The 144,179-nt window shown below is 45.0% G+C and overlaps 2 protein-coding genes across 2 annotated transcripts in view; both read left to right on the top strand.

The window, feature by feature from the left end:
* Positions 1-23,584, top strand: part of osbpl3a (oxysterol binding protein-like 3a) — a 147,027-nt gene extending 123,443 nt beyond the window's left edge. The window contains exons 18-22 of the mRNA XM_084313667.1: positions 4,254-4,398; positions 11,161-11,305; positions 11,556-11,682; positions 13,565-13,687; positions 21,977-23,584. Coding sequence (XP_084169793.1) covers positions 4,254-4,398; positions 11,161-11,305; positions 11,556-11,682; positions 13,565-13,687; positions 21,977-22,073 — 637 coding nt within the window. The 3' untranslated portion in view covers positions 22,074-23,584. The remainder of the gene's footprint in view (positions 1-4,253; positions 4,399-11,160; positions 11,306-11,555; positions 11,683-13,564; positions 13,688-21,976) is intronic.
* A 3,275-nt stretch (positions 23,585-26,859) lies between these two features.
* On the top strand, positions 26,860-104,864 carry gsdmea (gasdermin Ea; the record flags this gene model as incomplete). Its single annotated transcript, XM_084312022.1, has 10 exons — positions 26,860-26,924; positions 49,119-49,347; positions 51,306-51,498; positions 60,521-60,698; positions 76,390-76,510; positions 95,707-95,856; positions 99,098-99,219; positions 100,309-100,492; positions 103,073-103,143; positions 104,820-104,864. The coding sequence occupies exons 2-10, from the start codon at positions 49,137-49,139 to the stop codon at positions 104,862-104,864; spliced, it is 1,275 nt and encodes a 424-aa protein (XP_084168148.1). The 5' UTR covers positions 26,860-26,924; positions 49,119-49,136.
* Positions 104,865-144,179: the final 39,315 nt, after the last annotated feature.

Genomic DNA, 144,179 nt, shown 5'->3' with positions numbered 1-144,179 from the left:
CACCCCGCAGGCCCAACTGGGCTGCGGTGGAAGCGAGGAGGAGAGTCTTTTCAGACCCATCGTCCAGGACGGCGTAAGTGTCCAGGACCTTGTCCTCGTAGCTCAGGAGCACTCTGACCACTTTGATGAGCACTCGGGGGGTCCCGCTATGCTGGTCAATGTGGAGCACTCCTGTTGGTCGGTTGCTTTGGATCTTCTGGGGTGGTGCCGACTCGCGGTCGTCCGAGTAGCACCGTGACTCCCAGTGTCTGCTGTAGCAGTCGGGACACCAGGGAGCGGTCTGGTGGATCTTTGGTACTGGTGCCACCGCCTCGGCCTGGTACATTACCGTGACGGGCCCACTTTGTTGTCCTGGCGGACGCCTGTTGATGTCATGCAGGACCTCCAAGTGGGCGCCGCCGCACCTGCTGCACTTCTTCTTCAAGCGGCACTCAGCTGCCATATGGCTGCGCGCGCAGCGGAAGCAGCGGCGGTGGTCTTTGACCCACTGACTCACCTCGTCCGTGGTCAGCGTCTTGAACTTGTCGCATTGATACAGCCGATGTTCCCCTTCACAGTACTGGCATTCAATCTTCCACTCCTCTTTCGTCGAGGGGGTGTTGTGGTTCTTGTGCTGCGGTACTGATTCGGCTTGGTGCATAACGGTCACCGACCGGCGGTTATCATTTAATCCCCGAGGTCCTGGTCTTGGGCTTGGTCCACTCCATACGAACGTGTCCAGTCGTAAGCTGCTGACCTCCCTGGCGAGGAACTCAGACAGGTCTAGGAGGGATGCCTCTGGGCCGTTGGGGTCACGGTGGTCTCTCTGCCGCCGAAAACGCTCTTGTCGGGCGGGAGGGAGCTTCTCTAATATCCTCTCTACATTAGAGTTAGCGTACAGTTCGTATATCCCTTTTTCCTTTTGGGACCCCAGCATCCCTACCAGGGACTGTACCTTGATAGAGAGGTCATCTAATGCTCTGTTGTCTCTGGCTGGGGGGAGACGGTCAATGTCTCTTATCTCTTGTATCACGTAGTCCCATATGCGTCCATAACGTTGGTCGAGGGCTACTAGAGCCGCGGTGTATGGGGTAGTAGAGTTGGAATATGCCAGCGCTATATTGTGCGCTCTGGGCACCTTCAGGTGCTTGAGTAGGATAGCATACTTGTACGTTTCGTCTGGTACATCGGACATCATTGTCTCTAAGCACATTCGTAGCTCTGTGTACTGTGCTCTGTTCTCGTGTGTGAAGTCCGGGAACGTCGGTGTGCCAAGGTACGATGCCATGGATGGCTGGCACATTGGTGAGCGTTGGGGGAGAGGCCTCCTGGGCGAGTCTCCCCGTGCGTGTCGTCTTGGGCTGGTACTTGGTGGGTACCGAAGCCCGGGTACCCAGGTGCTGTTCCTCGGGGCTGGCGGTGCGTCAAACTCACCCGTGAGTTGAGTCGGGGGTTTGTAGCGCAGTGCCTCGGGGCTGACGTCTGGGCTGTACTGGACCTCCTGGTCCAGAGTACGTTGCTGCTGGTCGGGGCTGTACTGGGCCTCCTGGTCCAGAGTACGTTGCTGCTGGTCGGGGCTGTACTGGGCCTCCTGGTCCAGAGTACGTTGCTGCTGGTCGGCTTGACATTCCTCCTCTTCCTCCTCCTCTTCCTCTGCTAGGTCCTGGAGTCTTCTGTTCAGTCTCTCGGCGTGGTCCGGTTCTTCCCGGTTGCTGGGTCTCGTATGGACCGGCCGGGGAGGGGGTTCGGAGACGTGGACAGGATCCTCCTGTTGGCGGGGTCCCGGGTCGCTTGGTCGGGTAGGGGAATGTGTCCTAGACCCTTGTCTTGACGATCTCCGGGAGCTCCGTGCGGAGAGAGGGGGTGTCGCCATGGCAATCAATTTGTCCATCAGCTGCGCCTGCAGCCGGTCGCGCTCTGCCTCGCGCTGGGCATGGGCGGCGTCGCGTGCTGCTTCGCGCTGGGCATTGGCGGCGTCGCGCTGCGCATTGGCGGCGGCGTGCTGCGCCTCGGCGCGGCTTCTTTCAATGTTCTCTTCTGTCTGAAGGCGTCTGGTCTCCAGTCTTATGCGGTCGTCTTCACTCCTTTGTTGCGCCTGGAAGCGCTCTCGCTCGGTTGCAGAATGTTCGCGTTCACTGAGGGCTTGCGCTTGGAGTTGTGCGTGAAGGCGCTCTCGTTCGTCTGCAGCTTGTTCGCGCTCGCTCGTCTGTTGCGCTTGGAGTCGATCGCGTTCGGTGGAGGCTGCCAGGGTGGCGATGAGTGCCTGCGCCAGCATCTTGTCCGCTTCGCTGGGGGAAGACACAGGCGGAGGTGATCGGCTTCTGGCAGTGCTCGTTGGAGATCCGTTCTCCTGTCGCGCTCCGAGGAGGTCCATCTCCTGGGTGTGCGTCTCTTCTGGTAGTGGGTCGGGTTCCGTCCCTGGAGGGCTTTCTTTATCCTGGAGCTCTCCGGGGGCTACCTCGTTGACGTTGGCGGGGGGTAAAGTCATGTCATGTTCCTCCTGGTCCCCCCGTGAGCTTGGTCAGTTACGTTAGAACCCACTAGGGTCTCTACTGGCGGGGTCGCCTGGTCGGTAGGGTTTGACATACTTTTACTATCCGCTTTTTCCGCGTTTAACGTCTGTATAAAGCTAGGTAGTAGACTGACAGCGTAGTCCTCTAGGTAACGAGGTGGCTGCCGTCTGCGCTCTGGTCGATCTAGCTCAGGAGAACCGTTTGTGGAGTGTTCATCATCGGCCATGTTAATATTAATATTATATTAATATTACGCTAATTACCCTCCGGCTCGAAGGACCAATTGTAACTGAGGGGTACAATTCCCTGACTGTATTAATAAGTATGGTATCATTAAACCACTACTGTCTTATGTACATTACTACTGGCCATACAGTACACAGGTATATGAGATGAACACCTCCACAATGACACGGTTCCACACAAATCTTGGTTAGAATAATATTTATTAGCAGCAATAATAGTATATTACATTACTTTACTTAGAGTCGCGCTTGTAAGGCGAAGAATGTGCGTGAATAAGTCAAGAGCGTAAGTCCATTCGAATATTACGCAGGAGATAATGAATACCACCTGTATCAAATAGGAATTATATCTATGGTACACTAGTAGGGCAGCGGGAGATACTAGTAGGGTCCCTCCGGTTGTAGGCCAGCAGGGGGAGGAAATGTTCGAATGCAAAGTCTGGATCACCGGGGAATCAATAAGCTCCAGCTACGGGGACGGTACATTACTCCCTTGATCGGCAGACGAAAGCAGCAGCTATAATCCAAGTATGCGTGCAGCATAGGTGAAAGCCAGCCAGCCTCTCCTAGAGACGGGCTCGAGTGATGTTCCTCACGGGTAAATCCCACACAGTAGTGGGTGTAGACGATTCTCCTCCGCTCCAACAGCCACAGGACCAAAGCAATAATCCAGCTGGAAAGGGCTCTGCATTCACCGGTGTAGATTCTCCGGTGCGCGGTACTTCACATTAACTAGGTCGAACTTGACGTTATTCCACTAAGCTCTGACACTTTTACTGTCCTATTCGCACGCGGTTATAAGTGCTCTATTTAGACGCACGGTTGCTCACTTCACTTGGTCGTTGACTCGTGATGAAGGCTTTAACGTTTGAGGGTAACACGTTTCTAGGTTAACTAACTGCTGTATCCACCTGCAACGTATTTATACGTACGGTGAATAATCTAGTACCAGCCTTATTTCTGTCTCGTATTCTTGCGCGGAACCGGGCATGTCCAGGCAAGCCTTGGCGGTGACTTTGAACTAGACATTGGGGGTATGGCAGTGGCGCCTAGTGGATCGCTATCCAATAGGAGAACGAAATATTATGGTCTGTACTAGGTAAAAGGGATATTCCGTGTATATGTACAAAGAATACACAAGGGATATCAGACGATATACAAATACTATGCAATATATATCAAGTAATAAATATATATATTCGGTTTAATCTGATCCTTCGTAACACTTCGAGTGACATCCTTGAAAATAAAAGATTGTGCTTGTAAAAGTACTTAAAACACCTTGAATTTCATTTTGCAATGTCTGTGGGAAGGAACCCCCTGTGCGTGTGTGTGTGCGTGTGGGAACCCTCTTACATGTGTGTGTGTGTGCGTGTGGGAACCCTCTTGCATGTGCGTGTGTGTGCGTGTGGGAACCCTCTTACATGTGTGTGTGTGTGCGTGTGGGAACCCTCTTGCATGTGCGTGTGTGCGTGTGGGAACCCTCTTACATGCGCGTGTGTGTGCCTGTCTCCAGGTTCGGGGACCACTATGAATGGAACAAAGTGACGTCATGCATCCACAACATCCTGAGCGGGCAGCGCTGGATAGAACACTACGGAGAGATGTCCATCCGAAACGTTAACAGCGACTTCTGCCAGTGTAAAATCACCTTCGTCAAGGTCAGTGCAAAATCACCTTCGTCAAGGTCAGTGCAAAATCACCTTCGTCAAGGTCAGTGTAATATCACCTTCGTCAAGGTCAGTGCAAAATCACCTTCGTCAAGGTCAGTGTAATATCACCTTCGTCAAGGTCAGTGCAAAATCACCTTCGTCAAGGTCAGTGCAAAATCACCTTCGTCAAGGTCAGTGTAATATCACCTTCGTCAAGGTCAGTGTAAAATCACCTCCGTCAAGGTCACTGTAAAATCACCTTCGTCAAGGTCAGTGCAAAATCACCTTCGTCAAGGTCAGTGCAAAATCACCTTCGTCAAGGTCAGTGCAAAATCACCTTCGTCAAGGTCAGTGTAAAATCACCTTCGTCAAGGTCAGTGCAAAATCACCTTCGTCAAGGTCAGTGCAAAATCACCTTCGTCAAGGTCAGTGCAAAATCACCTTCGTCAAGGTCAGGAGACACACTCTGTTATTTCGACCTTGTCTTATCAGTGGGTTATGGTGATTTATGGTGATTGATCATCTTATAGGCATGCCGCTGCGTCTAATAATACATTTACTAATAATAACTGTATTTATATAGCACCTTTCATACAAAAAGTGCAGCTGAAAGTGCTTCACAGCAGTAAGAAATATATAAAATGAGCAATGCATAAAGTGCAGATTTATAAAACACATTATTCATTGGTTACAGACATGTAAAACGAACATAAAAAAAATAGCAGCAAGGTAAGGCAAATCACATTACATTGGGATCTAACATACCAATAAGCCTCTCTGTTTATGGTTTGATTCAGTTTTAAAATAGGCAGTAATAAAAAGAATAAATAAATAAAAGTCTTAGGAGTCCGTATATGACTCTGCCCTTAGATTTATCGCTGGCTATGCCCATGGTATTCGTCACTGTATATATATATACTTATATACTGTATTGTCCCGTATATACAGAGATTTTACACAAGGGGTCATCTTATTAGAGGTTTGATTTTATTTTATTTGATTTTATTACGGATCCCCATTAGCTGGTGCCATAGCAACCAGCTAGTCTTCCTGGGGTCCACACAAAGAAAACATACAAAAACAATTATTATTGCAAAACAAAATTATAAAAAGTCAGTACTCAACACACAATGCATAATGAAACTAACAATTAAGATGGCTAAAATGACATGCAAGCACAGAAACAGAAAACAAAAAAAAACAAAATACTTTACAGTGTTAAATACAATTTAACCCTTTCACTGCCGCACTACCAAACGGTTAACCCCTTTCACTGCGACAATACACAGAAGGTTAACCCTTTCACTGCCACACAACCGTCGGTAGTGTGATAGTAAAGGGTTAACCTTCTGTAGTGTGGCAGTGAAAGGGTTACGATTATAAAGAGGTTGGAGGCGCCGTCCGGTAGAACGTTTTACTTTGGAGCGACGATTAGCCCCTTTCCCGGGTAAGCTAGTATAACTCTTATTCCTATTTTTTTTTTAAATTGTTTACTTATAATTGTACTATATTATATTGGGCTATATTTAATTGAGTTTACCCGGTATATCCCATTTTATTTTATTCAATCTCTTTATTTACAGTTGTACAGCCCTGGCCTATATTTTATTTCATAAATATATTATATTCTATTGTGCTTAACTTAGTTCATATTTAATTTAATTTTACTCCACCTCTTTATTGTGTCGCACCGAAAATTACCAAAGCAAATTCCTTGTATGTGAAAACTACTAATTACCATTCTGATTCTGACATGTTTAGTATCAATGGGATCAAATCAAATCAAATCAAATTTATTTATAAGGCCCGACAACACACGTTAATGTCCCCATGGGCCGTACAGGTCTTCTTTAAACAAGTCAAGAAGAAAACATAACAATAAGTCAAGAACAGAACAAGAACACCATAAGGTCCAAAAAATTTAAGATAAATGCAAATATTCCTTGCAATCTCAAGGATCAGATTCATATGACATCACTGGCTTGGTGCTAGTTTAAAAACTCAATATCAAAGACAGTCATAGAATAGATAGACTAGAATAGAATAGGAATACTTTATTTATCCCTCGGAAATTCTGCATAGTTCGTCATAGTTATAATTCACATTTTAAGATTAGATTAGAGTACAGTACAATGAAAAGAAATTTGGCATCCAACCAGAGTACAAATATAACAGTAAAGTGGCAATAGTAATGTACAATGTACAGGTGATTAAACTGGGTATAAAATATATAAATTAGTACTACTGAGTGTAGTGCTAATCAGATGTATGTACAGAGTTGTAATATTACAATATATTATGTACAGTGATAAAGTAAGACAATGTGGTAGTAGTCATACTGGCCAGCAGTGTAACTAGAAAAGGTAAGGGATATGTACAGATATAGATATAGTATCTACAGACAATGTAAAAAGGATTATATGCAGGTATGTACAGACAGATGAGGATAGATAGATATACGGTAAAGCTGATGGTGATCAATGAGAGGTCATAGGAGGTCAGAGGTCATGGACCTCTAGAGAGGATTGCGAGGTGCAGCGCCGACGCAAGTATGTTGTGGAACAGTTTACCTACCACCATTCAAGAATGTTTAACCTTTACAGTTTTTAAACTCAAAGTAAAAAAAAAAAAAAAAAAGTTTCTAGAACACCAAGCATGTGACCATAATATAGGACGTTTATGGTCTTGGTCCTTTTAGCTTTGTGGCCATGTTTTTGTAAATGATTGTTCTTTTGTTTTAACATGTTTTATATTGCTCTGTTTTTGTATTTTATTTGTTTTATGTTTTGGGACTGAGGATGGAAATTAGCATCCCTTGCTAAATCCTGTGTATTTACAGTGCATTATATGTATTGTCCATTAATACATGTTGTCCCTTCCAAATAAACGAATACATGACAATGAAATGAGAGGACAGCCCGTCGAGAACAGGACTGAAACTATTTTATTGCACTGTAATAAACTGATTTTATATGTCTGCACTTCATGTGCTCATTTCATGTCTATTCTATTCTACTAAAACTGAATCGAACCATAAACAAAGTGGCCTGTTGGGATGTTAGATCCTAATGTGGAAAAACTGTGATTTTATATGTCTGCACTTTGTGCTCATTTTACCCTTGCTATTATTTTACTTATTTTTACTTTTATTTCTACGCCCCACTATCCGCTGGGTGCATATTATGACCTTTGTCATGTTTTGTAACAGATTACAGAAATTCAAGAAGCCTATTGGAACGTGAGGTTCTGATATGATTTTGATTAATATATCTGCGTTATTTTACTGATTTTATTTCTTTATTTCTTACTGATGTAAAGCACTTTGAACTGCAATCCCCTGTATGAAAGGTGCTATACAAATAAAGTTATTATTATCATCTTCTGGGCAATAACAGGAACTCAGAGACCCATGTTAACTTATAATGTTATGGGACTTCTTAAAGGTTAAAGGTTGCTTTGAGTAGCTCTACCCAGGAGAACAGCACCATCTTCTGGGAAACAAGGGGAACTCAGAGACCCATGTTAATTTATAATATGGGACTTCTTAGAGCATAGGTGTCAAACTCATGGCCCGCGGGCCAAATGTGGCCCACCACGTCATTTAATGTGGCCCCCAAGAGCTCTGGGTAAAAAAAAATAAAAATAAAAACTTTTTTTTTTAAACGTTAATCTTGGGTTAAAAAATAGCGGCGTTAAAATAATTGTGGGTTAATGCGTTAATAAAGCTTTAACTTTGACAGCCTTAGTTATTACACATTCTTACACATACATGTATGTTGAACATCTGAGGTATTGATGAAGTAACAAAGGAAAAAAGCCAAAAGCACTTAATTTTACAGCCCAAAATACAAAAAAGATCCAGGCGGAATAGGTAACAAAGGGTTGAAGAAATATTGCACTTCATGTGCTCATTTCATGTCTATTCTATTCTACTAAAACTGAATCGAACCATAAACAAAGTGGCCTGTTGGGATGTTAGATCCTAATGTGGAAAAACTGTGATTTTATATGTCTGCACTTTGTGCTCATTTTACCCTTGCTATTATTTTACTTATTTTTACTTTTATTTCTACGCCCCACTATCCGCTGGGTGCATATTATGACCTTTATCATGTTTTGTAACAGATTACAGAAATTCAAGAAGCCTATTGGAACGTGAGGTTCTGATATGATTTTGATTAATATATCTGCGTTATTTTACTGATTTTATTTCTTTATTTCTTACTGGTGTAAAGCACTTTGAACTGCAATCCCCTGTATGAAAGGTGCTATACAAATAAAGTTATTATTATCATCTTCTGGGCAATAACAGGAACTCAGAGACCCATGTTAACTTATAATGTTATGGGACTTCTTAAAGGTTAAAGGTTGCTTTGAGTAGCTCTACCCAGGAGAGCAGCACCATCTTCTGGGAAACAAGGGGAACACATGTTCATTTATAATATGGGACTTCTTAGAGCATAGGTGTCAAACTCATGACCCGCGGGCCAAATGTGGCCCACCACGTCATTTAATGTGGCCCCCAAGAGCTCTGGGTAAAAAAAAATAAAAATAAAAACTTTTTTTTTTAAACGTTAATCTTGGGTTAAAAAATAGCGGCGTTAAAATAATTGTGGGTTAATGCGTTAATAAAGCTTTAACTTTGACAGCCTTAGTTATTACACATTCTTACACATACATGTATGTTGAACATCTGAGGTATTGATGAAGTAACAAAGGAAAAAAGCCAAAAGCACTTAATTTTACAGCCCAAAATACAAAAAAGATCCAGGCGGAATAGGTAACAAAGGGTTGAAGAAATATTGTCTGAACTGTCAGATGCAAACTGGCTGTGTGACATAACCGAGCATCTTGCTCAATTGAATAAGAAGCTGTAGGGACGCAAACAAGTCCCACCCAAAACTTGACCAATATAGTTGTAAACTGAGACAACCCTTATTTTGTTATTTTTTAGTATCTTACAGCTGTGTGTACTGTGTTCATGCAGACACATAATAGCAATTTCATTACGAATTGAAAATGGTGGACCCTGATGTAAACAAGTCGAAAGTCTTTCTCTGGTCTGCATCCCCTTAACAATTGTGTGTATTGAGCTGTACTGTACTGTACTGTACCCATTCTGCAATCTGTTAATTAAAGTTAATTAAACTATCTTCCATTAGTTGGATGTATGGCCTCTGCAAGGTTGTGTGCAGCCATTTGTTTTTGTAATATCTGTCCCACGTGTTCTTTGCAGCTCAGTTGTTAGTTCTGCCCCTCTTGACTGTGACAAAAAGGTTTTGAACAAACTTAATGTCATAGCTTGTATTTGATGATCTTCTTCTTTGTTATTTACTTGAATGGTTTGATCATTGATTAATGGAGTAATATGGGGTTCTGATAAACAAAATTTTTTGTTAAAATAACATAAGCTAACATATATTTTTACATCTATGCAAATGCATATGCAATATGTATAACTTTAATAAGTAATAAATACAGAAACAACATGTTTAACAATATGTAAATGAGTAGCTACATTTATTTTACATTACATTAACATTTATACAGTCTTTGGCCCTTTGAGGGCAATCATAATGCTGATGTGGCCCTCTGTGAAAATGAGTTTGACACCCCTGTCTTAGAGGTTAAAGGTTGCTTTGAGTAGCTCTACCCAGGAGAACAGCACCATCTTCGGGGCAACAAGGGGAACTCAGTTATCAAATACCAAAAAGGAACCTTCATGCTGGATATCAGAATATATCAGAACCAGTAGTAGTAGTAGCTTCTATCCCCAGGCCATCAGGCTGCTAAACGAACAATGAATGAACACTACACAACAACAACCACCAAACGCACATAGCACACACATCCACACACACACACTCACTTTAAACAAACACACTGTAGCACCCACTCCACACACTTATAGCACACACCCACTTTAAACAAACACACTGTAGCACCCACTCCCCACACTTTATATTTATGGATGAAGGATTGCACTACAACTCGTACACCTTACTGTAAATTGTACCTAAAATTGTACCTCATCCCATTTCTGCTTTGCACTAGATAGTACTGTACATTAGTACACTGCATAGTATTGTGTATTGTATATTATATGGTAACTCAGAACATTGTACATATGTCTATACCGAACACTGTGACCTCATTTTCTTCTTCTAAATTCATGCTATATTATGTTATTATGTTATTTGATACTATCTTGTCTAGCACAGTCTCTGGAGCGTAACAGTAAGAAGCATTTTGTATGAAAGTATTCTGTACTTCTGTATGACAACTATTAAAGAACTTGAACTTGAACTTGAGTTTTATTCAGTCATCACACACACTACAATATGCACAATCATTCCACAATCTTTGATTTGGCAGTGACTGAAAATGTACAGACTGAAGCATAATGCGTATACATGCCTGATGGCTGTCCTATAACAAAATTAAGACTCCAAAACAGTATTCTAAAAGAAACAAAAAATAATAATTATTCACGTTTGTAATCTTCAAAAATAGCTATACAAACCATTTTCTTAAAAGCCAAAAGCGATTTACTCATTTTTAAATGCATATCAGCATTGTTCCACAAGTTAACCCCAACAATAGAAATACATCTCCTTTTAATCCCTTTCTTAGCTTTTTGAACAGTACATTTACAAATGTCTCAAATCATATTTTCTTTCATGTATTGAAAGAAAAAACATTTGCACACCGTCCGGCTAGGTTAGCTAAATTAGCTTTTTTTTTTTTTTTTTATGTCTTCCTCTTTTTCAGGCCAGATCATGGAGCTCGACGGTGAATGAGATTGAGGGCGTGGTCACAGACCGAGAGGGGCGGACCATACACTCCATATTTGGGAAGTGGCACGAGGGGGTTTATCAGGGAGACCCGCCCTCTGCCACATGCATCTGGAGAGCAAGTGAGTGATAGGGCCTCAGAGCTGTCAGTCAAGTCAGTGTCTCTCAGCCGGTGGGTTGGTGTCACAAGACATTCTGTCAGGGTGTTTTTATCGACTTATTTAATGCATACCCTGCTTCTGTTACTATGGCAATAAAGAAAAAAACTCAACATTAATGATATGATTGGTTTGTTGTGTGTGTGTGTGTGTGTGTGTGTGTGTGTGTGTGTGTGTGTGCGCGTGTGCGCGCGCGTGCGTGCGTGTACTCCAGACTCCATGCCTGTGAACCAGGAACAGTACTATGGTTTCACTCAGTTTGCGGTGGAACTGAATGAGCTGGACCCCGACCTCAGGCCTCTACTGCCCCCTACAGACACACGCTACAGACTGGACCAGAGGTAGGCATTCTGTCTGTTTATCTGTCTGTCTGCCTGCCTGTCTGTTTATCTGTCTGTCTCCCTGTCTGTCTGCCTGCCTGTCTGTTTATCTGTCTGTCTGTCTGCCTGCCTCTCTGTTTATCTGTCTGTCTCCCTGTCTGTCTGCCTGCCTGTCTCGTAGATATTTAGAGAGTGGTCACTAGTGACGTACCCTGTTCCTTACTCTATGATGCCATTAGAGTCGGATGATCTTTTAGCACTACATTATTATTATTAGGATACAGCACCACCTAATGGCTCTTAATCTAATGTTAATCTAATTTAATCTAATCTGAAGAAGACTTGCTTTGACATGCACCCTCCGCCTTGCATGCATAGGGACTAGACTACTATTCAAATGTATCTGTTGTGTTATGGTTGCTATGCAGTATGTACAGTATGTACTAGCAGTGTTTCCCACAGGATTTTCAGAGACTATGGGGGGTGAACCTCCAACCCTCTAGGGGGGTCCGTGGGCAATGGGCATGCCCCCTGGAATTTTTTTTGTTGTTGTACATTTTAAAGTTAAATGCATCGATCTGGTGCACTTTGAGAGGAAAATAAAGAGGCTAGATCTATGATGAACTTTGTGCTCAAAACACAAAATCGACTAGACTAGTGCTTCCCGATCCTCTCCTCGAAGCACCCCAGCCGTTCAATGTATTTGTTAAATTCCACCACCTGATTCAACTTAACTAGCCCTTTATTAGTTGAATCAGGTGTGCTGGTGGTGGAATTTAACAAATACATGGAACGGCTGGGGTGTCTCGAGGAGAAGTTTGGGAACCACTGGACTAGAGCAGACATTTGAGCCATCAAAGAAATTAAGCAAAAGTGGTTACCCGTGTTGAACTGGTTTATTTTTTAGAAAATAAAAGAATATAGTGGATTACTATTACGACTACTACCAATACTACTGATACATCCCTATTGGCAAACTTTATATTTAAAAAGAATAGTTAATTATTTTTATTTTTTATTTGTTTAAATAAATCTATTTTTTTTTGTTCATTATACAACTGTGGCGGGACTAATTAGTAGCGGGCCGCCACAATCTAGGTCATTAATGGGAAACCCTGACTAGACTAGACAGGGGCCGTTTTCATTCACTTCAACGGGAGATACACAGGTTTTGATGGAACATAGAAATCCAGGTACATATGGCACCTTCTCTGATTTTTACGACTTGTAGATTCAGAGGGAAAACGGTTTTATTTCTGACAATTTTAATGATGGCGGAACTGTTCCATGCATTACATCCCATTGGGACAGCTTGGAATGTGTGATCTTCCTTTTCTTCAGTGTCTTTGGTCGTGTTCCGCATGCTCATCCTTGTCATGAGACCACATGGGGTACACTGGATCTTTTTACACTGTATGTCTCCCTGTCTGCCTGTCAAGCCAAGTCAAATGTATTTGCATAGAAAATAAGTATAGTCAAAGACAAGTGGGCCAATCACACAGCGCAGTGGCTCCTTGCTGATCATGCTCTCTCTCTCTCTCTCTCCCTCCCTCCTCTTTCTTCCTCCCCATCTCCCCACCCTCTCCCTGCCTCTCTCTCATCTCTCTCTTTCTCTCTCCCACCCTGTCTTTAAAACCTCTCTCTCTGTCCCCTTTCTCCCACCCCTTCCTTCTTTCTCTCTGTCTCCCAATGCTGTGCCTCACCCCTCCATTTCTCTCTCCCTCCCTCCCTCTCTCTCCCTCCCTCTAACTCCATTTCACTCTCTCTCTCTTCGCTCCACCTCTCTTCGCTCCACCCTCTCTCTCCCTCCCTCCCTCCCTCTCTCTCCCTCTCTTCTCTCTCTCTCTTTCTCTCTCTCTCTCCCTCTCTCTCTCTCTCTCCCCCTCTCTCTCTCTCTCTCCAGGATGTTGGAGGAGGGTAACGTGGAGGGAGCGGAGGAACAGAAACAGAGGATAGAGCAGCTTCAGAGAGAGAGGAGGAAGGTCATTGAGGACAACAACATGACCCACCAGCCTCGCTTCTTCAAGTACGCACAGATGGTTTTATTGTTTTATTGTGGATCCCCATTAGTCTACGCCAAGGCGAGACTACTCTTCCTGGGATCCAAACTTTTAAAATACATACAAAATTCTTTTTTAATACAAATATAAAACCACAAACATTGAAGTACTCACAAGAAAACATCACAACAAACAAAACAAGTGAATCAAAGCTCACTCGATATTCATAAGTCAAATATCACAACAATTCTCCAACCATGGGGCGGCTGGGTGGCGCAGCGGACATTGCGCTTGTCACCAACGCAAGAGACACCGGGTTAGACTTCGGCTGTCGCCGTTGCCTCCGGCTTGGCCCGGCCGTCATACTAACTCATTGGCAGAGTTAGCGGGTGGAAGTCGATGGGTGGTAATCTGGACGTTGTGGACAGCGACTCCTACAGGTCGGTTGGGGCGCCTGCACAGGTAGTGTGAGCCTCCCACACGTATGAGAGTCTGCCCTGGCAGGTGAAAAGATGTGACAGGCTGCCTCCACATGTATCGGAGGGGACATGTGATGCAAGGCTTCTATCCTCCCTACAACCGACCAGTGGGGGGCATATGCGAGCAACGTTCAAGACAGGGGAGGGGAGAATTGGAAACGGCAAATTGGGATGGGAGGAAAAAAATTGAAAAAGAGGAGAAAAAGAGGAGACAAAGTGGATCAAAAACAATTATAATAATTTCCAACCATAGAATACATATTCCATAATAACTCCATAAGAACGAAACAGATAAAATAGTTTATATGATTTTGACTTAGCATAACTTGTCTCCAGTAAACCTCTAGAAAGCTCATGCCCTGCTATAAGCTGTTCATATGACCAGACTAGATTGTGGGCCATTTGTAACAGCTAATGGGGATCCAAATAAACTTAAACTTAAACTAGATAAACCTCTAGAAATATAGGTTTATAACCAGACTAGTAAAACCTTATTTTTACCTTGATGTTTGGGCTGTAAACTCTACCGCCTTCTTCAGAAGCACCACAGGTGTGACGTAGGCTGTCAACTGGTCTTGTGCTTTTCTTGCCAGAAGTGGTGTCCATTGTTCATATCAGATAGTAGACAGATTTATAAAGAATAAATAAATAAAAAAGTTTGTAGAATGTGTTACTAGTCTTTATATACAGTAGACCTGGGGAGTGAGGTTCCACCTGTGATTTGAGTAGGTGCTGAAAAGTGACTATAGCTCGGCCAAGAAAGTGCAGATCGACTTGGGATTGGTCTCTTTGTGTTCAGGGGACTTGGGCGTATAAAACAAATCTATTGGATCATGTCTCCAGCAGCCCCACAGCCGTAGCTACAACCACTTAATGTCAAGGCTCTCATCCACATTCATTCATTTTATCCCCCCGCTCTCTCTCTCCCATGAGCTCAATGTAACGTGGAAGTTCAGTGGTCTATAGTTCTCATGTTGTCATGCCTCTCAGTGGTCTATAGTTCTCATGTCATCAGGCCTCTCAGTGGTCTATAGTTCTCATGTTGTCACGCCTCTCAGTGTCTCTATAGTTCTCATGTCATCAGGCCTCTCAGTGGTCTATAGTTCTCATGTTGTCATGCCTCTCAGTGTCTATAGTTCTCATGTCATCAGGCCTCTCAGTGGTCTATAGTTCTCATGTTGTCATGCCTCTCAGTGTCTCTATAGTTCTCATGTCATCAGGCCTCTCAGTGTCTCTATAGTTCTCATGTTGTCATGCCTCTCAGTGTCTCTATAGTTCTCATGTCATCAGGCCTCTCAGTGGTCTATAGTTCTCATGTTGTCATGCCTCTCAGTGGTCTATAGTTCTCATGTCATCAGGCCTCTCAGTGGTCTATAGTTCTCATGTTGTCAGGCCTCTCAGTGGTCTATAGTTCTCATGTTGTCATGCCTCTCAGTGGTCTATAGTTCTCATGTTGTCATGCCTCTCAGTGGTCTATAGTTCTCATGTTGTCATGCCTCTCAGTGGTCTATAGTTCTCATGTTGTCATGCCTCTCAGTGTCTCTATAGTTCTCATGTTGTCATGCCTCTCAGTGTCTCTATAGTTCTCATGTTGTCACGCCTCTCAGTGTCTCTATAGTTCTCATGTTGTCATGCCTCTCAGTGGTCTATAGTTCTCATGTTGTCATCATGCCTCTCAGTGGTCTATAGTTCTCATGTTGTCATGCCTCTCAGTGGTCTATAGTTCTCATGTTGTCATGCCTCTCAGTGTCTCTATAGTTCTCATGTTGTCATGCCTCTCAGTGGTCTATAGTTCTCATGTTGTCAGGCCTCTCAGTGTCTCTATAGTTCTCATGTTGTCATGCCTCTCAGTGGTCTATAGTTCTCATGTTGTCATGCCTCTCAGTGGTCTATAGTTCTCATGTTGTCATGCCTCTCAGTGGTCTATAGTTCTCATGTTGTCATGCCTCTCAGTGGTCTATAGTTCTCATGTTGTCATGCCTCTCAGTGGTCTATAGTTCTCATGTCGTCATGCCTCTCAGTGTCTCCATCATCCATTCCAGCGATGGAGGGTCTGAATCACAAGTCCGGCATGTCAACGGGCTGTTCAAAATATAACCGCCCCCACGAGTTGTCGCAAATAAGGAGGTCTGTGGTTGGTCAGTTCATGTCTGTCACACTTTTTTTTTTGTGTTAGGCGGCAGTTAACCCCTTTTCAACCGTTGCGCCCCAGACGTTAGATATCTCTCTAATCGGCTGGCCACTGTGAGACTAAATCACTTGGTGATTCAGTGACATTGGCAGCCTATGTAGTGCTGTGCAGTTTAAAAAGCATATACTGTTGGCGCCAGGGTGGCACACCACGTACAGCACTGCGGTGCAACACGGCCGTCCCGGGTTCGACTCCCCGACCCGGCAACCTTTGCAGAATGTCTTCCCCCGTTTTATCCTCCCATACTTCCTCTCTCTCTCTCTCTCTCTCTCTCTCTCTCTCTCTCTCTCTCTCTCTACCGGACTGCCCGGAAAAAAACAATAAAATATCTACCAAAAACATAATTTAAAATGTTTTAATAAAAAGCATATACTTCACTGCGTACAACACAAAAAGGTGCACTTCATCTTAAATACCAATTTAATTCAATTTAAAGGAACACGCCAACATTATCGGAAATGTGCTTACAGTCTTCTCCAGAGTCAGACAAGAAGCTAGATACCAATTTCCTCTGTGTGTTCAGTAGAAAGCTATCCGGCTGTAAACTAGCCTAGCTTAGCACAACGTTTTAAGCTAGGCTAGCTGGTCCGTATACACTTCCATTCATTTGTGCTAAGCTAGGGTAGCCAGCCTGAGCCTACTCTACTGAACACACAGAGAGGAAATTGGTATCTATCTATCTTGTCTGACTCTGGAGAAGACAGTAAGCCTTTCCCTCCTCTCCTCCTCCTTGTCCTTTATTCAAGACGTGGGCTCACGCACTTATGGGCCTACGGTTCCCTTCTGTGCGTGTCGGATGGAGCGCAGGAAGCTTGTCCCTTCAGATAACATATTTTGGTTGTGTGTGTTTATCTGCCATGTAATGTCTTTGACACACAAACTCCCAGATGTCACGTTATCAGAGATCAGCAGCCAGCTAGCCTTACGTTGAGCACATGGCCGTGACTGACTGGTCACTGAAGTACAAAACAAAAGGTTGCCTTCAGAGTAGAGGTTCCAGGAAGCCCAGGACTACATACCGTACAAGGGCGATGCTCAAAACCTGCAACAACATTTGACAACTTAATATTTTACATTACATCATGATCTATCAAGGAACTTGCGGACAGGGTCCCAGTGGCCATCCAGGCCCTTATTGCACTCTAAGGGTGCACAACCTTTGGATATCCAACCTTTGGATAAAAGCGCTACTTACCCATTTACCATTTAAAATCAAGTATTTTGGTTAGCAACCCCTATGTTCAGAGCTGTTCTAGAACTCTCCATGACCAGTAGTAATAGTTCTAGAACTCCTCATGACCAGTAGTAATAGTTCTAGAACTCTTCATGACCAGTAGTAATAGTTCTAGAACTATTCATGACCAGTAGTAATAGTTCTAGAACTCCTCATGCCCAGTAGTAATAGTTCTAGAACTATTCATGCCCAGTAGTAATCGTTCTAGAACTCTTCATGACCAGTCGTAATCGTTCTAGAACTCTTCATGTCCAGTAGTAACCGTTCTAGAACTCTTCATAGCCAGTAGTAACCGTTCTAGAACTCTTCATGACCAGTCGTAATCGTTCTAGAACTCCTCATGACCAGTAGTAATAGTTCTAGAACTCTTCATGACCAGTAGTAATAGTTCTAGAACTCCTCATGCCCAGTAATAATAGTTCTAGAACTCTTCATGACCAGTAGTAATAGTTCTAGAACTATTCATGACCAGTAGTAATAGTTCTAGAACTCTTCATGACCAGTAGTAATAGTTCTAGAACTATTCATGACCAGTAGTAATAGTTCTAGAACTCCTCATGACCAGTAGTAATAGTTCTAGAACTATTCATAGTAATCGTTCTAGAACTCTTCATGACCAGCTGTAATCATTCTAGAACTCTTCATGTCCAGTAGTAATAGTTCTAGAACTATTCATGACCAGTAGTAATCGTTCTAGAACTCTTCATGCCCAGTCGTAATCGTTCTAGAACTCCTCATGACCAGTAGTAATAGTTCTAGAACTCTTCATGACCAGTAGTAATAGTTCTAGAACTCCTCATGTCCAGTAGTAATAGTTCTAGAACTCTTCATGACCAGTAGTAATAGTTCTAGAACTCTTCATGGCCATTAGTAATAGTTCTAGAACTATTCATGACCAGTAGTAATAGTTCTAGAACTCCTCATGACCAGTAGTAATAGTTCTAGAACTATTCGTGACCAGTAGTAATCGTTCTAGAACTCTTCATGACCAGTCGTAATCGTAGAACTCTTCATGACCAGTAGTAATAGTTCTAGAACTATTCATGACCAGTAGTACTCGTTCTAGAACTCTTCATGACCAGTCGTAATCGTTCTAGAACTCCTCATGACCAGTAGTAATAGTTCTAGAACTCTTCATGACCAGTAGTAATAGTTCTAGAACTCTTCATGACCAGTAGTAATAGTTCTAGAACTCTTCATGACCAGTAGTAATAGTTCTAGAACTCCTCATGACCAGTAGTAATAGTTCTAGAACTCCTCATGACCAGTAGTAATAGTTCTAGAACTCTTCATGACCAGTCGTAATCGTTCTAGAACTCTTCATGACCAGTAGTACTAGTTCTAGAACTATTCATGACCAGTCGTAATCGTTCTAGAACTCTTCATGACCAGTCGCAATCGTTCTAGAACTCCTCGTGACCAGTAGTAATAGTTCTAGAACTCTTCATGACCAGTAGTAATAGTTCTAGAACTCCTCATGCCCAGTAGTAATCGTTCTAGAACTCTTCATGACCAGTAGTAATAGTTCTAGAACTCCTCATGACCAGTAGTAATAGTTCTAGAACTATTCGTGACCAGTAGTAATCGTTCTAGAACTCTTCATGACCAGTTGTAATCGTTCTAGAACTCCTCGTGACCAGTAGTAATAGTTCTAGAACTATTCGTGACCAGTAGTAATCGTTCTAGAACTCTTCATGACCAGTCGTAATCGTTCTAGAACTCCGCATGACCAGTATTAATAGTTCTAGAACTATTCATGACCAGTCGTAATAGTTCTAGAACTCCTCATGACCAGTAGTAATAGTTCTAGAACTATTCATGACCAGTAGTAATAGTTCTAGAACTCTTCATGACCAGTAGTAATAGTTCTAGAACTCTTCATGACCAGTAGTAATAGTTCTAGAACTCCTCATGACCAGTAGTAATAGTTACATATAGCAAGCTAGCATAAGGACACATAGTATAACTGTAGATTGTATAGTATAGCATTGTATAGTAGTGTACATAAGACCCAAATCAAATCAAATCAAATTTATTTATAGGGCCCGACAACACACGTTAATGTCCCCATGGGCCGTACAGGTCTTCTTTAAACAAGTCAAGAAGACAACATAACAATAAGTCAAGAACAGAACAAGAACACCATAAGGTCCAAACATTTTTTAGATGAATGCAAATAAATGAAAGAATGCAAGCACTCCCAGACATACCCCACGCGAAGGTAAGGAAAAACTCACTAAAACCTAACAATAGGGAAAAAAAGCTCCACAGGCAGTGTGGAGGAGAGAAACCTTAGAAGGGCCATTCAAGGGGGGATCTCCCTTCTTAGATGTTGGTGATAGTAGTGTTGCAGACGGACAGTTGGTAAGCATGCACTCATGTATGTGGTGAAACACAGATGAGTGCATGCAATAGCAACTGTAAATTTTGAAAAATTAAAGATAGAGCTAATAGCGATAGCAACTGAACATTTTGAAAGATTAAAGATAGAGTTGATAGCGATAGCAACTGAACATTTTGAAAGATTAAAGATAGAGCTGATAGCGGATCTATTTGAGGCACAGGGGCGGCGCAAAGAGGGTCACGTCCTCCCCGTCTTAGTCACGGGACATTCAACACTCCGGTCGTTGCTCAGGGACAGCCGGAGACAGGGAGATAGGGGGTGGCGCAGAGAGGGTCGCGAACTCCCCGACATCATCGTGGGACATCCGGCACTCCGGTCACCACTACGAGACCTCCGGAGACAGGGGGGCACGCAGAGGGGGTCGCAATCTCCCGGCCTTCGTCACGGGACGTCCAACACTCCGGTCAACACTCCAGGACAGCAGGTCATAGGAAGACAGGGAGACGGGACAGGCGTTAGACAGCTCATGAGATTGTAGTAGGCGGACATAGCAATAGATACAAGTGGTAGGCATATATGTGAATGGAGTAGATATATGAAGTAAGCGTATTATGTGAATAGAATAGAAGTACTTAACCCAGCAATGAAACCGCGTTGACTGTTAATCTGTTAACAGTCTGTTAATCAGTTGACAGGACCACAGACAGACGGCGGTGAATAACTGATCCAAGGCCTCGGAGGTGCATGTAGAGCAGTCACTACAAGCTTGGCCAAGACCCCGAGGCATCCATCACCTTAGTCAGCGCCAGGAGACGGGTACTCAGAGAGAAGGGGGAGGGAGGGGGGTGGGGGGGGGGGGGGGGGGGGGAAGAGTTAGAGAGTTCCCATGTTTGTGGTGCTGCAAAGGAGCAGACATGCAGTACCCTGTAGTGCCATGTAGTACCCCGTAGTGCCATGTAGTATCCTATAGTACCCCATAGTGCCATGTAGTACCCCGTAGTATCCTGTACTACCCTGTAGTGCCATGTAGTACCCTGTGGTGCCTTGTGGTACCATGTAGTACCCCGTAGTGCCATGTAGTTCCATGTAGTGCCATGTAGAGCTATGTGGTACCATGTAGTACCCTGTACCCTAACTAAACTACCCTATAGTAAACTACCCAGTGGTACCATGTAGTACCCTGTACCATAACTAAACTACACAGAAACTAAACTACACAGAAACTACACAGATTAATCTAAAGGTCAGTCCCCGACCTTTAGATTAATCTAAAGGTCAGTCCCCCCCCCCCCCCCCCCCGCATTTCACTGTATGCTTGTATGCCGTGACAAATAAAACTCTTGACTTGACTTGATCATCATCAGAACGTGCAGTCATCAAATATCCAACCGCTGTGTTCTCTGCACTATCGTAAAGGAGAGCTGAGGGCGGCACGGTGGCACAGAGGTTAGCACTGCTGCCTCACAGCAAGAAGGTCCTGGGTTCGAACCCCAGCAGGGGGCCTTTCTGTGTGGAGTTTGCATGTTCTCCACGCGTTCGCGTGGGTTTCCTCCGGGTACTCTGGTTTCCTCCCACACCATACAGACATGCATGTTACGCAGGGACTACAGATGGAAACTAGCTCACTAGCTAATTCTGGCACATTTACATTGATGTGGAAACTGAAGATGTTCATTCATGTGCACTGTCCCTGGGTAAAAAATAAATAAACAAACTACCCTCGGTAGAGGTCTCCGAGACATGAATAAAGGTTTGAACTTAAATTAAATTAAATTAAACGCAAGCCTATCCCTTACCTTAACCTCAGTGGAGACCTCACATCCCACCCCTCACCTAAAATTGGGGTTTTCTTTTGTCAAAGTTAAGTTTATTGTAATTTTTCCATTGACATGGAGCACGAGATGCAGCGCTCTGGTCTCAGTTACAGCCAGATATACACTAAACAAACAAACAAATAAAATACTCATCCTCATGTCATCATAGATTTTCAAAAGATATAGCCTGTTGTCGGCTTCGCGGCTTGGCCGTTGAGTGACCACCCTGATGATGTGTTTTGTGTGTTCACAGGAAGTCCAAGGACGACACGTGGGTCAGCACCAACACGTACTGGGAGCAGCGGAGAGACCCCGGCTTCAGCACCATAGACTTCCCTGTGCTGTGGTGACCCTTTGAGAGAGAGAGGTCAGCTTAAACCCTCCTGCTACACAGCAGAATCATGGAGAGGAAAGCGGGAAGTTGACCCCCCCGAGAGTCAGCCTCTTGACGGGCACCGACCTGGTTTCTGCTGCGCGTTGCCCCTGTGTGTGTCGGGGCGACCCAGGCCAAATATGAACATCCTCTACTTCCTCTTTAAGCGTTTTGGTGACGCATTGGGGGAGAAAACTGAAGACGCGGCGCTTTCATTTGATTTTGTTGTTTTCAAGAAGTTAATTTTCACTTGTTTTTATGTATGTTTTGTCTTTTTAAGGGTGACGAATGGACAACGCTGTGTCCTCTGTCCTTCGCACGATCTCGTCCCGACTCCGTGTCAGCGGACACGCTGGAATCGTACCGTTATGTTCCTGTGTTGCATTCCAGCATTGACCAAAGTGCCTTCGAATGAAGTTCTGTACTCAAAAACAGTTGCTGTAGTAGCAGTTATGCAAAGAAAATAATAATAAACACTCATACTCGGAGAGACTTAAAATGCCTCTTTGGCTGCACATCCTTGATATCATAATGACGTCTGACCATAATGTAATCTCTCTCTCTGCTTGCATGGAGGTCATGGGTTTATATTAAGAGTCTTGAGTGTGTTCCAAAGGTCAGTCGTTCTCATGTGTTCTACATCCAGAGGCTTTCGAGGGCTGCCCTGGACCCATTACATACAAATGGCTTTAACCAGGAGTTCTAAAAGAGGGTCCCAACCTCAAACTAAACACCAAACCGCTCAACACTCGATTCGACATTCCATGTGGGTCATTCAACACAATTTATTTTTAACTAAAGATTCCAGACAGTGTGTGTGCACTGTTTTTTTTCTCTCTCCCAAAGGCAACATTCGGCAACATTCCAACACCACATGACTCCAAAACGACAACATTCTATCCCGTGCTCCAAGTGGTGTCGCTAGGTTACAGTCCCATATGATGTCGCCACCGGTATAGCCGAGTGTCGTTGCTAGGTTACGGCCCGAAGACGACGTGGCTGCCAACCGGTAGCTAAAGTGGCTGAGAGACCAGATCCGAATCGTGTCACCCCGGTATTAACCCTTTGAGGTGTACTGTACAATCAAACCAGTGCGATTTGGAAAAACGTTGCACAAACGTTGTAATGATGATGGCTGCCAGTCATAGAAAGCTACATAGTTCAATACAAATATAATTCTGAGTAAACCGCTTGGGAAAACCTCACGCTTCAAAGGTTAAGGGGCGCGTGACGGAGCTCCCAGTGGGCCACGGGGGAATGAGCGTTTGAGACGCTCTCTGTATTCCACCCGCATCTGGTAACAGGAATGTGCAAAGCGTTCAGTGTTCAAAGTGTTCAGTGTGAGATTGGACCAGCGGACTCTGACTTTAAAGCCTGTATGCTGCCTTGTCATGATCAGTCATTACTGTCTCAATAGATATATCACTTAATAGAGCAATAATACTTCATGTCTAATGACAGAAAATAAACTATACAACTGTTGAATAAGTAAGTGTTATATTTCTTGTCTCTCTCTGTGTGCGTGCGTGTGTGTGTGCGTGTGTGTGTGTGTGTTAAGCTTAAGAGGTTTCAGGCCATCAGAGATATTAAGCTTAAGATTTGATTTGATTTGATTTTTATTTGTCTCGAACATAGAAACATAAAACAAGTTAAAAAAAAAAAAAAAAAAGAGTAAACAGTCAAAGACTATTTCCATACAAAAGTGTTCGAGAAGGAACAGGGGAAAGTAAAACAACTTATCAAGCCCTGCCCCTTCCTTACAATATTTGACATTATAATTTAATAAAAATAATATAACAAATAATGAAAAATAAAATAAAAGTACAGTTTTTTATATATCCAAATGAGAACAAATATGTATTAGGCAGTCACATTACTGCTCAAGCTCCTCTCTCTTATATGTGTCTATAAGTGCTTGTTCATTGATTGATATATTTGCTTAATTTTATACTCTCATCCAGACCATTCCAGAGTGATACCCCACAAACTGCAATGCACATACTTTTAAGAGTTGTACGTACCATAGGTTGCTTTAAAGCTAATGTCCCTCTAAAATTATAAACACTCTCTAGCCATGAAATATTTTTTAATGTTGCTTGGTGTAATTTGTTTTTTATTGCCAGAAACATAATTTGTGCAGATTTTAATTTGATTAAGTCCATGAATTTTAATGTTTGACTCTTTACAAACAGACTATTTGTGTGATCTAAATATCTACCATGATGTACTATCCGTATGGCTCTTTTTTGCAGTGTGCATATCTTTTGTAAGTTGCTTTTATAAGTATTTCCCCAGGTTTCAACACAATATGATAGATATGGTACAATAAGTGTGCAATATAATGTATATAGAGTTTTCTGATTCAGGATATATCTAGTCTTGCCCAGTATACCAATACTTCTCACTAACTTTGAACACAAATATTTTATATGGGGTTTCCAGCAGAGTTTGTGGTCTATTAAAACCCCTAGAAACTTGTTTGTATGTACTCTCTCAATTTTTACATGATACATTTTCAGTTGAGGATCAGTGTTTATTTTACAATTTCCAAATATCATGACATTTTTTTTTTCAAATTGAGTGATAACTTATTTGTGTCAAACCAACCTTTTAATTGGTCCATTTCTTTGTTTGCCACTTCTAAAAGCTGCTGAAGGTCATCCCCCGAACATAAAATGTTTGTGTCATCCGCAAAGACAAGTTTCAGTATGTCAGATACTTTACATATATCATTTATGTATAAAATGAACAATTTGGGTCCCAATACTGCCCCCTGTGGAACACCACAGGTAATGTTTAAGCATTGTGACTTATGCTGACCCATCTGAACAGATTGCTGCCTGTTACTAATATAGCTTTTCAGCCACTCTAGAGCAACCCCTCTGACACCAAACCTGTACATCTTTTTCAGTAAAATCTCATGATCTATTGTATTAAAAGCTTTTTTTTTAGGTCAATGAATATTCCTAATACATGTTTATTTCTCTCTATACCGTCCATTATTTCCTCTACAAGCTCCATTAATGCCATGGAAGTTTCAGGCCATCAGAGATAGTAGGCTTACTGGGCTTCAGGCCAGTAATATATATTATGCATACTAGGCTTCAGGCCAAAGGAGGTATTAGGCTTAACCCGTTCACTACCAAAGGGTTAACGGTTAACCCTTTCACTGTGACAATACAGAAGGTTAACACTTTCACTGCCACACGACGAATGGTTAACCCTTTCACAACCATACTACAGAAGTGTGCCTGTTGCGTGCTAGTGGACGGGTAGTGAAAGGGTTAACTAGCTTTAGGCAGGGCTACTCAGCTACAGTACAGATGTAGGCATAACCAGGGAACAGTGAGGGGGTTATCTGTGGGTTTGAAGCCCACACCCCACGCGCACCCTCGCTCAAAGGCCTCACGACGCTTATCATCACTGACATGCTGCCAGCGAGCGACTACACGCATAGCATACACAGTTACACACACACGTACTTCTATACCTCAACTGCATTCAGCTCAAAGGAGTAGCTGTGTCCTTCAACCTCCAACGCACCGCATGTAACTGTGGTGTGTGTCAATACAACCATGTTATGGTTTCCTTCCCTTCAGATGTATCAATGAGGATGTGGCCTGGCTTTGTTTGACATGTTTATTTATTTTTATTTATTTATTTTTTATTTATTTTTTTTCTTCTCAGGGACAGTGCACATTAATCAACATCTTCAGTTTCCACATCAATGTAAATGTGCCAGAATTGGCTAATTGGCTAGTTTTCATCGGTAGTCCCTGCCTACCATGCACGTCTTTTAATTTATGGTGTGGCAGGAAACCAGAGTACCCAGAGGAAACCCACGTGAACACGGGGAGAACATGCAAACTCCACACAGAAAGGCCTCCTGCTGGGATTGGAACCCAGGACCTACTTGCTGTGGTGCTGAGTGGATATTCCCACCTTTGACACTTCGGAGCCACAGTGGTTAAACTAAATACAAATACAATTATTATGTAAACCACTAGTAAATGAAAAGATGATGTCTTTCTTACTATTAGTGTTCGAGTCAGGTGTGCGGCTCCATCACTTTGAGTCATTGTCCTAAGTTAGTGTATTGTGCTCTTGTATGTTTTTCTTTTTTATTTGATCTTTATTTCAATTTGAATTCCAATTTATATATTTAAAGATGGGCACAATGCACATTGATGAACATTTATATGTAAACGTGCCAGATTGTAGCTATAAGCTCGTGTCCATCTGTAGTGCCTTTGCAGGTTGATGTGAACACAAAACATGCAAAGAACATGCAATACAGAGACAATAAACAATGAACATAATCATGCAGTACACAGACCACACGCTGGACAAAATAAACAACAAAAACAAATAAATGTACATAACCTTATTACAACAAAACTGACATGACAATACACAGGACTTGACAAACAATTTAAAACAAAACTGACATGACAATACACAGGACTTGACACAAACAATTAACACTGTATGGTGACCTATGTATATATTATGTACAGTAGGCAATATTGTATATGTTAAACCAAATCAATCGAGGCAAATCTGTTCATCCCAGGCTGTAACACACACACACACACTGCTCATATGATAGTAATTACCTCGCCAGTGAGTGGGACTGGGAGGCGTGGCAGAGCCTCTGAAATGGCACAACTGTAGCTCTACAGTACAGTACAGTATAGCCTGCTACCCGGCAACGCTCTGCTCCAATCGATATTTACTGACGCAGATAAAAGAAGAAGAAAACTCGTTCTGCCTGCAGCCCTTTGGTTTCTCACCCACGACCACCCAAGTTTACTTCCATGCGCTAACGGTACGTATAGGCTACAGTATAACGGTCATTGTTTTCCAGTCCAGTTTCCAAACGCTGTCCTAAACTTGTCGACTCCCGATTTGTTTATAAGCTAAGGTAAGCTACAGCTTTGTTTTTGTTTCATTATACCTTTAGATGTGTGCGTCATGATGACACAGAAGTTTCATAAATTAAAGCGTCTTTCTTGACCAAGTGTCACCTTGACAGTTAACTTATTGCTATTCAGAAAATAAATAGTGTTTCCTTGTCCTGTTATTTACCACATTCATAATCCAAGTCGCGCAGCATATTCCCAAATAGACCATGATGGAAATTGCGCAGCGCGTTTTGGTTGCCAATTTAAACCACGTAAACCCAATTAAGAGCAACGGGGGGAAATCCCTGACACAGGCGCGCGGCGCACACACACAACACACGAATCCCCCACCCCACCCACCTGACCTACCCAACCCTCCACCCCTCCTACTGTACCAACCTCCTCCAATGTACAGTTTCTTCGTTAAATGTATACTCTCTTTTTTAGACTCTTGTATCAAAAACAGTACTGTATTTGTAAATCTGGTATGTCATAAATGTAGCAGTACTGTATCTGTATGTCTTTCTCTGGTCTGCATCCCCTTAACAGTGTATTGAGCTGTACTGTATTGTACCCATTCTGCAATCTGTTAATAACATTTTCAATCAATCAATCATGTCCAGAAACTCCACACACATGGACAGGGGCGTAGCTGTAGATTCTGGGCCCCATGAAAGAATGTATTTTGTCGGGCCCCAGTGAATCCAAGCGCGAGATTTTTTTTTGCCATTTATTTATTGATGAAAACGCATAATATGGTTTTTACCTATACATTCGGATCAGCAGTTCAGCACCTGCACTGTTGGTGGGTGAGCCTAGTAAAGGATGTCGCATTGCATTCATCTTCAATGAATGGACCAATGCAATAGTCTACCAAAGCCCCCCCACTCTCTATATATATCTCTCACACACACACACACACACACACACACACACACACACACACACACACACACACACACACACTTCAGAAAAAAACATAGTATCAATGAGAGCATCAATAATACACCTGAGTGATGTCTAGTAAAAAAAAAAATGTTGGCCCCCCCCCCCCCCCAGTGCTGGGCCCTTGGAATCATCCTAAGCCCCCCCCCCCAGCTACGCCCCTGCATCTGGGTCTCATCCCGGTAGCCACACAGACACAGTGCATGATAACTTACATTTCTACGGGTTTAGCCCTTGGCTTTCGGTACACATATTATATAAGTAAGTCGGCTGTTGCAGAAAACGGGGGGGGGGGGGGGTACCCTACTGAGTTTGGGGTTAGTGCACTGCCGAGATTCCCCACTGATTAATAATACTGACATGAATAATACCCACATACAAATATGACTCAATACTTAAGTATCCCAGCTACAGGAGAAGGGTAACAGGTGGTATTGGGTCAGGGGAAGTCTGAAGAAGTGTTTTATTCTTGGGTGTGGGCTGTGGGGTAGCCAGGCAGGGATTGAACCCTTTCACTACCTCTATACAAAAATAATTCAGGTTAAGCATTTCCGACATACTGTAGCTAAACGACAGCCGCAATGCAAATTTTTACAAACCCAACTAAAAGCACAACAATCTTAAAAAGTTAAAGGACAAAGGGACACGACCAAATATACCATAGTCAAGCATACAGATAACATTTGCGGCATATCTTCCACTTACTCTTGACAACAAGCAGAACAATAGAAACAAGCACAGAGAACAGAGAATAGCACACCCATGCATTAAGACAGACAAGCGAGAGGCATAAAGCAATATAGCAGGGAGAGGGGCACCATGACAGACAGGGGGTTGGGGATTGATTGATTGATTGATTGAAAACTTTATTAACAGATTGCAGAATGGGTACAGTACAGTACAGCTCAATGTATACAATTGTTAAGGGGATGCAGACCAGAGAAAGACTTTCGTCTTGTTTACATCAGGGTCCCCAATTTTCAATTCATCATAACATATATGACATACACGACTTACAGATAGACAGTAGGCCTACTGCTACATCTATACATTTATGACATACCAGATTTGCAAATACAGTACTGTTTGTGATACAAAAAGAGTCTAGAAAAGAGAGTATATACATTTGACAAAGAAACTGCACCTCCTCATCCATCACCCTCAACATAGGGGCCCCCCAGGGCTGTGTTCTGAGTCCCCTCCTCTACTCCCTGTACACACACGACTGTGTGGCTCAGCGGAGTAGCAATACAATCATCAAATTTGCTGACGACACAGTGGTGGTGGGCCTGATCTCTGCCAACGACGAGAGGGCCTACCTGGAAGAGGTCAAGGTCCTGGCGGGATGGTGCCAGGAAAACAGCCTCTCCCTGAACGTCAGCAAAACAAAGGAGATGATTGTGGACTTCAGGAGGTCGGGGGTCAAGGACTACAGCCCCCTCAGCATCGACGGGGCACCGGTTGAGAGAGTCAACAGCTTTAAGTACCTCGGAGCCTACATATCCGAGGACTTGACATGGACCACACACATTGATAGTGTTGTGAAGAAGGCACGACAACGCCTCTACTTCCTCAGGCGCCTAAGGAAGTTCCAAGTCAGTCAGAAAATCCTTAAGAACTTCTACTCATGTACAATAGAGAGCATCTTGACCGGCAACATCACCTCCTGGTTTGGGAATAGCACTGCACAAGACCGAAGCAGACTACAAAGAGTGACGTGTTCAGCCGAACGCACAATTGGAGGGGGGCTCCCCACCCTCCAGAACATTTACTACAAGCGTTGCAAGGGCAAGGCTAAGAGAATCATTAAAGACTCCAGTCACCCGAACAACTGCCTCTTTGAACTGCTGCGGTCAGGCAAGCGATACCGGAGTCTCAAGGCGAGCACAGAAAGACTCAGAAGAAGCTTCTATCCCCAGGCCATCAGGCTGCTAAACGAACAATGAATGAACACTACACAACAACAACCACCAAACGCACATAGCACACACATCCACACGCACACACTCACTTTAAACAAACACACTGTAGCACCCACTCCACACACTTTATAGCACACACCCACTTTAAACAAAACACACTGTAGCACCCACTCCCCACACTTTATATTTATGGATGAAGGATTGCACTACAACTCGTACACCTTACTGTAAATTGTACCTAAAATTGTACCTCATCCCATTTCTGCTTTGCACTAGATAGTACTGTACATTAGTACACTGCATAGTATTGTATATTATATGGTAACTCAGAACATTGTACATATGTCTATACCGAACACTGTGACCTCATTTTTCTTCTTCTAAATTACATGCTATATTATGTTATTATGTTATTTGATACTATCTTGTCTAGCACAGTCTCTGGAGCGTAACAGTAAGAAGCATTTTGTATGAAAGTATTCTGTACTTCTGTATGACAACTATTAAAGAACTTGAACTTGAACTTGAACTGTACATTGGAGGAGGTTGGGTAGGTGGGGTGGGGTTGGGTGGGTGGGGGACACTGTACAACTGTACAAGCAAAACTGTACATTGGAATATTGACAAAACCATACTTGGTAATTTACTGTACATTGGATGGGGTTGGGTTAGGACATTTACAGGGGCCAGTTTCGAATTGCAGTCTCCCGTAGGTGTTTTTTGAGAGTGGTTTTGAAAGTGGGTAGTGATTCACATTCCTTTACAGCTTTGGGTAGGGCGTTCCACATTGATGTGGGATAATTGCGAAACGTGTTACTGGGTTGAGAAACAGTTGCAGGAATCAGTAATACTGTTCATAAGAAAGTGCTTGAATGCTGACTTGGGCATAAAGGTGACCAGTTTGAGTGTTTTCTGTAGGTGTAAAAATGTCAACCATGTCCTTGTTGCAAGATATATTGAGGCTGGTGATTGTCCCGTTTCCTCTGTTCAAACGATCCAAGAAGATAAGATAAGAATAAACTTTACAGTGTAAACAAAAAAGAAAAAGATATATATACAATCATTCATTCATTCATTCATTCAGTTAGTTAGTAAAAAGGACTTCAGACAAAATATGACAATACATATTTCAAAAGCTTCAAAAAGCTTCATATTGTACCTTTCCCTTGAATTGCACCTTGCCTTAATTAAATTGCAACAAGATTTGGACTTGGACAAGAAAGAAAGAGGTGACAGCCCAGTTAACACTTTCCCGGCCACTTGGATGCGTCTAATCTCACGCTAAACGGCCAGCATTTCATAATAGACTTGCACAGTCCGTGGGGCTGTTTGTAGAGCTAAATCTATACTTTATAATATTGCTATCTGTCCATTCTCATTGTCAATTGAGACCATAAACCGTCCCTTCAAAATGGCTTAAAGAAATAATTTTATAGCGTCTTGAATATAAACGTTATAAGGGATTTCGGCTAGGATATTTCCTGGAAGGTGAGATACAGGCCGCTAAGCTACTAACGTTAAATCCAATGGCATTTCGGATATACAGAAGCTACAGTTAAAACTCAAACTGCATATGATCGGTATTGATGGTCCACCATGAATGCATGAAGGGGGGGGGCGGGGGACGTCGTTTCTGATTATTGATTACCAATAACCGTGTTAGCCTCAGTAGCCACATTCGTTGACCGGGTGGATGGCTATCAAAACAATGCCTGATCAGCGTGTAATTTACGTGAAAAAGATCTTACCGTGGGCCGGTTGGATCCCCCAGAGCATTTCCCAGTTATCGATCGCCATCTGGTAGATCGATATGTCCATTGGCTGATGATATATTCCTTTACTGCATAGTGAAATCCGCGTCCCAAAAGGTATTCCAAGCTACTATGCTGCACATCCAGAATCCAGCTACTGGAAACTACATTGAAAGTAAAAAAAAATAATGCACCGTTCTGCCACAGGCCACACTGCATTATCGAGACAGCGCCCCTAAGAGGATCTGGCCGGTAATGCACTTTTCAGAATTCAAAGAGTAGGGTACTTCTGCAGTGCCGCTCAGTGACCTTGAGTAGGTTATTAAAATGGAATAAAAACCAAAACAACCTTGCCACGGACATGTCCGTGGTTGGTCCTTTAAGCATGGATTCGAACCACGGATTTATCCGTGGCCCGTCCCAAATGTGTTAAGTGGCACCTCAAAGGAATAGACCTCTAGTGTTATTTAGGAGAGCGATGGATGTAGGAAGGAAGGAGAGCTTGTAGCGGTTGCTCTTGTATCTACTTGCTCTGTCTGAACCGTCTCCCTGAGGGATGAACTTTGTATTCATATAATATATGTTTTTTTTGTATAATTTTTTTTTATTTAACACATTGGCGGCCACTGGGATGCGTCTAATATCACTCTAGACGACCAGCATATGTAAACAGACTTGCACAGTCCGTGGGGCTGTTTGTAGAGCAAAATCTATACTTTATAGTATTGCTATCTGTCCATTCTCATTGTCAATTGAGACCATACACCTTCCCTTCAAAATGGCTTAAAGAAATCATTTTTTCATCAATACGTTCTCATTTTATAGCGCCGTGAATATAAGCGTTATACGGCATTTGGTCTAGTATATTTCCTGGAAGGCTGGATAAAGGGCTAATAGCTACTAACGTTATATCCAATGGCATTTCCGTTATACAGAAGCTACAGTTAAAACTCAAACTGCATATGATCGGTACGATCCTCAAGCATGTATGCATGAAAGGGGGGGGGGGGGGGGGGGGGACATCGTTTCTGATGATTGATTACCAATAACCGTGTTCGTCTAAGTAGCCACATACGCTGATCGCCTGGTTGAGTATCATAGCAAGCTCTGATCAGCATGTAATTTACGTGAAAAAGATCTTACCATGAGCCGGTTGGATCCCCCCGAGCATTTCCCAGTTATCGATCGCCATCTGGTAAATCGATATGTCCATTGGCTGATGATAAATCCCCTTACTGCATCGTGAAATCCGTGATCCAAAACGTATTCCGTGCAACAGACAATAGCGATCGCTTCAGGTGAGTAGTAAACTACATTAGAGATAAAAAAAAAAAAGACAGCTTCTGCCACAGAGAACACTGCATTATCGATACAGCGCCCCTAAGAGGATCTGGCCGGTAATACACTTTGTCGAATTCAATGAGTAGTGTTACAAAGGGTCAGATTAAACCGAATATATATATTTATTGCCTGAGAACTCATGTATAATATTTGTATATCGTTTGATATCCCTTGTGTATTCTTTGTACATATATACGGAATATCCCTTTAGTCTACAGGACAGAGCATAATATTTGTTCTCCTATTGGAAGCGATCCCCTAGGCGCCAGTGACTTACCCCTAGAGCTGACTTGAAAGCTACCGACACGAACATGTCCCAACTAGCCCCGGTTCCGCGTAGGAATACGGCTACCGAAATACGAATGGTACTATTTGTTCACCGTGCACATAAATAGGGCGCAAGAAATGTAGAATTCCTCTTAGTCCCTTGTCCCGTTCAGTCTCGTTCAGTTCCAGTTATCCAAGTGACGTCTCTCCCCACTACGCAACGTGGGCAGGGTAGGGCTCGCATCGCCCCAAGATAGAGTCTCGTGTTATCCTAATACGTTTGTTTAACGTATCGTTCGCTATTTATTAGTAAACCTTCATTACGAGTCAAAGACCACGTGAAGTGGGTAATTGTGCGTCTACATAGAGCATTTATTGCCGCGTACTAATAGGATAGTAACGTCAAGTTCAACCGTGCACTACCGCGCACCGGAGGATACCTACACCGGACCAGCAGAGCCACTTTCCGGCAAGGATTATTATTCTTCATTCTTCACCAAGCTGCTGGAGCAGAGAACCGCCTACCCCGCTGCTACTGTGGGATCTACACATGTTCGTGAGACCATCACTCGAGCCCGTCTCTGTCGTACCAGAGGCTCCACGGCTTTCACCTACGCGGCGCGCACCCTGGGACCAGGCTGCCTTTCCCCGCTGCTCCAGGGAGTAAGATCGCCTCCGTGGACCCTTGACTTTCATAGAGCATTGCCTCCCCCTGCTGGCTTACAACCGGTAGTACACCCCCCTTCCCAGAATATCCCTAGATCTAATTCCTAACTTTCATTATTGATTTGCCTGCACATTCTTTGCCTTATAAGCGCATCTAACGTGACCAAAGTAATGTAATATCATATTCTTTGATGTAATAAATATTCTAAACGAGTATTTGTGTGGAAACCGTGTTATTGTGGAAGTGTTCTAATCTAATATACCTTTGTACAGTATTGGCCAGTAATGTACAAGACGGTAGTAGTTTAATGATACTAATACTTGATTAATACAGTCAGGGAATTGTACCCCTCAGTTACAATTGGTCCTTCGAGCCGGATAATAATTAGCGTAATATTAATATAATATTAATATTGACATGGCCGATGACGAACACTCCACAAACGGTTCTCCTAAGCTAGATCGCCCGCAGCGCAGACGGCAGCCACCTCCCTATCTAGAGGCATACGCTGTCAGTCCAATACCTAGCTTTAAAGGGAAGTTAAACGCGGAAAAAGTAGAAAGTAAAATTATGTCCGACCCTAACAACCAGGCTACCCCGCCAACAGAGGCCCTAGTGGGTTCTAATGTAACTGACCAAGCTCACGGTGGGGACCAGGAGGGAACTGACACGACTTTACCCCCAGACAATACAGAAGAAATAGTCCCCGATCAGCTCCGGGAGGAAGACAACCCTAAAGAGACGCGCACCCAGGAGACGGATCTCCTCGGTACGCAACAGGAGAACGGATCTCCAACAAGTACTGCCGGGAGCCGATCGCCCCGAACGGCGTCTTCCCCCAGCGAGGCGGACAAGATGCTGGCGCAGGCACTCATCGCCACCCTGGCAGCCTCCACCGAACGCGATCGACTTCAAGCGCAACAGACGTGCGAGCGCGAACATTTTGCAGGCGAGCGAGAGCGCTTCCAGGCGCAACAAAGGAGTGAAGACGACCGAATAAGACTGGAGACCAGACGCCTCCAGACAGAAGAGAACATTGAGAGAAGCCGCGCCGACGTCGCAAATGCACAGCTCCACGCTGCCCATGCCAGCGCCAATGCCCAGCGCGACGTCGCCAACGCACAGCGCGACGCTGCCCAGGCCAGCGCCAATGCGCAGCGCGACATCGCCAATGCCCAGCGCGAAGCAGCGCGCGACGCAGCCCATGCCCGGCGCGAGGCAGAGCGCGACCGGCTGCAGGCGGAGCTGATGGACAAACTGGTTGCCATGGCGACACCCCCTCACTCCGCACGGAGCTCCCAGAGATCGTCAAGACATGGGTCTAGGACACATTCCCCTACCCGACGAAGCGACCCGGGACCCCGCCAACAGGAGGATCCTGTCCACGTCTCCGAACCCCCTCCCCAGCCGGTCCATACGAGACCTAGCAACCGGGAAGAATCGGACCACGCAGAGAGACTGAACAGAAGACTCCAGGTCCTAGCAGAGGAAGAGGAGGAGGAAGAGGAGGAATGTCAAGCCGACCAGCAGCAACGCGCTCTGGCCCAGGAGGCCCAGTACAGCCCCGACCAGCAGCAACGTACTCAGGACCAGGAGGTCCAGTACAGCCCAGAAGTCAGCCCTGAGGCCCTGCGCTACAAACCCCCGACTCAACTCACGGGTGAGTTTGACGCACCGTCAGCCCCGAGGAACAGCACCTGGGTACCCGACCTTCGGTACCCACCAAGTACCAGCCCAAGACGACACGCAAGAGGAGACTCGCCTAGGAGGCCTCTCCCCCAACGCTCACCGATGTGCCAGTCATCCATGACATCATACATTGGCACACCGACGTTTCAAGACTTCACCCATGAGAATCGAGCACAGTATACGGAGCTCCGGATGTGCTTAGAGACAATGATGGTGGATGTCGCTGATGAACGCCACAAGTATGCAATATTACTGCAGCACCTGAAAGTGCCCCGGGCGCACAATATAGCGCTAGCCTATGCCACCTCTACGACCCCATACACCGCGGCTCTAGCAGCGCTGGACCAGAGATATGGACGTATATGGGATTACGTAATAGAAGAGATAAGGCATATTGACCGCTTACCCCCAGCAACAGACAATCGCTCACTAGACGACCTGTCTATAAAAGTACAGTCCCTGGTAGGGATGCTGGGAGCGCAACGAGAAAAGGGTATGCACGAGCTATACGCCAACTCTAACGTCGAGAGGATTTTAGAGAAGCTGCCGCCCGCCAGACAGGAGCGCTTCAGGCGGCAAAGAGACCACCGTGATCCTAACGGTCCAGAACCATCCCTCCTAGACTTGGCCGACTTCCTGGCGAGAGAAGTCAGCAGCCTACGATTGGATACGTTCGTGCGGAGCACACCAAGCTCCAGAGAGGGACCTAGGAGAGTAAACGATGGCCGAAGATCGGTGACTGTTATGCACCAAGCCGAATCAGTACCGCAGCACCAGAACCACAACACCCCCTCGACGAAAGAGGACCAGTGGAAGATTGAGTGCCAGTACTGTGAGGGAGAACATCGGCTCTATCAGTGCGAAGATTTCAAGAAGCTGACCACGGATGATGTGAGCCAGTGGGTCAAGGACCACCGCCGCTGCTTCCGCTGCGCGCGCAGCCACCTAGCAGCTGAGTGCCGCTTGAAAAAGAAGTGCAGCAGGTGCGGTGGCACCCACCTGGAGGTCCTGCATGACATCAACAAGCGTCAGCCAGGACAACCGAGTGGGCCCGTCGCGGTAATGTACCATGCCGAGGTGGTGGCACCAGAACCAAAGTTCCACCAGACCGCTCCCTGGTGTCCCGACTGCTACGGCAGACACTGGGAGTCAAGGTGCGACTCGTACCATATAGAGTCTACGTCACCACCCACAGGAGTGCTCCACATTGACCAGCACAGCGGGACCCCCCGTGTGCTCCTCAAAGTGGTCAGAGTGCTCCTGAGCCACGAGGACAAGGTCCTGGACACTTACGCCGTCCTGGACGATGGGTCCGAAAAGACTCTCCTCCTCGCTTCCGCAGCAGCCCAGTTGGGCCTGCGGGGTGTCAAAGATACAATGACCATACGCACCATCAGAAGGGACCATAAGACCATAAAGGGTGAAAAGGTCTCCTTCGAGATAGCAGCGGTGGACCAGCCCGAGAAGCATTATAGTATAAGCAACGTCTTCACCAGCCACGACATAGGCCTGTCGCAGTACACCTACCCCATCCCACAGCTGATGGCTAAGTATGGGCACCTACGTCAACTACCTATACCGCTTATCGACGGCGCCACACCGACCCTGCTCATCGGCTCCGACCACGCGGACCTCATTCTCCCAATTGAGGCGGCCCACGTCGGACCCAAAGGATGCCCGGTCGCGGTTCAGACCCGACTGGGATGGACGCTCCAAGGCCCCCTCTACGGACTTGACAGTCAACCCACGTCTACAAGCTGCCTACACACAGAGGCGAGCGACACCGGCCTCTCCCCCGTACAGCAGAGGCTATTGACATTAAGCGAGAGGCCCGTGAGAGAACCGTGGGTACCAGAGGGAGTTCGGAACTCCACCCCCCTCAGCTGCGCTTCAGACGTAGCTGACCTCGAACCCAGCACCCCAAGCGACTCCTTGACGGGGCGGCCGGGACCGGCCCCTCCTCACACGGGGTACAGAGCGAACAAGAGAAACAGACGGAGGAGGAGAAAGCACAGCCAAGCACAGATCAAAGCAGTCTCAGGCCCGCTTCCTCCTAAGCCCCCCTTCATCCCGTCCAGTCGTCATGACCATAGACCAGTCACCACCCCGAGCTGCGTGGCCGGCCGGCCGCGTAAGCAAAGTGACCACTGGTGCCGACGGAAAGGTCAGAGTGGCAGAAGTGCTCGGCCAAGGGCGGATCTACAACCGACCCGTGGCGAGGCTGATAGAGTCGCCAAGGCTCCCCGACTCGCCTAATGACGACCATGACCCCTGACTTTGTGAACTGCCCGACCCCTCACAGACATTGAGTAGTGGACAGTGCGGTTAATCTGTCTCTGCTTAGCTAATTAGGTGGGACTAATTAGGGGGCGGCTGTTACAAAGGGTCAGATTAAACCGAATATATATATTTATTGCCTGAGATCCCATGTATAATATTTGTATATCGTTTGATATCCCTTGTGTATTCTTTGTACATATATACGGAATATCCCTTTAGTCTACAGGACAGACCATAATATTCGTTCTCCTATTGGAAGCGATCCCCTAGGCGCCAGTGACTTACCCCTAGAGCTGACTTGAAAGCTACCGACACGAACATGTCCCAACTAGCCCCGGTTCCGCGTAGGAATACGGCTACCGAAATACGAATGGTACTATTTGTTCACCGTGCACATAAATAGGGCGCAAGAAATGTAGAATTCCTCTTAGTCCCTTGTCCCGTTCAGTCTCGTTCAGTTCCAGTTATCCAAGTGACATCTCTCCCCACTACGCAACGTGGGCAGAGTAGGGCTCGCATCGCCCCAAGATAGAGTCTCGTGTTATCCTAATACGTTTGTTTATCGTATCGTTCGCTATTTATTAGTAAACCTTCATTACGAGTCAAAGACCACGTGAAGTGGGTAATTGTGCGTCTACATAGAGCATTTATTGCCGCGTACTAATAGGATAGTAACGTCAAGTTCAACCGTTCACTACCGCGCACCGGAGGATACCTACACCGGACCAGCAGAGCCACTTTCCGGCAAGGATTATTATTCTTCATTCTTCACCAAGCTGCTGGAGCAGAGAACCGCCTACCCCGCTGCTACTGTGGGATCTACACATGTTCGTGAGACCATCACTCGAGCCCGTCTCTGTCGTACCAGAGGCTCCACGGCTTTCACCTACGCGGCGCGCACCCTGGGACCAGGCTGCCTTTCCCCGCTGCTCCAGGGAGTAAGATCGCCTCCGTGGACCCTTGACTTTCATAGAGCATTGCCTCCCCCTGCTGGCTTACAACCGGTAGTACACCCCCCTTCCCAGAATATCCCTAGATCTAATTCCTAACTTTCATTATTGATTTGCCTGCACATTCTTTGCCTTATAAGCGCATCTAACGTGACCAAAGTAATGTAATATCATATTCTTTGATGTAATAAATATTCTAAACGAGTATTTGTGTGGAAACCGTGTTATTGTGGAAGTGTTCTAATCTAATATACCTTTGTACGGTATTGGCCAGTAATGTACAAGACGGTAGTAGTTTAATGATACTAATACTTGATTAATACAGTCAGGGAATTGTACCCCTCAGTTACAAGTAGGGTACATCTGCAGTGCAGCTCGGCAACCTTGAATAGGTTATTAAAATGGAATAAAAGCCAAAACAAGCTTCCCACAGACTTATCCGTGGTCTGTCCTCAACGGGTGGATTCGAAACACGGATTTATCCGTGCTTCGTCCCCAATGTGTTAAAATGTTTAACAACAACAACAACAAACAACACAATATCAACAGTAACAACAACAATAATAATAATAATAATGGCACAACAATAATAAATTATAAATACAGATCTAAACTTAACACTTTAACCGCCGAAAACGCCGGAACTCGTCATTCCCCGCCATGCTCATTCCGCCGAGGACGCCTTAACTCGTCTTTGATGTCAATATTTCAAAAATCTGTCATCGAAATCATATTTCCTTTCCGGGGCCCTGAGACACAAGTGTGATCTCCTCTCAACTCTCTAGCGGTTCAAGAGCGCCATCTGGTGGCCGATCGGCAGATTGCCAACCGGATATTAACCTTTGAACCAGTAGTACTGCAAATGTGGTCCGGCCACTCTCTATAGCTCCCGCGACTCCATCTTGAAACACTGGATAATAGATTGCTCGCCCTAACTCAATAAACAACGTTATTTGGACGTATATACTATTATACAACCTGGAAATGGATCGGGCATTTCTACATCCCATAATCGAAAACGGTCTACTCCACGCTGATCGTCCAACGGCGCGAGGAACATACGGTAAGATTCAGCGTTATATTCTAACGTGTTCAATATAAACTGCTATGATGAACATATGACCCACTCTGGATGAATCATCTAACGTTGCCCACGGAATTATAAACGATCCCCCGCCGATCCGGTCATCATCAGATCATACGTAGATCATTCTAGAAGTACGTCCAGTTGAAATTTTTCATCTTGCGCCGATCGCTACCAAACTGTATTTCATCATCAATATAATGCATTTAGGGCTATAAATCACGTTCTGAAGAAAGCTGCAGAAAACGATAAAAACATACTTATACTTTAGACCATATTTTAGTATGAATATGTGAATGAAAAAGTTTAATGTTGCTACACCCTGAACAATACATATAGGACATTGAATGGGCCATAATAATGGCAATGTAGCAATAGAATTTAAAAAGTTATACCCCTGCAAAGAAGGGGAACTTCTCCATAGACAAATAGAGCTGGCGAGGGATGGTAAATTATGACTTTAACCCATGGCGATCAAAGTGTTAACTAATAAATACAAAATACAAATATATCAAATAAAAATGTAAACCAAAAACACCACAAACACAAAGGACATTAGACAAACATACATATATGTATATGGTATTTTCTATTGCACAACGCTTTTCGCTTCTGCTTTCTCAGGTGCTATGCAGCAGGTGTCAATAATCATCATTATATAAGAGACGTTTTATTATATCACCGCCCCTAGGTGGCAGGGTGACTCTTTCGATTCCATATTGTTGTTCCTGATGGCTGCCTTGTGTTCTGCTATTCGCACCTTCAAATTTCATAGGTCTATGTTGGGCAAACAAAAATAAATTTGAAGGTGCGAATAGCAGAACACAAGGCAGCCATCAGGAACAACAATATGGATTATGCCATTGCTAGACACTACAAGGAGAGAGATCATGGATCTACAGCCTCCCTAAGGTTAATTGGAATCGAAAGAGTCACCCTGCCACCTAGGGGCGGTGATATAATAGGCGGCACGGTGGTGTAGTGGTTAACACTGTCGCCTCACAGCAAGAAGGTCCAGGGTTCGATTCCCGCTTGGGGACCAAGTTTCCATGGTGCCAGGTACCCAGGTGGGGTATCTCCCAGGCCTTTCTGTGTGGAGTTTGCATGTTCTCCCCGTGCTCGCAAGGGTTTCCCCCCCCGATAAGATAAACCCAATGGAAAAACATGCACAACAACAGATCGCTAACGCTGTGGCGTCCTTGACGAAGACGGACAGGAGCACTTGGATTGGTCCCCTGGCGCGGCTCACGTTGACGCCTGTCTGCTCCCGGCTGCCCTTGGGGGGGAAGGACGACGGGATGGGTTAATCGCAGAGACGAATCGCATCGGCGATTCTAAAGAGACAATGCATGCGTGTGTGTGTTCTGGTGTGTGTGCTAAAAACTAACCGCTGTGTGTACCGCTAAAAAACCTTGAGTGTCGTTGCATGCCGAATAAAGACCTCTGCAACAGGTCCTGTATTATTATAATAAAACTTCTCTTACAGAGGGAAGCGTATTGGATTTTTACTCTGAATTCTGTGGAACCCCATGGTCTAAATGAATCCCTCGAGCTGAATACATTTTTGTAATCACTACCCCAGGGGTTCTGTGTAACCTATGTGGGTGTAGTTTTAAATCTGTTTTAAATTGTTTGTCATATCTAATGACCTAGGTATTTGTCACTTCTCTCATATTGTGTTATTATAGATAATTTTCAAAATGAGTCTATGTGTATATATGTGGTCTTTATGCATCATATTTACACATGTGAGTTATATACATTACATCCTGCAAAATTAGAAATTAAATGTGATAATTGAGTAGCCAATGGGCTTGATGTGTTACGATGTGGGGTGGAGTATGCTGTATATAATGATGATTATTGACACCTGCTGCATAGCACCTGAGGAAGCAGAAGCGAAACGCGTTGTGCAATAAAAAAAATCAAAAACCAGTCCTGATGAGTGTGCGGTCCCTTCTTTCTTTTGAAGGTATTCAACTTTTAGTTTTATATATCTCTCTTGCGCTGACCTGCACCTCCAGTCGGGGTCCAACTAGATGTGCATGAGTTTTATTTAGTTTAATATATATATATATATATATATATATATATATATATATATATATATATATATATATATATATATATATATATATATATATATATATATATATATATATATATATATATATATAACAAAGCCTCTGTGCTCATACGGCACACATGTGGCGCGACGCACATGTCTCAGCGAAAAGTAAAGTATTGAAGTATTGGGGCGGCCGGGTAGCACAGCGGACTAAGCGTCTGTCTACCACCACAGAGACAGTGGGATCGAATCCAGCTGTGGTTCTTCTGGGTTGGCCGACCGTCCATACTAACACAATTGGCAGTGTTAGCGGGTGGGAGACCCGGCGAGGGTGGGTCCTGGTCGTTGTAAACAGCGACTCCTACAGTTCGGTCGGGGCGCCTGCACAGCAAGGGAAGGATCTAGAAGAGGTAGTGTGGGTAGTGTGACCTTCCACACGTTACACTCTCCCAGTGAGAGTCCGCGCTGCCAGGTGAAAAGAAGTGGTGGGCTGGCTACACATGTGTCGGAGGAAGCATGTGATAGTCTCCGCCCTCCCGGACCGACGGTAGGGGGTAGAGTGCGCAACGACCAGGAAGGGGATTGGGAATTGGCATAACGACTAACATTAGGATGGGAGAAAAAAAAATGGAAAAAGAAGGGGGAAAAAGTATTGAAGTATTGGTATCAGCTCCTGCATTTCAAACAGTAGTCATCCCTACCAGTATCCCCCCCACGTGATTTAACCCCATGTTCTCTGGTCCCCTTCCAACATTCCACACGTCAGTCTCGATAAAGATCCGACTTGTGCCTCCATTCTGCAACTCCGCCCCCACGGCCCAGGTCCCCTTTACGCCTGATTACTTTAAATATTTACACTGTGAAAACTGAGCTGCCAGGATTCAAAAGGTGAGGCGTGTGTGTGTGCGTGTGTGTGTGTGTGTGTGTGTGTGTGTGTGTGTGTGTGTGTGTGTGTGTGTGTGTGTGTGTGTGTATTTGGTTGTGCTTGGTGGTTCTCTGGCGTGCTAACATGTTCTGTGAGTGTGGTGCTGGGTGACTCACTGGTGTAGACACACGTGTGCATGCCCACCACAAGCACACACACACACACACACACACACACACGCACACACGCACGCACGCACGCACGCACGCACGCACACACACACACACACACACACACACACACACACACACACACACACACACACACACACACACACACACACACACACACACACACACACACACACACACACACACACACACACACACACACACACACACAGTGGCTCATAACCAGAACTCAGGGGTCGTCTGGTCAATCAGAAGGTTCCCGGTTCAATTCTGGCTCCTCCTGGGCAGCGTATTGAAGTGTCCTTGAGCAAGACACTTATTAAACCTCTAACTGCTCCTGATGACTAGGTTGGCACCTTGCATGGTTACCTCCACCCTCTGTGAATTGGTGGATGAATTACCAAGAGACGGGTCTAAAAATCAAAAGCAAAGTTACTTGATTTGATTCTGCTCTCTCTAATGGACAAAATCTTATTATTATATCTCAATAGTCAGGATTTGCCGGGACCGGGGGAGATGGTGCGGCTCGTCGCCGTGATGGCATTCCCATCGCCGTGCATGGCTGTTTGTGTTTTCCTTTGGTCATGACGTGCTTTATTGGGGGGTGTCTTGGATGGAGATGTGGTGGGGATTGATGTGTGGGGTGTTTGGGGGACTGGCTGTTCCAGGGGGGTTCACATGCCTTCAAGCAACACTGTATTATTGTACTTATTTTATGCCTATTCTTATGTCTGCACGTTTACGTTGTACTACTTTTATTGTCTTTTATACCTATTCTTATGTCTTAAATGTATGCATTGTTTTTATTCTGTCAATTGTGTGCTGGTTTTATGTTCATGTTATACGAATTGCTGTGGGGCACTCTGGACTGTGGTCCATGTGTGAAAAGTGCTATATAGATTGTTATTCATATGTATTCTTATTATATTGTAAAAAATGTATGCATTGAAATGTTTGTAAAGTCTCGACGACATTGAAAATGAGGGTGAATAAATAAAGGGTTGAATTTAATTGAACCTGTAGTGTCCCTCCCTTCATAAGGGCTCAGTGGAGAGTCAGATTCCTGACTGGCTCACTCCCATTTGTTGGGTCCCTCGTCCCCTTTAGCGTTGTTCCCTAATAAGGTTCCCTATTTTTCCTTTTTATTTTGAGGAAGGGAGGTCTGGTGGTCTAGTTCTTGTGTCTTTATTTCTGTAGTTTAGGCAGACATGAGAAGAGGTAGAGGGGGAGGAGACATCTCTTTATATACTCGCCACCTGGTGGTAGCATGAGCGGCGCTGCCCTAGAGCGCCCTCTAGTGGAAATAGATATATATGCAGCTAGAGTCTAGACAGTTACTAACAATCCTACATAGAACCTCTAACTTCAACACTCCCACTTAGGGTTGTTTTAGCACACTGTATAACCTCTTCAAAACAATTTACAAAGAAAATAATACAGTTTTGGACATCAAAAAGAATATGGCAGTCACTATTTACACACCAAACATGACTTCTGCAAATCTTTTCAGTTTCAGTTTGGAAGCAGGCTTCGTCATAGCATCTGCTACCATGTCATCTGTTGGACAATAAACCAGTGTCATCCTTTCTTCTCTGATAACAGATCTGATGAAATGGTACTTTATATCCACATGTTTACACCTCTGCCGGCACACAGGGTTTCTTGCAATGGCAATGATTCCCTGGTTGTCCTCATACATTTACATTTACATTTAGTCATTTAGCTGACGCTTTTATCCAAAGCGACTTACAAGTTCTGTACGACAAGCCATCAGGAAGGGCACAACTCTATCAGCTGAGCAACAATGTTCATCAAAGTGTTGAGTGCTACAGTGTAGGTTAGTTTATTAGGACAAGTGCATGACAGTACGGTTAGTTAGGGTTAGATTTTTTTTTTCTTTTTTTTCATAAACAACAGTCTTCTTATATACATAGGTCAGGGCGAGTACATGTTGTCAAATAGATGAGGCTACCCACAGCTTCCCTGTACATTTTTACATCTGTCAGTTTCTGAGCATCCTCCTGGTAGTCCAGTTTTTGATCACATGGTGTTTCCCTTGTTCTACATTCCTGCATGTCAAAACGTTTCAGAATCTTTTCCACATATCTCTTCTGGGATACTGTTACACAATTGGCAGACTGTTCAAAGTCCATGCCTAGGAAATGCTTTAACCTGCCAAGGTCTTTCATTTTGAATCTGGTGGAGAGCATACCTTTCACCTGATCTAGGTTTCTAGTGTTGTCTGCTGCGATGATCAAATCATCCACCCAAATGACGATTATCACTTTTCCTGACTCTTTTGACTCCCTTGAGTAGACACAGGGGTCTACTGGATTCTGTAGGAAGTGATCCTCAATGAGACATGTGTGAAGCATCTCGTTCCAATTTTGCCCAGATTGTTTCAGGCCGTAAATGGATTTTTCTAGCTTGCACACTAGCTTCTCTCCTTTCTTTTCGTAACCCTCAGGTTGTTCCATATATATCTCCCTATCTATGGGTGCGTGCAGATAGGCTGTCTTCACGTCCATCTGATGTAAAATCAGATTGTCCTCAGCTGCTTTCTGAACCAGTAACCTTACACTGGTCAGATTGGCTGTGGGGGAGAATGTTTCACCATAGTCTATCCCCTCCCTCTGACTGAAACCCTTAGCTACAAATCTCGCTTTGTACTTTTCGTGGCCTTCGATCCCTTCCTTGATTGAGTTCACCCATTTCCCTCCCACTGTCTGTCTGCCCTCTGGCAACTTGGTGAGGGTAAAGTTGTGGTTGTCCTCTAAGGACCTCATCTCCTCATCCATCGCTCTCTCCCACTTACTCGACCCTGGTGACACTATGGCCTCTTTAAAGGTCTGAGGTACCCCACTGACTACTCTGTAGCAGTAATCAATGGTGGTAAGTGTACTGTCATCCTCATCACTTTCTCTCCGAGCATAGTCTGTCAGATACCTTGGGGGTCTGTGTTCCCTTGAGGGATACCTCCCACTGCTTGTGGCACGTGACGTCACCCTCGGGTGCTTCTCGTCATCGTCCTCTGGGGGTGTCTGGCTGTCTGCCTGCACGTCTGTGCTCAGTACACTAGGCTGTGGTGTCTCTGTTTCCCCATACCTAACCCTGGAGTCCAGCCATGGCTCCTCTGTTTGTGTCTTGATTTCGCACGTTGTCTTTGTGACAAATTTCACTAGTCTGTGTTTTTGCACCTTCCCTTTATCGGGATAGTAGACTAGGAAAGCGGGGCTCCCTTTGTCGTGTCCTACAAAAATAGCTTTTTCACCCCTGGACTCAAGCTTCCCCATGTCCTGTTGGTAAGCATAGCACACTGATCCGAATTTGTGCAGGCTCTTCGGTAAGTTACTATCGTCTAGCTTACACCTGGCCATTTCGAAAAGAGTGCGCCATTCCCTCTCTGCTACCCCGTTCTGGTGTGGGGAGTAGGGACATGACGTCTCGTGTCTGATCTTGTTCCTTCTCAACAGTGATTGGAACTCTCTGTTAGTAAATTCGGTGCCGTTGTCGGACCTCAAACATTTTATGTCCCCATAAGGAGCTACGTCTGCAAGGAATTTCTCCGTAGCCTGGAGTGTGTCAATCTTTGCTTTAAGGAAATAAACAAACACTACGCCTGTACCCACATCTGTAAAGGACTGTACATAGTTAAAGCCACCTATGGACTTGTTCCTTACTGGACCGGCTAGGTCGGTGTTAACTAGTTCCAGTGGTCTCTTTACCTTCTCCGTGGGGCCCCTGTTCCTCGTTTGAGTAAACTTCCCCTTTATGCAAACTTCACATTCTTTGTCAGGTCTATGCTTTTCACCCTTAATGTGCATACCGTCTGTCACTGCTTGCAGCTTCAGTAAATCCTCGTGATTACAATGACCCATGATTTCATGCCATGTCTGGATGTCATGACTAACAGTCACATTACATTTATCATTGTTATTACACTCCGTTTGTAGGTAATACATTCTCTTATACACGTCAATGTTAAACCGTGTACCGTCTCGTTCTACAAGAACATCTTTACCTTCACTGAAGAACACCTCGGCGCCGTTAGTAGTAGCAGACTTTACTGAGAATAGTTCTTGTGGGAACAAGGGTATATAGAGAGCGTCCTTTAACGTCACTGTACACCGGCGCCCCTCACTGTCTATGAGGCATACCTGTGCGTCTCCTCTCCCTTGCGCCAACCCGTAGGTGCGCTTCCCGTCTGCCAGCTCCATGCTGTGTGTCTCCGGCTCGAAGGTGTTGTCAAAGCTCTTGAAACTGTTCCTGTCATTGATGATGTGGGACGACGCACCTGTGTCCACGATCAGTCCCTTCCTCTGGAACTGCGGGTGCTGCGTTGGCCGGGTGACGTATGTTGTCTGCGCCCCGAAGACGAAGTCCTCTCATCCTGCTGCACTCCGGGCGTCATCTCGACTCGCCTCACGTCCACCGTTGCCGCCATCTTGTCTGTAGTCGTCATCTCGTCCACAGCCGCAATCTCGTCCATCGTCGCCATCTTGTCACAATATGTGTCTGCATTAAGCTTGTCGTCTAGGGCTTGTTCTTCCACCGTCAGGTCTCCTGTGGGGGGCGTCAAGATCACCGTCTTGAGTCCCACGCGTGCATGCAGCATAGCATGCGCTCTTCCCAGAGCTCATAGTCCTCCGCCTTTCCGTTGAATGAGGGCCATTTGCCCCTTCCCCTGGTCGCCATCCTCCTTTTTGATGGTATGTTCAGATTTAGCTCTGTTGGCCTAGCGTCTAGCCACGCGGTACTCCCGGTGCTAACCTAGCCTACAATTCAGCTAAGCTTGCTACCCTTATTATTTCGCCCCTGCGAGATCTGAGCCCATAACCTGTTGACAGAATTGGCTATGGGGCGACAATAATGTGGTCAAGAGACATGGTTTCTACCATGAGCCCTTAATCGGCGTGGTTTATTATTTCACATGTGGATCATAGCACAGCAGTACATGGGGTCTCCTCTCCGTGAGAGGCAGACATGAGAAGAGGTAGAGGGGGAGGAGACATCTCTTTATATACTCGCCACCTGGTGGTAGCATGGTAGCATGAGTGGCTCTGCCCTAGAGCGCCCTCTAGTGGAAATAGATATATATATATATATATGCAGCTAGACAATTACTAACAATCCTACATAGAACCTCTAACCTCTAACTTCAACAGCAAGCTTTCCATTTTTGCACAAAATGAGTTCCCTTCTCACTTTTGGTTGAAATACAATTATATGTAATTATTTTACGATTAATTGCGAATTGTTTCATGTTGAGCTATAGATTGTGGATGAATACACACAGAAAGGTACACCATAATAATAATAATAATTAATTTTATTTGTATAGCGCTTCTCACGAACCCAAAGTCGCTGCCTATGGTCATGCTTTATTCGTTTGAGACGATTTAGAAATGTGTCCATTGGAAATACATTGCAATTTCAAGCGAGGTGGACCGGCCGGAAACAACAATGACGTAACCACTACACCTCCCTATAGCTCGGCCGAGAAAGTGCCGATCGACTTGGGGTTGGTCTCTCCGTGTTCAGGAGACTCGGGCGTATAAAAGGTCTTGTCTCCAGCACCCCCACAACCGTAGCTACAACCACTTACGTCAAGGCCCTAATCAACATGCATTAATTATATCCCCCGCGGTCTATTTGAATGCACTTTATGTTATTTACTTGTCTGTGCTACAGTATGTAATTTATGTTTCTTACTGCACTATAATTGTATGTATTTTTTTTATGTGGCAGCCTTTATGTCCAAGAAGACAGATCTTCCCTATGGACAAAATTAAAGTAATCTTGAATCCAAAGAATTTCACTCCTCTACACTGTAAAAAAGAAAACCGTAAAAAAAGAAACGTAAATGTCTGGCAGCAACGGTTGCCAAATATACATTTACAGATTACAACCTTTATTTAATGGTTAATATTTTTGATAAAAGGTAATTTACTGTATTTTATGGCATTTACACTTAAAGTAGAAAAACAAAAGTAATCTGTAAAATAATAGTGATTTATTCATATTTTTTACTTATTTTTTACAGTGTATGCTGACGATGTGACAATAAAGCCGATTCTGATTCTGATTCTTATGCGCAGCCACCTTCCCCAGAGGCGATGTTCTCCCGAGCCACTGCCAACTTTGTGCGTCAGGTCGACCCGGAGGGCAGCCTGATCCACGTGTCCCGCCTCAACGACTCTCACAAGCTGGTTCCCATGGCGCTGGTCGTCAAGCGCAACCGGTTCTGGTTCTGGCAGAGGCCCAAGTACCAGCCGTCAGACTTCACTCTCAGTGACCTGTTGCAGGGGAGCAAGCCGCTCACTCTAGGTATCATGTGCAACACACGGCATAATGTGCACGCACACAGACACACGCACACACGCACGCACGCACGCACGCACGCACGCACGCACACACACACACACACACACACACACACACACACACACACACACACACACACACACACACACACACACACACACACACACACACACACACATTTACATTTTACATTTTGTCATTTAGCTGACGCTTTTATCCAAAGCGACTTACAAGTTTTGTACAACAAGACAGCAGGAAGGGTACAACTTTATCAGCTGCATTATGCTACATACAGAGAGAGAGAGACAGATAGACACACCAATACCATTTTTTTTTTACGGCCAATACGCGATTCCAGCTACTCATCCGATAGTTTGGATAGTTAATTGCACAACGATTATGGAGATATAACCCATTTTTCACCATTACATATTGTAATATCTCGGATATTAACAGACAACCACAAAGTTGGTTCTTTAACAAGATGCTTTATTACTCCTCCTCACGGTTCCTCAATCCAAACAATAACAACCTGTTTCCTTCTCACGCCACTCCCACTTACTCTAACTGTCGTAAACATTGTCGTAATGTATATCCATGACAACTCCCCTTTTAGATAGTTAACTCTCATAGCAATACTATGACACATAATGGCATCTAAGATCTTTCCGTGTGTCAAAAATGAAAAGAAGGAAAGAAATGAATTTGCATTGATTGCTGACGTTGGAAAATGAGAGGGATACACATTTCAAGCCAACATCTTAAGCTTCAATTTAATGTAGGAATGACTATTGAAAGATGTTTTGATGATGAGCAATTCACACTAGAGTAAAAAGTGTGACAACTATCCCTGTTCTCCCCTATCACAGCCCGTAAAATGAACATTGACTGAGTTGAACCTGAGACCCCGCAGGTGACAGTATATCATTTGAAACGACAGTACCTCATTCAAACCTTTATTTATTCTCGAAAAGACAATTGAGGTTGCCCTCATTTTCAATGTCGTCAAGACTTTACAGACATTTCAATGCATACATTCTTACAATATAATAATAATAATAAACATTAATAACTATCTATATAGCACTTTTCACACATGGACCGCAGTCCAGAGTGCCCCACAGCAAATAGTATAAAATGAACATAGGCATTAAAATCAGCACACAATTGACAGAATAAAAAACAATGCATAAATTGCAGACATAAGAATAGGTATAAAAGACAATAAGAGTAGTGCAACGTAAACGTGCAGACTTAAGAATAGGCATAAAATAAGTACAATAAGTACAATGTTGCTCGAAGGCATGTGAACCCCCCCCCCCCCCCCCCCCCCCCCCCCCCTGCGGACACCTGAACATGAAATGTGGCCCGTTTAATTGGCACTCGCCCCAAAGTTGTGGAAATGGTCCAATTTATCAAAAGCCACATGCCAGGGTCCAGAAAACAGATGGACATGTAAGTGGCCTGCATTTCATCTTTAGGTAGCTACTGCATCTCAGTACAAAAGATGAAATGATATGATACCGTCACCCCAGGGAATCAATCGTAAGTTCATCTTAGTCAACGTTCACTTTGCTGGCTGAGATATGTAGCTAATGTAGCATAATGTTCCATATTACAACCAGGGACTAGCAAAGTAGTAACACAACTTATTATTATTTTATTTTTTATTTAACCTTTATTTAATCAGGAAGTCCCATTGAGATACAAGATCTCTTTTGCAAGGGAGACCTAGCCAAGATAACAGCAATAACATTTGCGATACATCACACAGCAATAAAAAGTGTGATACATCACACAAGAACATAATAAAAGTGCATGTATACAATATACAATACACATCACATGTAAACACAAAAACACAAAACACAAAACGGAATAGTCTCTACAATACATGATAGTAAAAGTGTATGACAGTATAATACAGGTAATACAGTCATTTAGCAGTTTTGTTCCGTCAGTTGTGTCAGAGACAGACTTCCTGACCTACAAGGGTGCGTTTGGGGACAACCACCGGGGGAACCTGGACGCCAAGGCGGGTGTCATCAGCGTCAGCCTGGAGGGGCGGGGCTTCTCCAAGCTCCAGTCATCATTTGGCAAACTGAAGAGAGAACAGCTGGACGTGAAGAGGCTGTTGGGAGAGTCCAGAGACCGGTGAGACTGACCTGACCCCTAACCTCTCACCTCTAACCCCTCACCTGAGACTGAACTGACCTGAGGCACTCATCTCCTGACTTGATCCCATTCGCTTTTCATTAGGGATGCTCGATATTGGCTTTTTTACCGATACCGATATTCCGATATTGTCCAACTCTTAATTTCCGATACCGATATCAACCGATATCAACCGATACCGATATATGCAGGGTTTCCCCGTCCAAAAAACTGAATAATTTCAGGTAACTAATAATTTCACTGGATATATATATAACAAATATTGTTATTGTTTTTAATTTTTTTTAAACCGATACCGATATTTTCCGATATCACATTTTACTGCCGATATCGGCCGATAATATCGGTCGGCCGATAATATCGGACATCCCTACTTTTCATTCAAGCCCTCACCCCTCACTCTCACCTCTCACCCCTCACCCCTCACCTCTCACCCCTCACCTCTCACCCCTCACCTCTCACCCCTCACCTCTCACCTCTCACCCCTCACCCTTCACCTCTCACCCCTAACCTCTCACCTCTCACCCCTCACCCTTCACCTCTCACCCCTCATCCCTTACCCCTCACCTCTCACCCCTCTGCAAAGAATAACACTCTGTGACGTTTAAATCACGCTAACATTATGGAAAATGCACTTACCGTATTCTCCAGAGTCAGATGCAAAGATATATACCAATTTCCTCTCTGTGCGTTCGGTAGCTATCCTGTTGCAAGCTAGCCTAGCTTAGCATAATGAATGGAAGCGGATCCCTAGCCTAGTTTAAAACTCTGATGTGTTTTTGGCCAACAGCTAGGCTAGCTGGTCCGTATCCGTTGTTAATTCATTTGTGCTATGCTAGGCTAGCTTGCAGCTGGATAGCTTTCTACTGAACGCACTGGTACCTTTAACAACTTTACAATATCCAAGAACCTTGGGTTTCTGACTTGCATTTTAAAAGGATTGTCGTTAATAAACCTTTTTATATGACCAATGACCATAGTCAGGGTTGCCACCTTTCACTAATAGAAATAAGGGACGCCTGCCCTAACCTTAACCTTACCGGAGACCTCATACACCACCACAACCTTAACTACAGATGAAAGTTTCATCTCTTTGAACCGATGCTTTCACCAAAATTGAGCACCACAGACAAAGAACCGTATAACTCTGTTTTAAATGAGCAGAGGGACAACTTTATTATCTGAAGATGGTGAGTTCGAGTGTTTGTGTTCATAAACAGCAGAGGATGAGTACTTTCTTCATTCAGGGTAGAAGCGATTTGGACTTAACGTTTGAAAACATCCAAAACATTTCAAAACAAAAGTTATACAGTATATATGCTCCATGCTCCACGCTCCACTCTGAACTCCATTGACTATACTCTAGGGCGGCCAGGGGTCGGCAACCTTAAAGATTAAGATTAAGATTAAGATTAAACTGGACTTTGAAGAAGTCTTTATTCATTGCACACATTGACAATGTCGTCATGCAGTGACACACACATGCAATGGGCGGCACACACAGATACACACACATGCAATCTTTCTTTTTGGGTCGCAGATGAAATTTTCCTCTCTGCGTTTGACCCATCCCGTCATCCTTCTCCTCAAGGGCAGTCGGGATCAGACATGGGCTGCGGCGTGGGGCCGCGCCCGGGAACCAATCCAAGTGCTCCTGTCTGTCTTCGTCAGGGACGTGACAGCGTTAGCGATCTGTTGTGCATGTTTTTCCATTGGGTTTATCTTATCGGGAGGGGAAACCCTTGCGAGCACGGGGAGATACCCCACCTGAGTACCTGCACATGGCAACCTGGTCCCCAAGCGGGAATCGAACCCAGGACCCAGGATCTTCTAGCTGTGTTAACCACTACACCACCGCGCCGACACGTGTGCCACTATTGGTACACGGTAGCTTAACCAATGGCACACTAGCAATAAGTCACTAATGCCGCTTTCACACTGCATGGTACTCTACTCGGCCTGTTCGGTTTTCCATTGCCAAAATCTGCGGATGGTACCTGGTACTTTTTTTTCTACCTGCTCTGTCGAGGTTCCAAGTGGGTAGAACCATAGATATATATCACTAGATAGCTCAAGGCGAAGTCTCCCGCGTAGTTCACCGGTGGCCATCTTGCTTGAGTGGACTACTGCTTTAAGGTGATGATCTGCACAAACAAAAATACTCTTAACTCGCTGAAATCTTGACGGATTTACAAATGGTTTGGTTTATTACAAACGTTATTAACGTGGCTATGATTCTTGCTTGGTAGAATTATTTGTATAATTTTATATATTTAAAAAAAAATTACATTTGTTTTTATATGAAAGTCCATTATATGTATGTATGTATGTATGTTAGATCCTGATGGTTCAGCCAGTATCACCTCTTTGTCTGTTTGGCTTGTGTTATCATCTCTCCATCCACTGACTCTGCGTTGTGTTTATTTTCTTTGACGCCCTCTCATACTGGCTGCACAATCTTTGTCATTCCCCTTTAATGCAATCCGTAATCATAATAATTCCCCACCTCCATAAGAATTCGACACTTGACAGCGTGATACCTTTCTTGGAAAAACGTTGTTTATCACATAAACAAAAGCCTCAGATCAGATGTTATCAGATTGTATTGTCCTCGAAAAGTCTTTGGAAGAAAACTAAATTCATTATTCTAATGATCTCTCCCTTCACCCCGCTCGGTGTCGTCGCGGCCTGGTGGTTATTCCAAAAGACTGTCGTCGTGGTCGTGCCACGTCAGTCCTCCCCTCCTTTTCCCCGCGAGGGGAGGGGGAGGGGGAAATCGCTTCAAAGTCTCTGATGGTTCCTCTCTTCTGGGGATTCGTTCCTTAGTCTGGTTTACACCCGGAAGAAACTTACTTTTCTATATTCTCGCCATAGCAACGACATGTGACGCGCTGTCATGGTAACAACATTTAACACACATTAAAATGCCGTTTCTAATGATGTCAAACCTCTCCCCATCGCTCTGACCCAAACCTCTTGCTGCTGTTTTCTTATCAGTTTGTTTATGTGCCGATGGCGACCTCGGCATGCCCTGAGCTCTATCTCAGTCTGCTGCTGCAACACCATCTGCCTGCCATAAGCGCTATTAAGATCTATAGATCTTAAAGCTGATCTCTATATATCAGTTATAAACCAAATGTACATTGAAAAACACCGATTTCTTTCACTCCCCCCTTTGATTCTAATCAACCTACAGAATCAACAAACTACTTGGTTTTTCAATCATACCCAGCTGTCATTTTAACGTACACGGCCTCCCTCCATCGTTCCAGGAGAAGGGAGACAGCATCCCATCAAAACTGCGATCTCGCTAGTCGATGCCCACGATGCACCAGGGAACACACAGTGCACATCCACTAAACGACACCCAGAGGCAAAACCTCACAGCCCACAAAGCTCCTTTTTTTTTTTTTTTACTTTTACTTCCTTGTTCTCTACCATGGTTTTACGTACTTACATTTTTATTTAACATTTATAGACATACAACACAACATTTACATTGACATCCATAACATAACAACATACAGATATGGGTCCCTTGAATATGGCCTCATTCAGCCGTCCAGACCCCCGTAAGAGGAACCCCCCCTAGAAACCGGGCTCCCCCGCATCCCAGGTCCGTCCCACGCGGGGCCCAGCACTCAGCGACACGGGTACCTTGAATTTGATTGGGCCAGACCCAGTAGAGGGGCGAGGGGTGATACTCCCCCCCACCGAGCCAAGTCCGCTACCTCCCATGTCACCAAGCCCCCCACCCCACCCCACGCACAACGAACCCACAACCCACGAGATCCCACTCTCCCTCCCGCCCTCCTCCCCGAGAGATAGAACACCCCCATATCCTGGTCCACCATGCACGGAGCCGAGCACCCAGAGCCCCCACCCGCCCCCGCCCGACCGCCAGGCCCCCGGTCCACGAGAGCCCCAAGCCCAGGTCCGCAGAAGGCCTAAGCACCACGCCTCAATGGCCCCCGACCCCCCGCGACCCCAAGCCCGGTGCCCCCCCGGCCCGGAGACCAGACCGCCCGGCCACGACAACCGAGGACCCCAGGAAACCCCGCCCCCCCCACACCAATCCCACAACACGCAAGGCCCCCCTCCCCCGGGTCGAACCGCCAGAACGATGGCCCCTCCCCCCGACCCCACTGAACCCACTGTACCTCCCATGTCACCGACATCATTGCATACATTTATGAAATTAAAACTAACCACACAATAAGAAAAAATGACATGGATATAAATGGTTATATGGTTCGCACTCTTTCCCCGGTTTGCGGTTTGGAGGGGGATCAGCCCTCCCACTGGAGAAGCCCCCCCCCCCCCCCAGAGACGAAGATACCCCCGAAAGAGGCTCTCCAAGCCTCTCTTCATGTCCAACATTTTGAATTCTTGTCCTTCATATTTGTCCATGTGCACATTTAAAGCAACTGCTATTCTAACATAACTGAAGAAATAATATAAAAGAAGACTAAAGACAATTGGCACTTCCCAGGTAATTCCTTTTAACCCTGTTTGACCCCTGTTGGCGGGTTGGAGGGGTAAGGCTCTCCTGGAGAGGGCCCCTCCTATAACGACGGAGATGACCCCTGTGGGGGTTTTCCAATGTCCCTATTATTGTCCAAAATTTAATTTGAATTTTTATCTTTCATATGATAGTACATTCCCAGAGCTCCCGATCAGGTCTCTGAATGTAATTCCCCATGTTCCCCGTCCTCTTAGCTGTGTGTCCTGTGTGTTAGTGTCTATAGTTTAGTCTAGTACGTATTATTTGTATTATATGTCCCGAGTCAAGTCTCCATTTCCCCAACTAATGTGTTCACCTTGTCTGTATTCCCAGTGGTCTGTGTGTTGTCTGCAGTATGTCTTGAATCTTTGCCTCCATTCACTATCTAATTATATGCATATGTGGTATTGAATCTTGGTCGGTGTGTATGACCTCAGTTGCAGAGTCCTGCTTGGTGTGTGAGACTTCGTTTTCCGAGTTCTGGTTGGTCCGGTTGATCTCGGTGCTCGGGTCCCGGTTGGTGTGTGTGGCCTCCGTGTTCGCATCTTGGCCGGCCCGGGCGACCTCCGCGCCTGCATCTCGTGTGCGGATGGTCCGGCCGACCTCGGTGCCCGAGTCCCGGTTGGTCCGTTTGTATCCAGCGTCTCCCTGTCCCTCCCCCGGGGGCCGTCTGTTTCGCCTCTCCCGAACCAGCCTCCATGCTCCTCAGCTACACTTGCATCGAGTCCAGTCCGCGTGTTGGCCATGTTAGCTTGTAGCTCCCGTCATTTCCGTCATTTCCTCGTGTCTAGATCTTTCCTCCGGTGTTTGTACGTCTTCTGGGGTCTTATTTCTCTCACTTTTTCTCGTGGACATCTTTCCTTTTCTCTTATATCTTTGAATTGTTACCTTTTATTTTGTTTTAGACGGTTTTACTTCCCTTTCTCGATATTATTTGACCGGGAGCTCTTTCAATGGTCTCCTATCCACCCATCTCAAAAACGGAAGTCTTTACGTACTCTCTTACTGCAAGTCATGACTTTTTACTCGTACCATCTGGCGCTTACTCGTACTATTACGCGACACCTCAACTGTCGTCACAGTGATGTCCACAATTCTCTCTTGTTGTTTTACCCACCCATTGCCATGTCCATCTTCCCCTCTGGGAATTGTCTCTTCAGCTAGAAAACCCTCCTTTCTTCCTGATCCCGAGATAAACTCACTTCCCCCCTTATCTACCCTCTATATATATATATCCTTCTATATATATATATCTTATATATAAATCCTCCATAAGGTTTCCAATATATCTCATACTCCTGTAAATTATTATCGATTATTACATGGTGTTTTCACATTTGCCGAAATGCTTGCTTGTGATTGGTCAATAGCGTGCGTCAGAGGTCCAATATTACCCGATAACGGACCTCTGTGGAACAATAATGACCGCTGTGCGCAGCTGTTCGCAATCAAGCCCACTGACATCAGTGCAATCAGACACTGCCGGCTGCCGGGGAAGCTGCCGGCGATGACAGGGCGGAGCGACGAGCGGAGCCAGAACCAGTGTTGCGAGTCGATGTAAAATGAATTAGGTATATTGTTAGTAAGTTAGCCATGTAATAAGCGGGATAATGTATAGCTATACTCGATCATTGTTGCAAAATAATTGACCTTCACTGACGTTTAAAACACCTCGCCGAGGCGGCTCGGTATTTTAAACTCTGTGTCGGTCAATTATTTTGCGACAATGACCTCGTAGCTATACATTATCCCTTACTGAACACACAGGACTTCACACTGTCGTCTTGTCTCTTGATTTCTTGATTGACTCTGACAGGAAGTCCCTGTTTGTCCATGATTCATCAATACACCCGCCCATGCTCTGTTGTTTCAAAACGCCTCGACACAGCGTCTCCGCAGGAAAGCCCCCTCCGATGTCTGCCCTTGGGCAACACCGCCTGCGACCGCTGGTCTCCGCCCCGTTGGCCGTCTCCACCGCCGTCGATGGTCCTCCCTACTCTGAAAGCAGAAAAACAACACCAGCAGTCTTCTGTACACTCGACTTTCCCTTGTGTTTTCTATTAGTCTACCACCTTCTCAACACCCATATCTGTCCTACAGGGCGGTTCCCTGTTTGTCATCTTCCATCGTGACACCAGAAGCTTACCGATACCCATTTCTTTCAGTATGTATACTGTATATGTATATATATGTATATGTATGTATGATAACTACATCTCTGATGTTTTTAATAAACCAAAGGTTTGAAAATGTAGCAACCTATGGTTATTTCAATAGTACATGTTAGGGATAGTGTTGTCTGAGGACCCAATCGCGGAACAGAACGAGGGGAGAACAGGCAGACGAGACGTGGAGCCAGAGGTGAATTATATCAACAAAAGTCTTTACTACAAAAGAGGGCAGCAACAAAGATCTTCACAAAAATACTTCCAAAGGCAGCAACAAAATACAAAAACAAACAATAATCTCATAAAGAGAGCAAGTCCAAAAAACACAAAACAAAGTTACTGCAGGGAAAACTTACTATGAAACAGGAGAACAAGGACGTGGATAACAAACATGGGACCGAACATCAAACAAGGATCTCAAAACATGAACTCCAAAAATGAACCGACACTGGAGGGTAGGGAGCACACAGCATATATAGGCAGACTAATTAAGACATGGGACACAGTGAGGGCTAATTACCAACGAGGCACACATGGGGAGAAACACAAGACCAAACACTCTGGGGAAATAAACAGGGAAACAAACAAAACTAACCACACAAGAAAAGACTGAACACTAGACAGAGTAAACACCATACAAGGGACAAATAAAACAATTAACAAGGGAACAAGACGAAAGATAACACAAGGTTAAAACACATGGGAGGCAACACAAACGCCAAGAGTAAAAGTTTGTCCAAAGGTGGGGGCTGGTGAGGAGGAGAGGAAAGTCTATGCAAGGGTGGGGGCTCTTGAGGAGAGGAGAAGGTCCCAGGGACAGGCGAACCCTCACAGTACATGCACCATATAGACATGCATGTTATGAGTGGGCATGCTCCACCCACGCAAGATGGCCGCCATGTGGCAATGTTGGTCTCCGTTGGCCAGCAGTGCGGGTGAGTCATCTAGTGATATATATCTATGGGTAGAACAGGGACTAAAAAGTGACCTGAAACACTGATTGGTCAGAAGAGAGAATCATCACTATGCCATCATTGCGCTACACGGGGCGCATCCTGCACAAAAACTCAAACCCACCATCTTTAAATAGCCTCGCGACTACTAAACATTAGCATTAGCATTATTTGTTTGCAATAAACTAAAAAAGATACATTCACAGTGTATTCTGCCTAATTTATTGATGAAATAAAACCAACAGCAACACAATTTACCACCAAGAACAAATAGTTTAGTCTCATAAAAAGATAGCTAATTTTGTTGATCGCCACTTTCTCTGCCGAGCTAGGGTAACTTTTTCGCATCTACTCCCGAAACTCCGCATGCGCAGATTGATAAACCTAGATCTCCGAACAATCCAGAGACTCCGTGGGCAATCTGCGCATGCGGAGTTCGGGGAATAGGTGCGGAAAAGTGACTATAGCTATAGTGCCAACTGACTTGGGATTGGTCTCTCCGTGTTCAGGAGATTGGGGCGTATAAAAGTCTATTGGATCATTCCTCACCTCCGCCCTGTTCTCCCCCTCCGCCCTACTCCCCCCTCTGCTCTCCCCCTCCGCCCTGCTCTCCCCCTCCGCCCTACTCCCCCCTCTGCTCTCCCCCTCCGCCCTGCTCTCCCCCTCCGCCCTGCTCCCCCCCTCCGCCCTGCTCCCCCCTCCGCCCTGCTCTCCCCCTCCGCCCTGCTCCCCCCCTCTGCTCTCCCCCTCCGCCCTGTTCTCCCCCTCCGCCCTGCTCTCCCCCTCCGCCCTGCTCCTCACCTCCGCCCTGCTCCCCCCTCCGCCCTGCTCTCCCCCTCCGCCCTGCTCCCCCCCTCCGCCCTGCTCCCCCCCTCCGCCCTGCAACCCCCTCCGCCCTGCTCCCCCCCTCCGCCCTGCTCCCCCCCTCCGCCCTGCTCCCCCCTCCGCCCTGCTCCCCCCCTCTGCTCCCCCCCTCCGCCCTGCTCCCCCCCTCCGCCCTGCTCCCCCCTCCGCCCTGCTCCCCCCCTCCGCCCTGCTCCCCCCCTCTGCTCTCCCCCCCTCTGCTCCCCCCCTCTGCTCCCCCCCTCCGCCCTGCTCCCCCCCTCTGCTCTCCCCCTCCACGCTGCTCCCCCCCTCCGCCCTGCTCCCCCCCTCTGCTCTCCCCCTCCACGCTGCTCCCCCCTCTGCTCTCCCCCTCCGCCCTGCTCCCCCCTCCGCCCTGCTCCCCCCCTCCATGCTGCTCCCCCCCTCCGCCCTGCTCCCCCCCTCTGCTCTCCCCCTCCACGCTGCTCTCCCCCTCCGCCCTGCTCCCCCCTCCGCCCTGCTCCCCCCCTCTGCTCTCCCCCTCCACGCTGCTCCCCCCCTCCGCCCGCCAGGCTGGTGGACATGCAGCACGTGTTGGTGCAGCAGCTGCAGAAGAGGGCGGAGGTGCTGGCCGTGCTGAAGGAGAGGGTCCTGACCACCAGCCCCTGCTCCATCACACAGAGCCAGCAGGAGCAGGGCACCTGTGGAGGGGTGCTGGGGGTCGTGGGCGCGCTGGGCAGCACCGTGGAGGTACGGTGCGTTTGGTTGGTGAGGGGTTCATGTTTGTGTGTGTGTGTGTGTGTGTGTGTGTGTGTGTGTTTGATTGTGTGTGTTTGTGTGCGTTGGTCTGTGTGTGTGTGTGTGTGTAGACGTTTGTTGTTGAACCAAATTTGTGTCTTAAAATGTGTTTAAAAGCTCTGTTCAGTGTGTGTGTGTGTTTGTGTGTGTGTTTGTCTGTGTGTGTAGACTTTTGTTGTTGAACCAAATGTGTGTCTTAACACATTGAGTGCCACGCCCCTTCCGGGAAGTGACCACTTCCGTGCCGCCCATTAACCCCATGTAAACGTAGTTGTAGTCTGTAGAACTAGCCTATATTTTATAGTATCGCTATGGGTCTAATAACGCCCTTGAGTCTCATTGAGCTGCTTCTGGTCAACGTGCAAAAAACGGATTCTTTTTTCATCCGTACATTTCCATTTATACCGCTTTGAATATGAACATAGTCCGGCCGCTTCTGAGCAATTCCAGGGAAAAGACACGAAAACAGCGTTTTTGTGTAATTCAATAAACACGTTGTCATTTTTCGCCTCATTATCGGATCTTCCTGAAATCAACGCTAGATCATCACTATTATCCTTTGTCATGCACGCATGCAATGTGGCTTAGACCGGCGCCCCCTCCTCCTGCAACCCAATGGCAGAATAGCTAGACACATAAACACATATAGCTTCAATCGCAGTAGAAATAAATATCAGATCAACGCAAGCTTTCATATATGGTGTCCTTACCTGGTCTCTGAAGTAATGGGGAAAAAAGAATCCAATAATCTCATCGCCATTCCAGTTATCCACAGCGATTGTGCCTCCGACGTTATTGGGCATTGCTCTTGAACGGGCGGGCAGGGTCAGTTGTCCAAGCCATCCCTAGAAGCGTGTGTTTTGCCGGAGTGTTTAGGACCCGCCCCCCACGCCGCAGCTCAGTATAGAAAATAAACAAACCTGTTTCTAACCGGGTGCATTACTGGCCGAAGGCGTTAGAGGGCTATATAATACCGTCTGCCAGCTCAGACACACTCAGAACAGTATGTACAAGGTGCCCCGCTGAATTATGAATGGATATAGATAATAAAATAAATACCGTGACAGAAACGTAGATCTACGTTTCCCGCACTCAACGATCGGACGACAGAAACGTAGATCTACGTGAACGGCACTGAAAGTGTTAAAATGTGTTTAAAAGCTCTGTTCAGTGTGTGTGTGTGTGTGTAGACTTTTGTTGTTGAACCAAATTTGTGTGTTAAAATTGGTTTAAAAGCTCTGTTCAGTGTGTGTGTGTGCGTGTGTGTGTGAGAGAGAGAAAGAGAGAGAGTTTGAATGCGTGCGTGTATGTGTACCTGCGTGCATGCATGTGGGTGTGTGTGTGTGTGTGTGTGTGTGTAATAAACTATTAGGAGAGGTTTGAGCTGTGCTCACACCCTCTTTACTAAGGGGATAATCAGCCCTGTTATTTATTGTGTTAATTGTTGAAGCCCATAAATAATTTGCATCAATTATGAATAATTGATTATCAGATAATGCGGGAAACACCTAATTGCCTAACTGTAGCCAAATTGTATTATATGCCATTAAAAATATGAATATCTACAGTATGTTTAATCAGCTTATTAACTCATTTTGTCATGTAGTTAAATCAAGTTTTTATAAGCTATGTGGTCAAATGTATTTCTTTTACACAAATTAGAAGGCGGAACGAGCAGCTCGACGTCTGCCCTATTGTCGTTTAGTGCATTAACGTTAGGTTATGACTATAACCAAGTTCTGTTAGTATAGCGACGCTCGGCATCGCTCTCTGCACTATCTCGCATATGTGCACGCGCACTGAATAAAGACCACAAATGTACCTTTAATCCCAATATTCGTCTGACCACACCCCTATCAGCTTACCCATATAAGCAGGGGTGGGGCCACTCGCCTCCTTCCCAAGCTTTCGCCACAAGGTGAGGTCAAAGGCTGCAGCGGCGTCGGATGCCGAGCGTCGCTATACTAACAGAACTTGGTTATAGTCATAACCTAACGTTCTGTTCCGTATACGCTCTCGCTCGGCATCGCTCTCTGCACAAGGGAGGCCGAGCGAGAGCCAACGGCCGACAAATACACCCCGCTGACAGCCCCCCACAACCATCAGAACAGGGAGGGCCGAGCCCCCGCGACCCACCCTAATGGAGGGCACCCCCCCTATTAGGGGCTTCACGGGAGGGCGACGGACCCGACCGCGCGAAGAGGCACTCAAGCAACTCAACGCACAGGGTGAGCAGACCGTGGCTTGACCCCACGACTACACACACGCACAACCCGCATGCCACCCGGGAACGAACGGAGGAACAACCTCGTTACTGCCCCCAGAATCACAGGGTCAAGGGCAAACCCAACCCCGTGGCAAGGCCGTAGCAGCGGAGCGCGAAGGAAGACCCAGACCCACCAAAAGGACTGGACTCCCTGGAACGGGGGCCCGGAGAAGTCCATGATGCCAGCATCAAGACCCCACCAGGTGGGCACGTAGTGCCCCGCCCCCCACATCGCCAGCGTATTCGGACAAAGGCCCCTCAGCCGAGCGGGCCCCGTCCCCCCAATAGTACACCGCCTGGCACACTGACCCTGCAACAGGCAGTCAGCATGGCCGTAAGCACACAAAAAAGGTTAACCAACGGAAGCAGGCAGCGCACCGGGGAAAAACCAGGCAACAGGCTATTAACCCTAGCCTGGAGACTGCGGACGAGACAGGCGCCAGAGGGGACAGCTGAACACAGCCGCCCTGGCGGAAGGAGCGTAAGCTGGCGGTGTTGCATGACCAAGCCTCCATTTAAAAACCCCCACCCAGAGGGGTCGAGGCAGAGAAGGCTGACACGATTGGCAGACGTCATGAACGTGCAGGGGCACCCTCAACCGGTGAACCCGGGAGTTGACACTGCTCCAACACACCAGGGAATCAACCACCTTGGTGTTACCCAATGCGGTGGTTGTTCCTATAACCCCTCAAGAAAAAACTCCAAAACACACCTGCGGGTATACACCGGCTATACCGCAGTACAAGTGTTTCAGTTTTCAAAAAAGGGTTAACCCAGGCCTACGGGTCGACGAAACATTACTTCGGACCGGGCCTGGCGGTACGGGAAGCACAGGGTCACCAGAGGAGGTCAAAAACCACCCCCACAGGCCCCTCTTCGCCATGCGTGAGAGAGGAGCGAAAAAGAATGGAGAACCAGCCCCTAAGCACACCGTACTTGGTATTCCCAGGCGGTCTCCCAACCAAGTACTAACCAGGACCAACCTGTGTAGCGGCCGAGATCCGATGAGATCGAGCGTGTACAGAATGGCATGGCCGTAAGCCATTACGACAGTGCTGAGTAAAAACGTACCCAACCAGGGTCTCCATAGCGCTTAACCCTGTGACACCCGGACCGACCTGGCATTTTTCCCCCTGAAAAAAGCCCAAGTCCCTCAGGGTACCAGAACAGCAGATCTGCATCCCCGGCGGACAACGGGTTCAACTGATCCGAACCAGCGTGACCAGAACCAGTCCCGTGCCCTAACCACGCCGACATGCCTACTCCAGGAGAAGGGCAGATATGCGTGTCGATCTTAACATGAAAAGAAGGCGCCACCCAGACGTTCGGGCGAACCGCGCCTGGTGGCCCACCCCAAGGGCGTGAGACCCCTCTACATATGTTCAGATCCATTCCGTCATCATCCCCCAGACATGAACGAGAATCCGTCGAAAAACCAACCCAGGTCGTGGGATTTGGTCGTCGGAAAAGGAAAAACCCCCATCTCAGTTGCTTTATAAAAACGCTGTTTCAACCACAAGCAACCAAGGCGTGCCAGTCAGTCGCCTGTTTATAGCGAGCTAGCACTATACGTGCGTCGGGACACACCCCCATCAATGAACAGGCTATTTAGACCTGTCATTGAATCCCCAAGGCGCCCAGGGGAACGACAAGAGGGGTGTGACACTTCCTAACTCCAACACTTTTTGAATAGAAAAGATGGAAGCATCAACAGTATGTATCCCAGTCTACACAGCCAGGGGTAAAAATGGTTCACATTTTTACATCCCACCACCCTCCCATAGGAAGGAGACGGGGATCCCCAGAGAGACTTCCCACGCGAGCTGTACAGATTGAAAAGAATATATTGCACCTTGAGCCATGTAAAAAATTGGTTTTAGGGCTCTCCGGGGAAGAGGCACTGAACCCATACACACTCAATAATCGAATCGAACCGAATACATATACAATAGAATAGGACACCTTCTAGAGGGTCCACTCACTTTGACAATCTGAGGAGGAAGGCTCTGTCCTCTGATGGAGGCTCCCTCACATGAAAGAAGGAGTCCAAACTCACAAAAGGCCCGAAATAGGCGCTTGGTGAGGAGGAGCCCTGACCACCCCCCTGAAACAGATCCATCACATGGACCTGAACAGCACACGGAAGTCCTACCAACAGAGACGCGCACGGTGACGTACTCTATGGCGGGGGAATTCCTGCGGTGCACACGCCCAATATACCAGGCCGTGGGACCAGGAAACTCCCTCCCCCCCGCCCCCCCCCCCGTAACGTGCCGAACCGCCACGTGACGGGAACCTTGAAGGACAGGGGGTGTACCCCTGACCGACAGAAACAAGGAGGAGAGGAAAGGTTACCAGTTCACCCCTTTACGACCCCACACCCATGATACGATGTAATGACAAAAAGAGAATATGACACAGTCATAGTCAGCTCTATGAAGCGTTTGACAGCTCCACACAGCGCATGAGCTAACCTGCTATCTGATTTTTACTAAGGAAAAAACACAGAATAGAGAGGGCTCTAAGAGCCCCGGTCCAACATACACATGTGCTTCTGTGGCCAGTCCAACCCAGTTGTAGGTCACATGACACACACAACCCATCATCACCTACAAAAAATGGCAAAAACACTCTACAGAGGAACGCCGTTTTTCATAATGAGAGAATACATAATTCTCGATTAGTATCGGCCACAGGCCTTGCTAAGCACACACGACAGCGACCAAACAATCTTTTCTTGTAGGAAAATAAAGTTTCTCCAGCAGTTTTAGCACAACCTCAGCAATCAAGCTAAGGGTTACATCGCATCCCTACCACACAAAAGACACAATTTAGTGCACAACATGTCTGATAGGAGGATGAAAAAGTCCCCAGGGAACCGGGGGGAAACACAATCCTCCTATTTTACCCTTAATACGGCCAGTTAAAACAGGAAAACCTGTTAATATGCGAACACACTGTTCATTGTCATCACAGGCTGAGAAAAGAACATTCTTTTACTCACTTGTCACCAGTGTTGTGCTAGTTACTGAAAAATAGTAACTCAGTTACTTTACTAGTTACTTCATTTCAAAGTAACTTCGTTACTGTACTAGTTACTTACACCCAAAAGTAATGAGTTACTGTGAAAAGTAACTATTTAGTTATTTAAAAAAAAATAAAAAATAAAATTGCTCAAGTCCCATGCCCCATATACTCAAAATCGGTTGATCAACTTGACAGTTTCCATTCACATCACCGAACTCTGCTAAGCAATGTGGTCTAGAGCGTTTCATTATATATTCCCTCCCCGCTGTATGTATATTTCTCTCCCACCCACCCACCCCCTCCTAATGTACAGTCCCCTCCCCATCATATGTATATACTCTGTCAGGATCTAGGGGTAACAGTACTGTATATTTGAATACCGCTTATGTCACAAATGTATCAGTACTAAATACCTATATGTCCCTATGCCATAAATGTCATGTATGTTGTGTATGTCATAAATGTCTATATGAATTGAAAATGGGGGACCCTGATGGAAACAAGACAAACGTCTTTCTCAGGTCTGCATCCCCTTAACAATTGTATGTATTGAGCCGTACTGTATTGTACCCATTCTGCAATCTGTTAAATAAAGTTTTCATTCATTCATTCATTCATCCATTCATTAATTCATTCATAACCATCTTGCAGCGTTGTTATCAAAGCATTGCAACGTTAGAATAGTTAGGATATCAATTGTGCATGAAAGGACTATATTTATATTGTTTGATTAGTATTATGAGATTCCCTGGCAGATTTCGTACAGTCAAAATCCGTTGATCTTGAGTTTCAGTGAACACATTGCACTCACCGTCACCAGTCTGCGGTGGTCGAGATGTAACGTTAGTCCAGTTGACTCCAGCAGCCCTTCAAACATGTTCTTTATCTCGTTTCCATGTTGTATATTAATTATCTCTCCAAGTAGTTGCTAAATGGTTTGTTAGTTCGTTATTATTACTGCGTTCTTATTATGTAGATTCATAGCGAGCGTCCTCTTGTTGTTTACTGTAGAGAGCGCCTATTTCTTTCAGAACGTCAGTGGCCAATCAGAAGTGCGAAACCAGAATGAGGCTACGGAAAGAAATAATAATAATAATAATACTTTGTTTTATATAGCGCCTTCCAGTCTACAGTAAACAAAACAAACGCAGGCGAAATAAGGACGCTCGCTATGAATCTACATAAAAAGAACGCAGTAACGAACTAACAAACCATTCAGTAACGTAAGTAGCGTTACTGAATTTCAAAAGTAATGCGTTAGAGTACTAGTTGCGGCAAAAAGTAACTTCGTTTCTGTAACGCGTTACTTTGTAACGCGTTAGTCCCAACACTGCTTGTCACTAAGCATAGCTTCATAGGTTAGTTACCTTAGTTGTGAGTACACGGTACATATAAACACCATGATGTTTCTCACACAACAACCAGATCATTTTCACATCTGTAACAACAACCCGATTTGCACGGAGAAGCTAACTGCCAGTGACAAAACCAGTTCACACATAACTCGCGTCGTATCCTAAATGCATTGCAGCAACACACGTTTTGGGAAAACATCGTTATTCACAAAACATTTAGAAAAGTAAAACCAGAAGACGTGTTATAAGGTCTGGTCAAACCTTGTCCTACCCGGAACGTAGATCAGCGAAGTGCAGTCAAGATACCGTAGGAACACAGCCGCTCCTGTGTTGTTCGAACTGGGCAGCGTCGCCGCTCCAACCCGCACTACAGTCCTCTTTGTTGACGCAATCCCCGTCCAGGCTCAGGGCAGGGTCGACGAACATCCCCTGTCAAGGATGACGTCGTAGTCAAGAGTGTAAAACATGTTATCATCAAAGCACGTTCAACAGAGTAGCATTAAGCTAACGGCCGCTCCAACCGTTCGGGCGCTACTGCCCCTGCTCGCGAGACGCCGAGCTAACGGCGCACGCGACCAGAAGCGAGCTCGCGGCGGCGCGCGAGGAGCTAAAGCTACCCCGCGCCAGGCCTTGGCCTATAGCAGCAAGCTAACGTTACCTAGTGATCACGACATGCTAGCGCCGCAGCTAACAGCCGACTGGCTAACAGTAGGCCCAACCTAAGTAGGCCATGCAGCGATCCCAGCAGGCTAACGCAGCAGCTAACAGCTGACTGGCTAACCGTAAGCTAAGCAGCTATCACCTGAACATGTATACAATGACATAACACTCACCCAGACAGGCCGCCGTTCTGAACCTCTCCTCACTTTTTAAGAGAAAAGAGAAACAAGATGTCAACACTGCTTTACAACGGTGATTTTACCAACACCCGACGGAATCAGCACAATACCAAACTGGCCTGTGTAGCTGACTTGAACATGGATCTGCCGCTATCGCACATCCATGCACATATCTCCTTGTGAAGGAATACTCTCATTTGGATATGAAAGAAGGGGCTTAAACACGGGACAGAGAGATATCCACTCGTCCAGAACACACAGGGATCACCAGTGTTAATGGTCGCGGCCCACTAGTTAAAACTACAATGGTCTTCAGACCAAGGCCTTCTGTCGCCTAGGTGGCTGAACAAAGGACCCTAGCCTGGGGCCGGTTTCCATAAACATTGTCAAGTAGCCCCCATAGCACTAACAGACAAGTGAAGCCCGCCAGCAACAGTACTCACCCAACCTGAAACCCACCGCTTCTCACAACAGCGGCGCGTCCGACAGTTCAGCTGTGGCCTGACAGGTTTCACCCCAACAAACACAGCAAGGAACTGCAGTTGAGAAGCATGCAGCGGTGTGCTCCCAATACGAAAACCGGTGGAGGGTTTTTAGAATGATCATCATCTTCCAGACACTCCAGTACGAAGACAATATCGCCGTATTTTCTCGAAAATAGTGAGAGAGAGAATAAAGATATGATGTCAACGTATCCTTGTTTCCCAAAGCTGCTCCTAATCCTTTCTTCCATCATGGTGTCAAGTGTGGGGATCTACCGAGGCACTTCTTCCTTGTGGTGAAAGCGAGAAGGAGGCGAGTGGGTGGCCCCACCCCTGCTTATATGGGTAAGCTGATAGGGGTGTGGTCAGACGAATATTGGGATTAAAGGTACATTTGTGGTCTTTATTCAGTGCGCGTGCACATATGCGAGATAGTGCAGAGAGCGATGCCGAGCGAGAGCGTATACGGAACAGAACCCTTTCACTCCCACACTACCAAATGGTTAACCCTTTCACTGCGACAATAGGGAGGTGTAGTCTGACGTCACTTTAGTTTCCTGCGCGGCCCACCCTATAGGGATTTATCATTGGGAAAATGTATTATCGGCTATTGTAATAATTCTGCCACATGAACATTGGCAAGCTTTCCATTTTTGCATACAATTTGTTATATGGTTTTTAATTTGTCGTTAAAAAAGAACTACACTTATCAGTGGAACGCTTGTCGCTCAGTGCTGTCGCATAATACACGTCACAGCCATTGTGTAGTTCCTCAGTGAACGAAAACATAAAGTCAAAGAGTCAAAGATTTTATTTGCCATGTATGGACGAATCCACATTGGAATACAGGTACAGAGCAAACACTGTGTGTCTACAACTAATCCAATACAGGAGCAGAGTAGAAACAGTACAGGAAAAATATGTAAAAACACAGACAGTATAAAAGGACAAATTCTAAAATAAACGTTGTTGTTTTGCTACCTTTACGATTAACTCTTTCTCTGCCACACTGGGAACGGGATATGGCCATGTGCTGCCACGCATTAAACCAATGGGGTCTGTCACCTTGTTTGCAGGGCTATAATATTTTCTATATTATAGCTATGGATGCAATACTATGGCCCATTTGGCATTGAGTATCTATCGTTCAAGATGTGAAAAAGAAAAAAAAATTCCATCCATACATTCCCGTTTTATACCGTGGTGAATATAAGTATGGTTTTAGAGCGGTTTAGGGTAATTCCTGGGAGGCTAGTAATAGCCTGATACGTGTATTATATTAAATCCATTGGCATTTCGTCCCTACACACGCTACACTTAAAAATTCAAATGCATATGATCGGTATTATGTTCCATCATGAATGCATGAAAGGGGGGAGGGGTCGTTTCTGATTAATTGATTGTCAATAACGGCATTCGTTAGTACAACCCCATACGCTGATCAGGGCGATGGCTATGAAAACAAGGCACAATCAAGCTGAAATCTACGTTAAATTGCTCTTACCTGTGGCCGGTGGGATTCCAGAAAGAATATTCCAATTATTTGATTGCCATCTGGTAGATCGTATGTCCATTTGGGCCACGACATAACCCACCACAGCATAATGAATCGGGGGTCCCGAAAACTATTCAATGCGATCGGGTGAAGCCCTCGGTCCAGGTTACTAGAAAAGTCCGGCCGGAGGAATTTCATAGACGCACAGCCCCATACACAGAGTCTCAAAGGGAGTGCAACATCGGCCGCATACCACGAGGCGGCGGTATTGGACTTTTGCGATGTCAGACTCATTCCTTATGGTAACACAGCCTTCCTGGATGGATTATGAATGGAAATAGTGTAATGGGAAATATTAAAGGACAAAACGATGAGCCGTTTATATAAATCATTCTGAGTCGTTATTAAAAATAGAAACATAGTTTATTTCATGTGGCCACAAAATGAAAGTTCAGATTACAGTCAGAGACAACATGTGTTCACACACTGAATCATAGCTGTCAACATTGGCATGTGAAAAAACGTGTAAGTTGGCCCCGCCCCCTCCCCCCCGGCCCCACCCCCTCCCAATGGAGCTGCCTCGTCGCCGCCATCTGCTGGTCAAAATCTGTATGTACCCAGCCATTCTACAATCAATGGTTGAAAGTGAAATGCTGTGAACATCCCTGCATTAAATTAATGGAAGTGTAAGACAAATTCAGTATAAATTCACTTTATGTAGTAGTATAGCATTAACATGTTCATATTTATTGAAATCTTACAATTCATACATAAATGTTATGATGAATTGAAAATGGGGGAAGAAGTCCTTCTCTGGTCTGCATCCCCTTATGCATTGCGCCATACTGTATTGTACCCATTCTGCAATCTGTTAAAGTTAGCAATCATTCAATGTATTACCATAGTGTCCATACAGTCTTTATACCTTCATCACTGTAGGCTACATATTAATACTACAACTCAAGAAGAATCAAGACGTTTATTTGTCACATACATACAGTGAAATGCGGGTGCAAAATACAATACAAATAGGCATAGAAAAAATAGGTAACACAAGATATGCATGATAAAAAAAGACATGCCAAGTTCCTGAAAAACTGGTTCCTATGTACACTACAATATACAATTGTAACTGTTAATGTATCTAAACTATACAATACCTCCTTCCTTTAAAGTAACATTTTGTTTAAAGTAGGGATGTCCGATATTATTGGCCTACCGATATTATCGGCCGATATCGGCATTAAAATGTGATATCGGAAAATATCGGTATCGGTTTTCTTTTTTTTTTTTTTTTTTTTTACATTTCTATAACCTTTATTTACCCAGGCAAGCAAGTAAGAACAAATTCAGATTTTATTTATTGTCAAAAGTATGCATAATGTTGTGTTAATTCCACAACAAGAGATATGTAATGTTAATTACCTGAAATTATTCCGTTTTTTGGGGGGGGGGAACCCTGCATATATCGGTATCGGTTGATATCGGTTGATATCGGTATCGGAAATTAAGAGTTGGACAATATCGGTATATCGGTATCGGTAAAAAAGCCAATATCGAGCATCCCTAGTTTAAAGTGATCTGTACTGTACATACATCTGATTAGTATTGTATATTACTATTGCACTTTACTGTTACATTTGCACTCTGGTTGGATGCCAAATGTCTTCGTTGTACTGTATAATGACAATACATTTGAATCTAATCTAATTAGACTGTCTTATCACTCTGGAATGGATGGGGGATACCACTTCATCCCCTGTGGGGGTCTCTTGCATCGTCGCACAACAATGAAAAAGGCTGAGCTTTAGCTTGTAACGTCGTCATCGAACTCCACAGCTATGGCACCTGTTGAGCAAAAGAGTCCAGTGATTAGATTTGATTGTCCTTTATATTAGCAAAACAGTCTTATCTATAGATCCTTTTCACAGCAGCCATTAAACAGAAAGCAGGGTAAACCTAGGCTAGTATATTGCCTATTCATTAGTAACGTTAGCTGCTAGCTAGTCTGTGGCTAGCATTAACAAAGCCACCAAATGGGGGAGGGGACCCTGATCGATGTAAACAAGACGAAAGTATTTATCTGGTCTGTATCCCCTTAACAATTGTGTGTATTGAGCCGTACTGTATTGTACCCATTCTGCAATCTGTTAATACAATTATCTGTTAAATCTGTTAAATAAAGTTCTCATTCATTCATCATCTTACCTTTGATGAGTTGGGTGGCTTTCGTTTTCCCCAGCCGAGTACTTCTGAGCAGAGGCAGAGTCAGGGAACATATCTGCTACGCTCCGGTTGAAATCGTAGCAGAAACTGAAGGCCACGTTGGCTTTTGCACAAAGCATGGACATTTTAACTTCAGCTTTGGTGACTTGATCAGCCTCTGATGTGTTACTCGTCACGAACGTAGTAATACATTTCGCGCTAAACCCCTCCTTTATCCGGTCGCTCTTCTTCTTCGGGTCGCAACCGTCTTCCGGTCTGACTTCCTGTGCTAACGTTCTAATCTACACTGCTGCCACCTGTCGTCACGGAGGGGAATTGCAGCCATTTTGTAAAAATTTATAAACATTTTAAAAAACGTGAAAAATACGTGAACCGGGAAGAGGGCGTGAAGAAGGTTGAAATACGTGACAATCCCGTGAAAAACGTGATGGTTGACAGCTATGCACTGAATCTGACCAGCAAAGTGACAAAGATCTCTGGTCAGACGTACATTAAATACACAGTTTCAAGACGTAACATAACACCAGATATGATGATGAAAGTAAATAAAAATGGTTCCCAGTTACGGGAAGTAATAATAACCTTGTTTTGGCTGGCTGGGGAGATGTCGGTACCTTGGAGTCTCTTAAAGAGACACACACACATTACACTAGTTGGTCACACTGAAACAGTCAAGCTGTAAAATTATAAAATGATATCTCAACACAGATCTATAATGACATGATAATATATTCCACCACAATAGTGAATAAAAGAAATAGTGATCAAATAACGAGTATACTCGTCGTTGGCAGTGAATGAGTTAATTGCAAATTTTTTCATGTTGAGCTATAGATTGTGGAGGAATACACCATGCCAATGTTCATGCTTTATTTGTTTTAAACGAGACGATTTAGAAATGTGTCCATTGGAAATGCATTGCAATTTCAAGCGAGGTGGACCGGCCGGAAACTACAATGACGTAACCACTACACCTCTCTATACATAATGTTAACCCTTTCACTGCCACACAACAAAGGGTTAACCCTTTCACAACCACACTACAGAAGGTTAACAGTCTGTAGTGTGGTAGTGAAAGGGTTAACCTTCTGTAGTGTGCTAGTGAAAGGGTTAATGTTCACCAATATTATAACTAGTTCCATGCTCAAAGCAAATTATGTAAATATGGACTCTCACTCTTTATAAAAACGTAATCGATCAACATATCCCATCTGTATTGTCTCCCTGTCCCGTCCCTTACCTCTCTGTCCCCAGTGGTTGCCCGTCTCTCTCCTGCCCTCTGCTGGTCATTGAAACCTAAGCAACATTTTAGTCAGCAAGCTAACTCAACCTGTTATGACCTCGTCACTTGAATCAATGCAAAGTGCCTGTTGTTTTGCCAGTTTCCCACTGACCCAACTTGAATGTTTGTAGTTGCCAGTGTTGTAGTACTCGAGTCCAGGGGTGCAGTGGTAATATCAGAAGTGCCTGTACTCTGTTTATAATGACGTCACGTGCAGGCGCGCTCCCGCGTTTCCTTCTGAAGCACAACTTAAGAAATGTCTCATCCTTCCAGTCGGGACCATTATCACATAGTGAGAGCTCCACAGCTCAAGCAAACCCCCACAGGGTATTTTGGTTTGGCTCTTCTCGTTCTTTGTTATGCTATTGGTATCCTATTGTTATGCAAAGACAAGTAGCTAGATAATTACCGGTACTTGGCGCTGTCACGTTTTAAGAGATGAAACACTTTTGAAGGTATTTATTATAAAAAGTTAACAAGCAATCTAATATAAAAAGTGAATAAGCAAAGTATTTATACAAGGTGAATATAGCAAGGTACAATTGAAATCTAGATTGTTACAACCGGCCGGTCGAGTATATAAAAGGAAGGAAAAAAGTCAAGTCATTGTGGGTCAGTCCAGCAGTCTCGTCCGTGGAGTCCAGTCAGTCCGTCCAGTCAGTGTCCAGTAGAAGTCAAAGCAGAAGAAGTAGAAGTGCCCCCTTCCCTGTGAGGGTGATCTTTATTAGTTCCCTAGTCCAGTGTGTGTATGTGGTGTCTCTCCTCAGTGCACGTCGTGTGTCTTGTGTATTGGTCAGCCTGTATGTCTGCCGTGCACGAGTGCGTGGAATGCACATTTATGTGCAAGTTTGTGCGTGTGTGTCTCTATGATAACGATCTGTGATTTAATGGAGTCTGGAATATGTGACCAGTGGATGACCTGGTCGTATATTAGTTGGCTTGTGGCATTTTGTCATAATGAGTTGCACTGTGTGCGCGTTGAGAGCGAGGGTGTATGTATGTGCGTGTGTGTGTGTGTGTGTGTGTGTGTGTGTGTGGGGAAGATGTGTGCGTGTGACGTGTGTGTAGGTTTGTGTGTGTGTGTGCTTTGAGAGTGTGGGGGTGTGGATGTGTGTGTGTGTGTGTGTGTGTGAGCTTGTCCTATGTGTAAGTGTGTGTGTATGGCCTGCACCAAGGGTCAGCAGGTCACTGATAAGGATCTGTGAGTGGTCCTCTGGCTGGGAGAGACGTCCTTTTAGGAGGATACAGACTTTGTATAGTGTAATGATGGGAGAATGTCTGCTATAATATTTACGTGATATACGTGTCATATTTCAACAGCGCACGGCACGACGGCGCACAACGAGTCGAGTGGAGCGCATTTTTGTGTGCGCGTGCACATCCGTGCCCGTACTTCTGCTCAGAAAAGTGCTGGGATGGCGTGGTACCACGTGGCATGACCACTGCACCCCTGCTCGAGTCCGAGTCCTGGACTGATTTTCAGGACTCGTGACTCGACTTGGACTTGAGCACTGATGACTCTGACTTGGACTTGGACTCGAGCATTGACTGCATTCGGACTCGGAAGGTGCAGACGAGGACTCAGACTTGTTCATTGATAAATACAGTTATTTTATCAAAATAATTTGTAATAGGCCCTAATCATTTGGCATAAGATATTGATGGCTAGTGCATTTGTTTGGCTATTGTGTCACAAAGTAAATAAACTCCCTTTGAAACGGTGACCGCTGTGTCATTTATGTATAATGTAGACCTTTTTTTATTTGTACGTCAGCTCTTTGACTGCCAGACTGGAGGTGATTCAACCTCGATGACTCGGACTCGAGATTTAGTGACTAGGGCGAGACAGGTTCCGATCCGGCTCAGCTTGATCCACCTTCCCTCCGGCTTCACGTCTTTGCACAGAACTCAGACCCGGCTCTTTCCCCCCGGGTCTGGTGCTCTGCGTAAAGACGACTTCACTGTCTCGCGTCTGTGTGTGTTTTCATGTATGTGTGTTTATGTGTGTGTGTGTGTGTGTTTTCATGTATGTGTGTTTATGTGTGTGTGTGTGTGTGTTTTCTTTTTTTTAAACTTACATTTTTATTTGAAAATTTTTTGACTTACAAACATCAACATCAACAGCATTACAACATTACAATTAACAGACAAGATTATAAAAAAAATAACATCTAAATCAAGTAAAAAGGGACATAAATAATAAATAAAAGTAAACATATAGTGGCATGGGGTCATCGGTCCGTTCATAGTTTATTTACATTTCAATTTATTTTCTTTGTTTCCGACGGAAGCGTATTGCTGCCACACCAGAAAAAAATGTAAATATCCGTATCACATTATAACATAAAGGTTTCACGTTATAACGTGATAACCTCTTGTTATAACATAAAGGTTTCACGTTATAACGTGATAACTTCTTGTTTTAACATAAAACGTTTCACGTTATAACATAAAGGTTTCACGTTATAACATAAAGGTTTCACGTTATAACATAAACGTGAAACCTTTATGTTATAACGTGAAACCTTTATGTTATAACGTGAAACCTTTATGTTATAACGTGATACGGATATTTTCAGCAATACGCTTCCGTAGTTTCCTTTTCATTTTCTGTGATGTCATTTCTTGTGTGTGTGTGTTTATGTGTATGTGTGTGTGTGTGTGTTTACAGGTGTGTGTGAAGGAGAATGGCAGCATGGATGTGGACAGTGACGTTTCCATGGAGATTCCCCCGAATACAGTCATTGCCTACAGCCTCCTGGAGCTGGAGATTAAGAATGATGGACACTACGGTTAGTGCGTGTTTGTGCGCATTTGTGCGTGTTTTTGCGTGTGTGTCTATGTACTTGAAACAGTATCTATTGCGATGTCTGCCTAAAGCCAAATGTATGTTCTAGCGCACATGCACGTGTGTGTGTGTGTGTGTGTGTGTGTGTGTGTGTGTGTGTGTGTGTGTGTGTGTGTGTGTGTGTGTGTGTGTGTGTGTGTGTGTGTGTGTGTGTGTGTGTGTGTGTGTGTGTGTGTGTGTGTGTGTCCGTTCTGTGCACCAGCTCACGTGCACCCAAATCATTCATGGTTTTTTTATGTGTTCAGCCTGGTACTCTTAGAGGGTTTGAGGCTGGTGTGCGTTTTCATTTATGTGTGTGTTTTCATGAATGTGTGTGTGTTTTCATTTGTGTGTGTGTGTGTTTTCATGTATGTGTGTTTATGTGTGTGTGTGTTTTCATGTGTGCGTGTGTGTGTTTTCATGTGTGTGTGTGTGTGTGTGTGTGTTTATAGGTACTTGCGAGGACATACTATGCTCCGCCAACCTTCATTGTGAGGTCAAATCCACTTGCAAGGACTTTTTCCTGGTCCCCAGAAATAATATACTTTAGATGACTTTAAAATGATCTTTAAGTCCCTAATATACATTTTTTAGACTAGGTCCTCACACTGGTATAATTGTTGATTTCACCCGACTCTACAGCATTCCTACAGGCAGTGTTGGGAAAGTTCACTTTCTACATGAACTAGTTCAGTTCACAGTTCACAATTTTTTAAATGAACTAGTTCAGTTCATAGTTCATAATTCAAAATGTTTAACTAAAGTTCATGGTTTCAAAAATTAACTAATTTAGTTCTTTTTAGTTCTTTTTTGATTTTTTTTTTTATGTAGATTTTTTACGTACAGTTACTTACATTACAAAAACACACATTGGGACAGGGGGGGGGGGGGGTCCTCCAGTTCATCTCTATGCCATCATCCACACCATAAGCAAGCAAAAACAAAACAAAAAGAAAAACAAGCAAAAAGGAAAGCAAACCAAGACAGGCACTGTACAGTATTGCACTTGTCTCGAGCCCATTCACATGTAGACATATTTATTTTTCCTATCCTAGGTCTGTCCATACAATGGGGCACTGGGCCTTTAGAAGGATCCGAGAAATTTCAGCAGGAAAATAGTCTAATAGTGGGGCCCACACCTCCTGAAAGGAAGCGTTGTTGCCTCTATGCATTACACAGTGTCTTTCATGCGGTAGCACACCGAAGATCTCTCTATACCACATTTGTAAAAATGGAGGCTTATCCTTAATCCAGTTTATCAGAATGCATTTCCGGGCTGAAAGTAGAAGTTTATCAAATAGTTTGAATTGTAAAGGGTGTCACCCCTCCTACCCAAACCCCCCCCCCCCCCCACCCAACCACCTCCAATGTACAGTTTCTATGTCAAATGTATATACTCTCTTTTCTGGACTATTTTTGTATCACAAACAGTACTGTATTTGCTAATCTGGTATGTCATAAATGTATAGATGTAGCAGTACTGTCTATCTGTATGTCATGTATGTCATATATGTCCTGATGAATTGAAAATGGGGGACCCTGATACAGTACAGCTCAATACATACAATTGTTAAGGGGATGCAGACCAGAGAAAGACTTTCGTCTTGTTTACATCAGGGTCCCCCATTTTCAATTCATCATAACATATATGACTGAGCTGTACTATACTGTACCCATTCTGCAATATGTTAATAAAGTGTTCAATCAATCAATCAATTAATCACTTGGCTCCAGAACCTGGATAAACACTTAGATTCCCAAAAGTAGTGATAGACTGTAGGTACACCCAGGTCTGTTTGACATTTCGAACATAAAGGAGTTATTGAACGGCCCATTTTGTTAGTTCTTTTTTCAATACGTTGCTGCAAGCTATTATTTGTAAAAAATATTGAACCACAGACAGCAATCGGAATACTGGCATTTCATAACGCTTTGCCGTGCGCATTCAGTCCACACTAGTAGCAGCTGCAGCTTTCATCTCTACAGTATATTTTCAAAAACATGAGGAACAACTTTGCTTGAATTGTCTTTATTATGAAAACTAAAACAGGACGTTTGCTTATTCTCAATGTGCCGTTTAAGCTTAAGGATTGCTGTCGATGTCGTCGATGTGCGGACTTGCTTCTTCAAACCGGGTAGACAGTTTACAGACAAACGTTGGATTTTTTCCGTCTGAGTCAGTACTGACTTTAACGTTAAACTCTTTTAAATGCTCAAATGCCGACGTCTAGAGGTAGAGTTCTCTGAGCGATTGCTGCTCTCGACCTGCTGCTGCGCAGCTCTCTGCTTCTGCTCGCAGATTCAGCTGGTCCACTGTTTGTTGTGATGAGTCTGATGCCGTAGCAGGGGGTGACAGGCACGTTGCCAGATCGGTTGGTTTTCCACATAATTTTGCAGCCTGTTTACAGTGTGTTTTTTTTTTTTAAACTTTATTTTTTAGCGTTTATCGCTTTTCTGGTCAAGCATGACCGACAGTTGCAGGGTGAAACGGGAGAGAGAGCAGGGGGAGACATTCGGCAAATGACGGCGAGTCCGGGAATCTAACTCGGAGTCAACCAGATCCGTGACGCAGCACGGAGTCCCGCGCGAGCGCGGTAACCTGGTGTGCTACTGGAGCACCCTACAGTGTGTTTTAACTGGATTTTCGGCTGAAATGCATATGAAATCTGGCACATCTTTGAACGCAGTTATAACAGAGTGCTGAGAATGAACGCACTTTTGAACTCCGTTACACAGCGCTGAGAATGAATGCGTTCTCAATTACGTTCATTTAGCGGATATACAGTACGTTCAGTTCACGTTCGCCCAAAATACGAACGCGTTCATGAACGATCGTTCATTGAACGCGTTCAGGTACATCACTGCCTACAGGACACACTCGAGTACTGCAGGGGGAAATATGCGTTTGGCGCAGATGTGTGTGAGGACCTTTGGAGACTATTTTTGATTGGTTGGTCTGAGAGGGGATTGTTTTGATTGGCTGCTCGTGACCTGTCACTCATCTGCATGCACGCAGCTAGCCACGTGACCTCACATGGTCTGAGAGGGGATTTTTGTATTGGCTGCTCATGACCTAACGTGCATTCTGGGTAGTGTAGTAGGCTACAGTACTAGCATATAATATTTATACTATTATACAACGAGGGTGCCTATAGCACTGCTATTTTATGCAATGACACTATTGCATAGATTATGCAAAGTAATGTTTGGCTGAACATCATAATCAAAATCGTAAAGGAGAATGAACGCTAGCTAGCAGGCTAAAACTCTAGCTAGCAGGCTAGCAAGCTAAAAGTGACCTCACGTGGTCTGAGAGGGGATTTTTTTATTGGCTGCTCATGACCTAACGTGCATTCTGGGTAGTGTAGTCGGCTACAGTACTAGCATATAATATTTATACTATTATACAACGAGGGCGCCTATAGCACTGCTATTTTATGCAATGACACTATTGCATAGATTATGCAAAGTAATGTTTGGCTGAACATCATAATCAAACTCGTAAAGGAGAATGAACGCTAGCTAGCAGGCTAAAACGCTAGCTAAAATGCTAGCTAGCAGGCTAGCAGCAGCTGGGCAATCCAAAAGGAGAATGAATGAATGAAAACTTTATTAACAGATTGCAGAATGGGTACAATACAGTACGGCTCAATACACACAATTGTTAATGGGATGCAGACCAGAGAAAGACATTTGTCTTGTTTACAATAGTCATAATTAACAGTTTGTTATTCATTTAGATAATTATAAGATAAGATATTCCTTTATTGATCCCCTTGAGGAAATTCAGGCATCATAGCAGCATGGGGGAGGGGGGAGTTTGGTTGATTGATTGAACATTTTATTAACAGATTGCAGAATGGGTACAATACAGTACAGCTCAATACACACAATTGTTAAGGGGATGCAGACCAGAGAAAGACTTTCGTCTTGTTTACATCAGGGTCCCCCATTTTCAATTCATCAAAACACAACACAATGTTTTAGGACTATTGCTATTTTTATTGTACATAAATGATATGAGAGAAGCATGTTCTTGTAATTTATTCTTATTTGCAGATGATTCAGCTTTGCTCATCTCCCATAAGGATCTCAGTACACTCAGTACACAGGGAGACTGCAATTCGAAACTGGCCCCTGTAAATGTCCTAACACAACCCCTCCAATGTACAGTAAATTACCAAGTATGGTCTTGTCAATATTCCAATGTACAGTTTTGTTTGTACAGTTGTACAGTGTCCCCCACCCACCCCTCCTACCCACCCCCCCCCCCCCCACTCACCCCCCCCCCCCCCCCCCCCACCCAACCACCTCCAATGTACAGTCCCCCCCCCCTACCCAATCCAATGTACAGTTTCTACGTCAAATGTATATACTTTTTTTCTGGACTCTTTTTGTATCACAAACAGTACTGTATTTGCAAATCTGGTATGTCATAAATATATAGATGTAGCAGTACTGTCTATCTGTATGTCATGTATGTCATATATGTTACGATGAATTGAAAATGGGGGACCCTGATGTAAACAAGACGAAAGTCTTTCTCTGGTCTGCATCCCCTTAACAATTGTATGTATTGAGCTGTACTCTACTGTACCCATTCTGCAATCTGTTAATAAAGTTTTCAATCAATCAATCAATCAAACTCCAAAGAATACTAGGAGAGGAACTCTCTAAGGTTAGGAATTGGCTGTCTGACAATAGGCTCTCACTTCACTTAAAAAAGGCTCCTGAACTCAAGGTAGAATTAGGGTCTGAGGTTATAGCAGCAAGAACAGCAGTGAAGTACCTGGGCTGTATGCTGGATGACAGTCTGGGGGGGGGGAGGCCTTACAGGTACTGGGTAAGGTAAATGCCCGCACCAGGTTTTAAAGCAGGGAAGGCCTTAAGGCCTCTACATGCTACAGCAACTTCTGCTTGTTATCAATGGGTTGGTTGAGAAGGGAAGTGTGCTACATACGGAACATACGTATAGGGAACCTAGCTACATACAGGGTACAATGTTACATTAGGCTGTGCGTCGATGTTGCAGAAGCATAAAGGCAGAGTGTTTGCAACACCGTTGCTTTGTCGATGTTGTGGTGCAGTAGACTCTATAGGTCCTACAGGGTACCACTAACAACATGAGTTAGCCCTGGCTAGTGCTGTAATGTAGACTATATAGCTCCTACAGGCTAACACTAACAACATGAGTTAGCCCTGGCTAGCGCCGTAATGTAGACTATATAGCTCCTACAGGCTAACACTAACAACATGAGTTAGCCCTGGCTAGTGCTGTAATGTAGACTCTATATAGCTCCTACAGGCTACCACTAACAACATGAGTTAGCCCTGGCTAGCGCTGTAATGTAGACTATAGAGCTCCTACAGGCTAACACTAACAACATGAGTTAGCCCTGGCTAGTGCTGTAATGTAGACTCTATATAGCTCCTACAGGCTACCACTAACAACATGAGTTAGCCCTGGCTAGCGCTGTAATGTAGACTATAGAGCTCCTACAGGCTACCACTAACAACATGAGTTAGCCCTGGCTAGCGCCGCCATGTAGACTATAGAGCTCCTACAGGCTACCACTAACAACATGAGTTAGCCCTGGCTAGCATGTAATGTATTGTAGACTATAGCTCCTATAGGCTACCACTAACAACATGAGTTAGCCCTGGCTAGCGCCGCCATGTAGACTATAGCTCCTACAGGCTACCACTAACAACATGAGTTAACCCTGGCTAGCGCTGTAATGTAGACCATAGCTCCTACAGGCTACCACTAACAACATGAGTTAGCCCTGGCTAGCGCTGTAATGTAGACTATAGCTCCTACAGGCTACCACTAACAACATGAGTTAGCCCTGGCTAGCGCTGTAATGTAGACTATATAGCTCCTACAGGCTACCACTAACAACATGAGTTAGCCCTGGCTAGCGCTGTAATGTAGACTATAGCGACTTGTGTGACTGGGAGACTTGTGTGACTTGGAGACTTGTGTGACTGGGAGACTTGTGTGACTGGGAGACTCGTGTGACTGGGAGACTCGTGTGACTTGTGTCACTTGGAGACTTGTGTGACTGGGAGACTTTTGTGACTTGTGTGACTTGGAGACTTGTGTGACTGGGAGACTTGTGTGACTGGGAGACTTGTGTGACTTGGACACTTGTGTGACTGGGAGACTCGTGTGACTTGGAGACTCGGGAGACTTGTGTGACTGGGAGACTCGTGTGACTTGGATACTTGTGTGACTGGGAGACTCGTGTGACTTGGAGACTTGTGTGACTGGGAGACTTGTGTGACTTGTATGACTTGGAGACTTGTGTGACTGGGAGACTCGGGAGACTTGTGTTACTGGGAGACTTGTGTGACTTGGAGACTCGTGTGACTTTTGTGACTTGGAGACTCGTGTGACTTGGAGACTTGTGTGACTTGGAGACTCGTGTGACTTGTTGACTTAGAGACTCGTGTGACTTGTGTGACTTGGAGACTCGTGTGACTTGGAGACTCGTGTGACTCTTGTGACTTGGAGACTCGTGTGACTTGGAGACTTGTGTGACTTGGAGACTCGTGTGACTTGTGTGACTTGGAGACTCGTGTGACTTGGAGACTTGTGTGACTTGGAGACTCGTGTGACTTGTGTGACTTGGAGACTCGTGTGACTTGGAGACTTGTGTGACTTGGAGACTCGTGTGACTTGGAGACTTGTGTGACTTGGAGACTCGTGTGACTTGGAGACTTGTGTGACTTGGAGACTCGTGTGACTTGTGTGACTTGGAGACTCGAGTGACTTGTGTGACTTGGAGACTTGTGTGACTTGGAGACTTGTGTGACTTGGAGACTCGTGTGACTTTTGTGACTTGGAGACTCGTGTGACTTGGAGACTTGTGTGACTTGGAGACTCGTGTGACTTGTGTGACTTGGAGACTCGTGTGACTTGTGTGACTTGGAGACTCGTGTGACTTGGAGACTCGTGTGACTCTTGTGACTTGGAGACTCGTGTGACTTGGAGACTTGTGTGACTTGGAGACTTGTGTGACTTGTGTGACTTGGAGACTCGTGTGACTTGGAGACTTGTGTGACTTGAAGACTCGTGTGACTTGTGTGACTTGGAGACTCGTGTGACTTGGAGACTTGTGTGACTTGGAGACTTGTGTGACTTGTGTGACTTGGAGACTCCTGTGACTTGTGTGACTTGGAGACTCGTCTGACTTGGAGACTTGTGTGACTTGGAGACTCGTGTGACTTGTGTGACTTGGAGACTCGTGTGACTTGGAGACTTGTGTGACTTGGAGACTCGTGTGACTTGTGTGACTTGGAGACTCGTGTGACTTGTGTGACTTGGAGACTTGTGTGACTTGGAGACTCGTGTGACTTTTGTGACTTGGAGACTCGTGTGACTTTTGTGACTTGGAGACTCGTGTGACTTGGAGACTTGTGTGACTTGGATACTCGTGTGACTTGGAGACTTGTGTGACTTGGAGACTCGTGTGACTTGGAGACTTGTGTGACTTGGAGACTCGTGTGACTTGTGTGACTTGGAGACTCGTGTGACTTGGAGACTTGTGTGACTTGGAGACTCGTGTGACTTGGAGACTTGTGTGACTTGGAGACTCGTGTGACTTGTGTGACTGGGAGACGTGGTAAATACACAGGTCACAACATGTTTACAGGAACGTTTGGGAGTTGTATTTTGATTGTATATTTCCTGACTGTAGGCTAGCTAAGCTGCATGTTAGCCTAGCACAATGAATGGAAGCGGACATGACTGGGTAGCCTTCGGGAGAGGTGTTAGTTGGACAATGCCTAGGCTAACCAGTCATGCCCGTTTCCATTCATTGTGCTAAGCTAGGCTATCATTGTGCTAAGACTGAGCGAATTTTCCAAAATGTTGGCGTGTTCCTTTAAACTGTATAAAGTTAGCTGTATTGTCTATAAAACACTTAATATTTCATTAGATGATATGTGTACTTATATAAGCAGATAATTTTCTGCAGAAATGTTGTGCCTCTAATTTAATGTGTTCCAGATGTACTCACAGTGCTACATGCATTGTATGGGATGCATGACTTTCATGTTCAGTTTTACTGTAAAAGGTAATGTACAATTAGCAATTCTGTATATTGGGCTAAACCTTTCTGAAGCAGAGACTAGTTAGTAGCTCCCCTGTTAGCCTCTTTAGCTCCCATGTTAGCTCCCCTGTTAGCTCCCCTGTTAGCTCCCCTATTAGCCTCTTTAGCTGCAGCTGTTAGCTCCCCTGTTAGCTCTCCTGTTAGCCTCTTTAGCTCCCCTGTTAGCTCCCCTGTTAGCCTCTTTAGCTGCGGCTGTTAGCTCCCCTGTTAGCTCCCCTGTTAGCCTCTTTAGCTGCGGCTGTTAGCTCCCCTGTTAGCTCTCCTGTTAGCCTCTTTAGCTCCCCTGTTAGCTCCCGTTAGCCTCTTTAGCTGCGGCTGTTAGCTCCCCTGTTAGCTCCCCTGTTAGCCTCTTTAGCTCCCCTGTTAGCTCCCCTGTTAGCCGAATCTGGGTTTAACTAGATTTGTGGAGCTCCCTGTGTTGTGGTCGTGGTATTCACTGACCTTTGGGAAGTATTTTGACATGTACACCGGGTACCTTGGTCGTGTAGTGTATCTTGTAGACCAGGCCCATTGCAAGTTGCTGTACTCTGTCGTCTACTAGCCATCCTAGGCAAAGTGGGCAGGGGTGAGGTGGGTTCTAGGAGTAAGGTCAAGCAGTAGTCTGACCAGTGTGTTTTGAGATGTTTGTGTAGCAGGGTGGATTCCCTACTTTATGAGAATAGATGTACACTGTCACCAGCGGTAGGGGGGAACGCAGCAGATCTGAGTCCAACTGAATCCCCGACTTTAGTGCAGGAGTGGAGCTTTAGCAGAGGGAGTGGATGGGGCCTAGGATTTACTAACCTAGGTGTAGTGTGCTGGTCCAGTGTGCTGGTCTCAACGGAACAATTTTGATTGACAGTCGATTCTGCCAATCACACCGCTGTTGTGTGTGGGGGCGGCGTCGCTTGACTGAAACTTCGGCTCTGCCCCGGCAACCATTGTCGGGCCAGAGCCGGTTTATCTTTGGCGAGGCCGAGTCGGCTCTGGCACGGCAACCATTGCCGGGCCAGAGGCGGTTTATCTTTGGCGAGGCCGAGTCGGCTCTGGCACGGCAACCATTGCCGGGCCAGAGCCGGTTTATCTTTGGCGAGGCCGAGTCGGCTCTGGCACGGCAACCATTGCCGGGCCAGAGCCGGTTTATCTTTGGCGAGCCGAGTCGGCTCTGGCACGGCAACCATTGCCGGGCCAGAGCCGGTTTATCTTTGGCGAGCCCGAGTCGGCTCTGGCACGGCAACCAGAGCCGGGCCAGAGCCGGTTTATCTTTGGCGAGCCGAGTCGGCTCTGGCACGGCAACCATTGCCGGGCCAGAGCCGGTTTATCTTTGGCGAGAGCCGGTTTATCTTTGGCGAGCCGAGTCGGCTCTGGCACGGCAACCATTACCGGGCCAGAGGCCGGCTCATCGTTGGCGTGCCGTGCCGGACATGTGCCGAGTGTGCCGACCGGTAGCCGGAATCGTGCCGAGTATGCTGGCCACCTGGGTATTTGCTCTGGCTTTCGGTGTTTTAAACAGTTTTTGAGAGACATGCCTTTCTATGTGACACATTGTACTGTTTTTATTGTGTGCTTTTATTAAATTTTTTTATGTTTTATGTTTTATCTTATGTTGTGGACTTGTACAGCACTTTTTAAATGTGCTTTATAAATAAAGTGGATTGGATTGGATGATTGTTTACCCCATGCTCAGTATGCTCAGTATATTCTTACTGTATTTATTTCTGTATATTTTATTTCATTTAATTGTATCCTATTTTATTTTACTCTACTCTTATCCTAGGCAACTTGATTTGATTTGTGTTATTATTCTAATTTGTGACCTGTCCTGTCTAAATGTTTAAATGTTGAGCGATTTGCAGTGTCTAATTTCCCACGGGATAATAAAAGTATTTCTATTCTATTCTATCTATTCTATTCTATGTGCATATTTAATGTGGGAAGTGCCTCATTTGCATATATAAACATAAAATTCAGAAAACTTGTAATATATTTGTTCTTAGTTTATATGTACATAACAAGCTGGGAACGTTTAAGTGATATCTATCCAAGTATCACCTTAATAAAATGTTCAATCAATCAATCTACTAGCACTCTCAAAGACTCAGCTCAGCTCATGTGTAGCATACTGCTGTATCCACCCCTCCCCCACAGGTGGTTGAAAACATTTATCATTAGTTGCAGTGTGGGGGAGGGGTAGCTTGTGGCGTTTGTGTGTCCTCTAAAATCCTAATTAACCCTTTCACAGTCGGCGGCTCGGCAGAGTCGGCGATATGTTGGAGGAAGAGGTTCTATTAATCTGATGATAAACCCACGCTCCAATTTGAAATGTAAGTCTTATTTGCATACAGCTTGTGTCATTTGGATATAAACGGTGTAATTTCAGTTTTGTTTAGTAGATTAACACTAGCTAGTGTTTCATGTGTTTGCTAAAACTAAGGATTGTTGACTTGGTGACGGAACGTAGGCCAAATGCGTCCACATTTGTATAGGATTCTATCTAATTTTCATAACAATAGCACCCTGCGCCGTTTTCATTGAGGTTTCTTACAAATTAACGATGCTTTATCTTGTCCTTTATATGCCGATTATCATTAGAATCTTAAATTGTACCATATATGTCCCCCTTTAGACAACATATGTAACGCTAGTATTGGTCACCGTGACGTTAGCCTGTAGCTACCAGGCTAATATAACACAGCTAAGTTATTAGCAACGTGTTTCGCAGACTTCAGATTTACTAGCCAAGTTAAAAGAACACGCCAACATTTTGGGATATTAGCTTAATATCGTCTTCTCCAGAGAGAGACAAGAAGATAGATACCAGTTTCCTCTCTGTGCGTTCAGTAGAAAGCTATCTGGCTGCATGTTAGCCTTAGCTTAGCACAATGAATGGAAGCGAACATGACCAGTTAGCCTTCGGGAGAGGTTTTAGTTGGACAATGCCTAGGCTAACCGGTCATGTCCGCTTCCATTCATTGTGCTAAGCTAAGGCTAACGTGCGGCCAGATAGCTTTCTACTGAACGCACAGAGAGGAAACTGGTATCTATCTTCTTGTCTCTCTCTGGAGAAGATGGTAAGCTAATTTCCCAAATGTAGGCCTATTATTAATGTCATGTCAAGTTCAGATCAGTAGTTTATACTCCTAATTCGAAGAAGTATACGTATGGGACCTGATATTGTTTTTAATATACCATGAAATAATATACCAAACAATGTTGATGAATTAATTGTGAGTTCATCAGTTTAACTGTATTGTCTGTGATTCTGACCAATTAGCACCATGTTTCTGATGGGGCCCGTGAAGCAGCTGAAAAGGAAATCACTGGCCACTACAATTATACTTGTGAGTACATTGACACATAAGTGATACACATGAGTACATAACATTGACAATAACCTTGGTTGCATTGCTGGAATCTGTGCCTTCTGTTTTATTTATATCTTTAGCAGCGTTTCCGTTAGAACATATTCGTGCCGGTCTGGGTGTCCTGCAAGATTTCTATCCCTGGACATATTCGAGAAATTCCGGTCAGAGTTTTAAACAGCAGTCTGTTATAATCACATTTTTATGAGCTAACGAATTCCGTTATATTGGACATTTGTATTAATTACATCAAGCGAAGAATGAGAAATTGATTTGCAGAATCAAATTACTATCTCTCGCCTCCCAAGTTAGTGCAATACGCTAATCCAGCATCAAGCTCCCGCCCCGCAGGTTTGCGCTGCAGCAGCTGTCACACGCACCCCCAAATGAATCTCGAGTCGACATCGCTTCACCTCGTTGTATCAGACACGTCACACATATCATAATGTCACACACACAGCAAACTGTAGTTGATCATCACATTGCCTCGTTTGCTAGCTCGTCGCCACATGCAGAGAGGACGAGCCACATGCTCGTAACGCATTTGTTTTCATTATAGCCTACATTTAGTTATAATCAATAATATGAATTACTATGTGACACGGCAGTCAACCAACAGTTGCATATGATTAAAAAATGTCAACACTCACTCACCCCGTCTCTCGTTGTGCCTATCCGTTTTGTACCTGCGAGAACAGCGGGTCGTCTGGTTGGTTCGACTTTGATAGATCCCCATTGGAACAGGTGGACGTCTGCGAGGCTCGCAACGGTATAGCAGCAGACTGGGGATGCTCTTTGTGGTTCAATCAATAAAGTGTACTTTGTGTACGTTCAATCAATGTTATCTCTCGTACATCATAGAGGCTAGACTACTAGACTATAATGTCGCACCTCAGCCAGGAGAATTAAACTTTCCACTCGGGCCTGAACGCTCGACATTTCTGTTTCTGTTTTCTTTCACCACAGCATCAGCGGTCTCTGTGACTTCAAGTTCAGAAGACTCATCTTCGTTGTCATTATTATTAGACCTGCTTGTGCTTGGTTTCATGAAATATTTGTTAAGCTTAGCTTGTTTGGCCATCTCTCTCTCTCGCTCGTATACCTGTTTGTCGTTATGGTGGCCAGGCAGGCTAAAAAAAAAAAAAAGAAGAAGATTCACATCCGAGCGGCGCCCATCCGCGCTTTATCAGAGTGAAGCAACAATGAAACAAATGTAATGATTGTTTCGTTCATCGCATAGGCTATTTAATTTTAGCCTATTTTAATACAATTCAAATAATAAAATTGTGCTTAGAGGAATTATTTTCACCGGACATTATGACCGGAGAGATTTAAATATTCGGACTTCAACATATTTTGCCGGTCAAATACCGGTAATTACCGGCTAACAGAAACGCTGATCTTTAGTTTATCTATTGCTTTTTGAGGACCAAATCAATTGACTCTAGTACTCTAGACTCATGTCTGCTCCTGAACACAAAAAGACAGTCTGCAAGCATGGCTTTAAAAAAAAATCTGTTGTGTTAGAGTCCTCAAAATGTGTTTCTGGGCGGGGAGGAACTTGAACTTGTGTCAGAGTTCAAGTACCTCGGGGTCATGCTAGACTCAACCTTAATCTTCAAATAACATGTGAAGAAAGTTACAAACACAATCAAATTCAACCTTCAAAACTTCAAACATATTAAGACCCTTCCTGACAGTCAGCGCTGCTAGATCCTATCTTCACTGTATGATTCTATCACACATTGAGTACTGCTTCACAAACTGGTCTTGCACAGGTGTGACGATCCTCAAACCCATAGAACAGCTATACAAGAGTGCACTTAAAGGGGAGATGAAGCATAGCGATATAAACATAGTCATAGCATCAAATTAGTATTTAGATAAACCACAGAAAAAATCACATTATATATGTTTACATCAGGGTCCCCCATTTTCAATTGATCATATTTCATATCTAAATCATATAATATCTCATTGCTAAATATATGCAATATATAATCTAATAATCCAATAATCTAAATCTAATATATAATATAAAAATGCTAAATGCATGGGTATTTTATTTTGTCTTTAATGTTAGCTTGCAAACTCAAATACTGTCTTGGTAAGCCTCATAATGAATTGTTTGGGGTAAAAAAGAAAAACATTGTGATGTGTATCGTGTATCGCCGAAAGGTCCGAAAATATCGTGATATCATATTTAGGCCATATCGCCCAGCCCTAACCACAGCCATGGCTTTTCTCTCCCCTGTCTGTCAGCAGGTTCCCAGGCCCATACATGGTCCCCTTCCTGTCACTGAACCTGGATAAAAGGCCTGCACTCCTGCCACTCCTTGTCCGAGTGTTGTTTACACCTCCCATGGTATAGGACTCTCTTCAAGACCTCAGCGTTCCTAGAAATATGTTTTGTGTGCTCAGTGAGCCTTCAGAGAGGCTATCTGCTTCAGCTATCCTATCTGCTTCAGCTATCTGCTTCAGCTATCCTATCTGCTTCAGCTATCTGCTTCAGCTATCCTATCTGCTTCAGCTATCTGCTTCAGCTATCCTATCTGCTTCAGCTATCTGCTTCAGAGAGCCTATCTGCTTCAGCTATCTGCTTCAGAGAGCCTATCTGCTTCAGCTATCTGCTTCAGAGAGCCTATCTGCTTCAGCTATCTGCTTCAGAGAGCCTATCTGCTTCAGCTATCTGCTTCAGAGAGCCTATCTGCTTCAGCTATCTGCTTCAGAGAGCCTATCTGCTTCAGAGAGCCTATCTGCTTCAGCTATCTGCTTCAGAGAGCCTATCTGCTTCAGCTATCTGCTTCAGAGAGCCTATCTGCTTCAGCTATCTGCTTCAGAGAGCCTATCTGCTTCAGCTATCTGCTTCAGAGAGCCTATCTGCTTCAGATATCTGCTTCAGAGAGCCTATCTGCTTCAGCTATCTGCTTCAGAGAGCCTATCTGCTTCAGCTATCTGCTTCAGAGAGCCTATCTGCTTCAGCTATCTGCTTCAGAGAGCCTATCTGCTTCAGCTATCTGCTTCAGAGAGCCTATCTGCTTCAGCTATCTGCTTCAGAGAGCCTATCTGCTTCAGCTATCTGCTTCAGCTATCTGCTTCAGCTTCAGCTATCTGCTTCAGCTTCAGCTATCTGCTTCAGCTTCAGCTATCTGCTTCAGCTATCTGCTTCAGCTTCAGCTTCAGCTATCTGCTTCAGCTTCAGCTATCTGCTTCAGCTATCTGCTTCAGCTTCAGCTATCTGCTTCAGCTTCAGCTTCAGCTATCTGCTTCAGCTATCTGCTTCAGCTATCTGCTTCAGCTTCAGCTATCTGCTTCAGCTATCTGCTTCAGCTTCAGCTATCTGCTTCAGCTTCAGCTTCAGCTTCAGCTATCTGCTTCAGAGAGCCTATCTGCTTCAGCTATCTGCTTCAGAGAGCCTATCTGCTTCAGAGAGCCTATCTGCTTCAGCTATCTGCTTCAGCTATCTGCTTCAGCTTGATCTTCAGCTATCTGCTTCAGCTTCAGCTATCTGCTTCAGCTATCTGCTTCAGCTTCAGCTTCAGCTATCTGCTTCAGCTATCTGCTTCAGCTTCAGCTTCAGCTATCTGCTTCAGCTATCTGCTTCAGCTTCAGCTATCTGCTTCAGCTATCTGCTTCAGCTTCAGCTATCTGCTTCAGCTATCTGCTTCAGCTATCTGCTTCAGCTTCAGCTATCCGCTTCAGCTATCTGCTTCAGCTTCAGCTATCCGCTTCAGCTATCTGCATCAGAGAGCCTATCTGCTTAAGCTATCTGCTTCAGAGAGCCTATCTTTTACTTACTTTTTTACTGACTATTTCTAAAAAAGCATGATGGTGAGATTTTCCAGTTGAGAATCAAAATTTCGTCTGGGTTTATTACCTGTGTATGAAGAAAATACTTGTTTTTGAATTGAATTCTGCCCTGTTCTCTTTTGTTTATGTAAATATGCTACCTGAGGGGGCATTTCCACTGTTTTATATGCTTGATTGAATATGTTTGCATTGGTTCATAGTAAAAAGAACACATTTTCTCAATCCGATTTTGTGTTGTACAGTATACAGTATATACAGTATTATGCAGTATGAAAACTAACTGTCAGGTCATATATGTGAGGCTGTGCTGAAAAAAAAGATACCAAACATACCATGGTAAAACATTTTAAAATGGGAATTATACCATTTAAATCAAAATTAGCTAAAACATTGAAAATATCCCTCAACTCCAAAGAGTTAATGTTTTTCTCACTAACTTTCTCGTTTCTTATTTTACAGCTGCATTTCCATCTTGAACACGACTGAGATCCATGGCTGGAAGTGTGGGTGAGAACGCCTTCATCTGTAATGTACACAGTACTCTTCAGTATACACTATACAGTATGTGTTAGAATCTGATCGTTTTCATACGTCGTTAATGAGGTGACATTTGAATGTCACCTCATTAACCCTTTCACTGCCACACGACAGAAAGTTAACCCTTTACTATCACACAACCGACGAGAAAAGGGTTAACCATTTGGATGACAACAATACCGTTTGTATCATACACACAAACCCTAACATAACATTTATCAATACCTCTCGGATGAGAGAAATCTCACTCAGGAGCAGTTCATTGGTACATTCAAAATGGCATACCGAGATACGCAAAACAGTCTCGCTGCTCAAACACGCTTTTATGAAGAGAGAAAGTCCATCATTTGCCCTTTTTGGGATCATTTAATATGGAAATGTCCATACCTAAACAGATGTGCTATATATATCGATATTGAAATATTGCCCTAATAATACTAATTACAATGATTAAACATGAAATATCCTAGTGTGCATAAGTATGTGAACCCTTGGGATCCAGCAGCTGCTGACACCTATGGCTTCAACTAAACCTTTCCCAGACCTTTCCTAGAGCTGAATACTAGTCTCTTGTATGTGCTTTGATGGATTCTGGTTAGTTTTCATCATTGAACTCCCTCAATTCACTGACATTTTATGTCAAGGCAACAATTCTAAATATTCAAGCAGAAATACATAATGGTTAAAGAGACATGTAGCATTATGGATGTTCTGAGATGAATGGGACCTTTGGCCTTTGGGACACTTTGAAATACTGTAGAAGTTCTTCATGCAAGGAATCCCTAAGATGTCAGTTAATTGAGGGAGTTCAATGATGAAAACTAACCAAAATCCATCAAAGCACATACAAGAGACTAGTATTCAGCTCTAGGAAAGGTTTAGTTGTAGCCATAGGTATATCATAATACCTCTCATTTCTGTATTTTTCATTTCTTGACAACCTAATGGCCATACCTGAGGTTCAGTCCCAGTGTGTCCAGGAGATGTTGAGAGAAGTTACTTTTTCAGTAATGGCTTTTTCTCTTTTTCATGCTTAAGCTCAAGGGACAACATGGACAACTCACGAAAGACGAGCAGTGTGGTGGCAGCTACACAGCAAAGCCTGTGTCTGGAAGCTGCACTCAAGAACCGTGGATGGAAAGACCATAATTCCATAAACTCAAAAGGATATCTGTAGGGTTTTTTGTAATTTGGAGAGGGTGGACATGAGGAATATGAGAAAATGGGCTTTTTAGGCAAGAATAATGTTGTTTAAATGTGAAATAAATAAAAATAAATGTATCAAAATAACTTGTAATCATTGGATAGGTTGGATAGGTCAACCAACTCTGGTGTTGATTTGAGATGGCATGCTCATTCCAAAACTATTGCATTGACAGGTGTATCAAAGGAGAAAGTTTGAAGGGGAGGGATGAGTGAGTAGTGTAACAAGGGTATTGTGTGAGTGAGTATCAGTCTGGGACTATGGGAAGGTGGATCCTCTCAACATAGGAAAAGAAGGGAGCCCACATAGAAAAAAACTTGTCTGTAGACCCTCGGAGTGTATGTCAGATTTTTTCTAGTTTGATACAGTTAAGAATAGATTTAATCCAAAGGGCATGCAAAGGGGGTGATGAGGATTTCCACTGAAGTAGGATTAACCGTCTCGCTAACAAAGTAACAAAAGCCAAGACCTCTTTATTAGTATTTGTCAGTTGTAATAAGGGTGAGGAAACACCAAATAACGCAGTCAAAGGGTCTGGTTCCACCTGACCTGAGTACTGCATATTTCAGAGAGTATTGAAGATATTTTCCCAAAGATCCACTAGGGATGGACAGCTCCAAAACATGTGCACATGGTTTGCTGGGGACCGTTTACATCATGGACAGTTAGGTTTCACACTTTTGTAAATTCTGGATAGTCTCATTGGAGTCCAGTGAGCTCTGTGGATGATTTTGCATTGGATGAGACCATGCCGAGCACAGATGGAAGAGGTGTGAACCTTTTTTGAGTGCTTTTTCCCACATGTCGTCAGATATCTCGCCCCCCAATTCCTCCTCCCATGAGGACTTAATAATGTTTAACCCTTATGTGGTGGTAGGGTCTCCAGCGACCCGTTTCAAGGTTATAATATGTAATAACTACCATGTAGTTGATTTGATTAGAACAAGGCTTTATGATATCCTCCACAACACATATTATATAAGCACAGCAAAACTATGTCACCATTTTGAAAATTCTGAAGGTATCTGCAGAAAAAAAGGTACGACTGTGGTGTTAGGGTCATTCTTGACCGGGCAAGGTAAACTATACTATAAAAATACTAAATATAAATAAATAAAATAATAAATATACTAAACTTTTTTTCAGTAGTTATATTCTAATATTGTTCTATTATAGTCAGAAAACATTATTTATCTATGGGTTTCACATTTAGTATATTATGATTGAACAACCTCATTTTCATCTTAAAAATAAGGGACATGATGTGTCTCAGGGGCCATACAATGAAATTACAATGGGATTATATGGTTATGAATGCATATAATGTTAGTTAGGATGTAGTATTAACTATATTGAGTGATACTCCTTTCTTTTTAGTGGTCAGGACTGAGTTAGACCCCGGGTCAACATTGACCCGCTAACAACGGTCAGTGGTGCCAATTCCTAACACAACATGAGGGTTAAGGAGGTGGACTGTAATGAGCATAGCTGCCTATAAATTCTCGACAGGGAGCCCTTTAGAGTGGGAAGAGGGGTAAGAAAAATGTTGAGTTATTATATGTTTCATATCAAACTTGAAGGCAGAAACTATGTTTCTTATAAAACCTTCTGAATGCAGAAATGATATATTTACCTTCTGAATGCAGAAACTATATGTTTCTTATAAAACCTTCTGGAGACAGAAACTAGGCCTATATGTTTCATATAAAACCATATAAAACCTTCTGGAGGCAGAAATTATATGTTATAACACCTTCTGAAGGCAGAAACGATATGTATTTATATAGACGTGTGTGTTCCGGTTTATATGCTTTTCTGAGGACAGACGTGTGTGTTCTTATTTATACGCTTCTCTGAGGACCCTCATGTCCCGCCCCACGTCTGTATCTGATTGGCTTACACCACTAGTCCTCACTAGTATGTTCCATGACATAACATAACACAGAAAAACAAACATGCCTCTTAAATTATTTTGAAGTCAGTTTCCAGCAGTTGAGCGCCATCTATTGGTAAATATATTTTTTTCAGGGTCCAAATCACAGCGGAAAGGGGGGTCCTCGCAACCTTATTGATATCTCAAGGTCCTCGGGAGTACCTGTAAACACGTATATACGTGTGTGTGTGTGTGTGTGTGGTGTGTGTGTGTGTTCAGAGCCCTGTCTGCAGCCGGGGACTCTGGGAGGGTTTGAGGCTGACTCTGGGACGTCCTCTCCGTCCCACGACCTCTTCGACCTTCTGGACATGGTGGACGGCGCAGAGGGGGTCGTTCCAGGAGGTGCACCTCTCAGCGTGCTGCACAACGGTGCGTTAGTTCACCCATTTATTCATTCATTCATTCATTCATCCATCCATCCATCCATTCATTCATTCATTCATTCATTCATTCATTCATTCATTCATTCACCCATTCATTCACCCATTAATTAATTAATTCATTCATGCATTCATTCATTCATTCATTCATTCATTCATTTGCTTTGTTTGTTCATTCATGAATGCATGAATGAATTAATGCATTCATTCACTTAGTCAGTCAGTCATATTTTTGTTTATTAATTAATTAGTTAATTCACTCACTCATTGATTGATTATGTTTTGTATTTACTGGTATTAACACACTCACTCACTCACTCACTCACTCACTCACTCACTCACTCACTCACTCACTCACTCACTCACTCACTCACTCACACCAGAGACTAACAAATCCATCACCATCGCCATCTTGTAGTTTGGCGCTGAGGTGTGTGGCTGTATTTACTCCTATTCTTGACCCCCCCCCCCCCCCCCCACTACTTTAATTTCTGTGTGTATCAACCTGTTTTGTGTCTCTGTGTCAACCTGTTTTGTGTGTGTCAATCTGTTTTGTGTCTGTGTCAACCTGGTGTGCGTGTGTGTGTGTGTGTGTGTGTGTGTGTGTGTGTGTGTGTGTGTGTGTGTGTGTGTGTGTGTGTGTGTGTGTGTGTGTGTGTGTGTGTGTGTGTGTGTGTGTGTGTGTGTGTGTGTGTGTGTGATTGTGTGATTGTGTGTGTGTGTCAGGGGGGACATTCAGTATGAAGTGAAAATCCACCCACTGGCCAATAGAACAAATCATTTAGTTTCCTCTTTGGTGACATCGAGGTCAAGCCTGTAATGGTTGTTTATTTGAACTATCGGGAAACAAGTGTAAACCGCGGATGAGTCGGTGGGAGTCGACCAGCCCCCGCTAGCGGGTCCAGGCCTTCACAGAGGATGTTCAATAAGAGGGGGGGGGACTGTGCGGGAGGCAATAAAGAAAGCCATGTGCTGTAATTTCCTGCAACATCATTTGAATAAGATGTAAGTTTTAAATCCGTTATTAATTTAAGTATAGTGTATAAGGTTGCACAATTGTTTAATACTTAACACAAGGACACACATACCCACAGTGGAGCAGAGGAATTGAGGGCCAAGCAAATCATGTATTAGACTGTTTCTAAGCTGGCCCCAAGCCTTCACTGGTAAAAAGTTTTAAGTTTTATAGGGGCTGCGCCCCTATACCGTTGTTTAGGGAAAGCCCTGGAGTCTGACCCTTTAGCTCAGCTGGTTAGTGCGGCCGCCTGTGGATCCTATGCTCCCAGGTTAAGATTCACTCGGTTACATTGGCGACAGCGGACGCCTCAGCCCTGCTGGTCTCTGACAAGAACAAGTTACAGGTTGAAAAAACCCTCAGCTCGGAACTAGGCAGAATCTGCATATGGCTCGCTGATAACAAACTATCATTACACATGGGCAAAACAGAGTCCATTCTCTTCGGTTCAAATAACAAACTCAGCAAGACCGACGGCTTCTCAGTTACAGTGGGTGACAATATTGTCACAAGGAAAGATGAAATTACCTACCTGGGTTCCATCCTAGAGGCTAATCTCTCCTGTGACAAAATGGCATCCAATGTAATAAAAAAAGTCAACCAACGAACTCGATTCTTGTACCGGATCTCCTCTCTGGTAAACAAGAATACCCTGAAGACTCTGGCAGGAGCACTCATTCAGGGGTACTACAACTATGCTTGCACCTCATGGTACCAAAGCACCTCAAAGGCGCTAAAAACAAAATTACAAACATCTCAAAACAAACTGGTCAGACTACTGCTTGACCTTACTCCTAGAACCCACCTCACCCCTGCCCACTTTGACAACCTAGGATGGCTTAGAGTAGACGACAGAGTACAACAACTTGCAATGGGCCTGGTCTACAAGATACACTACACGACCAAGGTACCCATGTACATGTCAAAATACTTCCCAAAGGTCAGTGAATACCACGATCACAACACCAGAGGGAGCTCCACAAATCATGTTAAACCCAGATTCGGCTCAAATAAGGGACTAAACACGTTTCGCAATTATGCCACATCAATGTGGAACGCCCTATCCAAAGCTGTAAAGGAATGTGGATCACTACCCACTTTCAAAACCTCTCTCAAGGGACACCTACGGGAGACTGCAATTCAACACTGGCCCCTGTAAATATCCTAACCCAACCCCCTCCAATGTACAGTCATTTACCTAGTATGGTTTTGTCAATAGTCCAATGTACAATTTTGTTTGTTTGTACAGTGTCTCCTCCCCCCCCCCCTCAATGTACAGTTTTACTTGTTTATACAGTGTGCCCCCCCCCCCCCCCCCAACCACCTCCAATGTAAATTACCCAGTATGGTTGTCAATATCCCAATGTACCCAACCCCCCCCACCCAACCTCCTCCAATGTACAGTTTCTACGTCAAATGTATATACTCCCCTTTCTTGACTCCTTCTGTATCACAAACAGTACTGTATTTGCAAATCTGGTATGTCATAAATGTATAGATGTAGCAGTACTGACTATCTGTATGTCATGTATGTCATATATGTCCTGATGAATTGAAAATGGGGGACCCTGATGTAAACAAGACGAAAGTCTTTCTCTGGTCTGCATCCCCTTAACAATTGTGTGTATTGAGCTGTACTGTATTGTACCCATTCTGCAATCTGTTAATAAAGTTTTCAATCAATCAATCAATCAGCGGTGGGATCTCACTGCCCTGTGAATCTGTATCCAGGTTTGCGTAGCAACGGGGATGGGATGTCAGTGCCTTAAAGGAACATGCCAACATTTTGGGAAATTATCTTACCATCTTCTCCAGAGAGAGACAAGAAGATAGATACCAGTTTCCTCTCTGTGCGTTCAGTAGAAAGTTATTTGGCTGCATGTTAGCCTTCGGGAGAGGTGTTAGTTGGACAATGCCTAGGCTAACCGGTGATGTCCGCTTCCATTCATTGTGCTAAGCTAGGCTAACATACAGCCAGATTGCTTTCTACTGAACGCACAGAGAGGAAAATGTTGGCGTGTTCTTTTAACAATAATTCCTCTGCTACGAGAAGTCACTCTCAAATCTCCCTCCTTGTCTGTCTGTCTGTCTGTCTGATTGTGTCTTCTCTCTCTCTCTCTCTCTCTCTCTCTCTCTCTCTCTCTCTCTCTCTCTCTCTCTCTCTCTCTCTCTCTCTCTCTCTCTCTCTCTCTCTCTCTCTCTCTCTCTCCTACAGAAGAGTTGGAGAAGACTTTGCATCCGCTGGCAGACCTCCCCCAGTCGACCCGTTACCTTCTGTTCCAGAACTTCCGTGAGGTTCTGGGAGACAGGACCGCTTTCTCAAGTCTAGAACACATTGTGAGCGACATTATGAGAGACTTGGTCTTCTACTGTGTAACGTTTTCATGGTATCACTTCGTGGAATAATCCCAGTTGGGCTGAACAGAAAACCCTCTCACCAGGGTGGCCGGGTAGCGCAGCGGACTAAGCGTCTGTCTACCATCGCAGAGACAGTGGGATAGAATCCAGCTCTGGTATCTCCGGCTTGGTCGGCCGTCCATACTGACACAATTGGCAGTGTCAGCGGGTGAGAAAGCCAGTGGGGTGGGTCCTGGTCGTTGTAAACAGCAACTCCTACAGTTTGGTCGGGGCGCCTGCACAGCGAGGGAAGGATCTGGGGGAGGTAGTGTGACCCCCTTCCACACGTTACACTCCCCCAGTGAGAGTCCGCGCTGCCAGGTGAAAAGAAGTGGTGGGCTGGCTACACATGTGTCGGAGGAAGCATGTGATAGTCTCCGACCTCCCAGACCGACGGTAGGGGGTAGAGTGCGCAACGACCAGGAAGGGGATTGGGAATTGGCATAACGACTAACATTGGGATGGGAGAAAAACGGAAAAAGGAGGGGGGAAAAGATAATAATTATAAAAAATAATAAAAACTCCCACCATCCCAAACAACTGGCCGACAGCTTGAACATAAACTGGTTCAAACTGGTTCAAACTGGTTCCACCTCCTTGCCTATCAGTCCCATCGACAGTCCTATCGTAAAGCCCTGCAAACTGCCAGATCTCAATACTACTCCACCCAGATTGACCACATGTCTCCTTGACCCTATCCCCCCTCCTCTCTCACCAACTCCTGCATCTCAACTCATCCCTCCTTCAAATCAGGCTTCCAAACTCACCAATGATATCCTGCTAAATTCAAATTCCGGAATTTCTGTCCATATTCATCCTCCTCGACCTCAGCGCTGCATCTGACACTAGTGATCACAATATCTTACTCTACCATTTAAAACACATAGTTGGTATCACAGGCTCAGCTCTCCACCTATCAGACAGACAGCAATTTACTACCATAATGAAATGGTAGATTTGATTTGATTAGATTAGATTCAACCGTATTGTCGTCCCATGTGGGTCTGTCTGTCTGTCCGTCTCTCTCAGCTGGAGGAGTGGTGCAGAGCTGAAGCGCCGGTCACACCTGAGCCGTCAGCCAATCAGAACTACGCTGAATGTGTCTTATTGGATCTGCTCAGACCTACAAACTCAGCCAATCATGTTGATACTGGCAGTCCGGCCACACCCCGTCACCTGACCGCTGCTCACCTGTTGGTCAGTGCCATAGAAGGTAAAAGAGGGAAACTTCTTTTATCTGTAAAGGAAGGGTTATAGGAAGTTATAAATCTGTCATAGATAAAACATTGTAATCTCATGTTCGTTGCTCACTATTTACAAAGTACAGATCTTCTAAAAACTTTATTCTTTTCTTTCTTTTTTTCTTAAAGGACCATAACAATCTTATTTTGACTTTAAAGGAACAGGCCAACATTTTGGGAAATTAGCTTACCGTCTTCTCCAGAGAGAGAGACAAGAAGATAGATACCAGTTTCTTCTCTGTGTGTTCAGCAGAAAGCTATCTGGCTGCACGTTAGCCTAGCTTAGCACAATGAATGGAAGCGGACAGTGCCGGTTAGCCTAGGCATTGTCCAACTAACACCTCTCCTGAAGGCTAACCGGCCATGTCTGCTTCCATTCATTGTGCTAATTAGCCAGATACTCTGACTTTTACTTGAGTACGATTTTGAGAAGGTACCCATACTTTCACTTAAAGGCCAACTTGCAGGTTAAACCCTACTCTGCAATTATGGGTAGTTTACATCATTGGTATCTAATTTAATTATTTATTTATTTCCATTTGACACCGGAAATGCCACTCAGAAAGGGTTAAAAAGGTCCACGCACAAATCACATGCACGAGCAAATCTAAAAGCAGGTGCAGGGGGCTCTGAGAGTCACACACAGCTAGTGGCAGGCAGAGAGCCTTGCTACTACTAGCCGAGGAGCTAGTCTCTGTTTCACCTAACACTATTGCTCTGTGATCATAGCCATCCATCTCTAAAGCTAACCACTATTTGTAAAAGCCACAACCACGTTACCATATTTGTAATAATGCAAATCACAGTGTCATTGTACACACTGTGCACACAGCGCCAGAAGCCAACGCAGCCCAGCCCGGCAGCCACCGTGCCAACAACATGCTCCGACGTCTAGCCTGCCAGCCGGTTCAAAACGGCTCTCTCCTCTCTGCACACCCCCGTCCCCACAAGTATTCTGCCAGGGAACGCATGGACACGACAATAGCAGTAGTTATAAGGTGCTTGATCTTGTAACGTTAGTTAGCTCATAGCTATCGTGGTAGCCAGACTGGACGTCGCAGCATGTTTTTAGCACAACAGCTACCAAGCTAAGCCACGTTAGCTTCTAACGCTGTATGTACACAATATGTACAACGACACAATGATCAAACACCTTATAACTACTACTATTGTCGTGTCCATAAGCTCCCCGGCAGAATACCCGTGGGGACAAAGGTACACAAAGAGGAGAGAACCACTCCCAATCGGGCACCCATGCCGGCCAACAAGCTCAGCTACGTTAGCTTCATGCCGGCTACACAGTGGGTGCAACAGTGGGTCGAGACGCGAAATAACTACATTTACCACTAGGCAGCCTGTTGTTCAGTACACCAGCGCTACTGGTCTGTGGGCTGTCGCCTAATCCCCGGGTCATAGTACCAAGCTGGCTATAGCTCTGGCTAACGTTACCCCGCTAACATTAGCATTATGGCTACTGTTGTGCATGTAAAAGTGTTTTGGGAACGAGTAAAATGTGTAGGTCCTGTGGGGCAAAGCACTGCACACGCATCATGCAAGCTACGTTAGCTACACGTCGCGGCATGTTGATACGATAGCCCCTTTAGCTGCACTCGGTGGATAGCCCCTTTAGCTGCACTCGGTGGATAGCCCCTTTAGCTGCACTCGGTGGATAGCCCCTTTAGCTGCACTCGGTGGATAGCCCCTTTAGCTGCACTCGGTGCATATGTACAACCTTATAACAACTATTGTCGTGTCCATAAGTTCCCTGGCAGAATACTTGTGAGGACAAAGGTATACAAAGAGGAGAGAACCATTTTAATTCAGGCTTTGTTAGGAGTTTCAAGAACGGCGGCTACCAAGCTAAGCTACGTTAGCTGCTAACGTTGCATACACAATATGTACAACGACACAATGATTTACATTATTACAAATATGGTAACGTGGTTGTGGCTGTTACAAATAGTGGTTCGCTTTAGAGATGAATGGCTATGATCACGGAGCAATAGTGTTAGGTGAAACAGATACATTTTCATTCATCACTCCTCGGCTAGTAGTAGCAAGGCTCTGCTTCCTGCCACTACCTGCCTGTGACTCTCAGAGCCCCTGCTGCCCTGATGTGACGTCAGCATTAAGATCACACACGCACGCTATGAAACATGCAATTAAAATATGCATGTGCGTGGAGCTTGTGGTTTGGTCAACAAAATGTTTGATAAAAATGCTAAAACTGGGTCAATTTCGATAATTTTTCCCCCCTCTTCATGAAAGTCAGCGTTGGCCTAGTCACATTGTTTATTGAACAAAAATACAACCTGCAAGTTGGCCTGTAAGTATAATTTCTGGGTACTTTTTACACCCCTGCTGATTTAAACTGTATGTTTCTGTGTTAATAATAATAATAATAATAATAATAATAATAATAATAATAATAATAATAATAATAATAATAATAATAATAATAATAATAATAATAATACATCTATTTTATATAGCGCTTTTCCAGGTGCTCAAAGACGCTTGTGTGAACTCTAACCTCTTGTTTATTGTTGTAGTGTTGCCTGATGCGTCTCTGGGCCTCCTTAGAGAGTGCAGTGCTGATCTGTTGACCGCCTTCGACGCGCTGGTTAGTCCAACTCAACTGTGTGTTCGTCTCCCTTGCAGACACAAGGATGATTTATTTTTATTTTTTATAATTATTATTATTATATATTTGTTTGCATTGGAGGGGGGGGGGGGGGTAGTCACGTTAAAGGAACAAAGCAACGTTATGGGCGTTCAGTAGAAAGCTATCTGGCTGCAAACTAGCCTAGCTTAGCATTAATGAATGGAAGTGGATGCAGACCACTAGCCTAGCTTAAAACCCCAGTAGAGGTGTTTTTGGCCAACAGCAAGGAGTCCGTATCCGCTTTTGGAAATTGGTATCTATTGTAGTGAATGGTAGTATAACCGAGTAGTGTAGCATACGACAAAGCTATTACACTTTTGATTCACCTTCTTCTATCTTAATTAAAGCGCCATGTTTTATTTGCATGGGCAGATTCTCAATGGCTGCAGAACGTTCCATTCTAGCAGCATATAAGGCAGACGGTAGAGTCTCCGACAGTGCAGTTGTTATATTGTATAAGTGTTATTCACGCACGAAACCCACCAGGCGCGGGACGCGGGCGTGAGACGCTTCATTTTCGCTCCCATGTTATGTCGCTGTTCACACCGGCCGCGCGCGGGTGGGCGACTCGCGGGCGGGAAGCGAATTTAATCGTTTTGGTTGGATTCAGAGGCGTGCGCCACACGCCTTTTCACAGAAATACACTCAATATCTGCATTATCACCACACATATAGATGTTGTTCAACCAGCTAATGTGTCTGTATCTTTCCCAATACAAATAAACCATACTATACTTTTTCAGGAATACAGTCACACTGATTTCATCATTCTAAAATGTATTCTAACATTCTAATTAATTATATAATAACTGGTTATACATGCAAAATGGACAATAGAACACTGGAACTGGAAATCTTCAAACGGGGACTGACTTCGCATAAAAGACTAGGCATTTACAGCTGTTCCAATGTAAATGTGCCTTCCTCTGTGCGCTTTCGCCCGCTCTGAAGTCGGACTCTGTGTGGACGGCCACGAGCACTGTTCTCGCATGAAACCCGCGTGTGCTTGCGCGGTGCCTGGTGGGTTTCAAGCGTCAGGCTCACTGCCAGTGGCGGCTCGCCACTAGGGGCGCTCGGGCGCCGCCCCCCCTCAGGCCCCTGGTTATATGAGAGAAGAACAAGACATTTTTTTTTGTTTTATATCCCTATAAATAATATAAATGTTTAAAATGAATAATATTTACTCATTTTAAGTATGTTTGTGTTTCCAATGCACAATATAACGTTAATATATAAAATAAAAAATACTAGTGACTCACTTTTTTTTATTTTTTTTTTATTTCTCGGCCCGGGCTAGACGTGTAACGGACGTGCTGCCCGTGAATCCTGTTGCGTTGTGTTCTGTGTGTGATGCTTAGGGACGAGTCGGCACACGTGGACACTGTTCAATCATTTAATCGATGGTCTGCAATGGAGGCCACCTGCATGGAACGAGTGGTGAATACCACAAAAGGAAACAGCGTCACACATGTGCTCTCAGTCACGTCTCTCACGTTGAGTTCTCGTTGCAAACTGATAAACAATTATATTCGCACAATAAATCAAATTAAGGCACATACCTGCATGGAACGAGTGGTGAATACCACAAAAGGAAACAGCGTCACACATGTGCTCTCAGTCACGTCTGTTGACAGAGAACAATAGTTGACTATATTGCCTCGGTGAAATACACCGACTAAGACCTTCAATTGTGCATATTATATAACCACACCGTTTGTCACAACACTATCGAGTAATTATTATCTATCAACATTCAATTCTTATACAAAATATATATACAACAGTGTGAAACACAATAGTGCGGCGTGCCACAGTAATACACATACCTCTCATGTTGAGTTCTCGTTGCAAACTGAACTCAAACCGGAAGGTTGCTTCTAACACGCGCAAATATTTGACCCGGAAGTGCTAAACTCTTGAACGTGAACTTTCCAAGTTACATTCAGATAAAGTGCCTTTGGTATAAAGAAATAATAAATAATAATAACCACTTGTAAACAATTGTAAACAGGATTTGGTAACATTTCAATCCTTAATAAAATAATAAACAATAGTAACCACTTGTAGACAATTGTAAACAGGATTTGGTGACATTTCAAACCTTAATAATAATAATAATAAACAATGTTCAATTGACACTTGTTACATTCACCCCTCCTGAAATTTCACCAACATCCTGTGTCAGCAGAGCAAGAGAGAAATAAAAAGAGAAAAAAATAAAAGTAGACCGTCTACCACCACCTAAACTGGCACAAGAGACAAGGACCTAGTCCCCCAGTCGACTCAAAAGTCACCCCCCATAAGAGGTTCAGCTGGGGCTGGTCGGCAAGATACCAGGCGCGCAGGATGGCTGATTTGAACAAATTGAGTAGGAAACACGGCATTAAGATTGGCACCGTGTTCCCCTGCTCAGTTGAAGAGGTTAGTTTAGCGGTAGGTAAAGTTGTTGGTTACAACAGTATTAAGTCTGCAGGGAAAATGAATAGCGCTGTGGTTATCTTTTTGGATCGAGTTGAGAAAGTGAATGCAGCAATTGAACGCGGTATTATTGTTCGGGACCTACACGTTCCCGTGTTGCCACTTGCGCAACCGTCAACTAAAATCACGTTGTCTAATGTACCACCATTCATCTCTGATGAGTTTCTGATAAAAGAGCTGTCCAGAGATGGAAAGATAGTCTCTCCCATTAAGAAGGTGCTTACAGGATGCAAATCACCTTTGTTGAAACATGTTGTTTCTCATAGACGATTTTTGTATATGATTCTGAATAACAGGAATGATGAGTTCAACATGAGATTCCATGTTAAAGTGGAAGATTTTGATTATGTATTGTTTGCATCATCAGAGACCATGAAGTGCTTTGGGTGTGGGGGGGGGGGGCATGTAATTAAAGCATGCCCTAAGAAGCAAGCTCAAGAAGCGCATGCAGACCTTGGGGAGGGAACTAGTGGGCAAGGAAGAGAACCGTCAAATAATGAGACTGTGGTTTTAGAAATTAGTGGTAAGGGACAGTCAAGAGTGGCTAGGAAAGAACCAGCTGCTGTAGACGGGGCTACAGTTGAGATACAAGCAGAGGTGGCCAGGGATAAACCAGCTGAGACAGACAGGGCTGCAGGGGAGCTACAGGAAGAATTGGCCAGGGTTAAACCGGCTGCTGCAGAAAGTGCTACAGGGGAGCTACAGACAGAAGTGGCCAGGGTTGAACCAGCTACTGCAGAAAGTACTACAGGGGAGCTACAGACAGAAGTGGCCAGGGTTGAACCAGCTACTGCAGAAAGTGCTACAGGGGAGCTACAGACAGAAGTGGCCAGGGTTGAACCAGCTACTGCAGAAAATGCTACAGGGGAGCTACAGATAGAAGTGGCCAGTTTTAAACCAGCTGCTGCTGAAAGTGCTACAGGGGAGCTACAGACAGAAGTGGTTGGGGTTAAAGAAGCAGCTGTAGACAGTGCTACAGTTGAGATACAAACAGAGGTGGCCAGGGATAATCCAGCTGAGACTGACAGTCCTAAAGGTGAGCTACAGGAAGAAGGGGCCTGTGAGAAACAGACAGACAGTACTACAAGTGAGATGCAGGTAGAAGGGGCCTGTGTGAAACAGACAGACAGGGCTACAGGAGAACTACAGCTGGAAGGGGCCTGGGAGAAACAAACATACAGTGCTGCTGTGTCTGGGGGGAAAACACAGGAGAGTAGCAGTGGTTTGTGTGGAAGCAGTGCAAGAGTTAATGACCAGACGAATGAGGTGGAAATGGAAGATGAGGCTGTTTCACAATCTGCGCCTCATAAACGCAAAGGAATGACTTCACAGTCAGACCAGAGTGAAAGTGAGGAGTATGAGTCGGATGGTAGTGACATGTCTGAGTTAAGGAAGTCACAAAACAGAAAATCACTGTCAGTCAAAACCATCAAAACTTTGCTACAGGAAACAAAGAATGTTCGGGGCTTTAAAATAGAGGAACATATTCCTGATACAGAGGCTTTCTATACGTCTGTCAGGTTTCACATGGGAAATAACAGCTTTACTAAGCAGGAAGTGTATAGACTAAGGAAATTACTGCCAAAGGTCAGAAAACAAATTCATGAAAGGAAAACAAGTGGCAACTTTTAATTTATTGTTATTGTGCGTTTTAGTCACTTCTCTTCTCTCCATGGAACATTTTAAGGTTGGAACTTTGAACTTGAATGGGGCAAGAAATGTGAGAAAACGTGCAACGCTGTTTGAACTGGTCAAGTTAAAACACATTGATGTTCTTTTTATGCAGGAGAGTGACACACAGTGATAAGGTGAATGAGGTGGAATGGAGGAAAGAATGGGAAGGTGATTTAGTGTTGAGTCATAATACTACAATTAGTAGTGGAGTTGGTTTTTTATTCTCAAAACGTTTTATTCCTGCTTTCTATACTGTAGAACATGTTGTAGAGGGTAGGTTCATTGTAGTGAAAGCACATTTTGAAACATTTAATGTGGTTTTATTGAATATTTATGCTCCTTCTAAAGGGCCTGAAAGAAAGGCTTTTTTAGATATAGTGTGTACTAAATTGTCCGATTTTAGTCCGGATGATTTCTTATTTTTTTCTGGAGACTTCAATTGCACAGAGAATAACAGTTTAGACAGGAATCATAATGAACCCCATCCAGCTTCTCAAAGTGCATTAAGAAAGCTTGTACACACACACGGCTTGGTTGATGTGTGGAGGAGGTTTCATGGGAATGAGCGGCAGTATACATGGTCTCATTGTAGGGATAATGTTGTCTCCTTAGCTAGACTTGACCGTTTTTATTGTTTTAAACATAATTTTAATGTTTTTAAAATGTGTAAAATATTGCCTGTTGGTTTTACAGACCATTCATTGGTAATGTGCAATGTCTTTATTAAAAATCTGGTGCCTAGAAATGCGTATTGGCATTTTAATTCAGCTTTGCTCCATGAAAAGGATTTTAGGGATGTTTTTAGTTTTTTTTGGGTCCTGTTTAGGAGTAGGAAGAATGAGTTCTCTTATCTTAGGCAGTGGTGGGACTGTGGCAAAGTAGAAATTAAAATGCTTTGTCAACAACACACTCTCAATGTAACTAGAGACATCACTACCTCCATGAGAGATTTGGAGACTGAGATAGTGGACCTTGAGAAAATGTTTGGGTCCACAGGAAATCAAGGACAGTTTGAAGTCCTTAATAAAAAAAAATGGCTTTAGCTGACCTGCTAGGTGTGAAGGCTCAAGGAGCTTTGTTAAGGTCTAGATTTATGAATGTCAATGCTATGGATGTGCCTTCCAGTTACTTCTTCGGTCTGGAAAAGAAGAATGGACAGAATAAATTCATTCACTCTCTTCTGTCAGAGACAGGGCAGGACATCACTGATGCCAGTCAGATCCGGAGACGGGCCGTTGAGTTTTATTCTGCTTTGTATAGCAGTGAGTACACTGACAATGATGTCCTTCTACAGTCTTTTTGTGAAGGATTGCCCACAGTATCACGGGAGTCGAATGTGCTGCTGGAAAGACCTTTGGACTCGTCAGAGCTCTATTCTGCCTTACAGAGCATGGGTGGCGGGAAAGCCCCTGGTATTGACGGTTTGACGGTGGAGTTTTACAAAGCCTTTTGGGACATTGTGAAAGACGACCTTCTCGAGGTATTCAATGAAAGTCTGGCTGAGGGTGCGTTGCCGCTTTCGTGTCGCAGGGCAGTGATAACCTTACTGCCAAAAAAGGGGACTTTGCAGGACATAAGGAATTGGAGGCCTGTGTCAATATTATGCAGTGAATATAAGATTTTGTCAAAGACCTTAGCAAACCGTCTGAGAGAAGTGATGGATCAGATCATACATCGTGATCAGACGTATTGTGTACCTGGCAGGTCAATATTAGATAATGTATATTTAATTCGTGATGTTTTGGGTGTCTCTGATTCATTGGGATTGAATACTGCTCTTATTTCAATAGATCAGGAGAAAGCATTTGACCGCGTTGAGCACAATTATCTCTGGAGTGTTATGAAGAGTTTTGGGTTCAGCGATGGTCTCATTGCTATGGTGAAAGTTTTGTATCAGAACATTGAGAGTGTGTTAAAATTCAATGGTTCTCTATGTGCTCCTTTTGAGGTACAGAGGGGTATTAGGCAAGGCCGCGCTCTCTCTGGCATGTTATATGCAATTTCATTGGATCCCATGTTACAATCATTGAGAAATGAGATGAGGGGTTTAGCTATACCTGGGTTCCAAGATAACATTGTTTTGTCAGCTTATGCTGATGATGTAGTTGTTTTTGTAAAAAATCAAAACGATGTAAATATATTGGAAAGAATTGCTGACAGTTTTAGGGCTGTGTCTTCTGCCAAAATAAATTGGAGGAAGAGTGAGGCGTTAGCTGTGGGAAACTGGCATAGTAGATTACCTGTGTTACCTCAAAACATGATCTGGAAAAGGGATGGTTTTAAATATTTGGGGCTATACCTTGGAAATGACACGATTGTACAGAAAAATTGGGAGAATGTGGTGGAGAAAGTAGAAGGAAGGCTGTTTAAGTGGAGATGGCTGTTGCCTCAGATTTCCTATAGAGGCAGAATCCTGATAATAAATAACCTTGTGGCTTCTACCTTGTGGCATAAGCTGGCATGTGTGGAGCCTCCTTCAGGCATGTTGGTGCGGTTGCAGGCAAAGATGGTTGATTTCTTTTGGGATCGCCTGCACTGGGTTCCTCAGGGCCCTTTCTCACTCACGCTATTCGTTTCTATTTCGTTCCGTTCTGCCCGTTCCGAGATCTGATTCGAACTCCCCCCCCCCCCCCCCTCTCCCCCTCTGGTTTGTGTACACACTTCAGTCTGGGTGCGCTCTGGGTTTTGTTTACGGTTTGCGTTTTGAGCTTGTAAGCTTGCCGTGGTTTTTGCTGTCGCCTATGAGCCAATGAACACAAGGGTATACTTGCGTCATCTAGTACGCGACAAGTCGTTCAATAACACAGACAAGTCGATTTCATACACAGATCAAGAGACGCAATGGAGATGGAGACCTTCATGATGATGTGTCTACTCTTTTGGAAGCAATTCCAGAAACGAAATCGAGGAACCAGCATATCTCGACGCAATCGAGGTGTCACTGCCACTGCCGACATATCTCAACGACGGACTACAAACGACCACAACCGTCGGCGTCAGCAGCAGCGACGGCTATTTTCTCTAATCCATCAACCTTCCAGCATTTTGATTGAGGCCCGCATGTGTATACAGAGGCGAGCTGCTCGCCTCAGGCGATTTCACGAGAGCGAAGCAGTGGCAATAACTGATTTTCTTCTGGTGCTAAAACAACAATTGCGTTCATCAACAAGGTGAGAAGCAGACCTTTCTATAGCCTTGTCCATTGTACTCGTCTGTTGTTCATAAAGAGGGCAAATATCAGTTATAAAATCAGTGTCTGCTTATATTTGCATCTTAAGTCAGTACGTTACTGTAATGTCTTGCTTTCATTCGATCGACATCTGCAAAATATTGGTATGCCCTTATAATGACTGAAACAATCCATTTAGCTACTGTACTTGTATGAATCTCAACTAGATAACTGCACCTTGCACATACATAACCCTAGGCTCTGTTACCATACTGTATACTTTGAACTCTGTTGCCTATACTCTATTTCTATACATATAACTCAATCAATTTATACCTCCTACCTCTCACTGTCTCACTGTCTACTACTGGCATGATGAACCTGTGATTTGACATTATATATTATTATTAGCTTTGTTGTTGTGTTCAATGTCACTCCAGGAAGCTACACAGACCCCCCCCCCCTCCCCCTGAGGAATGCAGGAGAGACGTTTATATTTTTGAATATACTAATGTATACTAATGTACTTTCTATTCTACCTCAGGAGCGTATGGGTTCGACCGAGGCCTGGTGTGTGGTGGCAGCATGTCTTGGCTAGCTGGGGCGATCCGGAATGGCTACACAATTTCCGGATGAGGAAAACTACATTCATGGAGTTGTGTGGTATACTTAGGCCACATCTACAACGAGACGCAACCAGGAGGAGTCCAGTGCCTGTGGAACAGCGTGTGGCTATATGCATCTGGAGATTGGCCACAAACGTGGAGTTTCGGTCCATTTCCCACTTATTTGGTATTGGTCTATCGACAGCTTGTGCTATAACCAACAATGTTGCCTCTGTAATTATGGACAAGATGCTCTCCCTCTATATTAGATCACCATCTGAACATGAATTGAAGAGCATCATTCAAGGGTACAGTGACCGGTGGGGTTTCCCACAATGTGGTGGGGCTATTGATGGGACCCATATTGGCATTTTAGCGCCACCAGACGCCCCTGCAGAGTATTATAACCGTAAGGGGTTCTACTCCATCATTCTGCAAGGTGTGGTAGACTATCGACTGAGGTTCTGGGACATAAATGTGGGTTGGCCAGGCAGAGTGCATGACGCAAGAGTGTTTGGGAATTCCAATGTTTATGACCGGGGTCAGAGTGGCACACTGTTCCCCAATCTCACAAAGAGGATTGAGGGTGTAGATGTCCCTGTAGTGATTCTAGGTGATGCTGCCTACCCACTCCTCACATGGTTGATGAAACCATACCCAGAGGGCAATGCAACTCCTGCACAGAAAACATTCAACTACCGGCTCAGCAAAGCACGCATGACCGTTGAGCGTGCATTTGGCCGTCTCAAAGGAAGATGGAGGTGTTTGATGAAGAGATACGATTGCCACATTGCAAATATCAACACCACCGTGGCAGCTTGTTGCATACTTCACAATTTTTGTGAGGTACACAATGAGGAGTATGTTGACGACTGTGACGTTGGCATTGGCAGAGACAATGAAGAGCGGGATCCACGCGGGGCGAACGGCACTGCCACTGCCCACGCCACAAGAGATGTCCTGTGCACCTACTTCCATGATGCTTAAAGGCACATCAAACAGCATTAAATACAGTGACACTCTCAAGGGGCTTTTTTCTAGAATATCACATGTTGTTTTTCAATTGTTTTTCATTGTGGTATTCTATTGTCAGTATTATGTTTTTTTCAATAAATGTATCCAATCCCAGATTATGTGGACCTCATCTTGACCCTAATACAAGGCAACACTTAACAGCCAAAATAAAACACATGCTTGGTCAGTTGGCTGCTGTCATTAATTACTGATAAAGTCTTGTCTCAGGGATCTCTGTTTCAGAAGATCCAAGCTAACAAGATTATGGCTAGCAGTGTCCATTGAATTGAATGCAGACATTATTAAGGCAGACATTATAATGTACTCTAGTCATTCACACACAAATCAAGCACTCCAGACATTATAATAATGTTGTTGCCAGACATTCAAGGTTAGATGGTATCCATTGTCTGCCTAATGGCGGGGAGGAACTACATTAATTCTAGTCATTCACACACAAATCTGCACATCTGCCTCAAGTCACATTCCATTCAGACACAAATCAAGCACTCCAGACATTATAATAATGTTGTTGCCAGACATTCAAGGTTAGATGGTATCCATTGTCTGCCTAATGGCGGGGAGGAACTACATTAATTCTAGTCATTGACAACACAAATCTGCACATCTGCCTCATAAGTCACATTCCATTCAGACACAAATCAAGCACTCCAGACATTATAATAATGTTGTTGCCAGACATTCAAGGTTAGATGGTATCCATTGTCTGCCTAATGGCGGGGAGGAACTACATTAATTCTAGTCATTGACAACACAAATCTGCACATCTGCCTCATAAGTCACATTCCATTCAGACACAAATAAGGCACCAATCAAGCACCAATGTGCTCTATAGTAATTGAAATGTATTATAATGTTTACCACTCCTGCCTAATGGCCGAATAGATGACAAGGGTAGATTAAAGCTGGTATGATTATTCAGAACAGAGGATGGTCTCTCACTTCACCAACTGTTTTAACTACAACACTCTGTAACTGTTTTATAGTGATACTATAATATTGAATCCTTCATTTGCCAGACTGGACCATTATCCCTTTCACTTCAGTTAAATAACAGTGACATTAAACTATGTATCCCTTAAACGATTCCTATTTTTTTCAGTATCAGGGAAATTAAATCTAAAATGTACAAACTAGCAAATTCTTAAAATAGATAAGACATATGCATGGTAAAAAAAAAAATACATGCTAGGTTCCTATTATTGCAAAATATAATAATAAAATAGAATACAATAGGCAGGCATTGAAAAAATAATAGATGACAAGATATGCATGGGGGGAAAAAAAGACATGCTAGGTTCCTGAGAAACTGGTTCTTATGTACACTACTATGCTATATACAATTTACAGTGTCTGTCTATTAGTGTGCAAAATATATCTAAAATGTACAAACTAGCAAACTCTTAACAGTGCATAGTAATAAGTCGATGCAAATCTTTCCAATGTGAGGTATCAAGAGGTTTATTTGTTAAAAAAAAATAGATAAGACAATATCTAATAATAAAATAGAATACAATAGGCAGGCACTACTATGCTATATACAATTTACAGTGTCTGTCTATTAGTGTGCAAAATATAATAACAAAATAGAATACAATAGGCATTGAAAAAATATGGATGACAAGATATGCATGGTAAAAAAAAAGACATGCTAGGTTCCTATTATTGCAAAATATAATAATAAAATAGAATACAATAGGCAGGCACTACTATGCTATATACAATTTACAGTGTCTGTCTATTAGTGTGCAAAATATAATAACAAAATAGAATACAATAGGCATTGAAAAAATATGGATGACAAGATATGCATGGTAAAAAAAAAGACATGCAAAATAAAACATAATATAACTGTTAAGGCACCTAGTTTTACTCAAATGTACAGTTTAAAAAATGTGCAGAGGGATGGGGGAGAAAGAAGGGCAACACCTTTCCTTCTACAATCATTAGAGCCTGTGATAGGTAGATGGTTCTCCAAAGTTCTCATAATTTTGAGGGGCAGGAGGCTGTGGGTGTGCAGTGCGCTGCGATTCAAACATAGTGCACATCATCCTCATGAAGGCCACGTTCTCTCGCTCTGCTCTGTGTCCAGCAAGCTCGTTCTCTCGCTCTATTCTGCGGTCAGCCCGCTCGCTCTCTTGGGATGATCTGCGGTCTGCCTCCTCGTTCTCCGCTCTGCGTTCTCCCTCTCGTGCTCGCTCAGCGCGCTCGACCTCTCGCTTCCACAGGTCCTCGCGCTGCTGTGCCTCTCGCTCTGATCTCACGTCCAAACTTCTTGCTTCTCGCTCTGAACGCAGATCCTCTGCTTGGGAGAAATCCAGGCATCTCTTGTTGGTCAGGTCTATAAAGGCACCCACACTGTCTCTTTCATCAGCAGTCCTCTTCCGCCGGGTGTTGGGACTTGGGCCATCTGAAACTCCTGTATATATGCAAGCAAAAATATAAAATTAATTGAAGGCAGGCTACAACCAAAATATCACTTTTTGTGTGGGCAGTTAGTGTATTTGTATAAAACCAACTACAGTAACTTTGCATAATGCTAAAACACAGGTTTTGGCCACAGACTGACCAGGCAGACACTGAAGGCATGAGAATATAGATGAATATAATTGCTAAAAACTTTGTACTTACCGATTAGCAGGTTGGCGGAAGGACTGACGTCTCTCTCACCAGCAGTCGACTGTGTGTCCAGCAGTCGACTTCTCTTGCGTCGGTTGTCTGGACTAGGACCTGGGCCATCAGAAACACCTGTATGCAAAAAAATATATAAAATTAATTGAAGGCAGGCTACAACCAAAATATCACTTTGTTGACTATGTGGGCAGTTAGTGTATTTGTATAAAACCAACTACATAATATATGCCGTCTAATCACTGCCCTGTAGAACAGAATGAAATACAGTAACCTTGCATTGATTGAAAACTTGATTGAAAACGTTATTAACAGATTGCAGAATGGGTACAATACACACACAATTGTTAAGGGGATGCAGACCAGAGAAAAAACGTTCGTCTTGTTTACATCATGAAAATAGATGAATATAATTGCTAAACGTGTACTCACATGGACTCGATGGTATGTCGACCAAAGGTAGTGTGTTCTCCACATCTTCTGACTGAACAACGGGGGGGTCACTGGACGGTTTGCTGTTGAGAATGTTGTCCACTGCCTCGTACCACTGAAATTTGTCCTTCTCATCAGACGAGCTGCCAGATTTACGCACCACATCTCGTACTCGTAAATATTGCAGCCGCAACTTCTTCACTTTGGCTCGACACTGCTCGACCGATCTTCTGAATCCGTGCACAGCCAGATGATCGGCGAATTTTCCATAAATTTCCGAATTTTTATGCGTCTTGTCCAGCTGTTGCTGAATGCTCTCATCAGCCCAAAACGCTAGCAAGCACTCAATTTCGGCAGTTGACCACAGTGAACCTTTGCTTGTCATGTTTGCTAAATCGATGTTGCTTGGTCGAATAGTTATGACGTTATGTCAGCACCAGGTGCCACGCCCGTGAATAGGTACAAGCTCGCAAGCCACACCCCCCGTTCTCCCCGGGGCCGAATCGGAGAACACCTCTGCCAGGTGATCCCGTTCAGCGGGGGGTGAAACGAATCAGCGCCGACTCGCACCCCGAAAGGGGTGAGTGAGAACACTGCCCCCCGTGCTCCGGGACGGTGATTCGATACAAAAGGCTGAGTGTGAAAGCCCCCTCAGAGTGTTCTGTTTTTGCCCAGAGAAGAGGGAGGGCAAGGCCTGGTTCATTTAGCGAGTAGGACAGCGACTTTGAGGCTACAGTTCATACAGCGATATCTGTTAGGACCAAGAGATTTAGTTTGGAGAGAAGTTGCCTCTTTTATTCTTCGACAAGTAAATAGTCTTGGACTTGATGTATCTTTGTTTTTAACAGACCCGACGACTTTAAGGTTAAATGCACTTCCTCCTTTTTATCAGGTTTTTTTTTAAATGTTGGACACTTTTCAAGTGCACAAGGAATACTTCTACTAAATCGTTGCACTGGTTACTTGAGGAGCCTCTTGTTCACGGTGCAAGGATGGATATAGGCGACTGTGCAAATCCTGGGCTGACTGGACTGCTGTGTGCTGCCGAAGTGGTACGCCTGAGACGGCTGGCAGACACAGCAGGACCAGAGTTAAAGGATGCTCAGGCTGTGTGTTCGTTATTCGGCCTGAGGTCGCAGCGCTATGCAACCAGGGTGCTGGGTCTCTGGAGACAGAGGTTGACTGTTGAGGAGCTGGGCATGCTTAGATTATACAGCAGTGGAGCTTTAAAACCGGATAAACAGGATGAGTTTCCAAATATCTACCTGAGCCCTGTACTGGGAGAAATGTCTGGTCCTCTACTTTTTGTAAAGGGTTCAGCTTTTTACAAAATGGATAGGAAATCGTGGTACAGAAACTGTGTCAAAGTAATTAATAAGAAATGGCTAAACAACAGAGTGGACACTGTATGGAGGAGTAGGCTGTGTGCAAGTAATGACACTCAACCTGTGTGGAGAGTTTTATATAAACCTCCTTTAAAAAAACAAACGGCTGACCTTCAGTGGAGGATTCTGCATGGTGCTGTGGCAGTGAATGCTTTTGTTTCCATCATCAACCCAGAGGTGGATAATAAATGTCCTTTCTGCGGGTTGACTGAGACTGTTTTTCATGCGTTTTTAGAGTGTAACAGGCTTTTAGGGCTGTTTGAGCTGCTCACCGACGTTTTTAGGCTTTTTGGTGAAACCTTTTCTGTTATTGGTTATATTTTTGGAGCAGGATATAAAAAAGACAATAAGAAAAAATGGCAACTGCTTAATTTTCTGGTGGGGGAAGCTAAGCTTGCAGTCTATGTAAACAGGAGAAACAGAGTGGAAGATAAACCGGACCAGGATGCAGTGTTAGTGTGGTGCTGTAATGTGAAGGCTAGAGTCTGGCTGGAGTTCAGGTTTTATGAAGCAATGGGAAATTTGGAGGTTTTTGCTCAGGAATGGTGTTATGGAAATGTGATTTGTGATGTCTTTGATGATGAATTGGTTTTTAACAACATTATGAATATGTGAAGCTCTATTTATTTATTTTGTTTGTATTGTTTTTTTAATCTTGAAGATGTAAAGTCTTTTTTAAAGGCTTGATGTAAAGTTTTTGTTTCATACAGTACAAAATAAAGTACTTTAAAAAATCAAAAAAATCTCTCTCTCTCTCTCTCTCTCTCTCTCTCTCTCTCTCTCTCTCTCTCTCTCTCTCTCTGGATCCTGCAGATAACCAGGTTGAAGTTGAGCCGTGAGGCTCTTCCAGTGGCTTCGCTCCCTCCCCCACTGCGGGACGACGGGGCCTTTCATTGGGCGGAACAGCTTCTCGACTCTTCCAATGTGAAGCTGAGGAGGGAGGAGGGAGGCCAGCTGTGGGCGGAGACGGGGAAGGACCCAGGGATGCTGCCGCTGGTGCTGTGTGTCGCTGTGCAGGGGCTCGCCGCACTGTGTGCTGGGCAGAAGTAGTGTGTGTGTGTGTCCTTGTTTTCCTATCCTTGTGGGGACCGATGGTGCGTTCAGCTCGTCCTCATCAAACTGGAAATGTATCACGTGACCATTCTATTTGGGCTGTGGGGGGTGCCTAATGTCAAACCAGTCGGACATTAATTAAGCACCCCCCACAAATGTTTTTATTATAATAATATATAATGCTTAATGTCTGATATCTTTTTAATCAGACATTAAGCACCCCCCACAACCCAAATGGAATGATCCGAAAAAAGAAAATATATATATATATATTTATTTTTAAATCAGACATTATGCACCCCCCACAGCCCAAATGGAATGATCCGGAAAGATTTTAAACGGCTCCTTTCAATCGATTAGTCGACTAGTCGAGGTCAGCCCTACTATATATATATATGTATATATATATATACACACACAAGGTGTTTGGGTGCTCTACTAGTTAGGTCAGAAAGGCGGGAGCAATCGGATCCAAGGCAGCAGATTCAGACAGATTCTTTTATGTCAATCATATTTCTCATGATGTCTCATGATACTCCCATGTTTATAATAAAGTATGTTTGCGCACACAAAAGGTGAAAGGTCAGTGATACATCACAACCTGTATCTTGGGTATCATGGAGTTTACCACTTGGTTAGTTTACCACTGGTATTTGCCACTTGGTTAGTTTACCACTTGGTTAGTTTACCACTTGGTTAGTTTACCACTGGGTTAGTTTACCACTTGGTTAGTTTACCACTGGTTTAGGTTACAGCTGGTATTTACCACTTGGTTAGTTTACCACTGGGTTAGTTTACCACTTGGTTCGTTTACCACTGGGTTAGTTTACCACTGGGTTAGTTTACCACTGGTTTAGGTTACAGCTGGTATTTACCACTGGGTTAGTTTACCACTGGGTTAGTTTACCACTTGGTTAGTTTACCACTTGGTTAGTTTACCACTGGTATTTACCACTTGGTTAGTTTACCACTTGGTTAGTTTACCACTGGGTTAGTTTACCACTTGGTTAGTTTACCACTGGGTTAGTTTACCACTGGGTTAGTTTACCACTGGGTTAGTTTACCACTTGGTTAGTTTACCACTGGTATTTACCACTTGGTTAGTTAACCACTGGTATTTGCCACTTGGTTAGTTTACCACTTGGTTAGTTTACCACTGGGTTAGTTTACCACTTGGTTAGTTTACCACTTGGTTAGTTTACCACTGGTATTTGCCACTTGGTTAGTTTACCACTTGGTTAGTTTACCACTTGGTTAGTTTACCACTGGGTTAGTTTACCACTGGTATTTGCCACTTGGTTAGTTTACCACTTGGTTAGTTTACCACTGGTATTTACCACTTGGTTAGTTTACCACTGGTATTTGCCACTTGGTTAGTTTACCACTGGTATTTACCACTTGCTTGGCCATTCGAGTGTAAAATCCTTGTGGTAAACCTGGAAAATTGTGCCCTTTTTGTCTGAACGCACAACAAATTACCCAATTGGAAGGGGTTATATTAGGGGTAGGCTTAGACGTACATGTACAGTATGTGTGTTGTGTGGTTGTGTGTGTGCATGCATGCATGTGTGGGTGTAATGTGTGTGTCTCTGTGTACTTCTGTACACACAAGGAAGTGTGTTGTGAATGTGTTGTTCTGTCATTTCCAGTGTTTGGCAAGTTACTTTTAAAAGTAACTAGTTACAGTTACTAGTTACTTCTTCCAAAAAGTTACAAATTATAAAAGTAACTAGTTACTTCAGAAAGTAACTATTGCGTTACTTTCAAGTAAACTTTTTTACATAAACAACATACACAAATCTAAACTATTTTAATGTTGCTGTGGGACAAAGTGAGACTAGCCTCCAATCAAATGCCATGTATGTAGATATTATTATAATTACTATGTTTATATAGTGGATCATACAAATACAATAGATGTTTTGAAACTTTTGATATCATGTATTGCCCCTCAACAGGCCACAACTGGGCAACATAAAATTATGCTTGTGTGACAGATCGGTTCGGACTCCTCTGCGTTGTGTATTAAAATCTGATGTCCCGAGGGGGAGTCGAACAGGGGAGCTCCTGCTCCGCAGGCGACGACATAGACCGCTGCACTAAGAAGTGAATCCACTGCTATCTACCGTACCTATGCGTCTATTAACCCTGTTATGAGGAAGTGAGTTTAACTCACAGCCCGCTTACTGCCACAGTCACGTGTCAACACCCCTGTTTCTGTGACTGTGGATATACTCACGGACCTCCGTTACACTTGTTAAGCACTATACCAAAAATAAATAACAAATATATACTGATTGATTGAACATTTTAATTAACAGATTGCAGAATGGGTACAGTACAGTACAATACACACAATTGTTAAGGGGATGCAGACCAGAGAAACACTTTCATCTTGTTTACATCAGGGTCCCCCATTTTCAATTCATGACATTTATGACATACTCAACATACAGATATAAGAATCTAATCTGATCATCTAAACAAATCTAATCATGACATTTAAGACATGCATGACATACAGATATATATCTCTGACTCTGAGCACCTGAAGACTGTGCTATTAAACCAGGAAGTGCAACACTATGTCAGCAGAGTAGAGCCTCCACTACTGCAGTGCAACACACAACTAACACAAGAGTGAACGCTCATGGACCCACGGTCTGTCATTGACTGCTCGCGTGTGTTGTTCGTTGGATTCGTTTTGGATTATTTGGCCGCCAAACAAACTATCAAAACGTACACGGACCGCAGTGTCACGCTGACTGAGTCGCTTGTGTTGTGGCTGTGTGTCAGACTCTGGAGGCACCCGCCCACCTCTACCTTTGATTGGCTTACCCCAGGATGGAGGTAGGTGAGTTCCAATTGTTGTAGGAAATCACAGAGACGGAGATGGTATACTCTTGAACAGGTTCAACTTTAATAGTAAAGAACACAAAGAGTAATACTAGGATACTATGCCGAGGGCAAAGGTAAGCGAGAATAAGATAATGGAGCTTAGTGGTGGTCCAGAACTGGAACCGGCCGCGTTATCTCCGAACGCCTATAGTGAAGACCTGACAATTAACAAGCAGAAGAAAGGAATGTTAAATAGACACCAAATACCAACATTCCACACACACCCCCGTGACAGCCAATCAGAAGCCAACCCCTAAGTGACAGCACTAAATGACAGGGAAAACCAGTGATAGTAGTCAGGTGACAGATATGGTGGGTGGTTCCCGACAGTAGTAACCAGAACGTAACAGCGCGCTGAGGTTGGCTGAGAAGGACAGTATGCCTCTCGGCGCAGATATCTTTCTGATGAAAAAAAAAAGCTTCAATCATAGACGGTAACGCGCCGCATTTCTTGGCAGTAACGGTAACGGCGCTATTAACCCTTTAATCACCAATGACGTGTTTAGACGTCATTCCTCGCCATGCGTAATCTGCCAATGACGTCGTACAGCGTCTTTGAGATCAATATTTCAAAAATCTGTCATGGCAATCATATTTCACCCACGGAGACTTGACGGGTGCTGTAGAGCTCCTCTCAACTCTCCAACGGTGCAAGACCGCCATCTGGTGGCCGATCGGCGAGGTGCCAAAACCGGAAGTGAGCGGCCGGAAGTGGTTCCTCACCCATATTTCGTCCGGCCACTCGCTATCGCTTGCGGGACTCCAGCTTGATACACCGATCACCAGCAGATGATGAGGCATGACGTTTAGGAACTTGTACAATTGAAATTTTTTATCTGACGTCAATCGCTATCAAACTACATTTGATGATCTAATATATGTATTTATGGCTATAACTCACGTTCTGCAGAATGCTGCAGAAAACGATAAAAACATATTTATACTTTAGACCGTATTTTAGTATGAATATGTGAATGAAAAAGTAGAACGTTGCTACATCCTAAACGATAGATACTTGACGTTGAATGGGCCATAGTAATGTCAATTTAGCAATACAATTTAAAAAGTTATAGCCCTGCAAAGAAGGGGAACATCTCCATTGACTTACAGTGGTGGCAGAGAGGTGATTAAGATCAGAATAATCCCTGGCAGATAAAGGGTTAAGATTGGAAGAGTAATCCGTTAGATTACTCGTTACTGAAAAAACTAACGCCGTTAGTAACGCCGTTCTTTATAACGCTGTTACTCCCATCACTGGTGTTGACCTGCTGCCCTCAGGAAAGCGCTTTAGACAGCCTGCCTGTAAAACAAACAGAAGGACATTTGGGTTTGTTCCAGAGGCCATTCGACTGGTGAATGGCCACAGTACAAGGAATGGTCAGTTTACTAACATGTCATGCACCTTTTGACCCCTTGATTAAGTTAAAAAAAAAAGAAAAGAAAATTGTACTGACTGAATTTATTTATTGGACTTGACAGATCAACAATGTAGGGATCCCGTTCTGGCAGTGTCATGTCTCTTGTGCTTTGGTAGTGTCATGTATGTCTCTTGTCCCCTGTTTTGTCTTGAATGTGTAGAAGTGCAGCTGTTTTCCGTATCCATGCTCTAAATTGCCCCTTGCGGGACTAATAACGTTTTTTTGAATTGATTTGAATTGAGTTGAAGTTAATATAGGTATCTGAGGTCCTGAAACATGTATTATGCGTGAACTACATACGGTCCACTACAGGACAGCGTGTCAGTGTCATGATGAATGGTTATGGTGAAAAGGACAGGCAGGTGTGAAGGTGCGGTTAAGGTGCACTACCAGCAAGGAGCGTTAACCCCAAAACAAATTCCACACCGGGGAGTTGAACCAGCTGCAGTTGGACAATATCACCCGATGTTAGTTATGTTCAGGGTTAAGATCTGTTTTTATAATCTTTTCTTAATACATTTTTCTTATTATTTTTCATAGATTTTAATGTCTATAATTATGCAAATATTATGCTCATTTTATGCCCATGTCTATTTTCTGTCTACACCACTGCTGTGAAGCACTTTGGGCTGCAATTATTGTATGAAAGGTGCCATACAAATAACGTTTTAAGGAGAATTAAGGAGAACCACAGGCATTGTGTAAAAAAGGTTGTTGCAGAGTTGATATATAAGTGTAATTTTGTATGGCCATGTTGGATATCTGATTTGCCTTATTTCTTTCTTTTCTAATACACAATACACTTTCTCTGCAATCAAGTCTCCTGAGTCTTCATTAAATATTATCATCAGTGTAATTGCTCCTCCTTATTCCATAGTCAGAATAAGCCATTGCCAAGCTTATCTATGTACCATTTGGTCTGCAGACAACAGGACAGTAGCCAGCAGTGTAACTAGTAAGAGTAGGTAAGGGATATGTACAGATATAGTATATACTATACATATGTAAAGGGGATTATATGCAGGTATTTGCAGACATAAATCAAATAAAATCCTATTTATTTGTAAGGCCTGACAACACACATTAATGTCCCTGTTACAAAGGGTCAGATTAAACCGAATATATATATTTATTACTTGAGATATATTGTATAATATTTGTATATCGTTTGATATCCCTTGTATATTCTTTGTATATATACACGGAATATCCCTTTACCTAGGTACAAGCCAGACCATAATATTCGTTCTCCTATTGGACAGCAACCCCCTAGGCGCCAACGGCCATACCCCCAATGTCTAGTTCAAAGCCACCGCTAAGACATGTCTCAACATGCCCAGGTTTGCGCAGTAATACGAGACAGAAATAAGGTTGGCACTAGATTATTCACCTTACGTATAAATACGTCGCAGGTGGATACAGCAGCACTTAGTCCACAGTTCATCATTCGTTCAAAGTAACGTTAAGTGTTAACCCAACAAGTTGAAGCCTTCACCACGAGTCAACGACCAAGTGAAGTGAGCAACCTTGCGTCTAAATAGAGCACTTAGAACCGCGTGCGAATAGGATAGTAAAAGTGTCAGAGCTTAGTGAAATAACGTCAAGTTCGACCTAATTAAATGTGAAGTACCGTGCACAGGAGAATCTACACCGGCAAATGCAGAGCCTTTTCCGGCTGGATTATATTGCTTTTGGTACTGTGGCTGCTGGAGCAGAGAACCGTCTACCCCACTACTGTGTGGGATCAACCCGTGAGGAGCATCACTCGAGCCCGTCTCTAGGAAGAGGCTGGCTGGCTTTATCCATGCTGTCGCGCATACTTGGATTATAGCTGCTGCTTTTGTCTGCCGATCGAGGGGAGTATATGTACCGACTCCCGTAGCTGGAGCTTATTGATTCCTCGTTGATCCAGACTTTTGCATCCGAACATTCCTCTCCCCTGCTGGCTTACAACCGGAGGGAACCCCCTTAGTATCTCCAGCTGACCTACGAGTGTGCCTTATATAATTCTTATGCTACAGGTGGTATTAATTATCCCCATCGTAATATGCTCATGGACTTACGCTCTTGACCTATTCATGCACATTCTTCGCCTTACAAGCGCGACTCTAATTCTCAATACTGTAATATAATATTGCTGCTCTTCTAATAAATATTCCAAACAGGACTTTCTTTGTTAAGCCGTGTTATTGTGTGGGTGTTCATCACATATACCTGTGTACTGTATGGCCAGTAATTAAAGTACATAACTCAGTAGTGGTTTAATGATACCATACTCTCAATACAGTCAGGGAATTGTACCCCTCAGTTACAATTGGTCCTTCGAGCCGGAGCGTATCAGTGTAATATTTAATATAATATTAATATTGACATGGCCAGCGGTGAACACTCCACAAACGGCTCTCCTAAGCTAGAACGCCCGCAGCGCAGACGGCAGCCACCTCCTTACCTAGAGGACTACGCTGCCAGTCTACTACCTAGCTTTATACAGACGTTAAATAGGGATAAAGCGGATAGTCAAAGCATGTCAAATCCTACCGACCAGACGACCCTGCCAGTAGAGAACCCAGTGGGTTCTAACGTAACTGACCAAGCCCACGGGGGAGACCAGGGGGGACATGACATGACTATACCCCCAGACAACGTCAACGGGACGGTCCCCGGAGAGCTCCAGGATAAAGAAAGCGCTCTAGGGACAGAACCCGACCCACTACCAGAAGAGAAGCGCGCCCAGGAGACGGACCTCGAGGCGCGCCCAGAGAACAGATCTCCAACGAGCACTGCCAGAAGCCGATCACCTCCGTCAGTGTCTTCCCCCAGCGAAGCGGACAAGATGCTGGCGCAGGCATTCATCGCCACCCTGGCAGCCTCCACCGAACGCGATCGACTTCAAGCGCAACAACTAAGTGAGCGCGAACATTCTACCATGGAAAGAGAACGCCTCCAGGCTCAACAGACGAGCGAGCGCGAACACGCTGCAATCGAGCGAGAGCGCTTCCAGGCGCAACAAAGGAGTGAAGACGACTGCATAAGACTGGAGACCAGACGCCTTCAGACGGAAGAGAACATTGAAAGAGGCCGCGCCGATGCACAGCGCGCCGCCGCCAATGCACAGCCCGACGCCGCCTATGCCAGCGCCAATGCACAGCGCGACGCCGCCCATGCCAGCGCCAATGCACAGCGCGACGCCGCCAATGCCCAGCGCGAAGCAGTGCGCGACCGGCTGCAGGCGCAGATGATGGAACAATTGATCGCCATGGCGACACCCCCTCTCTCTGCACGGAGCTCCCGGAGATCATCACGACAAGGGTCTAGGGCACATTCCCCTACCCGACCAAGCGACCCGGGACCCCGCCAACAGGAGGATCCTGTCCACGTCTCCGAACCCCCTCCCCGACCGGTCCAGACGAGACCCAGCAACCGGGAAGAACCGGCCTACGTCGCCGAGAGACTGACTAGAAGACTCCAGGACCTAGCAGAGGAAGAGGAAGAGGAAGAGGAGGCCCAGTACAGCCCCGACCAGCAGCAACGTACTCTGGACCAGGAGGCCCAATACAGCCCCGACGTCAGCCCCGAGGCCCTGCGTTACAGAACCCCGACTCAACTCAAGGGTGAGTTTGACGCACCGCCAGCCCCGAGGAACAGCACCTGGGTACCCGGGCTTTGGTACCCACCAAGTACCAGCCCACGACGACACGTACGGGGAGACTCGCCCAGGAGACCTCTCCCCCAACGCTCACCGATGTGCCAGCCATCCATGGCATCGTACCTTGGCACACCGACGTTCCCGGATTTTACACGCGAGGACAGAGCACAGTACACGGAGCTACGGATGTGCTTAGAGACTATGATGTCCGACGTCCCCGACGAGACGTACAAATATGCTATCCTCCTCAAGCACCTGAAGGTGCCCAGAGCGCATAATATAGCGCTGGCATATTCCAACTCAAGCACCCCATACTCCGCGGCTCTAGTGGCCCTCGACCAGCGCTATGGACGCATATGGGACTACGTGATACAGGAAATAAGAGATATCGACCGCCTCCCCCCAGCCAGAGACAACAGAGCATTGGATGACCTCTCTATCAAGGTACAGTCCCTGGTAGGGATGCTGGGGTCCCAAAAGGAAAAAGGGATATACGAACTGTACGCTAACTCTAATGTAGAAAGGATATTAGAGAAGCTCCCTCCCGCCCGACAAGAGCGTTTTCGGCGGCAGAGAGACCACCGCGACCCCAACGGCCCAGAGGCATCCCTCCTAGACTTATCTGACTTCCTCGCGAGAGAAGTCAGCAGCCTACGACTGGACACGTTCGTGTGGAGTGGACCAAGCCCAAGACCAGGACCTCGGGGATCAAATGATAACCGCCGGTCGGTGACCGTTATGCACCAAGCCGAATCAGTACCGCAGCACAAGAACCACAACACCCCCTCGACGAAAGAGGAGTGGAAGATTGAATGCCAGTACTGTGAAGGGGAACATCGACTGTATCAATGCGACCCTTTCAAGAAGCTGACCACGGACGAGGTGAGTCAGTGGATCAAAGACCACCACCGCTGCTTCCGCTGCGCGCGCAGCCATATGGCAGCTGAGTGCCGTTTGAAGAAGAAGTGCAGCAGGTGCGGCGGCGCCCACCTGGAGGTCCTGCATGACATCAACAGGCGTCCGCCAGGACAACAAAGTGGGCCCGTCACGGTAATGTACCAGGCCGAGGCGGTGGCACCAGTACCGAAGAGCCACCAGACCGCCGAATATAAGACACTGAACCCCGTCCAAGTTGACCAGTGGCGTGAGGCGGCCCAGGCGGGCGCCGCTTACCGCGCAGCACTGTGCGGGGCCCACCAGCGAAGAGTAACCAAACAAGGCAACCGACCAACAGGAGTGCTCCATATAGACCAGCATAGCGGGACCCCCCGAGTGCTCATCAAAGTGGTCAGAGTGCTCCTGAGCTACGAGGACAAGGTCCTGGACACTTACGCCGTCCTAGACGATGGGTCTGAAAAGACTCTCCTCCTCGCTTCCGCCGCAGCCCAGCTGGGTCTGCGGGGTGCCAAAGGAACAATGACAATACGTACCATCAGAAGAGACCAGAAGACCATAAAGGGTGAAAATGTCTCCTTCAAGATAGCAGCGGTGGACCAGCCCGAGAAGCAGTATTGTTGTGAAGGATCAGATTAAACCGAATATATATATTTATTTATGGATATATATTTAATAGTATTTGTATATCGTTTGATATCCCTTGTATATTCCTTGTACATATACACTGAATATCCCTTTAGTCTACTAACAGCCCATAATAGTTTCATTCTACCATTGGACAAGAACCTGGCGCCAGCAGCCAAGCCCCTTCAAGTTCAAGTTCAATCGTGCCGACGAACATGTCGTTACAAGCCCGGTTCCGCGTAGGAATACGTCTGGCGAAATACGAATGGTACTATTTGTTCACAGCGCATATATATATGGCGCAAGTAAAGTAGAACTTTCTTTTAGTCCATTAGTCCTTTACCCTCCAACCTAGTAACAGACGTGAAGCCTCACCCACGACCCACGTGTGGTGCAGTATGGCCTACTTGGCCTCAGAATAGGCATTGAGACATCGTGTGGATTAATAGTTGAATTGTCATAGTTTGGCACTATACCGTCGAGTGGGACGTATTTCTATTAAGTTAATAATAGTCTATTATGTATGGTGCATCGTTCGGTTAGAGTTATAAAGTGAGCAGTACCCCCATCGTTCCTGGCGTTATCTAGAGTCTTAACCAGGCTGGGCAGACCACGTGTGGTGCTTTCATCCGAGGAGTTCTGGGCCAGGACGAGTGGACCTGTACATTGGATTACTTTACCCGGACGACGGCGAGCCCTACACGGCTTGGATTATCTACTTGCTTTGGGTGCTTTGATTATGCCATGGATAACAGCCAACACTGCTGAGTGTTGGAACTACCCCCCGAGAGGAGTCCAGGTGAGACGGCGCTCTACCCCGAGTGAGGTCGCCTCACGTCTCTTCGTTGTGGACCGGCAGCTACCGTCTACAAGAGGGCCCAGCTGTATTCATCTGTGGACCGAGGTTCTGTGGGCACCGTGTTCAGCACTCTGAATTCTCCCAAGAAATCGTTGGCCAGATGGGATATCGCCGGCGGCTCTCCTAACCCCCCCCCCCTACTGACTTACAACCAGCGGGACCCCCCTTTAGTGTATCCAGCTATAATCATTTAAGTACCATCGCTATAGTTCCCTAAAGAACCAGGTTGTATACTTGCTCCCTGCGTAACCAGAGATTGGACATTCAATGTTGATTTGCCTACGAATACTCATTTGCCTTACAAGTGCATTCAAATCATAAATGTCATTAAGTGAACGTTGTATATACCCTTTGCTATATAAAATATTCGATTTATACATTTGTGTGGACTTCGTTTCATCAGGTGGGAAAGTGTTCATCATATCTATATCATGTACTGTGTGGCCAGTAGTTAAAGTACATAATCGGTAGTGGTTTAATGATACCATACTTATCAATACAGTCAGGGAATTGTACCCCTCAGTTACAATTGGTCCTTCGAGCCGGAGGGTAACTAGTGTAATATTAATATAGTGTTATTAATATTGAAATGGCCTATGATGAACACTCCACGAAACGGTCCTCCTAACGTAGAACGCCCGCGGCGCAGACGACAGACACCTCAGTACTTAGAGGATTACGCTGTCAGTCAACTACCTAGCCTTCGACAAACGGTAAACGCGGTAAAAGTAGAAAGTAAAATTATGTCTGACCTTAACGACCAGGTTACCCCGACCACAGAGGCCCTAGTGGGTTCTAATGTAACTGACCAAGCTCACGGTGGGGACCAGGAGGGAGCTGACATGCCTTTACCCCCCGCCAATACCGAAGAAGTAGTCCCCGACCAGCCCCGGGAGGAAGACAACCCTACAGAGAGAGAACTCTGCACGGAAGAAGAGGAGGAGAGCGCCGAGGAAATAGAGCTCCAGGACTCCCCAACGAGTACAGCCAGGAGCGGCTCACCTCTACAACCGTCTTCCCCCAGCGAAGCGGAGAGGATGCTATCACAGGCTTTCCTCGCCAGCCTGACAGCCTCTACCGAACGCGATCGACTTCAGGGTGAACGCGATCGACTTCAGGGTGAACGCGATCGACTCCAAGCACAGACGCTTAGCGAGCGCGAACAACTCCAAGCGCAACAACGGAGCGAAGAAGAGCGCATACGCCTGGAGATGAGACGCCTTCAGACGGAAGAGAATATGGCAAGAGACCGGGCCGACGCCCAGCGCGCCGCTGCCGGTGCCCAAAGAGAAGCAGATCTCACCAAGCGCGAAGCCGAGCGCGACAGACTACAAGCGCAGCTAATGGAGCAGCTGATCCTCAAGGCAACACCCTCTCCCTCCGCCAGGGGTTCAAGGAACTCGTCGAGACAACAGTCAAGGGCAGCGTCTCCTAACCGAGCAAGCGACCCTGAACTTGACCAACAGACCAAGCCTATACCCCCCGCAGACCCCCTTCCCAGACCGGTCCAAGCGAGACCCAGCTACAAGGAAGGAGCGGCATACACTGCGGAGAAGCTAAATAAACGACTACAGGATCTAGAGGACCTGATAGAAGAAGAAGAGGGAGAGGAGGAGAACCAAGCCCGACGACAGCACAGTACTCCACCGGACCAGGAGGTCCAGTACAGCCCAGGCTATACCCCCGCGGCGCTGCGACTCTATTCACGGGTGAGCATGACGCACGACCAGCCCCGAGGAATAGCACCTGGACCAGCGGGCCATGGTACCCTGCCGGTACCAGCCCACAGAGAGGCGCAAGAGGAGACTCGCCTAGGAGGTCTCTCCCCCAACGCTCGCCGATGTATCAGCCATCCACGGCGTCATACATTGCCACACCGACGTTTCCAGACTTCACCTATGAGAATCGAGCACAGTACACGGAGCTCCGGATGTGCTTAGAGACAATGATGGTGGATGTCGCTGATGAACGCCACAAGTATGCAATATTACTGAAGCACCTGAAAGTACCGCGAGCGCACAATATAGCGCTAGCCTATGCCACCTCTACGACCCCATACACCGCGGCTCTAGCAGCGCTGGACCAGAGATATGGACGTATATGGGATTACGTAATCCAAGAGATAAGGCATATTGATCGCCTACCCCCAGCAACAGACAATCGCTCATTAGACGACCTGTCTATAAAAGTGCAGTCCCTGGTAGGGATGCTGGGAGCGCAACGGGAAAAGGGTATGCACGAGCTATACGCCAACTCTAACGTCGAGAGGATTTTAGAGAAGCTGCCACCCGCCAGACAAGAGCGCTTCAGGCGGCAGAGAGACCACCGTGAGCCTAACGGTCCCGAACCATCCCTCCTCGATCTAGCCGACTTCCTGGCGAGAGAAGTCAGCAGCTTACGACTGGATACGTTCGTGCGGAGCACACCAAGCTCCAGAGAGGGACCCAGGAGAATAAACGATGGAAGAAGATCGGTGACTGTCGTGCACCAATCAGAATCAGTACCGAGCAGTAAGAACCACAGTACCCCCTCGAGAAAAGAGAAGTGGAAGATGGTGTGCCCGTACTGCGAGAAGGAACACTGGCTGTCACAATGTGACCTGTTCACAAAGATGAATGCAGAAGAAGTGAGTCAATGGATAAAGTCCAACAGGCGCTGTTACCGATGTGCGCGCAGTCACATGGCAGCCGAATGCCGCCTAAAGAAGAGGTGCAGTCGGTGTGACGGAGCCCATCTAGATGTACTACACGGCAGTAACAGAAGAAAGCCTGCACCTGCACCATCGAGCAGCACCAAGGCAAGTGTCATGTACATTGACCCCGCCAGCAGCAGCGGCGCCCAAGTGCTCTTAAAGGTAGTCCGTGTAACATTGAGCTACCAAGATAAAGTCATGGACACTTACGCCGTCCTTGATGACGGGTCAGAGAAGACCCTTCTGCTCGCGTCCGCTGCGGCCCAGCTGGGACTGCGGGGGAGCGAGAACCAAATGACGATTCGGACAATAAGAAGAGATTTAAAGACGATAAAGGGCGAGAATGTCTCCTTCACTATCGCAGCAAGCGGGCAGCCAGAGCGACGGTATAGGATTACAAATGCTTTCACCAGCCAAGAAATAGGACTATCACAGTACACCTACCCCATCGCCAAGCTGATGGATAAATATGTGCACCTGCGTCAACTACCTATCCCGCTCATAGACGGCGCCACCCCGACCCTGCTGATAGGCTCCGACCATGCAGACCTCATAGTCCCGATAGACCGGGTCCATACAGGACCCCGAGGCTGTCCTGCATCAGTCGAGACCCGCCTAGGGTGGACACTACAAGGCCCCCTCGCTAAATCTCTCAACCGAACAGGAGCCACTAGCTGCCTCCACTCCAGAGCGACAGAAGAAGACACCACTCTCCTGCAGCATGTCGAGAGGCTATGGACACTAGAGACAATGCCCTTTAAGAACGAAAAGAAAGACATTCATTCTAAAGAAGACATTTACGCCATAAACCTCCTCGAGCAAGGGACAAAGAGAGTCACAGTCGGCGGAGTGATGAGATACGCAACTCCACTCCTGAGGCGAGAGGGAATGCCCACCTTTCACGCCACGAAAGAAGCTACGGAGCGGTATCTATTGAACACAGAGCGGCGCCTAGCCAAAGACCCCGCTCAAGAGACTGTGTACCGCGCTGAGATGGACAAGCCAATCACAGCGGGACACATAAAGAATATTGACTGGCGACGCCGTGCGCTGCTCCGCGCCTCTCTGATCAAAGACGGCTTTGATCTCAGGCAGTGGGCCAGCAGCGACCCGCACGTATTGCGCAGCCTCTCCCCCGCGGACAAGGCTGCCAGCAGCGAGACCTGGATGGCGACCATCCCAGGAGAAGCCCAAGAAATGACACTAGGATTAGTCTGGCGCTTCAAAACAGACTCGCTCCACTATAGACACAAACCCCTGACCACGGAGCAGGGAAGGTCGACGGCGATACCGACCACCAGACGGAGTGTGTACAGAACACTCGCCAGACAATATGACCCGTTGGGATGTATTCTACCTTACACCACCAGGGCAAAGATGATTGTACGAGCACTATGGGACAAGGACCAGGGCTGGGACGACCCAATACCCGCACCCCTTGCCTCCACATGGAGAGAGTGGGAGACGGAGCTCCGCTCACTCCCAGGCGTCAATATACGCCGCAGCTACTTCCCACCCACAGTGAGGCCAGAGACATGCAAGATGGATCTACACGTCTTCAGTGACGCCTCCGAAGTAGCCTATGGATCGGTGGCCTACTTGCGTGCCCAAGAGAAGGGAGGAGAGATACACACTGCTTTCATCCTGGCTCGCTCAAGAATAGCCCCACGAAAGCAACAATCTATCCCGCGTCTAGAGCTCTGCGCAGCCCTAGCAGGAGCGCATCTAGCCACGTTAATCCAACGTGAACTCACCATTCCGGTGCACAGAACAATCTTGTGGTCAGATTCCACGACAGTACTCACATGGATCAAGTCTGATTCATGCAGATACAAGGTCTTCGTGGGAGTCAGAGTCACCGAGATTCAAGAGTTAACAGAAGCAGCGAGCTGGCGGTATGTGGACACCAAACACAACCCAGCTGACGTCATCACCCGGGGAATGTCCCTAGATGACCTCACCCGTCGCAACATCTACAGTGACGGACCAGAGTTCCTTAAGCTCCCGGAAGAAGAGTGGCCTACGCCCACCCCACGGGAAGCGAGTAAAGAGGAGGCTGAGAACAAGAAACCTATGTTCTGTGGACTGAGCACAGTCGCCTCCACAGACCCCAACATAGATGATTGCATTACCCTACAGAGTGCGCAGCTAAAGACATTCCTGTGGCACCACCCAGAGATTCAGTCCACTGCCGACATTTCAGCAGCTGACTACGAAGAAGCAGAACTTCTTCTACTACAACGAGCCCAGAGAGACTCGTTCCCCGATGAGCTAGACTGTATACAGGGAGGAAAGCCCGTCCCATCAGACAGCAGACTGCTCCACCTGGCACCCGAGAGCGACGCCCATAATCTCATCAGAGTGGGTGGTCGTCTGCGGAGAGCCCCCAATCTACCGGATGACGTTAAGTACCCGATAGTCTTGAACAGCCGACACAAGGTCACAGAGCTGATCATAAAGAAATACGACGAGGATGTACACCACGCAGGAGCAGAGAGAGTCTTCGCGGAGATCAGACGTCGCTATTGGATACTTCAAGGAAGAGAAGCAGTGCGACGCTTCCAGCGAACCTGTCTAGACTGCCGAAAGTGGCGCGCGCAGCCCAGCATACCCCGGATGGCTGACCTACCTCCCTGTCGCCTCCGACTCGGCGACAAGCCATTCCACTCGACAGGCATGGACTGTTTTGGCCCGTTGTATATAAAGAAAGGAAGAGGAACCGAGAAGCGGTGGGGTATTGTATTCAAATGCATGACCACCAGAGCGATACATATCGAACTCCTTCCGACCATGAGCACAGACTCATTCCTTATGGCCTTCCGAAGATTCACATCACGGAAAGGAAAACCGTCTACATTGTTGTCTGATCACGGGACAAACTTCAAAGGCGGAGAAAGAGAGCTGAGAGAGAGCTTCCAAGCTATGGGCCCAGAACTTAAGACCCACCTCGCTCCATCCCAGATTGACTTCCAGTTTAATCCCCCGAACGCACCCCACTTCGGTGGAACCTGGGAACGAGAAGTACGTTCTATAAAGACAGCCCTGTACGCCGTGCTTGGGGCCCAGACTGTGGCGGAAGAAGTCCTAATGACAGTCCTCACGGAGATCGAGGGAGTATTGAACTCCAAGCCCCTCGGCTACGTCTCCAGTGATGTAGCAGATGTCGACCCAGTCACCCCCAACACACTCTTGATGGGGCGGCTGGACCCCGCGCTACCCCAGACAATGTACAGGCCTGAAGAAGCGAACGGCCGAAGAATGTGGAGGTACAGTCAAGTACTAGCTGACAAGTTTTGGAACAGCTTTCTACTCCACTACCTACCGTCTCTACAGACCCGCCAGAAGTGGGTAAAAGAGAGAGACAATTTGACAGAAGGAACAGTCGTCATGATTATCGACCAGTCACTACCCAGAGCTATGTGGCCGGCTGGCCGCGTAAGCAAAGTGATCACCGGTGCCGATGGCAAGGTCCGAGCAGCCGAGGTGCTCGTCCAAGGGCGAACTTACACACGACCCGTGGCGAGGCTAATAGAATTGCCCAGACTCCCAGACACTATCGATGACGACCATGACCCCACGACTTTGTGAGTTGACTGACCCTTACAGCGGACCTTGAGTGGTAGACAGTGCGGTTAATCTGTCTCTGCTTAGCTAATTAGGTGGGACTAATTAGGGGGCGGCTGTTGTGAAGGATCAGATTAAACCGAATATATATATTTATTTATGGATATATATTTAATAGTATTTGTATATCATTTGATATCCCTTGTATATTCCTTGTACATATACACTGAATATCCCTTTAGTCTACTAACAGCCCATAATAGTTTCATTCTACCATTGGACAAGAACCTGGCGCCAGCAGCCAAGCCCCTTGGTTCAAGTTCAATCGTGCCGACGAACATGTCGTTACAAGCCCGGTTCCGCGTAGGAATACGTCTGGCGAAATACGAATGGTACTATTTGTTCACAGCGCATATATATATGGCGCAAGTAAAGTAGAACTTTCTTTTAGTCCATTAGTCCTTTACCCTCCAACCTAGTAACAGACGTGAAGCCTCACCCACGACCCACGTGTGGTGCAGTATGGCCTACTTGGCCTCAGAATAGGCATTGAGACATCGTGTGGATTAATAGTTGAATTGTCATAGTTTGGCACTATACCGTCGAGTGGGACGTATTTCTATTAAGTTAATAATAGTCTATTATGTATGGTGCATCGTTCGGTTAGAGTTATAAAGTGAGCAGTACCCCCATCGTTCCTGGCGTTATCTAGAGTCTTAACCAGGCTGGGCAGACCACGTGTGGTGCTTTCATCCGAGGAGTTCTGGGCCAGGACGAGTGGACCTGTACATTGGATTACTTTACCCGGACGACGGCGAGCCCTACACGGCTTGGATTATCTACTTGCTTTGGGTGCTTTGATTATGCCATGGATAACAGCCAACACTGCTGAGTGTTGGAACTACCCCCCGAGAGGAGTCCAGGTGAGACGGCGCTCTACCCCGAGTGAGGTCGCCTCACGTCTCTTCGTTGTGGACCGGCAGCTACCGTCTACAAGAGGGCCCAGCTGTATTCATCTGTGGACCGAGGTTCTGTGGGCACCGTGTTCAGCACTCTGAATTCTCCCAAGAAATCGTTGGCCAGATGGGATATCGCCGGCGGCTCTCCTAACCTCCCCCCCCTACTGACTTACAACCAGCGGGACCCCCCTTTAGTGTATCCAGCTATAATCATTTAAGTACCATCGCTATAGTTCCCTAAAGAACCAGGTTGTATACTTGCTCCCTGCGTAACCAGAGATTGGACATTCAATGTTGATTTGCCTACAAATACTCATTTGCCTTACAAGTGCATTCAAATCATAAATGTCATTAAGTGAACGTTGTATATACCCTTTGCTATATAAAATATTCGATTTATACATTTGTGTGGACTTCGTTTCATCAGGTGGGAAAGTGTTCATCATATCTATATCATGTACTGTGTGGCCAGTAGTTAAAGTACATAATCGGTAGTGGTTTAATGATACCATACTTATCAATACAGTCAGGGAATTGTACCCCTCAGTTACAAGTATAGTATTACCAACGTCTTCACCAGCCACGACATAGGCCTGTCACAGTACACCTACCCCATCCCACAGCTGATGGCGAAGTATGTGCACCTACGTCAACTACCTATACCGCTTATCGACGGCGCCACACCGACCCTGCTCATCGGCTCCGACCACGCGGACCTCATTCTCCCAATTGAGGCGGCCCACATCGGACCCAAAGGATGTCCAGTCGCGGTTCAGACCCGACTGGGGTGGACGCTCCAGGGCCCCCTCTACGGACTTGACAGTCAACCCACATCTACACGCTGCCTGCACACAAAGGTGAGCGACACAGGCCACTCTCTCGTACAGCCCGTTGAGAGGCTATTGACATTAGGCGAGAGGCCTGTGAGAGAACCGTGGGCACAAGAGGGAGTTCCGAACTCCACCCCCCTCAGCTGCGCTCCAGACGTAGCTGACCTCGAACCCAGCACACCAAGCGACTCCTTGATGGGGCGGCCGGAACCGGCCCCTCCTCAGACGGGGTACAGACCAAACAAGAGAAACAGACGGAGGAGGTGGAGGCACAGCCAAGCACAGATCAAAGCAGTCTCAGGCCCGCTTCCTCCTAACCCCCCTACCATCCCTTCCAGCCCGTCAGAAGCGGGTCAAGGACGGGGACAACTTAAAAGTGGACACAGTCGTCATGATCATAGACCAGTCACTACCCCGAGCTGCGTGGCCGGCCGGCCGCGTAAGCAAAGTGATCACTGGTGCCGACGGAAAGGTCAGAGCGGCAGAAGTTCTTGTCCAGGGACGGACATACACCCGACCCGTGGCGAGGCTGATAGAGTTGCCAAGGCTCCCTGACCCCCTTGATGACCCACTGACTTTGTGAATTGCCCTACTCCTCACAACGGACATTGAGTAGTGGACAAGACGGTTAATCTGTCTCTGCTTATCTAATTAGGTGCGGACTAATTAGGAGGCGGCTGTTACAAAGGGTCAGATTAAACCGAATATATATATTTATTACTTGAGATATATTGTATAATATTTGTATATCGTTTGATATCCCTTGTATATTCTTTGTATATATACACGGAATATCCCTTTACCTAGGTACAAGCCAGACCATAATATTCGTTCTCCTATTGGACAGCGACCCCCTAGGCGCCAACGGCCATACCCCCAATGTCTAGTTCAAAGCCACCGCTAAGACATGTCTCAACATGCCCAGGTTTGCGCAGTAATACGAGACAGAAATAAGGTTGGCACTAGATTATTCACCTTACGTATAAATACGTCGCAGGTGGATACAGCAGCACTTAGTCCACAGTTCATTCAGTTCATCATTCGTTCAAAGTAACGTTAAGTGTTAACCCAACAAATTGAAGCCTTCACCACGAGTCAACGACCAAGTGAAGTGAGCAACCTTGCGTCTAAATAGAGCACTTAGAACCGCGTGCGAATAGGATAGTAAAAGTGTCAGAGCTTAGTGAAATAACGTCAAGTTCGACCTAATTAAATGTGAAGTACCGTGCACAGGAGAATCTACACCGGCAAATGCAGAGCCTTTTCCGGCTGGATTATATTGCTTTTGGTACTGTGGCTGCTGGAGCAGAGAACCGTCTACCCCACTACTGTGTGGGATCAACCCGTGAGGAGCATCACTCGAGCCCGTCTCTAGGAAGAGGCTGGCTGGCTTTATCCATGCTGTCGCGCATACTTGGATTATAGCTGCTGCTTTTGTCTGCCGATCGAGGGGAGTATATGTACCGACTCCCGTAGCTGGAGTTTATTGATTCCTCGTTGATCCAGACTTTTGCATCCGAACATTCCTCTCCCCTGCTGGCTTACAACCGGAGGGAACCCCCTTAGTATCTCCAGCTGACCTACGAGTGTGCCTTATATAATTCTTATGCTACAGGTGGTATTAATTATCCCCATCGTAATATGCTCATGGACTTACGCTCTTGACCTATTCATGCACATTCTTCGCCTTACAAGCGCGACTCTAATTCTCAATACTGTAATATAATATTGCTGCTCTTCTAATAAATATTCCAAACAGGACTTTCTTTGTTAAGCCGTGTTATTGTGTGGGTGTTCATCACATATACCTGTGTACTGTATGGCCAGTAATTAAAGTACATAACTCAGTAGTGGTTTAATGATACCATACTCTCAATACAGTCAGGGAATTGTACCCCTCAGTTACAGTCCCCATGGGCCGGACACGTCTTCTTTAAACAAGTCAAGAAGAAACATCACAATAAATAAAGAACAAAACAAAAAACACCATGAAATCCAAAAGAAAATGTAAAATAAATAAATGCAACACTCCAAGACATACCCCATGCGAAGGTAAGGAAAAACTAACTAAAAACCTAGCAATAGGAAAAAAGCACCACAGGCAATGTGGAGGGGAGAAACCTTACAAGGGCCGTTCAAGGGGGATCTCCCTTCTTAGATGTTGGTGATAGTAGTGTTGCTACTGTATAAAACAGGCGAAACAGTTTGTAAGTATGTACATATACGTGTAATGAAACACAAATATGCACATGAAAATAGAAACTGGGGTACATAAGAACATTTTGAAAGATTGAAAATAGAATAGAGCTGATGACGGATCCATTTGAGGTATGGGGACAGGCGTAGAGAGGATCGCATCCTCCCGGCCATCACCACGGGACGTCCACCACTCCGACTCCAGTCATCACCACGAGACATCCACTCACAGGGAGACGGGGACAGGCGTTAGGCAGGCGTATAACACACGACTTCAAGTGATGTAATGCGTTTATACAATGGCCGAATTCACCCAACCTTATTGCTATACAATAAACACACAGTAATTGAAGCATAATGGAGATTTATTCACAAAACCATCCACAGAAAAAGTAGGTAAAGAAAAAGAAAAAAAAAGTTGCCTCCGTGTCTAGAAGCAGAGGGAGGTGCTACAAAGCATGCCATCTAACAAACTTCATATAAATCCTGCGATTTATTATTGTTTTGACAATGGGTCAAAACAACAAACTAATATTACATCGGTCCACGACCCGATGGTTGGGGACCTCTGCTATAGAGCCACACTCCGTTATGCACAAGTTTACAGACTTTCGGAGCGTGTATATTATTCAATGAGACTGCCAGCCAGATTTTGCGCGACGGAGAAATACAATTTCAATTGTGACGAGAGAAGATCATCTCCCGATTCAGATACAATTGAACACACACGGTTCCAAAGATATTAAAGGGGAACTATCTTATAAATGGCCTTTTTGAGTGTTTAGCATTGTTTCCTAGCTATGTGAACTTATATTAATATGATCTATGTCTCAAAATTCTCATATTGGCGCATTCTTCCAATTCTCCTCTCACAATATTCACCCTCACTGAACTGAGTCATTTGAAAATGTGCCCTATATGTGATGTCATATAGTCACCGCTGCATGTTAATGTTCAGGCGAACCAGAACGCGCAGTGGTTTAGGAGCCCAGGCTCAAAACAGCTCGAGATCTTGAGGTAGAAAAATGCTGTTTTTGAGGACTTGATTAGAAATACAAAACAATGAATAAAAAAAATATATATATTACAGAGGTGTTCCATAGACTCACAGGAATTGTGTAAAAGTGCCCAAATAGTGAAAGAAATAGTAAAATAGTTCCCCTTTAATGTTTTGCGGCAGATTTTCACCCTGCAATGGATTTAGGTTAGGGATGTCCGATATTATCGGCCGACCGATATTATCGGCCGATATCGGCAGTAAAATGTGATATCGGAAAATATCGGTATAAAAAAAAAAAAAGAAAAAAAAAATGTTTTTTTACATTTATTTAACCTTTATTTACCCAGGCAAGCAAGTAAGAACCAATTCTTATTTTATTTATTGTCAAAAGTATGCATGTTGGTTTAATTCAACAACAAGAGATATGTAATGTTAATTTTTACTTTTTTAATTATCATATTTTGCACAGATAATGCTTACATTTAGAAAGCCTTTTGAATGCATCCAGTGAAATTATTAATTACCTGAAATTATTCAGTTTTTTTGGGGGGAAACCCTGCATATATCGGTATCGGTTGATATCGGTATCGGTATCGGTATCGAAATTAAGAGTTGGACAATATCGGAATATCGGTATCGGTAAAAAAGCCAATATCGAGCATCCCTAATTTAGGTGCGTCTCATCTCTCCTCTCTCATGTTGTCTGTGCTTCTCTCCTCTCCGACACAGAGACAGAGAGCACTCAGCCAGTGGCCACTCCCCTCAGACGCAAAGTTCTGTCGTTTTTCACACAGCGAGGAAAATAATACAGTCCGCCATTTTTCTTTTGTTTCACAATGGGGCCTGACAAATTAATTACATAATCCATGTGTATGTAACAAACTAACATATTCCAGTTGACTGTATCTTTTTTGGAGGATTCGTTCAAAAGCTATTTATACTTCCATTTGTCTATCTATGGCGGATTCATTCAGACAGAAAAAAATAAGTAATTCGGTTGTGGGAGGGATCTGGGGTCACATGGAGTGTGTTATACAAAATAACAACGTCTAACTTGACTTTCAGCCAATCAGAATCAAGAAATTTACATGCCATTGTATAAGCAAGCATATATGTGAATAGAATAGATACATATAGTAAGCATATGTGAATAGAATCAGAGAACATAAGAGAATCGCGAAATCAAGTAATAAATACAACTAAGAACAACTGCAAGCGTATGTATACAGGATGGGATACAAGACGATGGCTCAGGGCCATATGCCCCGGCCCCCGGGGGCAGGAGAAACCACTCAGAATAGGTCAAGGCAGGTATGGTTCAACGCTGCAGGTCAGACAGAAGTCAGTATAAAGTCAATGCCCGAGTCCAAGTGCGAGTCATCAGGCTCAAGTCCAAGTCGAGTCACGAGTCCTGAAGATCAGTCCAGGACTAGGACTCGAGTTACTACAACACTGGTCAGAGGGAGTTGTTCCGTGATTCACTGACAGGGGAGCAGCTCCTAGACTAGAGTCTTGCCTCTCTGGTGTTCAGCTTAACCTTCATGTATCGTCGCAGTGAAAGGGTTAACCTTTTGGTAGTGAAAGGGTTAACCTGATGTCATGTGGCAGTAAAAGGGTTAACCTTCTGTATTGTCGCAGTGAAAGGGTTAACCGTTTGGTGGTGCGGCAGTGAAAGGGTTAAGGAGAGACTTGTTCATATTCACAAATATAAACTGAGCTGCACAGTATTATAGAAATAATATACGTGAATTATATCTTAGGCTGGATTTTCCATGTAAATTCCTCTTTATGCTCTTTAACAGGTGAGCGGTCAGCCTCCTCCCCTCACGTCGCTGCCCCGCCCCCTGCAGGAAGGCGGGGAGTTCCATTGGGCAACCGAGCACCTCTGCTCGACCAATGAGACACTGGGAGAGCTCACTGAGCTGTGTGCGGAGACGGGAGTGTTCCTGCTGGCGCTGTGCACCTCTGTCAGGGGTCTCTGCATGATGCAATAACAATATTGTCACAAGGAAAGATGAAATTACCTACCTGGGTTCCATCCTAGAGGCAAATCTTTCCTGTGACAAAATGGCATCCAATGTAATAAAAAAAGTCAACCAACGAACTAGATTCTTGTACCGGATCTCCTCTCTGGTAAACAAGAATACCCTGAAGACTCTGGCAGGAGCACTCATTCAAGGGTACTACGACTATGCTTGCACCTCATGGTACCAAAGCACCTCAAAGGCGCTAAAAACAAGATTACAAACATCACAAAACAAACTGGTCAGACTACTACTTGACCTTACCCCTAGAACCCACCTCACCCCTGCACACTTTGACAACCTAGGATGGCTTAGAGTAGACGACAGAGTACAGCAACTTGCAATGGGCCTGGTCTACAAGATACACTATACGACTAAGGTACCCATGTACATGTCAAAATACTTCCCAAAGGTCAGTGAATACCACGACCACAACACCAGAGGAAGCTCAACAAATCATGTTAAACCCAGATTCGGCTCAAACAAGGGACTAAACACGTTTCGCAATTATGCCACATCAATGTGGAACGCCCTACCCAAAGCTGTAAAATAATGTAAATCCCTACCCACATTCAAAACCGCTCTTACGCTCTTAGAGCACCTACGGGAGGCTGCAATTCGAAACTGGCCACCGTAAATGTCCAAACCCCCCACCCCCTCCTAATAGAGTCTCCTCCCCACCGCATGTATATATTCTCTCCCCGCCGTATATGTATATTTATCTCCCACCCACCCACCCCCTCCTAATGTACAGTCCCCTCCCCATCATATGTATATACTCTGTCAGGATCTATGAGTAACAGTACTGTATATTTGAATACCGTATATGTCACAAATGTATCAGTACTAAATACCTATATGTCCCTATGCCATAAATGTCATGTATGTTGAGTATGTCATAAATGTCAATATGAAATGAAAATGGGGGACCCTGATGTAAACAAGACAAAAACATCTTTCTCTGGTCTGCAATCCTTAACAATTGTGTGTATTGAGCCGTACTGTATTGTACCCATTCTGCAATCTGTTAAATAAAGTTTTCATTCATTCATTCATGCAGGAGTAACACCTCTGTCAGGGGTCTCTGCATGATGCAGGAGTAACACCTCTGTCAGGGGTCTCTGCATGATGCAGGTGTAACGCCTCTGTCAGGGGTCTCTGCATGATGCAGGAGTAACGCCTCTGTCAGGGGTCTCTGCATGATGCAGGAGTAACCCCTCTGTCAGGGGTCTCTGCATGATGCAGGAGTAACGCCTCTGTCAGGGGTCTCTGCATGATGCAGGAGTAACGCCTCTGTCAGGGGTCTCTGCATGATGCAGGAGTAACGCCTCTGTCAGGGGTCTCTGCATGATGCAGGAGTAACGCCTCTGTCAGGGGTCTCTGCATGATGCAGGAGTAACGCCTCTGTCAGGGGTCTCTGCATGATGCAGGAGTAACACCTCTGTCAGGGGTCTCTGCATGATGCAGGAGTAACACTGCTGGATGGGTGTTCATGCTGCATTCATTCATCATCTCCCTTGATTTCACATGATTATAACTATTATAACTATGATGATATGTACTTACCACCACAACAGTGATTTTGTTACTTTGGATAATATTCATTTTTATTTTACCTTTGTTGTAGTAATGTTTGTGAAACGCTTCTTCTACTTCAGGGATGGCATCTTAAAACATGTAAAAAGGTATAAGAACTAATGTAAAAGCTAGATGTGTTTACATTTTGGGAGTTAAATTATGGAATAGCCTTAGTGACGGGTTGAAGTTGTGTACTTCTCAGGGGAGATAAAAAAAAAATAAAAAAACGCCTTAATAAAGGATAAAATAATTCAGGAGTACAGTTTTGAGTAAAAACACCAATTTTTCTTTCAAAAAATTATATCTTGCATCTTTTTTCTTTTCCTTTTGTAAGTCGGTGTGTTTGATTTGTCTGTAAACAAGACCGAAAAATAAACTTCATTCATTGTATGTATTCTTGTATGTTTTTATATTGTATGTTTTTTCCACTGTTTTATGCTGAAATGAGCATTGCACGAGACAAATCACAATCAACCGTGTTGAAATGGCAATAAAGTATCTATCTATCTAATTATATGCCCCCCCCCAAGCATACTGTAGTCCCAATTTCCATTGATTAATCCCCAATTGTCCTGTCTTCCAGTCAATCCCTTAGTCTCCCCTGATCAATCAGTCACCACCCTTTGTCTATCACCCCCCCCCCCCCCCCGTCTCCCTCCCGCTTTTCCCCCCTCCTAGCTGACCTTGACATCCTGTCACCCCTCCTCCCTTCTTCACATAGACATAATATATATATATATTATATAAAAGCTAGATGACTCACCCGCGCTGCTGGCCAATGGAGACCGACGTTGCCACATGGCGGCCATCTTGCCACAGGCAGCACGCCCACTCATAACATGAATGTCTATGGTGCATGTACTATTGAAATAACCATACATTTTCAACCGATTTGCAAACGGTTTGGTTTGTTATAAACGTCAGAGATGTATCATACTGCATACGTATAATGGACTTTCATATGAAAATTATTTCAACATGTCCAAGCATACCAGCAGCATCACCTGGAGTTTGACCACGCCCCCCTCTAGCATCACCTGGAGTTTGACCACGCCCCCCTCTAGCATCACCTGGAGTTTGACCACGCCCTCGCCCCTCGGCCTCTAGTATCACCTGGGGTGAAACTATGAAAATCCTCGGGAAAGCCCTGCAGAGGCATTATGCAAATAAATACATTCAGAATGACAGTTTCCTACGGCAACAGGAGTGATTCAAATCAAATCCCTAATCCAAAACGTGTACATTTTCATGCAATGTTTTCGTAATTTTTTCATTTTAGTTGTAGCTTTTCCTGAATGGCAACACGGAAACAATCAGACTAACCACAACACCAACTTCAGTGTCATT

The sequence above is a fragment of the Notolepis coatsorum genome, assembly GCF_963971535.1.
Source record: "Notolepis coatsorum genome assembly, chromosome: 4".
Lineage (NCBI taxonomy): Eukaryota > Metazoa > Chordata > Actinopteri > Aulopiformes > Paralepididae > Notolepis > Notolepis coatsorum.
The sequence above is the reverse complement of the archived record's forward strand: the minus strand, read 5'-3'. Positions and strand labels throughout refer to the sequence as shown.